Below are 142,564 nucleotides of genomic sequence, written 5' to 3'. Positions count from 1 at the left end.
CCTTTGCTCACACTGAGCGTTCACTAAAAATGTCTCCCTTACCCCCTACCGACCACAAACTTATCGCTTGCCCAAGGCTCATCTCAAATGCCTCCGAAATCTCCGGAGGCCACTGCCTCTGATGCCTCCCTCTGCACCACCCACAGCAGGAGAAGCTCAGCCAAGGTGTGTTGGTAAATATTTAACAACCGGCTCTCTGAGGAGAAAAGATCCTGATTTGTAGACTATTTTTAATGTCTGTGGTGTTAATGCTACTCCCACGGCTGCTTTAAAGGTGCCAACGTGATGTTCCTGAGTGCAGAGTTAGGAAAAGATGTACACAGTCCGTCTCCTGAGCCAGTGCCAGCCGGCTCCAGCACACCCCTGCATTTTGGACACCTCACTCTCTCTTATTCTTGTCCTCCTGATGATTTCGAAATGTCCCTGGGACCTGTCCCCCTTCCCCATGCCCAGCATCTCTCCCTCAGCCCAGGTCTTCATCATCTCCTGCCTGGACTATTGCAAGAGCCTCTTCCCTGTTCTCCCTGCCTCAGGGCCCTCCCTCCTCACTACCCCCCTCCTCCCCACTATCAGGAGTAAGCGTTCCTACACCGCCGTCTCACGGCACCATGCTGCCCATCCTTCAAATCCTTCAAACCCATGGTTTTCAACGGAAAGGTCAGAGTTGTCGGGTGTGCAGGCTCTTTATGATCTGACCCCCATCCACCAATCCATCTTCACACACACACACACACGCACTGAACCCCAAGGCATTTCTCTGATGAACCATGATACTCTTCCTGTCCCCCCTTGACGTTCCTACAGCCTAAAATGCCCTGTCTCCAGTCACAGCCCCACTCCTCCCTCTGGGCTTATCAGCATTGTCCGCTTCCTCCAGCCCCTCTTGTCCCACATTCCCACGCATTTTATGGAAAACTCTGTGGGGGAACTTGCTACGGGGAACCATGGCTGCTTCTGCGTGCCTCCACCTTTCTCTCCCCCCACCAAAGCCACAAGGTCCTTGAGGGCAGGAGCCTAGAGTGAGTCTCCTACTCTTCAGTGCCCGGCACCGTGTCCTGCGTGATGGGAGAGCCTGTCTGGCTCTGGAGAGGGAGGGTGGTGCTACGAGGTCAATGGGGTGAGGCAGTGGAAATGTGCCCAGCCAAGCACCTCTCCCACCCCAAAGCCTCGGAGCTCCTGGCAGACAGGGGTACAGGTTGCTGAGGGAGGTGGGGGAGTGTGCGGGAGGGGAGTGAGGACCAGGAACCCTTCCAGAATGCTCTATGGTGGCTGAGGCTCCCAGGATCCCTCCCGCATCTGTTTCCTTCTTCTGGGACTGAATGCCCCACTCTGCATAGTTAAAAGCCGTCTCTTAGGTTCTATGTCTGTTACATTGCATTAAATTGGTGATTACGGGCTCAAAACAACCACTGGGCCACATGTTAAAGGCTCTGGTCCGGGCTCTGATCCTAAGGCTGGAGGGCAGCCACCCCCCTTTCCCCAAACACATTCAAACTTAAGTCCCAGATCAAATGGTCAATGTCTTGGATTTCAGGTACTTTCCTTAAAATAATTGTGAGAAAACACCCTTGTCAAGTTATCTCTGCTCCAATTACTAAGAGACTCGGCAAGTCTCTTCCCTCCAGCTGGTGTTTCCATCTGAAAAAGAAAGTCAGTGACCAGCTGATCACTAATATCTCTGCTGCTACGATTCTAAGCCAGTTCCTGCTCGTCATGCCTTAATCTCCTCATCTATAAAATGGTCATAATATCTACCCATCTCAGAGGGCGAGTGAAGATCAAAAGAGATAACGGACATAAAAATACTCTTGTATGCTATAACTGTATTAGTTATTATTATTTTTGAAATTTAATGAGGGCACTAACGTCTTCTATGAACATTCCTGGGTGATTTAAATAGATTTTAACATGATGGTAGTCATCATGGTGACTGTGAATTTAGGAGAAAAGTGAGAGTACATTAAAGGCAAGACTTCCTAAATGGGGACTCTTCACATAATTGGGCAAATTCATAGGTCAGACATCTCCTAGGTGAGCTATGGACAGTTACAGGCCAGGCCTGTATCAGTAGTTTTCATTATGGCTTTTCTTATTCCACAGGATCTACACAAAGGACTGGCCATTACAGTCTGTGCATGCCGGGTTATACTAAGGCTTGACCTGAACGTTCAGTCAGCCTTTTAACAGATGAGCTGAAGAGAATTAAAGTAACTCATGCCTGTTCGCCTTTCCCAGGTGGAGTGTAGCTAGGTCACTATAGTATTTCCAAACGTCTTCATTCCATCTTTTTTGTTATCATTATTATGGTTCAGCCCTTCAAAACCAAGGTCAAGATTCAGAAGTAAGCCATGCCTTACTCTGATCTTCAAGATCAGCAGCCTACATACCCGTGTCTCCAAGCACAGTAAAAGCCTAATTAGGAAATCTTTAGAGTGTCCTTGAGAATTGGGACTCCGGAGGTGATTGAGGCCAGGGACAACAAGAGGAGTCCATGTCACTCCACAGCTTTTGCTTGAAAATTATGGCTGACCACTCTTCCAAGCCCCCAACCAAAGAATGACACTCTTTTTTTGCTCAGTAGATTAGTAGAGAAGTACTTGTTGGTAAACACCTGTGACTGAATAGTCATTGACCCAGGCCTCCCTGCGGTCCTCCTGCTTGTGTCATCCTGGCCACCCTGGCCACCCACGCCCTCCCTCTGTACCCCGCACCACACACGTGATATTGGGAGTGTAGTTTCTGTTCAGTGGTTCCAACTGATGCTTAGAATAAAAGGTTGACTCCTAAAAAAAAAAAAAGTTGACTCCTAAGCAACCCACTTTTTCATCAATATACAGTTACCTGATCTACAAAGGTGGACAGATACAGGTGGCCTACCCACAGGTGACCATCTATCTTGCAACAATGTAAATGTATCTTACTGATGGAAGACACTGAGGAAGAAAGAAAAACTTACTCTCCCCACCACCCTAAAAGCAAGAGTTAACCAAGGCTCCCAGTCCACTGACCAGCCAATCAGAAACATCCTCTTGGGACTTCCCTGGTGGCGCAGTGGATAAGAATCCATCTGCCAATGTAGGGGACACAGGTTCGAGCCCTGGTCCGGGAAGATCCCATGTGCCGCGGAGCAACTAAGCCCGTGCGCCACAACTACTGAGCCTGTGCTCTAGAGCCCGCAAGCCACAACTACTGAGTCCACATGCCACAACTACTGAAGCCCCCGTGCCTAGAGCCCGTGCTCCTCCACAAGTGAAGCCACCGCAATGAGAAACCCGCACACCAAAATGAAAAATAGACCCCGCTTATCGCAACTAGAGGAAGACTGCACGCAGCAACAAAGACCCAACACAGCCCAAAATAAATAAATTAGTTAATTTTTTAAAAAAAGAAAGTGAAATTCAAACACAGTTATTGTTCTTTATGAAAAGAAAAGAAACAACTTCTTGGTATCTAAAAGGCCGCCCATTAGAAAATAGTCATGAAAGCAAAGTCCAATAGTGCTGTTATGAAGGGACTAAATGTCATCATTTTATTATTAATAAAATGTTATTATTATTGTAAAACATTTGATACTCATAAATTACTTTACAGATAAAAAAGTACTTTTCTCGTGATTGATATTCTGCTAGTACAGTCATATTGATTGATAAAACACTGAATTATTTCCATATCTATTGGTAAATAGCCACTGACCCAAGCCTCCCTGCAGCAGTGCTTCTTGGGTCACACTGACCACCGGGTCCTTCCTCTGGACCCCCTCCCCCACCCCAATACACACACACACACGCACACACACACACGCACACACACACACCTGTCCAAGATCCAGCAATCAAAGAGTTAGCACCCGGCCAAACAGAGGTCCCTAAGACCCGCGCTAGGCCAGTGTTACAGCCAGTGTCCATTCAGATGGGTAGGTGAACATGCCGCGCTGGTTGTTGCCTATTTTAATACCTCCCTGCCTAGCTGCACTGAGGACTTTAGGATGGAACAGCCTGCAGGGTTCCTGTACTCAGCACCCCACACTCTGCTCTCTGGCTCTGTGGCAGCCCCATTGTGGGAACACAAGTCAGGTGGCTTCAGAAAGCCACAGGGCAAACGCTGAGTGCCTAGGCAGGCCCTTCCTTAACTGTGAGGGAGGAGTGGGAAATGTCCTCAGTGACTAGCACTTAAATGTGGCCTCCTTCCCTTTGGCTGTACCCCAGAGCCCCAGGTTAGGTGCCTCTTAAAAACCAGAAATAATAACACATAACAGTCACATGGGCAAGTCCCCAACCTGCCATCTGCATCAGTTTCCTTCTGTTCAGTCCAATGGAGAGAGATAATAACCTATCTTAGGCTTAATTAACATCTGGGCTCTGCTGCTGGGGGAGTCCCAAACCCATGTCTCCCTGTAATTGCAAACCTTTATTTATTTGGGCACTTTGATGACAGCCACATAATGGGAACTATGGCCCAGACCCCATCCATAGCCTCATACTTGCCAGCAGCTGCCAACCTCCCCTCCGCACCCCGACCTGCCCCTCTCTATTACTCTCCTGCCTGTCTACCCAGCCATCTCCCAGTATTCCTTGCTCATAATCCCCCTGCCTCGTGCCATTCTGTGCTTGTAGAGCACTTGGAATCTGGAAGCCTGGACCGCAGTACCAGATCTGCCCGTTACTTACTCCACCACCATGAGATGCATGCACTTGAAGTGCCCAGCGCTTTGCCTTGCATACAGTAAGTGCTAAACACTTGCGGTGGCCTTCCTTTCTACTCCATTCCATTCTTTAACCCCTAGGTCTCTCACCTGAAAACTGAGTTATTTATGCTGCCCAGCCTGCCTCCCTTGAGTGGTTATGAGCATCAGAAGAGAAAATGGCTAAGAGCGTCCTTTGTAAAGTATGCTACACAGAAGGGTGGTCTCCTCAGAAGGAGGGAGGGTTGGAGTGCCGGAGGGATCACTGACCAGAAGAGCCTCCCAGCGGGGAGAGTCCCTTGGACAGACCCCAATCTAGGGTCTATCCTTTAGTAAATGCAGGTCTCTAGGAAATAGGTATACATCCTCAAGAAGTTTTCGGGGAAGTGGAACTCCCAGGAAGCAACTAGAGAAGGATAGAGCAGGCTTGGCCACCACATGGCCAGAGTCTCTCCAGGGCATGCTTCCCGATCCGCCTGAGACCCAACTGTCAGCAAGGAAAATTCCTCACATTTGTGTCATGCTTTTCCATAAGAGGTGGCTTATATATGTGGTTTCCTTTGAATTGCACAATGCCATAAGGAAGCATAATTACCCTGTTTACAAATTTAGCAGACCTAGGAGAAATGCACCTCTTTGTGCAACATCACCCAGGGAGCCTTGTAGAATGGGGTGCAAACCCAGGTCTCTGAGTTGGAATCCTGGCTTCTCCCCCTGTGGTGGTTACCTCTGGAAGAGGCACAGCTTGTTGCCTTTGTTTTCTTTTTTTTCCCCCTCCCTTCCTTCCTTTCTTCTTTTTTTTTCTCAATAATGATGCATTTATTTAAACTATTTGCTAGTTTATCTCTAAACTTATCAAAGAATATAATGAATAAAGTAATGCCATATTCCATTAACACCCACACCAGTACATTTCCCAGTTAATCCTGTTAGGTACCCTAAGCCTTTTTAAAAATACTATTTTGAATTAAAGTATTTCTAAAATGCACTATACAATGTTTTTTAAAAATTAGATTAGTTTATTATAAATGTAGCATGCTAATAAAATAAAAATTCAGCCAGCCTAGTACCATATAAAGTATAAATTCCCCCTCTCCTGCCCTCCCCCGGGTCAGTATGCAGATTGAGCGTTTAGTAGAGGCATTTCTTTTTTTAGATATATAAATTTATTTATTTATTTATATTTGGCTGTGTTGGGTCTTCGTTGCTGTGCACGGGCTTTCTCTAGTTGCAGCGAGTGGGGGCTACTCTTCGTTGTGGTGCGCTGGCTTCTCATTGCAATGGCTTCTCTTGTTGCGGAGCACGGTCTCTAGGCACGCAGGCTTCAGTAGTTGTGGCACGAGGGCTCAGTAGTTGTGGCTCATGGGCTTAGTTACTCCATGGCATGTGGGATCTTCCTGGACCAGCGCTCGAGCCCGTGTCCACTGCATTGGCAGGCGGATTCTTAACCACTGCACCACCAGGGAAGCCCAGTAGAGGCGTTTCTGACATGGGACAGTGGGACCTCTCTCAGACCTCTGGGGGACAGTGCAATTCACTTAGGGCCTTCCCAGAACTTTCAGTGACCACTCACGCATCTATCCAGGTCTCCCTTTCACTGGAAAAGCAGAGCCATTCTCTCCCCAGGTGTCTGGGTCCCTGGTGGGAGAAGCTGAGGCCTTTCTAGGAGAGAAGAACCCAGGCATCTCCCTGCAGGCGGCTGGGTCTGACCAAGGAAGAATTCGCTGACTTGTTCTCTGCAGCCTCACAGGGCAGAGTGACAAATCTTAGAAGAACCTTTCAAGAATCAGAACTGTCATCCAGGGGCTGGGTTGTCTCAGGAGAAAGAGAGATCTGCTCCCAAAGGCCGTAGGAATTCACAGAGCCCCCAGAGAGGGGACAGTTTCCCTCAAAAATCCTTCTAGTGTTGGGCTAATGTTTGCAGCAACTGTTTCTGAAAAGTTACTGGAACTCTGGGTCCTGAGCTCTTCAAAGCAGCCCTTAGGACCAAGCACAGACTGAATGATGACTGTCTTCACAAATTTTTTTTTTTTTTTTTGTGGTACGCGGGCCTCTCACTGTTGTGGCTTCTCCTCGTTGCGGAGCACAGGCTCCGGATGTGCAGGCTCAGCGGCCATGGCTCACGGGCCCAGCCGCTCCACGGCACGTGGAATCTTCCCGGACCGGGGCACGAACCCGTGTCCCCTGCATCGGCAGGAGGACTCTCAACCACTGCACCACAGGGAAGCCCCCACAAACTTTTATAAATAACAGTTTTTCTCTGATCCTCCTAAAGTCTCAGCTCATCTAAACCTGGGCCTGTGGTCATAAGATGAAGAGTTTCTGTTGCAGAGACTATGTATCTCTTCCCCAAGTCCATTTCCATTTCCTTATGAGCATAATGTTGGACTACATTTCCCAGCTGGCCTTGCAGTTACATGTAACCACAAACTGAATTCTGGCCAATGGAACATGCTGAGAAGTTTTGTGTGTCACTTCTAAGCCTTCCCACTAAGACCTCCAAATGATCATGCACACTTTTTCTCTGTCCACTGGAAGACATTCTCTGGCTGGAAGCAGGTGACCCAGAGAGAATTTTGAGGTACTAGGATAGAGGTCAGCAAATTTTTTCTCTAAAGGACCAGATGGCAAATATTTTAGGCTTGTGGGCTATACAGACTGTTGCAATTACTCAAGTCTGTTGCCATAGTGCAAAGCAGTCATACACAATGTGTGAATGGATGAGCATGACTGTGTTCCAATTAAACTTCAAATACAAAAAACAGCCAGCAAGTCCAACTGGGCCCATGTCTCCTGCTCTAGAAGATGGTGGAGCCACAATGTAGAAGGAACCTGGGTCCCTAAATGACTGCTTGACAACCACAAGTATTCACACTGAATATTGCATAGGTGAGAAATAAGCTCTCCTTATGTTAATCCAGTAAGATTATGGAATTTGTTAAAGCAGTTAACATTCTTTACCCTATTTAATTATACCCAACATATTCTATTCCTTCTGGTTGCCAAGTTCATGGATCAGGAAATGGACCAATGAGGAAGACAACCCAAATATTCTTCTAAAATGGCCTTTAGAAGTACAGGGCTGGAGAAAGGCTGCAGGTAGGAAATTTTCAAAAGCATCCTCCAATCTCACCCTTTAAAAAACAAAAAAATGTTCTGGAGGATTATACTTCCCCCAGAACCTAGATGAGGCAAAGTTTTAACTCAGTCAGAGTCTTTGAGAAGACCATCTTGGTGGTTGAAAAGGACTATGTCTTTTGTGAAGCCCTCTATGATCATCCCTCCCTCACTTGGCTGGGTAGCGGTGGGTTGGCTGCTTGTCCTGTGTTCCCTCAATACTTTACACACTGACTGCCCATACTTCTTTATAGGTTGTACAGGTATTACATGTTTTGGTCTCTTCCACTGGATTACAAGCTCCACTAGAGCAGGGATGTCTTCTTGTTTCCCTAGGTGCACCCCATCCCCCACCTCAGACTAACCCACCTCACCCCACAGCCAGCACAGTGCTTGGCACACAGTAGGTGCATTATAAATGTTTCCCCAGTGAAGAAGAGAACTGGAATGCATGGATAAAGACATGCACAGATTAAGGTCAAAATTATCTAGGTAATAGGTAGGGAAACATGTAATTTGTCATCCAAACTAGGACACTTTTGAGAGTGAAATGTGGCTCTACTATAATTATGTGAGGACATCAGGCATAAATGGGGACTGTCCTGAGCAAACCAGGATCTGTGGTCATCCTAGCAGAGGCCCCTGTAGAGCATTCCTCAAGGAAATTGGTGATTTCTATTAGTTTCAGGATCCTTTAAGATTAAAAACAAGCCAAAAAGAAGACTCAGAGTACAATGGAAAGGAAAGGGTGACGTGATTTGAAGTTTTTCTTGGCCGAAATCTCGGAGGATCAGCATAGCTCTCTCATTGCGCTGTGAGTTTTCACTGATCATTTCACACTAATGCCAAGCACAACATCTTGAGTTTACAGTACAGCTCAGCTGCGTCCTAGAGCACAGTCCCAGGCACACCCACAGGAACCTGCACATGTACGCACACACACACACACACACACACACACACACACCAGTTCCATCAGAACAAGAGGATCCTAATTATTCCTGTGTGTACTCTATCTACATAGCATGTCTCCAAGGAACACCTCAGAACTTCCACATTTCTAGAAAATAGTCTAAAGAATCACTCTAAGAGAACCGTGTCCATTTCAGGGACATCCATTTGAGAAGTAAATGAAATCGTGATTGTGAATATTTGTGGAAATTTTCGGGAAGTAGTGCATGTGTGTGTGTGTCTGTCAGTCTGAGCGTAGAACAGTAATCACACTAGAAATACTGATCTGGCTGATCATCACATCCCGACAAAATGAATCTAGTTACAGAGAACAAATAAAACTCTAGCCAGAGAACACCGGCAGTTGCCACGCTCTCCCGCCACAGCCGATGGAAGAGATTGGGCTGGAGGTGCAGCCACATAGTTCAGGTGGCTATCTAGAGCTTCAGACGGAAAATTGGCCCCTAATCTTTCCACATAAAGCATGCCATTTGAACGCCCACCTACTGTTTCCTATTCTTAATAGATTACTTCCTTGTGTTTGCCTGTTTTCCCTCCTTGGGTCCCTGGAATACGTTTCATGGAAAATGTCCCTGCCCAGCTATACATTCCCTCCGTGGAGGAGCCCCACTGAGGCTCACTCATGCCGACTGTGTTATTGCAATCTGAATATTCCAGCAGCCACCACTCCTTTCCTGGACTGCTCTTTACCGAGAGCACTGACTTATCCAACATTTAGATTTTGAGCCTCAAAACAACCTGAGAGATCGTTTGGTTAGCTATTACTACCTCCATTTCACAAAAAGAAACTTGCCCAAGGTCAAAGAGCTGATATACGGGAAAACCAAGGCTAGAACCAGGTCTCAAGTCCAATTCTCTTTTGGCTCTACCCACAGTCTCATCCCCCACCCCACCCCAGCCCCCCAGTTATTTCAGTTGTCAGTTAATATTGGACATTTGCTAAGACCTGGGTCAAAGAAATGAAGTGGCAGAGATATTACGTAACTAAAACCTCTTTGGACTTCATCAACATGAACACCTCCGAAAGGGTCTGACCAGCCATGGGCTCTGTGAGCTTCCTTCATCAGCAACAACTGCTACAGATATGAGAGGAAGGGTCCCACACACCTTGGTGTGGCCCCACATCTCCTTCGGGTAAGTAGTGTGGTTTGGTGCGGGCACAAACAGGATCACCTGATCTCATGGTGTTCCTTTAAAGAGACGAGCTCCTCTACTGGAAATCAGGTAGTGTGGGCATTTTCCCTGGGAATTGAGGACATAGAGGATGAGTTAGCCTGCAAAGGCTAAGACAGGTTTACCTGCAGAGGAAGCCTTGGTGGAGGACAGACAGCAGCTGTGGACAAGGAACTGCTGATGCTTTTGTAGATCTTTAGATGGTGCCTGGGAATCATTTGCAAGCCCTGATCTGGCACACAGAACTGATAGTAGGACCCAGTGGCCCTACCCACCCTCCCTCCTTGAACTCATGAGACCTTGGAAACATCACTTTCTCTGTGTATGAGTTCAGCTGCAAGAGTGTGACCTTTAGGAACGTGGCTTATGACGCTAGAACATCTGTAATGTTAGGAGAGGTATTCCCTGCACTAAAACATTTTTTCCTGCCTACTCTGGCCGCCTACATCATGGCGCCTGAAATTCTCTTATTATGGGGTTTTATAGCTCAAAGGCTTTTAATATCCAAGAATACCCTATTAAAATGTCAGTTCCCTGAAAAGGCCACTTAGGTAAGAGTTTGGGACACACTGTAGGCTTTAGGAACAATAGCTTAAGGATGCAAAAGTGTGAACATTACCACTTAGGGAAGGGAGGGAGGCAGGCCCTGTGCTTCACACACACACACTTGGCCCATGTCACCAAGGTAGTGAGGGGAGAAATTAGAAGCCTGAGTTCTAATCGTGGCTCCACTGTAAGCTCCCTGCAACACCTGAACCAGTCCTTTCCCTTCTCTGAGCTTAGTGTCCTCATCTATAAAAGGAAGGGACTGGTCTGGAAGTGCGCTGAGGTTCTGTCTGGCTCTCAGGCTCTCAGGGAGAGTAGATGATCTTGGAGTGAGCTGGTGACCTCTTGAGCCATTCATTGTTGGCTAATCCTGGAACAGAGGGAAGGGAGAATCCCTGACAGGCAGCAAAGAATAAATTCCCCTAGGAGAGGGATCCAGGATTGGGATGGGTCCTGGAGTAGGGAGGAGCGAGAGGGTGGGGAAGATGCCCCAGGATGCCTACTCCCTCTTTTTTTTGCAGTACGCGGGCCTCTCACCGTTGCGGCCTCTCCCGTTGCAGAGCACAGGCTCCAGACGCACAGGCTCAGCGGCCATGGCTCACGGGCCCAGCCGCTCCGCGGCATGTGGGATCTTCCCAGACCGGGGCACGAACCTGCATCCCCTGCATCGGCAGGCGGACTCTCAATCACTGCGCCACCAGGAAAGCTCCCTACTCCCTCTTACTCCCAGACTTGTTGCCGGTGGGTCCTGGTCTCCCTTGTTAGGAAAACAAAACACCGTTCTACCAGGTGCCCTTATGGTCTTTGATCAGATGCCTGGGCTCTGCCAAATCTCCTTGGAGAGTGGCTGGGTTGCTTTCAAACTACCTTATCCCAACCAAAACAATACAGAGAAAAAGAGGGTAGGACTTGGAGTTAGGAGACCTGACTTCTAGCCCCAACTTGCTGAGTGATCCTAGGGCAAGTTATTTTATGTTTCCTAACCTGGCCCTTAGATACAGTATCAGTCTGCATTTTAGGACACACGATGGCCTCCAGGTTTTGAGGTAGTGAAAGGGATGTCTAGCAGGCAACTCCTGCTCCGACTTGGCCAAGAGAATATCACCTCCAAATTAGACTCTGGTGAGGGTCCAGGCCACAGTGAATCCTAAAGGTGTCCCCAGAGCCCCAGACAGTTTCTAGCCACAGTCAGAGGTTTCTTCTGTTCTTACCCACTAGGGGATGGAGGAAGGCAGAAACACACTTGACCTTAACCTTTGCTCCTTCTTTGATTCAGAACACTAGTTTTGCTATTATCTAATGCAACCCATCCACTTTACCTATGAGGATCCCAAGGGTAGAGAGGGGAAGTGACTGGACTGGGTCAGTGCAGACAGAGTCCGGATCACTTCAAGGCCTGGATTCAAGGCTCTTCCTTCAGGCTTCTGCCTATGCCACATTTTGCAAACCTTCATTTGGCTCAAATTACAGGGAGGGATATGGGCAATAACTTTGGTGACTACAATTCCATTAAAGCTAATTCCAAGTAAACCACCCTTCTCCAAACCAGAACCATCCCTTCCCTAAGAAGGTCGGGGAAGTTCCAAGGAAAATCTTGGGAACTGAATCTACCTGATGTGGAGTGGAGGAGTCAATTGAATCCGTCTTCCCTCCCTTCCAAACATAATATTCTTAAAACCTTGGCTCCTCCATCTGGGTGATGACCTTGAACTTTATCAGCCCTATTCTCATAGCATGAAGTAGAATCACCCCCTTTACTTACTCCCTCCTTAGCATTTCCTGAGCACCTACTAGGTGTTGGGCTCTATGCTAAGTTTAGTGAATCAGAGATGCCTAAAGTCACATGCCTGTCCTGGGAGAACTCAGCCAACCAGGAGGGATACAGATGATTAATAAATATGGTGCAAGGGAAAGAGCTCCCCCACGCTCAAACTACACCTGCTCTTCTAGGGCAAGACCTTGCCAGACCAGACCTCCGGGGTGGAAATAAGAGGAGACCAAGTTTCTCTGGGGGTGGCCACCCCACCCACCAGCAGCATCCTTGCCAGAAGGACAGACACCTGGCCCCTCTACCTTCAGCATCATGCAGCTAGTAGACACTCATGTGCACTTGTTGGTGGGAGTGGCACGTTGAAGAATGGCACTCAAGTTTATCATCCAGCATCTACCATGTGTAAAATGTAGGGGTACATAAGAAAGGGGGAAACAGGGCTTCCCTGGTGGCGCAGTGGTTGAGAGTCCACCTGCCGATGCAGGGGACACGGGTTCGTGCCCCGGTCCTGGAAGATCCCACATGCCGCGGAGCGGCTGGGCCCGTGAGCCATGGCCGCTGAGCCTGCGTGTCCGGAGCCTGTGCTCCGCAACAAGAGAGGCCACAACAGTGAGAGGCCCGCGTACCGAAAAAAAAAAAAGGGGGTGGGGACAAAGAACAATTCAACTGCCAGTTTCTGCCATCCCAAAGCTAAACATCTAGTTATAAGCCATAAAAACTGGAGGAATATGAAAAGAGCATGGGCTTAGGAGTTTGAACCCCTGGGTCTTGGTGTCTCCTTGTATAACTTTGGGCAGGACATCACCCCTCTGTACCTCATTTGTTCATTTCTAAGTGGGGGGTGGGCAGGGCCAAAGCATGCCCTGGAGTTGCAGGATTGGTGCTGATGGATGACTGTGTGCTTGGTTTGTTTTTCCTTTAAAGTTTGGGCTTTCTTTTCTTCCATGTGATTAAAGTCTGAACTAGGTTTGTGGGAAGAAAGAAAAATGAAGCCAGGATCAGGTGGGAAGCTGGGTAATAGGAGAAGCCCAAGGGGAACGATGTGTTACAGGAGGAAGTGGGGTGGGAGATAGATGAAGAAGAGAACCAGGAAAGGAGGTGGTTGGAAGGGCTGCTCTCCCTCGGGGTTAGAAACAAGGGCCTTTGCTGGTGCCACTGAACAGCCCTAGAGTGGTGAAGGAATTAGTGCCAAGCTGCAGGGCCACCTAGCCATTCAAACCACCAAAATGATGGTTAGTCAAGGCTGTTCAGATTGGGTCACTCCAGAGCTGGCGGGGGTGGGGGGTGGGGGTGGCGAGGGCCGGAAGTGGGGCTGGTCCCAGGCACATTGTGAACATGGATGAGCTAGCAGGAGCAGGAAAGGCCCCAGCTAACCATAAAGCCAGATCCAGATGGGGCCGAGCACATGGAACATTCTCCAGGGTAGTTCACATGCTGGGTCACAAAGCAAGCCTCAGTAGACTTCAGAAAACTGAAATCATAACAAGCATCTTTTGCAAGTACAACACTACGAGGCTAGACATCAACTATAAGAAAAACACTGCAAGAAACGCAAACACGTGGAGGCTACACAATATGCTACTAAACAGCCAATGGATCCCTGAAGAAATCAAAGAGGAAATCAAAAAATACCTAGAGACAGACGTGGCCAAGTACAGAAAAACCTGGTGCCAAGAGTATAGAGCGCCCTGGCCCTAGGGGCCTCCTGCCCGCCTGGAGCCCTGAGTAGTTTCCCACGTGTTAGGCAAGGCTCCTAGCACCAACAGTCTACGCACATTGCTAGCTCTGTCACGCATCACTTACCAGCAGATGCTAAGGCTACGGTTGCATACCACACAGAGGAAAGAGTTCTTCTTATTACATGACTAAACCCTTTAGAAATGAGGGCAACGAGCTCCTAATAGAATTGTTACGTTTCTCATGGTTCTTGGTGACTCCCATGCGGTTTTCTAATCTCCAGTGTGGTGCTAGGGGTGGATTCTACCGGCCATTTCTTTCTCCTTTCACAAGTAGAACCCTTAAAAGCAACTCTGTCCCTGGGAGGGCATTGTGCTTTCTCAGTATAACAGAGCCTTTCTGATTTGTTTAAAATCTACTCTTCTGCTGACTGAGGGGCAGTGAGAGGGAAGGTTTTCTTTAGGGGGGAGCATGCGTGTGTGTAGAGTGGGTGTTGTCTGACACTGTAATAGTTGAGAGGCTATGTAATACCATTGTTTATTTTACTCTGCCCTACTCCTCTCTCCTGCCTCAACACACACAAAAATTGTACAAACAGGGGATGTTTGTGCCGAGAGGTGGAGAAACACCTCCTCCGTGGACGCATGCGGCCACCCCTGCAACCATCTCTCTTTCAGCCAGAAGTAACTCCGTGTTTCGTGCAGTCAAGGCTGCAGTGTTGGACACCGAGGATTACTTAGTCTGGGGAAGACTGTGGCAAGAGTCTCACTGCATTTAAAGTACCATCGGGTAGTAAAGGAGAAACGTGAGCCTCACCTTGCGAGACGGAAAAGCTAAATTTGATGAATAAACCAGACCTCAGGTGCTTTCTGGAACATGTATTCCCACTACTTCGCTGTGCTTTTGTCACACCACGCTTTTCCCTCTGAGTGTCAAGAGTAAATCGGTTTTCCGGTTTTGTTTTGTTTTGTTTTTTCATTTAAAACATCTCTCCTTACGCTAGTGATGTCACCCCTGGAAGACTGAGATGTAAGAAGAGGTGAATCATGTATCACCTTCGCATCTCTTCTAGAATTACATCAGCCAGAGCCCTGGGGTGCAGTGGGGATAAAAGCCAAAAAGTAGAGGGGAGGAAAGAGGGAAAGGGAGGGTGCCGGTGGGGTGAGGGAAAGAGAGAGCCGGTTCTTTTGCAGTCTGCTTATTTTCTTCTTTCTCCTTCCTCAACCCCTAAACACCCCTTCCCTATTTATAAATCAGATAACAGGAAAAATCAGACTTTAAAGAGACAGTTGCCTTATATTTATTGATGGTGTTGGTGTAAATGTCACTTGTCTGAACTTTCTGACCAATCACCATACCCCCATCAGTCACAGACGAAAGCCACCTTGGCATTCTCACTGGGCACATCAATTGGATTAAGAAGGAAGACATGAAGACCCTGCGCCACCCCCAAGTATCCATCAAATGATCTTCACCGTGATTAATGTTCTCATCAGTTTCAAACAGCAAAGGAAATGGCAGTGCACGGAAATAACCTGAAATATGAAATTACTGAAATGTGAAATCTAACCGTGCAAACTAGCGATGACCCACAGCTGACTTTCCTGCCCTCTCTCTACCTGAGGGTTTGAAAACATCATCCAATAATGTGTAGCTGAGGTATTCAGCAAAAGGCATAGGGACTCTCAACCAAACCAAAATATAACAGAAGAGAAATATAAGCTAGGCCTTGTTCTAATGCCCTCAGAAAGTGACTCTGAATATTTTTCAATTTCCCACACACCCACCCACACTTTGCTTTTCTAAAGATCATCTTATACCTGAACCACTCCTGTTAATTCGGGAGAAAAGCTACCACCTCCCTTCCTCTATGGCTCCAGTGAATTCCAGACTCCTTAGGATCACTGGGTCTAGCTGCTCGGAACATATTTATGATGAAAACAAAACCAGGGGCCTCAGGACGCTACACGAGGGAAGGCCAGGAGAGCGATCAATTTCTGCAACATAGAAAAAGGGGCCCATAGGGGCAAAGGGAAAAAATAGTTTGCAGAATGCACAGTTTTGGTAGAATCTTATTACAGCTTCCAGCTGATCGGGTGTAGCCAAACTAGAGACATCTGTTTGGAGTTTACAACAGAAACAAACACACGGAAAGCATGAAAACGCTAAGACACACACACAGAACAAGCTCTAGCAGTTCTTCTCCGCCTTGACCTCCAAACCGTTCTCCCACTGGGTCATGCTGGGTTGTAGAAGGAGAGGAAATAGGCTCTTCCACCTGCCCCTGCCCCGACCCCACCCCACGTGCACCATGACTCATTCAAGCCATGACTGGAACCTCTCCACTTTCCTCTCTCCTTGACTTTCCTCCCAGGAAAAACAGAGATGCTCCCACTCCTGAGAGCATCGTGGGGACTTTCCTTAGTTCTCTAATTCACACCTTCAAAGCTCCTTGAGCCGTTGAAAAGGTGAACCACAGGAGGTGGTAAAACCTCAGAAGACCTTGAAAGTCACCCCTCCCTAAATAACCTCACAGGTCTGGCAATGAGGAACAGAACTCACCCGGCATCTCCAAGAATTGCCTCAAAGAAGTCAGAAAAAGCCTACGCTCACACAACTAATAATAAGTGAAGAACACGGCCCCAGCTGCAGCACACAGAGCTACAGAGGACCAGAAAGGCCCCAGGCTACTCATAAAGTGGGTTCCTCTTCCCTAATTACCTCCAAGCCCCGCAAAGGACAATGACTGTCCTCCCACTCCATCCCAGCCATGGTCACACCCTCTGCCGCCCAGCCCCACAGCCAAGCATTTTCTGAAGCAGGTCTAGACACTCACCTGTTCTGTTAAATTTTCCTCTTTATTCTCTCCCCACTGGCGGGCAAACAGAACTAGAGCAGTGCTACTCTTTAAAAATAACAAAATGTTTTATACACATTTCTGTATATACAACTGAACAACATTTTACATGTTCCTTTTGCACAGCAAAAGATATAAACATCGGACTCTGAGAACAGTTATGTACAAAAAAAAATGTCAAAAATACTTCACAACAGTGCAAAAATATTTTACACAGTATCATGGAGTGAGATCTTTTGAGCAGAAGCAAGGTGTGTGTGTTTCTAAAGGAAAACTCCTTTTTTAGATATTAGATGTCTTTAACTGTAAACAAAATGCAACTTTCTTTCTCCCCCCCTCCCTTCCCCACCAGTTATTTGAGGAATTTGGCAGAATTTCAAGGGTCTGAGCCTGAGGTAAACAACCCAAGCTCTCGCACCAAAAAGACTGGGGGCAAGGAGGTGGCACTAAAGCCTCAAACGTTGAGAGCAAATCCTTTTTTTTTTTTTTTTTTTTTTTTTAAGGACATGTCAGTGACAGCGTCAGGCCGCTCCCAGTTGGGGGCTGGTGGAGGAAGTTAACCCCTCCTCCTCAGGCCCCAGCTGCCCACAAACAGGAAAACGGCCAGCAGGCACCTCACGCCTGCGGGGCTTTGCTAACACCAGCTGCCCTTCCCCTCCCCAGACCCCAGAGGGCTGCCTCTCTCCCCTTCCTTGTAGGGTTTCCCTCCCCCATATCTCCACGTGCAATCTGAGCCCTGCTTCAAACAGAGCCAAACGTATGGGGGTGGGGGAGGGTCTGGGCCTCAAGTGTCCCCTTTCCCCTTTCTTGGGGGGGGGGGGGTCGGGAAGGTAAGGAAGTGGTGGAGAGACGGGGGTGGGGTGTCACGATGCGGCAACAGGGGCGCGCACAGGACATTGCTGGGAGCTCAGCCCGAGTGGGGCTCGTCTGGTCTGGCGCAGTCGGCGGGGTTGGACTGGTCCCCGGCGGTGGTAGTGGTAGCTTCCGGGCCCCCTCCTTCGATGGAGCTCTCGCTACCCGTGCTCTCACCCGACAGCAGGCGCGTCACCCGCAAGTCGGCCTGCAGGCTGCGCACGTCGTTGCCGAAGCTGAGCTCTCCCAGATCATTAATAAGCTGGGACAGCTCGGCCTTCATGTCGGAGGTGCTGCCCAGCAGCAGAGACGGCGACCCAGCCTCAGGACCCGGCGAGACCCCGCCGCCCCCCAGCACCTCTTCGCGGCCACTCTCCAGCGTGTCTAGCAAGTCCCCGCATTCGAAGTGCATGGCCACCACCAGCGCCCGCTGCGCCTCGGCCTCTTGCTCTGCCGGGTCTCCCTCCCCGGCTCGGTCCTCCTCCTCCTCCCCCTCCTCCTCCTCCGGGCAGCCCTCCGTGTGCACCCCTCTCTCTTCCTCCTGCAGCTCCTGCTCCTGCTGTTCGCCGAGCAGATCCTCGGTGATGGAGCCGAGCTTGGGCGCGCTGCGGCTGCGCTCCACCGGCGGCTTGTAGCAGCAGGGTCCGTGCAGGAGCAGCTTGCGCAGGGGCACTAGCGGGATGGTGTGCGCGCCCACCAGCTCCTGCTGTTGGTGACGCGCGTCGTCCCGCCGCTTGAGCCGTTTAAATTCCGCCAGAGCGTTGGCTGACGTCTGGTAGAGCAGCAGGGCCATGGCCTGCGCCTTCTCGGGCTTGGACACCAGCACCGCGTGGCAGCGCAGCATTACCGCCTTGTGTTTGAGCTCGTGCCGGTACACCCAGGCGAAGACCTTGGGCAGTCGCGCGTCCGCCACGCAGTAGGTAACGCGATGCAGCAGGTAGAGGTGGCCCGGGCGGCGCAGCGCACGCTCCTCGGCGTGCACCATGCGGATACCCTGCGCACTCACTGTCAGCTTCATCTTGGTGCCCTGACGGCCCGCCTCGCTCTTGCTCCAGATCTTGCCCACCGCTAGGTCGGTGCAGCCGTCGCCGCGCGCCTGGATGGTGGTGGCATTGCCCAAGTAGAGCACGGTGTAAGTTGGGTCCTCGCTGGTGATGTGCAGCTTCTTGCGCTTGGAGCGGAACATGCTGCCCACCCGGCTGAGCGCGCCTTCGGGGCACGCCCGTGCCAGAGAGCTGAGCGCCGAGTAGTGCAGGCTCACCGCGTAGCCCTTGGGTTTGGACGCCTGCCGTGGCGGCGCCTCGGCCAGCAGCTCGAACTTGTGCTTCTTCCACGGCAGCATCTCCGGAGGGCGCCCCAGCGCAGCTGGGCGGCGGCGGCGGAGCGCCGATTGAGAACCCGGCTGAGCCACCCGCCCCGGCCGGGCTCGGCCGGGGCAAGACCGAAAAATAAAACTCTGCTGGGAGTGGCCCAGTCGGAGGGAGTGGGGGCGGGGGAGATGTTCGAGAGCCCCGCCGAAAGAGGTAGGGGTAGAATTTTTTTAAAGAGGATTTAACTGCAAGGAGAGGGGGTGGGTAGGAGCACACAGATTTACCCCAGCCTGGGCAGGACCAGGGCAAAGAGTCTTGGGCAAGCAAAATGAGAGAAAGCACGAGAGTGGAGCAGAAAATGTCTTTAGAAAAAAGGGATGCGTGCGTGCAGCAAAAGCAGCCGGGATGGTGCGAGAATACGCAGGAACTCCTCGGCGAAGGTGAAAAGGGGCCCCCTCTCACACACACAATCCCCAGGGCTAGGGCCAGAAACCGCGGAAGCTCAACCGCGAGTGTGCCCAGGGGTCGGTGATCCCCACCCCCAAGAGGTGCTGTAGGCAGAGAGCCCCTCGGCTGAGCGGGTCCCAGAATCAGCTGCTTGCCCCGAGTGCGCTCAGATGGTGGGTCCAGCTGGCCGCGGCGGGCCCAGCGCAGCAGTCCCGCCGTGGCTCACTGCATTTTCTCTCCCGCAGGACGCCGGGGACTCTGGCTTCGCCGGCTCACTGTCCGAGCTGGCTCCGCCAGGGCAGCGCCGGCCTCCGAGGGCGGGGCGTGCGCATGGTCGGCTCCGGGGATGGTCGCTACCTCATTTCTTCTCTCCGGAGGGTGTCCGACTGCGCTCCCGGGATACCCTGGCTCGGCTGCCCGCCTTTGCAGCGCGCCCCCTCCGGTGTCGCGAGAGGTAGCTGCCTCGCCAGCCTCATATCCTAGCCGTCTGGGAGGAAGATCTCGGGTAAATATAGGCCGGCGCGAACCATTCGCCGCGCGGGGACAGGGGAGGAGCGGAGAAGAGGATCTGTTTCGGGCTTGGAAGGTCGGCGGGTTCCTGGTCTCTTAAAGGGACCTGGTTGCAGCCATTGGTTGAGGGAAAGGGGAGAACGGGCCAACCTGGCAATTAAATCCCAAGTTTACCAGCAGAAATTCTGTAGAATTTATCTACAAAAATCGCCAAGACCTTTGGTTACCCCGCAAGAAAAGCAACTTGAATTCTGACACTCCACCCCCAGCCTGAATTGCAACTCACTGATGTGTGTCTCCATCGGAACTTCTGGGGGAGGTGGTGGAGGGTGGGATTTACACTATAAAATACAAAAAGGTTGGGGAAATAGTGATTCTTTCCGTGTGTAATAGCTTTCTGAAATTGACTGGGTGCTGTTTAATTTTTTTTTTCCAAAATTTTATTCTATTAAAGAAAATAAAGAGGGGCAAAGAAAACGCTGGGACTTATCTTTCACCATCTTGGAGCCCTTTCTCCACAGGCAAAGAGCAGATAGTGAAAAGAGATGAGTGGTAATGGGATGGTTAGAGTGAACACTATAGTATGTGTTTGGTAAATAAGGTGCTTCCAGCTTCTAACCCCCAGCAGTGCCCCCTCCTTCTGTCAGGCCTCAGAGTAGAGCAGTTTTCTGAGATATACTCAATTTCTAAGTGATGCTTGTGTGTGGTTAGAACTCAGTTTATAATTTGGCAGGCCAGTCATTTAGTTTTATTACATCATTGTCACATTATGGATGAGAATTCCTAGTAAAAATTCAAATGATGTTTTTTATTTGTGTCAAATAATGCCCGGCCACCCTCCACAGAGAATGATTAACATTAATCATTCTTTTCTCTTGTGCCAGCTGGATAATGTCGCTTTAATCATCTGGCCGGCTTGACCCTTGGCTAGTAACTCATTTCTGGGCCCTCGAAACAACGGGCTTGCCTCTACGGTCTGCTCAATCAAAGCAAAACCACTTCTAGCTGGAATGTGCAGGTGACCCTACATCAAACTCCCAAGCTCATCCCAGAGGAGGAGAGTAGGCCCTCCCACTCCCCAGGCCCAGTCTACTGGGGATCTAGATGTCTCTGGCTTCCATACCAGGTTCTGATTTCAAAACAACTGTAACTCCTCATGGAAATTCTCTGGCCCTCTACCTTTACTAACTTTTAACCTTTCTTTGAACTCTAACCCAATTTTCTAGAGTCACTGGTGCTGCGTTTCAATTTAACTAACTTTCCTGAGTACCTTCTGGTACCAGGCCCTGAGCTGGGAACAGACCTAATTCCTGTCTCCAAGAAGCTCCCAGTCCAGTGAAGGATGTAAACTTCACCCACCTCTGGGCTTCTTCTGGAATGTAAGTTCTGTGAGAGCACCCTATCTCCCTCCAGTGCCTGACACTACTTAATTGTTGAATGAATGAATGACATATGCATGTAAACAAGAAGACAGAGGGAACTAAATGCCCTGAGACAAGACCCAAAGTACTCTGAGAAGCTGGAAGAAAATGTTCTTTGTGACTAGGAAAATCAGAAGAGGTTCCACGGAGGTGGTGAAGTGTGAAATATGGACAGGATTTTGCCACGGAGGGAAGAATTAAAGGGCTTTCCAGATATAGAGAACAGCAAAATTATAGAACATAAAAATGCGTGCACATGTGTAGTTGAGGATGGCATTTGACAATTGTGACAATGAAAGAAGAAAATTTCCTGATCAAACAAGGAAGTCTCCTGCTCGTGCCCTCCTAGTCTCTGAGGGAAGGAATGGCCTTTTCATGGCTGGCTGGTCCCAGAATGTCATTAGACCAAAGCTCTAATGCCTTACTCCTCAGCTACACTGATGGGTTAATGGAGGTACGGTGTTGGAATGAGCTGGTTAGGACTATAATAAGCCATTTAAACCAAGGTTAATTCCTCTTCTGTTCACATTTCTGGAATATCTTGCAGTGGCAATGAAGTAGATGGTATGTGCTCCAAACAAAAAATTCCGATAAAAAACCCACCAAATTAACCTGTGCTGAGTGACCTTTAGCTGGTCCATAACCTTGAAGTCTAGACTCTACAAAAGCAGGCATCATATTCAAGCAGTTAACATTTCCAAATTACTCAGAGGTCCAGGGACCAGAAGTGTTTGAGCAGGAAGAGAAGGGACCAGTGGTGGGAGCTAAGGCTGGTCTCAGCCTCCGCAAGAGGCACCTCTTTGGGCTTCATGCGGTGGCAGGGAAACCAATGGACCACAGCAGCAGGGAGGACTCCACTGGCGGGCCAGGGCTTTCCAGTGGAGCCAGAGTGTCAGACCCAGATGCACAGGCCCACAGAGCTGCTCCTGGGCTATCTTCTTAATAAGCCTGTTTTCAACCTGGGGAGGACAGAGAAATTCTAGGCAAATGTCAACACTCTGACATGTGAGTCCCGCTCTGTGCAGATTTGAGACACAGAGCAGTTCCAGAAGAGACCTCAGCAAAGTCAGCCGGAAACGGCTTAGAAACTGCATAGGACCGCAGACTGCACTTGTTTTTTATGACACTGCCCCATCTACTGGTGCCAGGCAGAAGTGACACTTGATGAGATGGTTTCTCATAGAACTGGATAAGCCAGTGGTTGAATCAATACACAGCCAAGTCACAGCTGGAAAGAAACCCAGCTTCTAACGTAACATGTAAGAGTCAGCCTTTTAGCGCGCAGGAAGCTTTCAGGCTGGTTTTCTCCCACCTTATTTCTTGCATAACGCTCCTGCCTCTTGGTCCCCCTCCCGCTACACCCCACTGAATGAACATGGGCTTCAGAGACGATACATGACGTGCCTGGGATCTTCAAAGTCATTCAACAAATATTTGTGGATGTGATTTGTGGATATACTGTGGATGTGATGTTGTTGCTGGGGATACTGCCCCAAAGCAGACAGACGGGTCTCTGCCCTCATGGGATTTATATCCTACGGGGAGGCAGATAATCAGCAAACAAATAACTAATAAAGTATCAGTTAGTGATAAGTCTCCGAGGAAAAGAAAACAGTGTTAGGAGTAGAAAGTAGCTGGCTTAGACAGCAGAGCCAGGGAAGGTATCTCTGGGCAGAGACCTGGATGAGATGGAGCCAGCCAGGCAAAGATATGGAGGGAGAACATTCCAACCCGTGTTGGCCGAAGTGGTAGTCACTGGCCACGTGCGGCTAATGAACACTTGACGTGTACTTGGTCCAACTTGAGATGTGATGCAAACATGAAATACACTCTGGATTTTAAAGACTTAGTAAGATAAGGAGGATGTAAAATATCTCAATAATTTGATAGTAATTACATATCGAAGGATAATATTTTGAGGTAATAGAATATACTATTAAAATTAATTTTGCCTGTTTCCTTTTACTTCTTTAATGTGGCTGCTAGAACATTTAAAACTATACATATGGACAGCTTTGCGCTAGGCAAAGGGCACACCCAGTACGAAGTCCCCAAGGTGGGAATGTTTCCAGTGGGTTCAAGGACTCTCTGGCTTCAAAATCCCACTGTGTGATCACAGCCTCTTACCCTTCCAGCCCTCTTCATTCCTTACTCTATCACATCAGTTCTTTAACCTTCTCAAGACCTCCAGGATCTACATCAGCATTCCTCACAAGTAGACTCACCCACTGGCTGCATCAGAATTCCCTGGGACAAGTCCTGGATCCCACCCTTAAATGGGAATTTCTGGAGTTAGGGACTGGGAGTATACATGCTGAAACTCCTCCATGGTAGAACAGTTACTCAAGTTTAGTGAGCCCTGTCCTAGCCCACTTCATTTTTCCCACTATCAACTCCTTCCTAGCCTCTTATCCTTGCCTTCCTCCCCATCCAAGACCTTCTGGATGAGCATCGGGTCCACAATTTCTGTGCACTGCACCCACCCCATCCCTGGACCACTACCACAATCACTGTGCTCTGCTTCTGGAGCTATAATGCTGAGAAGAATCCCTCAGCTGTTGGGGCAGTGCCTCAACCCATTCTGACCCCTCCTATGGTAGGCACAATAATGATCCCCCCCTAAGATGTCTATGTCCTAATCTCCAGAACTCGTGATTATGTTACAGCACATGGCAAAGGGGAAGGAAGATTCTACAATTAAGGTAGAATGGGTAGATAGAAAGGTAGATAGAATTAAGGTTGCTAACTAGCTGACCTTAAAAAGGGAGAATAATCTGAATTATGCAGTTGGGCTCAATGTAATCACCAAGGCCCTTAAAAGTGAAAGTGGAGACCTCAAAAACATTATGCTAAAGTGAAAGAAGACACAAAAGGTCACATACTGGGCTTCCCTGGTGGCGCAGTGGTTGAGGGTCCGCCTGCCGATGCAGGGGACGCGGGTTCGTGCCCCGGTCTGGGAAGATCCCACGTGCCGCGGAGCGGCTGGGCCCGTGAGCCATGGCCGCTGAGCCTGCACGTCCGGAGCCTGTGCTCCGCGACGGGAGAGGCCACAACAGTGAGAGGCCCGCGTACTGAAAAAAAAAAAAAGAGAGAGATAAGGACATACTGTATAGCACAGGGAATTACAACCATTATCTTGTAATAACCTAAAATGGAGTATAATCTACAAAAACACTGAATCACTAGGCTGTACACCTGAAATTAATATATTGTAAATCAACTATACTTCAATTAAAAAAAAAAGAAACCTGCCAAAGATTTCCAAAGCCTATGCTCTTTTAATTTTAAAATTTATTTTATTCTAGTAGAGTTGATTTACAATGTTATGTTAGTTTCTGCTGTACAGCAAAGTGATTCAGTTATACATATATATGTATACATTCTTTTTCATATTTTTTCCATTATGGTTTATCACAGGATATTGAATATAGTTCCCTGTGCCATATAGTAGAACCTTGTTGTTTGTCCATTCTATATATACTAGTTTGCATCTGCTAATCCCAAACTCCCAAGCCATCCCTCCCCCATCCCTCCTCCCCCTTGGCAACCACATCTGTTCTCTATGTCTTTGAGTCTGTTTCTGTTTCGTAGATAAGTTTATTTGTGTCATATTTTAGATTCCACATATAAGGGATGTCATATGATATTTGTCTTTCTCTTTCTGACTTACTTCATTTAGTATGATAATCTCTAGGTCCATCCATGTTGCTGCAAATGGCATTATTTCATTCTTTTTTGTGGCTGAGTAGTATTCCACTGTATATATGTACCACATCTTCTTTATCCATTCATCTGTTGGTTGTTTCCATGTCTTGGCTATTGTGAATAGTGATGCTATGAACATAAGAGTACGTGTATCTTTCTGAATTATAGTTTTGTCTGGATATACGCACAGGAGTAGGATTGCTGGATCATATGGTAATTCTATTTTTAGTTTTTTGAGGCTCCTCCATACTGTTCTCCAGAGTGGCTGCACCAATTTACATTCCCACCAACAGTGTAGGAGGGTTCCCTTTTCTCCACACCCTCTCCAGCACTTGTTATTTGTAGACTTTTTAATGACGGACATTCTGACCTGTGTGAGGTGGTACCTCATTATAGTTTTGATCTGCATTTCTCTAATAATTAGTGATGTTGAGCATCTTCTCATGTGCCTGTTGGCCATCTGTATGTCTTCTTTGGCGAAATGTCTATTTAGGTCTTCTGTCCATTTTTCAATTGGGTTGTTTGGCTTTTTTGTTATTGAGTTTTATGAGCTGCTTGTATATTTTGGAAATTAAGCCCTTGTCAGTTACATCATTTACAAGTCTTTTCTCCCAGTCTATACAAAGCCTATGCTTTTTGTGTTGAGTCAAGTCAGGCCTGACTCTGGAGGACCTTGAATAGCAGGTGGAGGCATCTCACAAACTGGGCGAGTCATTGGAGGCATTTGAGTAGGGACGTGCCTTGATCAGAGCCGGGGCTCAGACACCCACATCCCAGCTCTCACTCAGTGAGGGTTCCAGAGCAAGATGTTGCCCCTTTCTGGCCCTCACCTTCCTGCTTGTGAGCTGAGCGAACTCCCCATCTGGTTCTAAGATCACAGGAGGCTGTGTTGGTTTTCTAGGGCTGCCATAACAAATTACCATAAACAGGGTGGCTTCAAACAATAGACATTTTTTCTCTCACAGGTCCTGAGGCTGGAAGAAGAAAGCATCCTTCCTTGCCTCTTCCTGTTTCCACAATCCTTGGTGTTCCTTGGCTTGTAGACATATCGTTCCAGTCTCTATCTCCATCCTCTGATGGTGTTCACCCCCTGTGTCTTTTCTGTGTGTGCCCAAATTTGTGTCTTCTTATAACGACATCATTACAGTAGGGCCCACTCTAATCACATATGACCTCGTCTTCACTTGATTACATCTACAAAGATTTTATTTCCAAATAACATCACATCCAGGTTAAGACTGGAACCTCTGTTCTTGAGAGACACCATTCAACTCAAAGCAGAGGCCATGATAGGAAATTGCAGGGGTAAGAGAAGAAAATAGACAAGTTAGATGTCTATGAACTCTGAAGGTCACCCTGTGTCTGAAGCCCCCAGAGATGTTCTCACCATGACCTTGTTTGCCCTGAAGCCCCTCCTTTCATGCGCTGCTTGCGTGGAATATTTACCACCTGGACAAGGGCCAGGCAGAAATGCAAAGGCGTAAGGGGGCAATCAAGAGAAGAACGATGAGCCTTGCAGTGAGCCTTTCTCATCAGTGCCACCAGAGGCAAGGAAGGCCAAGTTTGTCCCCTCCAAAAGCAGAGGGCAGAGAAATTGCTATGCCTGCATGGTTCCCTTTAAAACTGAAACCTTGTATCTTCACTTTTCTGTTTGTGCTAACAGTACTTTAACTAATGATGACCGCATTTGCTAGATGGTTGGTTCATGGTGCCCTCAACCCTCACATGACAAAGAGGGTGCAATGTTGTCTTTTCCCTGGGTTATATGGTGAAGGAACCACCCTGCTATTGACAGCCTGGGCACCTTTTCTGAGACCGTCGTTGTGCCCCTGTTATTTCAGAGACTGGGGTGAAACAAAGGGTAGCGTGAAGCAGAAGGGAACCCATTGAGGTAAGGAGTCTGTTAAGCACCTTAGTGATTATGTATTCCAACACCCACTTTGAAGTATGAACCTCCTTGAGAACATCCTGATGCCTGGTTATTTAGCCTTTGCTTAAACACCTCCAGTGGCAGAGAGCTCACTACCTCTCAAAGCTATCCATTCCATCTTTGAACCATTGCAATTGTAAGTAGGTGGAAACAGATGGCAGTGGCAACTCTGTAGCTTCGCCCTATTTGTTCTAGTTCTGCTTGCCTCATGTCTACTCAGGACACTCTTCTCTCCTGTCCTAGGGTAGTCCTTCACATAAAGAGAAATGGCCCATTATACCTTCTCCTGAGACTAGCCATACTTCCTCCACCTTTTCCTCATTCCCTCACCATGCAAGTGTACCTGCTAACATTATCAATGTATCTATTAATCTATTAAAGTGACTTAGGGGAGGGCCCACAGTTAGACACAAAAAGTAAAATCCCAGTAGTCAGAAGACTTTCCCAGTGGATTAGGGTCTACCTGGTGCTATAGTTTGTGGCTCCACCAGCGACTTGAGCTATTTAACCTTGGATGAGTCCCTCTGTCAGGCTGATCACCACTAAAATACAAGCTCATAGGGGCAAGGAGTTTGTCCAATGCTGAATCCCCAGAGCCTAGAGATGAATGAATGAACAAGAGAAACCTGGCACTTTCCATCTGCAGATTTTAGAGTTGGTGATTCTTTTTCTTTTTTTTTTTTTCTTTTTTCTTTTGATGGTACGCGGGCCTCTCACTGTTGTGGCCTCTTCCGTTGCGGAGCACAGGCTCCGGATGCGCAGGCTCAGCGGCCATGGCTCACGGGCCCAGCCGCTCCACGGCATGCGGGATCTTCCCTGACCGGGGCACGAACCCGTGTCCCCTGCATCGGCAGGCGGGCTCTCAACCACTGCACCACCAGGGAAGCCCCTAGAGTTGGTGATTATTCATTCTACTTGGAGCCTTCTTTACTTCGTATTACTTCACTGAACTTTACTGGGTCTCAATTTCTACAACTAAAAGTTCAGAAAAACAACAGTGCCCTTTCTCACTTGTCTGTTGTGAGGGAAAAAAGAATGACAAAGTCATCTGTGAATAAAAGACCCCAGAAATTCCACATGTAACTACAAGAGTTGGGGAAAAAGTCCACAGGTTCAAATACAGTACACGTAGGATCTTGTAGCCTACACACCAAAACGAGAGGTCATTTACACGTTTCGTTGCACACACAATGACTTGCACAAGCAGGAAATCGATGTTTGAAGTGACTCAAATTAATCATTTATAATAACCACAAAGGGTTGCTGAACTACTGAAACTTGATTATGTGTAAGAATCCACTCATTTTCAACAGGGATAAATTGAGAATCGCAGATAACCGAAGGGAGTTTCCCTACTGATTCAGTGACTCTGCAGAGACTGCCAGACTTCTATTTTCACAACTCTCAGCCTTATGCAAACTGCTTTAATGTCCTGTGGAAGTAGTTGGTGTAGAGAATGGGAGAGAGGGAGGGGCAGGCTTGCAAGCTTGCCTGGGAACAATTTTTCTACCAGTGACACATTGTTGGCCAAGGGGTGAAAAGAAAACCAAAACAGAAACCCACCTACTCACCCCTCTCCATTCCCAGAAAGAGGTGGAGCCCAGAGGCAGAACAGTGCAGAGTTGGAGAGCAGAAAGCTACACCAAGATTTGTTCCTGGGTGTGGGTTTGCGGCGCTTGGAACTACATTTGTTGAATCACAGTAAATCGAGTAGTATGCAACATCATGAATGAGGAACACTCCGTATTGCTATTTGGAAACTGGATACGAGGCTTCCAATCTCAAAATCAATGCAACTTTCTCCAAGGGTCAGCTATTCAGAAAGTCTTGGCTTCAACAGAAAGTCTAAGCTATATGGGCATTCAGGAGGATCTGACCAGTCTTCCAGACAGAAACATTTCCACTGTCGTGACAAAGGGATGAGGGCAGTTTGGCTGGGTTGTGTTGTTCCCTTAAGTGTGTGGGTGGAATGGCTTCTGTAGTTAGAGGGCAGGGACCGGGCTGATTCATCTTTGCAACCCCCTCACTCGGGAGCAGCAGCCAACACCTTCCCCACCCTTCACCACCACCATCATCACTCCCTCCTCATCTCACTTGGTTTCTCTGAATCTGGATCCCATAATCATGTCTCATCAGCATCCTCAGGTCCCCTCCCTCCTTGCCCTTCTCACTGAACTAGCGTCATAATCCCTCAACATGGACCAATTATACATCTGGATTCTCACCTGCATTGTCCACTTCTGGGGAAAAAGTTGTTCAGTTGTGAAAATGGGTACCCCACAAAATACCAGGCAATGAACTTGCAGTATTATCTCATTTGCTACCTCTGCCTGACAGGAATTATTATTATCTCCATGAACCACATAAGAAAACTGAGGCTCGGTTAGTTCTTTTTCAATGGTAGATTTGAGGAGCATCTTGGGGTGATAGAATTATTTTTATTTTTGACTTACTTATTGGTCAGCCAGGAATAGTTGCTGCTATTTTAATTTTATAATGTCAGTGTCTTTTTGATGCCCCACCCATCTTGATTAAATTATCACTTTATTTGGTCAAGATTTTTTGGAGCCCATAAGAGGAATGACAATAGAAACCAAAAGTGTTTGCTTTCCTTAAATCTCTGAAGGTGACAAAATCTGGAAGAGGAAATGAGGGTGAAGTCCCAAGTTTCTGATTGAGCTCTAGGAATGAGGTAGCAGGTTTCTTTATATCATCTATTATTATTTTAACATCTTTATTAGAGTATAATTGCTTTACAATGGTGTGTCAGTTTCTGCTTTATAACAAAGTGAATCAGTTATACATATACATATGTCCCTATATCTCTTCCCTCTTGCATCTCCCTCCCTCCCACCCTCCCTATCCCACCCCTCTAGGTGGTCACAAAGCACTGAGCTGATCTCCCTGCGCTATGTGGCTGCTTCCCACTAGCTATCTATTTTACGTTTGGTATGTATATATGTCATATATTATTATTATTGTCACTAGAACATAAAGTTCATTGACTCTTACTGTATGAGTTAGTTTTATCTTTAACCACTCAGCTCCAAGAGAATGCCAGAAACTGCTAATTCTCTTCCATGGGTCTTCTCCATATCTTACTTCTGGAAATGATGTTCAGGTTTTTTAAAGACACACTGTTTCTAAGTTGAGAAATGGGAGAAACCATGTTCTAATGTATTCCTTTACTGATCTGTGAGCACTGCCTTCCCAAAGCCTTGCCAGCTACTACATGGCTTGTCAGCAGCCCTTTGGGTATTTCCCAAAGTTCACTCCAATTCAGTAAGAGTCAGCAGTGAGGTGTAGCACAGAACGGTCAGGGTCCCAGCTTTTCCTGACCCAAACTTGCTGTGACTGACTTTTAGCCAGTCCACTTCAGTATCTTCACTAGGAGGGAGTGGACTTCTCTTGCTACTCAGCGTGGCCTGTGGCCCAGACCAGCATCAGCAGCATCTCCTGGAAGTACAGAGTGCCGGCCCCCCCCCCCAGACCTTATCAATCAGGATCTGCACGTTAACAAGATTCCCAGGGGGTTCACATGCACATCAAAGTTTGAGAACTGGATTCTGAAATATACACTAACAACCGTCATTCTCCCCTTGCCCCAGGAACGAATAAAATAGTGAGGAGACCTGGGTTTGATGCCTGACTCCGAATATAGTTCAGCTCTGACTTGGACAAGCTGCTTCCTCTCCGGAGCATCACAACATTGAGGTGTTTCTCCTGATTAAGGAGAATGGAGCTTAAACGCCCAACACCCACACAATTCTGACCCGACTTTTCTAACGATAAAGTGAGAAACAAAATCCAGGCCGAAAAGAGTGGAGCGGGGTCACTGTTTTTCACTTCATTTTAATTTATAGGAAAATTTAAATACAATTCTAGGTGGAACTTTTAAACGTTTTTTTAAAAATTATTTGAAGGGCTTCCCTGGTGGCGCAGTGGTTGAGAGTCCGCCTGCCCATGCAGGACACATGGGTTCGTGCCCCAGTCCAGGAAGATTCCCACATGCCACAGAGTGGCTGGGCCCGTGAGCCATGGTCACTGAGCCTGCACGTCCAGAGCCTGTGCTCCACAACGGGAGAGAACACAACAGTGAGAGGCCCATGTACCACAAAAAAAAAAAAAAAAGCAAGAAAAATAAAATTAAATAAATAAAAAGAAAAATAATAAAATTAAAAAAAAAAAAAAATTATTTGAAAACAAAAGCATTTAAGTCAGATCCATTTGGCTTTCCTTGCAACCTTGCCAAGCTCTTTCCATTCCCAACTACCATCAAGGCTGGGACTCTTCTCACCAATTCACAGCTCCGGATGAACAAGTATACAAAAAGCTGTTTAGTTGCCGGGCGTGACAGCAGCGAGGCCACACCTTAGAACACCGGCCGAAAACTAGCGCCAGGAAGCAACGCCACCTAGCGCTGCAGGAACACCCTTCACCCGGGTCTCCGCCTCCTTCTGACGAAAGTAGCCGGGAGGCGGGGCTAGTATCAATATGAACGGCCACGTTTTCCACGTCTCCTAGTTCTACACCGGACGCTAAAGACCGACGCACAAGTTTGGAAGGTACCATTCTTTTAATTTAATCAACTTATCAAAATTTGAGATATTCATAGGAAATATATTGAAACTTAAGTCCTCAGACCACTTTACATTTATTTCCCATCATAGTGGCAAATATGAGATATATAAGTGGTGATTTGAAACAATTATTGTGTTTCCCTTCAACCTCGGGCCTTAACTACTTGGGCTAGCTCATACGTCACTTCCGGAGATCTATCGGCTAACTATCCAAAAAACAGGAGCGGGTACGGCAAGCGAGATTCGTGTGCAGACGGGGCAGATATGGGTCGGAGGAGAACGCCGGAGGCTGGGACCCTCGGTCGGGCTCTTATCCGCCAGCAAGTTCAGCGGAGCCGTAGCCATCGTCACACCGACTCCTGGGTAAGACCTTGTCATCTTTCCCAGTCTGTCTAGTTATGAGAGTCTGAAAGCTGCGAAGCTTGGGGTAAGAGGTCACAGGGAAATTTTCCAGAGGAAATGATGCCAAAATAGGGTTTCTAAGGATGAGTACAGTCGTCCCCCGTTAACCGCGGGGATCGGTTTGGGGCCCCCCAACTCCCCGCGGATACCACAATGCAGTAGAGCCTACCAGGCAGATAAACAGGCCCTCCTTCTAGCAAGGCACAGGGCCCAGAGGTGGAGGCTAATGTGGTGATGAAGTTGCAGTGAGATCTTGAGTGCCAGGATAAAAGTTTGGTCTTTGCCCTGTAAGCCATGGAAGCGTTTGGAAGTTTCTGTACAGGAAAGACATAAAAACAACTTTTCGTATTCATTTGTTCAAAGAATTGACCCTCCAAGAGCCGCTGGTTGGTTCCAGAAGTACAAAATAACTCAGATTCCTGCTTCACCCTTTTTATTCCCTAGTGGTTTCACTCAAAGATGAACAACTTATCTCCAAAGTTTGGCGGGCCTAATAGTTCCCTGGGCCTGGGAACGATCATAATTTTTAGGATCCTTGAAAAGCGGATGAAGTAGTTTGACTTGTGTTTGTCATTTTGACATTCATTCCCTCATGTATTTGAGAACTCACGAAGTTCTCTGGGAGAATCTGTGCAAAGTCAAAGGTGTCTCTGATTATCCATGTGCACTTCACACCATCTAACTTCCATCTGTGTAATCTGCAGAGTAAACAGCATACAGAGCTCATCAATATTCATCAGGTCAGAGTTACTCTGGACATTAGATTACCAGTAATTTTAATTGATTTTGAAGCAACCTGTTTTTAATGTACCCATTAGGAAGTAGTGGGAAGATTCGATTATGAGCTCTAAAGAACTGGATTCTAATCCTTATGCTGATTTTTGCTGATTCTGTGGCCTTGGGCAAACCACCTAGCCTTTTAACCTTTAATTTTTTCATTTATTTGCACCTGTACAGAGTGTAGAGCTTAGGATGGTGTTTATCTTTTCAAACTATGGGTTGTGTCTGGAAATCAGTTCAGTAACTCTCGACTAGACAGGTTTTTCAACCTACAGAATAGAATTCAAGAAAATACCAGTCTGTGTGGCATGTAATAAAGTAACTTTGTTTCAGGATTCTTTTGTTACCATTTTACTATACTGAATGGTACACAGTTGTATCACTAAGTTTCTCACAGCATTTGGGTCACTATGTGAAATGTATTTCTTACTGTGGGTCTCCGTCAAAAAAATTTGACTAACAGTGGCTGCCAGGACCAGAGTATATGGTATATGGGTTCAGGTTCTTACCTCTACCACGTATTAGCTTGCCACTGTAGGCAAGCTGTTTTATCTAATTTAATCCTGTTTCCTCATCAGTAAAATAGAGATACAATAAAATTTATCTTAAAAGATTTTGAAAATAAAATGAGAAAATAAATGGAGAGTAACTATCCATCTGTAAGATGGATGAGAAAGTGAGGTAAGAAAGTGCTCATTTAAATGTTAACTGTTATTAATATTGACTCTAAAGGGGCTGATACCACTCTTAAGACCATAGAATCGTTACTTGGGAGTTAGTTTGGATGTTAAGAACAGAAGAGAGCAGCTGTATTACCACCTTGTGTTTTATTCATAGTTGCACACAAGTGAACTCAATGATGGCTATGATTGGGGTCGTCTTAATCTTCAGTCCGTGACTGAACAGAGCTCCCTGGATGACTTCCTTGCCACTGCAGAACTTGCAGGAACAGAGTTTGTAGCTGGTAAGTTGTTGCTGAGTGCCTACAGCACATTTGTGTCTTTGCTGACTATATACAAATAAGTCTGCTCGGAAATGTTTTGCCAATCCTACCAAACTCATAAAGGAGCTGTCTTTAATCCAAAGGCAGATATCCCAGAAGCAGTGTGGGAAGGTCGAGATGAACTCAACTGGGAGGTACAGAATGTGCCACAGTTTTCAAATTCAGCTCTAAAAAACACTTCAGGTTATCCATACTCATATCAAATTCAAGAACCTCAGTCTCTCACAAGGAAAGAGACCAGTCAACATTACAGTGGACAATACCAGCATTTTCCAGAAAATATTTTCTGATACCGTGGTTAGAAGCAAAATCCTGGGCCTGCTGCTGTAACGTAGGCAATTTGAATTGTATTTTAAAGCACTTGTTAACACATTATAGTGAATTTTTCCATGCATGTAATTTGTTTTAGTCACTGCTTTCCCTTTTTTTGTTTTTTGTTTTTTCTAAGCACTTAGAAAACTACCTGGCACAGAGACAGCATGATAAACTACCATTTCTATTGCTCTTCTCTTATTATAAGTGTTATTATGTTGTTTAGCAAATTCATTCATTTGTTCAAAATGCTTTTATTGAGCCCCAGCTACTCTCAGGTATTGTACTGGCTCCTGAAAGTATGGTGTTGACTAAGACAAATTTTGTCTCTGCAGAATTTTGTCTAAGGTGCTATAAAAGAATTCTGTAGCAGAGAATAGGGTCATAAAAGATGGAGTTGGTGTTCATTTCTATCTGAAGGAAAACTAGGGCCAGTCAGGGCAAGCTTTACCCTGGGGCTGAGTCTTAAAAGATGAGTAGGTGTTAGCAGGACAGGTGAGATGACACAGGACATTATGCACAGGCAGGCAGAGCACTTCAAGCTAAGATCTGAGCAGCAGTTTACTTTGTTCAGAAAACGGACTGAGTGAACCGATGAGGATGATTATAACTTTTGTGACTTTCTGTTTGATTAAAAACAAAATCCCCCCCAAAAAAATAAAACAAAACAAAAATAAAATAATGTGCAAAAAAAAAGAAAACGGTTAGGAGCTTCGCCCTGTTGGTGCTTAAAGTACATGGGGGCAGGATGTGATGCACAAACACTAGGGAGGAGGGCCAGGGCCAGGAGAGAATAAGGGCTTGAAAGGAGTCTTTAGAGGGATGTAAGCAAGTAGGAAACATTTTTTGAAAGATCACTGATGGATTTTGAGGAAGAAAGAGTAGTCAGGAAACTATTGCTTTAGTACAGCAAAAGAATCAGGCTAGAACTGAAATAGTAGGAGTAGAAGAATGGAGAAAAGAATAGGAACAAGATTTTTAGTGAGCTAGAATAAACCAGACTTTGTGGAGGGGGTGGAGTAAGTGAAGAGTGAGGAGTGTCTTTTTGCATTTTAATGAGGACCCCTAAATAGCTTCAGGATGGGGGTTGGTCTTGTGAGCATTGTAAGGATAATTAGAAGATTGGAATTTTTAGCCCCACTGGGGAGAGGAGAGGAGCTGGAGATTAATCACTAATGACCAATGACTTGAGCAGTCATACCTACATAATGAAGTTTCCATAAGCCTTTCAAAAATCGGTAAGAATTCCTCATTGAAATTAATTTCATGCCTTTTTCCCTTTTCCTTAATAATGTAGAAGTGATAGAATTTTGTCTCAACTCTCTATGACCTTCAGACAGCACTTGTCTCCTGGATACACAGGGACAGGGATTAAACCTGGAGGCTACAAGTTTCAGCTGTGAGCCCCTCAGATTGCAGGCAAAATTGGACGTGTGTGTGTGTGTGTGTGTTTGTGTGTGTGTGTACATAGTGCGTTTTGAATCAAATTAGGTCCATGGTTTTTAAGCCAGTTCTCACATGGATCCCTGACCTTGCAAAGGAGAGCAAAACAATGAGAAATGCTAAGTGTTCACTGGGAACTCTTTACCTTTAGAAGATGGCACAGGCCGTACTCACTTCTTATGTTCAGCAAGTAAGAGGAAGATGTGATATTGTGATATAATAAGAAATACATTTATATTTGGTCTTCATCTCTGGTTCCTTGATACAAGAGCTTCTAAAACCCTTGTAATTTCTTGAGTGGTAGGGGTGAGAGGAGTGTCTTTTGTTGTTCATAATAAGCCCCTTGCAACCTTACTAGAGTTTATGCTGATGAGGTGACCGGTGGGCCCCTAGGTAACTTCTTTGTGGGGGCTGATTGCCACAGAAACCAACCCTGGGATGTGAGGGTTGGGGCTTCCAGAAACTCCTCCCTCAACCACCGGGGAGCGGAGTCGTCCTGGAGATTGAGTTAATCACCAGTGGCCAATGATTTAATCTATGGGGCCTCCATAAAAATACATTCAGAGATTTGGCATCTGAAGTGGGGAAGTCACTTGATAATTAGTGTCAGAATAGAATTGAATTGTAGGACACCCAGTTGGTGTCTGGAGAGTTGGAGAACTGGCTGTTGGTGTGGGAAAACCCACGCATTCGGTGTCAGAAGTGTTGGTAGTAAAAGCAGTCCAGAGATGGGTGGCTGCGTTATTGTGTGATCACCTCCAGCAGAGCTCAGCATCGTTACTGAAATGAGAACGAGAATGGATAGTTGGCTCGGTGCAGTGGGCTAAGGAATTTGATGTGTGGTCGGAGAGTGGTGGAGTGGATGGCCCGTATGGTTTTAGCCAAATAGGGAAGAAGTGAAGCTACAAGCTGGGTGGTACACTGGGAGAAGAGGAAAGAATCAAGGGGCGGGAGACGTTTACAGAGGTTGGCCCAAACAAAGTGGGAACACTGGGTGGGAGATCACCATTGGAAGGAGGAATTAATGTGAAAGAATTATCCAGTATGGGGCTAAAGGGATGTGTATTCTGACTGTTGGTTGAGGATGACATGAATGAGAATGGTGACTGAATTGGCTGTACTCTAGGTCAGGGGTCCCCAACCTAGGTACCAGTCCACGGCCTGTTAGGAACCGGGCCGCACAGCAGGAGGTGAACGGTGGGCCAGCGAGCTAAGCTTCATCTGCCGCTCCCCGTGGCTCGCATTACCACCTGAAGCATCCCACCCACCCCCACCCCCCGCCAGTCCGTGGAAAAATTGTCTTCCGTGAAACTGGTCCCTGGTGCCAGAAAGGCTGGGGACTGCTGCTCTAGGTGACTGGACCGTGCAGTATTGGTGGTCCAACGAGGGTAGCAGATTGCGGCCTTTGCCTAAAGGTTAAGAGGCACATTGCTGAAGATGTCCTGTTATCCTTGGATAGGACCTCCCCTTGGCATTTTGGTAAGAAGCTTAGCTGGCTTCTCAGGTGCTTATCTCGGTGGAGTCACCTGCCCAGGAGACTAGGTGGCCATGTGTGGTACAGTGGAGGGGCCTGGAGCAACTTGAGGGGGATAGAGCCCTAGAGCAGAGGTCTCTGGTTCATACATAGACTGGGCGTTTTTTTATTCCTTTGAATTCTTATATAGCTTAATTGTGGATGTTCATAAATATTTCATATAAATTATAGCTGTGTAGTAATTTACCAGTTCTAACTGGAGTGAGTCTCCTTGCTGAATCTTTGCTTCCCCCCTCACTCCCATTGGCTTACAATTATTCTCCACATGTAAAATGAGGAGATTGGTTGTAATGAATGTTTACAATCCCTTCCCACTCTTATTGCTTCTGTTTCCATGAAATGCATTTAGCATGTGGAGTTTTATAAAATCAGTACTTGAAAAAGTGGTTGACCTTTTGAAAGTTTTAGTAAAGATCTGTTCTTGTATTCTTTTTTGTGGGGTGGCTAGAAAACTTTCTTTAGAAATTATAATTAATTCAAGGCTAGGGGAATCTATCTAAATCGGGAAAGCTTAAATTCTGTTTTAAGTGCTCCTATTTTTAGTTTTCTAAGTAATGACCAACATTCACTCTCTATACTTCCTCTTAAATAACAGTACTTTTGTTTTCCTACAAACAGAGAAGCTTAATATAAAATTTGTGCCTCCTGAGGCTAGAACTGGACTACTGTCTTTTGAGGAGAACCAGAGAATTAAGAAACTCCATGAAGAAAACAAACAGTTCTTGTGTATCCCAAGGAGGTGAGTTGAATAAAAATATAGGACATTAAAAGGCGTAACAAGGCAACTAAATATAAAATTTTTTATTTGGTGTTCACGTTTTTCTGCTTTCTTTTCTCAGCTGCTATTATTAAATCCCAATCTCCTATATTATTTTGGTAACTCGTGTGGAATTTTTTTTTCCTTCATGATTGTTGCAGACCAAAGTGGGACCGAAAAACTAGTGCAGAAGAACTCAAACAGGCAGAGAAAGATAACTTTCTAGAATGGAGACGTCAACTTGTCCGGTGAGTGTTAGTCTACAGGAAGATTTGCCTTGAAATTCTGAGTTAGGCATTTTAGTGTGCTTGCATTGCTATTTGCATTTTGAAGGCTTTGTTCTTTTAAAAGGGAAATGGTAGATTTCATCTTATAAGTGCAAATTGGTGTGTGTGCAAACCGCATTGCTTTGTGCACGTGTGTCCTTGCACAAAGATGGTGAGTTGATTGCTCCATTCCTGGCCTTTTCTCCTTTTCATACCCTTCTCTAGCCATTAGTAACCCCGGAGTTGATCACTGCTCTCTGGAGCATTCTTCCAAGAAGAGATGTCCGGGAGAAATGTCACTTTGTGTGTTAAATAAACTTTCAGGCCTTAAGAAGCTTAAGTATAAAATTTGCATTTGATTTGCATATTGACTCAGCAGAAAGTATATAAAAATCATTTGACGGTTAATAGTTGTGTACTTATTTTTTTTAATGCAGTGAATTTGGGTGTTTATACTACTTGAACCCTACTATTATAATCGGGCAGAGGTATAAACTTCTCATTCTAAAATCAGGCTGGAAGAGGAACAAAACCTGATATTGACTCCATTTGAAAGAAATTTGGATTTTTGGCGCCAGCTCTGGAGGGTGATTGAAAGAAGGTAGGTTACCGTTTTCTCTTTGTGTAAGAGTATGTGGTGGTGGCGGTATATTAGACTGGGAAGTTATATATGTTTGTCAGCCCAGGGAGGGGCTGAGGGGACAGGATCAAATCAGGCACAGTGCTACTGAGAATTATTATAAAACCTGAAAGTAGGATACTATATTTCTTTTTAAATATAAGGGTTTTTTGTTATTAGATAAACACATTGATAAACTTGCAAGAGTGGTGACTATTTTCTGTAAGATGAGTTCTGAAGCACCTGTAGTTGTTTCAGCAAATGTATATGAGTTCCTACCGGTAATACGGAAAATATGGCTGGGAGGTGTCTGCTTGCAAAGAGCAAATATGTTATGGGGGAGGCCAAGCAAAGGGCCAAGCACCGGGGGCACACAGATGGATGAAACGCGATCGTTGCACTAAGGTATTAGTAAAATACAAACTGGAGTGTGATTCCTATTGTATTAGAGAGAGGGTAGTGGGCTGAGTCAGAGCAGAGGAAGGAGCAGTTAGTAGTATTGGGGGAAATTAAGGAGTGATTTGTTTTAATTGGGCTTTGAAAAGAAGAGAATGCCTTTGATAAGTTGAGACTGGGAGATGTTTTAAGTCTTTTCCATATCTTGATAGCTAAAAGGTTTTTATTTTTGTCAAAGAGTGTATGAATTATTTATAAGGATTCCATAAATAGACCTTTTTTTAAAACATCTTTATCGGAGTATAATTGCTTTACAATGGTGTGTTAGTTTCTGCCTTATAACAAAGTGAATCAGTTATACATATACACATATCCCCATATCTCCTCCCTCTTGCTTCTCCCTCCCACCCTCCCTATCCCACCCCTCTAGGTGGTCACAAGGCACCATGCTGATCTCCCTGTGCTATGTGGCTACTTCCCACTAGCTAGCTATTTTACATTTGGTAGTGTATATATGTCCATGCCACTCTCTCACTTTGTCCCAGCTTACCCTTCCCCCTCCCTGTGTCCTCAAGTCCATTCTCTAGTAGGTCTGCGTCTTTATTCCCATCCTGCGCCTAGGTTCTTCATGACCTTTTTTTTTTTTTCTTTAGATTCCATGTATATGTATTAGCATACGGTATTTGTTTTTCTCTTTCTGAATTCACTCTGTATGACAGACTCTAGGTCCATCCACCTCACTACAAATAACTCAATTTCGTTTCTTTTTATGGCTGAGTAATATTCCATTGTATATATATCTGCCACATCTTCTTTATCCATTCGTCTGTTGATGGACACTTAGGTGGCTTCCATGTCCTGGCTATTGTAAATAGAGCCGCAATGAACATTGTGGTACATGACTCTTTTTGAATTATGGTTTTCTCAGGGTATATGCCCAGTAGTGGGATTGCCGGGTCATATGGTAGTTCTATTTTTAGTTTTTTAAGGAACCTCCATGCTGTTCTCCATAGTATCTGTATCAATTTACATTCTCACCAACAGTGCAAGAGGGTTCCCTTTTCTCCACACCCTCTCCAGCATTTATTGTTTGTAGATGTTTTGATGATGGCCATTCTGACTGGTATGAGATGATATCTCATTGTAGTTTTGATTTGCATTTCTCTAATGATTAATGATGTTGAGCATCCTTTCATGTGTTTGTTGGCAATCTGTATATCTTCTTTGGAGAAATGTCCATTTAGGTCTTCTGCCCATGTTTGGACTGGGTTGTTTGTTTTTTTGATACTGAGCTGCATGAGCAGCTTGTAAATTTTGGAGATCATAAATGAACCTTATATTTGAAATGATGCTTTTAACAAGGAGCCCTTAGGATGTGGGTTTGTTTGTTTGTTTAGTCCATAGAATATACCCAATAAGAACATTAGGAAACAGGGTGCTTTAACTGGGATTCTCAGGAAAGAATATTAGCACATTTAGCACTGTTACTAAGAAAAAGGACTTGGATTAAATTTGTAGAAGTTATTTACATTTCTTTTTAGAGTGATGAAAATGATCTAGAATTAGATAGTGGTGATGGTTGCACCACTTTGTGAATATACGAAAAACCACTGAACTGTACATTTTTTAAGAGATGGAACTTATGTGAATTATCTCTCTCTCTCTTTTTTTTTAAGTCACTTATATACTCCCCCCCCACCCCCGCTTCTTGCTTCCTCAGGGGCAGAGAGGGCTGTTGGCGTGGGATGTGAGGAGGCCAGAGTAGCTAGGCAAATCTCTAAGCCTGAAGAAAGGGGAAGCTAGCTCCTGATCGCGGGCTCCATGCAGGCTTGAATGGGGCTTGGGAAGACCCAGTATGGTTCTCCCAGGGAACAGAGTGAGCTAATTTCTCCATCAGGGCCTCATTAGCATTTGGGATGTATACTGCTGAAAATGTCTGTTTTCGAATTTCCAAAGATAAGTGGTAACAATGTGAAATATTGAAACCTCACCCTTGAGGGAATGCCCCCATTTGCACGCTTATAGTTTACTATTTAATTCTAGATTTTCTCCTACTTCCTTTATTGTCTGTCTTCCCTCTGCATTCTTTTTTTTTTCCTACTTATTCTGGTTTCTGACTTTTATGTAAGAGGCCTTCCTCCAATGTCAAATGATGTTTGTTGTCTGTTCATATTTAAGATCAAAGCATTACAGAGCTGATTGACAGGACTTTTGTTTGGGTGGAGTTTGCCCACTGGTGAACTTGACTGTACAGTAACTGAGCAGGGGTCAATTTTATTTTACAGTATCTATGGGTGTTTTCCCTAGGATCGGTCAGTTTCTTAAAGAGGAGGACTATCTCCTGCCAGGAGCGGGGCTAAAGGTGGTGGTGTAATACAAGGGAGCTGGGCATTTCCATCATTTGGGGTATAGACTTATGTTTAATCCTCCTCTCTTCAGTATAGCACCTCTTTCCCACCTTCTCCTGTGCTTGAGGTCCCAGTTCAGGAGCCTCTCAAGTTCATTTTCTCCAGGGTTCATTTTCTCCACAGGGGCTGTGGGGTGACGTGTGGCTGCCTGGCTGAATGGAACAGGGGCGTGGACCTAATTGCTCCCTGCTGAGAATGATTTCAGTCCTATACCTCACTCTTGCCATGAAAGCTAGACGTGATGCTTCTAATCCTGAGCTTTCTCGGGGCTCTGGGGCATGAACAGGCTCATTTCTCATTGGGCTGACATTTCTTAGTTGCTGTTCTTTCTTTCTCTTTGTCCTGATGAGTTCCAGTCTTTGCTTTCATGTTTTGCAGGCTTTGAGAGGGAACAGAGGTAGCCATATGTGTTCCTCCAGGTTCAGCAACAGCAAGGCCCTTCCCTTGCTTTTCATGCCCCTAAATAAGCAATTTGTTTCCCCAGAGTGAGCCTGTACTATTGAAACTTCTAGCTTCTATTGCATTACAGCATTACTTGCTCTTTTACTTTTTTGTGATATTTTTCTGTGTTTTTACAAGAGAGAACATGTTCCTGACTCAGGGAATATAGTTTATGTCGCACAGAAGTGGATCTGAGTCACATAGAAACATCAATAAAGTGACTACTGCCGTGTCTTTTTTTTTTTTTTTTTTTTTTTTTTTTTTATGCGTTACGCGGGCCTCTCACTGTCGTGGCCTCTCCCGTTGCGGAGGACAGGCTCCGGACGCGCAGGCTCAGCGGCCATGGCTCACGGGCCCAGCCGCTCCGCGGCACGTGGGATCCTCCCAGACCGGGGCACGAACCCGTGTCCCCTGCATCGGCAGGCGGACTCTCAACCACTGCGCCACCAGGGAAGCCCTGCCGTGTCTTTTAATAGGAAATATTTATTGACATGTTCTGTACAGCAGATGTCTCCTGTTTGGTAACAGGCTAGCTACGCCATCTGCCTCTTTAATTTCAAGAGTAGCTGTGAGCAAAGATTTGATGTATACTATGTCATTGAAATGGCGGACACTGCCGAGGCACGGAGGGCAGAACGCCATATCCCAGGAAGACGAGGCGCTTCCACTGTGTTGCATCAGCCTTCCCAGTACATAGCTGGCACTTTTCTAGGCATCCTAATTCAGCACACGAAGCAAGCTGCCTTAAACTTTTCTTCTTTTCTTCCTGGTGTGTCTAAGCTGGTTATTCTTTCTACCTGTTTGGTAGGTAGACATAATGTGTGTGGATCTTGTAATTTTAGTTCATTAGGCTTTGTCCATGTTTTGCAGTCATTTTTGCATTTACTGTTAAATCCTCACAGTTGGAAAGTGGTAGATATTACCTTAAAGTAGGAAATACTAGGACCCACTTAACTAGAGAACTTAGAAGCAATTTGTCATTAATTAGCAGCTCTGTGAGTTTCTTTGACTCACAAGATCATGCTGGAAATTTAACTCTTCTGAAGGAAAATGCACTTTGTCAAAAGCTCTGCCCTAAATGGTAACCTTGATGTAATACATTTCCTTCAGTTGCATAGGAGTTACCTGAGGAAAAGCTGACCAGATACGGATTTGCGGGAGGCTGGTGGAAGGTGGTAGCACATCCACAGCTTGTTTCCCTCCAGTGGCAGTCACAGCTGGCCCTTACAGCAGCTCTCCTAGCCACAGGGTCTGAAGGGAGGGAGGACTCTGCCGGAGAAGTGCAGTATTTACTCTTACAGTGCTCAGCTGCTGTCGTTCCCCATTACATTGTGAGGGATTCGAGGGGCTTGCTGTCAGCTGCAGAAAGTTTTCGTATTGCTACATCATCTTACATGTGATGGAAGGCGTCGGACTCATCATTCCTGCTTCATTATGGCAACTTAAGTTGATATTTTGCTGTTTTGTATTTTTGCCATTTAAACACATTCTTGGAACTGGTGGGTGATGATTTGCTACATGTACACATGTCTTTAAATAAGATATAGGCTTTGATGGTGGCAGCTGTGAGCAGGTGATTTTTGAGGGGTTTTTGAGGCCTTACTTAACACAAGTGTAAACTAGGCACTGAGTATACAGTAGACCTCACCTTGGATTGACGTCTTCGGAATACTCTTTGATCTCTCCAGGAGAGTTTACTAGAAGATACAAGTAAAAGTTTTAACAATGAAACATCATCAGAGACTACAAGCTCTGGTCCAGAGTGCTTGCGTTCTCATTCCAGCTCCCTCACTTAGTAGCTGGTGACCTTGAACAAGCCACTTAGCTGTTCTAAACTTCAGTCTCTTCGTATATAAACTGGGGATAATTGCACCTTAAAAAGTTAAATATACCAGTGCTTAATATGTCAAAAGTGTTTGCTACTATTTCCTTTCGCTTCACAGTGATTGGTGTATCTCACATTTGTTTTTCAGTGATATCGTGGTCCAGATAGTAGATGCTCGAAATCCACTCCTATTTAGGTGTGAGGATTTGGTAAGTAAAATGTGATATGATTCAAACTTTAAGTCCTTGGGCAGCAGTGGGAGGACAGCATCACCGATAGCAGTAAGCCTAGGCAGGCCTTTGCACCCTCCTCTAGCTTTGTTTAATCTGGCCTCCTGCTCCTCCCAAGGTCAGGAGTTTGCATTTTGGGACTGTTTAGATAAGGTGTTTTCTTCAAACAGTTGTTTCCATCTGCAGGAAGGCACAAACACTTGAACTTCCTACTTTTAGTTTCGAAGCCACTTTGTTAATAGGCATTTGCCAGTGTTTCTCATTTTTTAAGAGACTCTAGTTGAAATAGCATTTTGCTTACTTTAGCATATGCCTAGTCCCTTCACTTACCCATCCCACTAAGCTTTCTCTTCTCACACCTTACTTATTACCTCCTGTGGTATTTTACAAATGAACTAAGTTTGTAAAACACCACAGGGGGTAATCATTAAGGTGTGAGGATCACAAGAAATAATGTGATACAGGCTTTCAATTAATAAGACACTGAACACACATGAAGTATTCCTATATTTGTTTGAGGACCAGAGTAGGAATAGTACTGATTATTTTAAAATCCACTGGTGAATAACAGTCTTAATGGGGAAACTCTTATTAATTCAGCTTTCATACTTCTGGTCTATTTCCTAATGGAGACCTGTGCTTGGGAATTAATTTAATCACTGGGTCTTGTTTTCCTTTTAGCCTTCAAAAATATTTTTTTATATTAATAGGTAAGATTATTATTAGCTATCGTCACTTGGATTGAAGATAGTCCCTGCTGGCCGACAAATCTAGTTATACAGTTCTTTAACTTTGCTTAAAAGAAAGAATTCAAGATGATTAAAGAGAGGAACTATATAATTTAAAGAAATAAGAACCTGTTTTACTTAAACTGGGCAGGAAAGCATTTCTTTTTACCCTTTCCAGTTTCTTATGTGAAGAGTATTTTTTCTAAGTATAGATGACCTAACTTCTTTTCAGAGCTTGCTGAAAGGATCCATAGAATGTATCATGATTAAAAATCTTTAAATTAGGAATGATTTAAAACTGGGGGCAGTAAAAACTTTTAGTCATAGCTGGGGATCTTCAGTATAATTAGCCTAATTTCCCCCCTTTTGGAGAAATATCTAAATATCTTTATCTTGCATAGGAATGTTATGTGAAAACAGTTGATGACAACAAGGAGAATGTTATTCTGATAAATAAGGCTGACTTGATGACTGCCGAGCAGCGGAGTGCCTGGGCCGAGTTCTTCGAAAAGGAAAATGTGAAGGTCATTTTCTGGTCGGCTTTGTCGGAAGCCATTCAACTGATTGATGACTCTAAGGTAACCTGGGGGACTTTTTCAGGTTGGGTTTCAAGGAGGAGGATTTTGGCTTCTGTTAAGTGTGCTCTGTTTTTTTTGTTTGTTTGTTTGTTTGTTTATTGTTGATGTGTGGGGTTTTATTTGTTTCTTTTTTCCCTAAGTGCTGAGATAGTCGGGTGATCTATAGAAAAGTAAGCCACGAGGTTGCTTTCTCTGGTTTTTAAATAGTCTGCTATCCCAGGGGTCTATGATGCACACTGAGAGTAGCTATAATTTTTAATTTTTAAAAATTTTAGGCAGAAAATTGTATAGGAAGTTTCATACAGCCCTTGTATGTAATTGCTTTTAAGAGAAGTCAGAACAAAAAGTCAGATACAACTGAATGTAGTAACTTCTCTGGACTTGATTAGACTCTCTTTTGACTTTGTTTTGAAAACAAAGAAATGAAATAGTCCTAAATTAAGATATACCATGTTATTTTCTGTATCTTTTGATCCACTTTTTGCAGAAACAGTTTAGGAGTTATTTTCTAGTAAAAATTAATGGTAACCAGCTATGAAAAGAAATTAGTAATAGAATCTTAGAGCTGGAAGAGACTTAAAGTCATATCTTTTCCTATCCACCTCCTTTCCTCTCACCTCTATTTATCAACTATTTGCTGACTGGTTAGGGTGCTATGAATACAGCACCCTCCCTTGGTGAGCTCACAAGCTAGTGAGCTCTAACTCTGTGAAGGAGTTCTTCCCTTCACCTCGCTGGCAGTCACATGCTGTCTCTGTGACTCCTTTAAATGGCAGACACCAGGTGTCTCATTCCTTTTTATCTCCAAGGTTAGAAAGTTGTTTAGTCCAGTGAAGCTCAGTCAGCTTCCCTACCTTTGATCTGAGGCCTCTTCCTCTCTCCCCGTGTTCCCTCTTCTGCAGAAGAGACGTTGTCTGCTTTCCTGCTCCTTATATTGACATGACCTCCAGAGCACTCCTCACCCTGAGCGCCTGTCTGCCTGTGTCAGACACCTAAAGTGGGTGGCAGCTGGTTGAGTACAGTATTCCAGGTGTGGTTTGCCCAGGACATGTACTCTTATTTCTTGGGATCAGGGTACTCCCAGTAATTCAGAGTTTTGTTTAATTCACGCCCTTTCAAAGGAGCTTATGCTCTTGGCTCATTGAACCTGTGAACAGCCACATCCCTCACATATTTAAAAGACAAAACTTACTAAGCAGATCTCATCCTGTCTTTACATGTGGGAAAAGGTCTTCGTTTTGGTTTTAGCTCAGCTTAGGATCATGCTGTTCCTCTTAAATATTAGTGATTTGGGAACAAGGTAGAATTCATTTTGCATGTGTCATTTGCTTTTCTCTTCTTCCAGCTTTGAGTCATCTGCAGCTTTTGTATTGGCCCTTCTGTGTATTCTCTCTGGTCATCGATAACGCTGTTGAGTAGACCGGAGCCAAGGATAGAGCTCTGTGAACTTTTGTGGACTTAATAAGCGCTCAGTATCCAAGTTGCAAAGGGAAGTGGGATTTGTTTGCACCATCTGTTCTCAGGGAACCGTTGTTGCCTCCCATTACTGTCAGGGGAGGAATTGTTTGGAGGAATTTCCTAACTTGAGGAATTGCTTCCCTGTCAGACTCTGGATTAACAGTGCATGATTTATGGAAGACATTCTTTCTTCCTTTTTAAAAGTTGAACCCTATTTATTCCTTCCAGGTCTTCTGAAATCTGTTATTCATGATTTTCCAAGTCAAGTAGCCAGCTACCATTGTGATATATCTAATCACATCTGTCATTTGAGTGTCAAACATGAACTTACTAAAAATAGATATTCACTGTTTTCTCACCTATCTGAAGTTTGGTTCTTTCTCTATGGTTGCTTAACCTTTCTTATTTTAAAAAAATAGGACATATTTTTGAATTGAGTACTTTGGTTTTCTCTTGGCCATCTCTTAAATTGCACTGTGTTCCCCCAAAAGACTGACTTTTCCCTTCTTTCTTTCTATTTTTGATGTAACCACTGCAAAGTCCTTTTGTTGCCTTTATCATTTTTCCTGAACCAAAACTGCTTCTAGCCTTAGTTTTCCTAATACACATTCATGCTCAGTTTACATTCTTGTGTCTGCAGAAGAGCACACAGTGACTTCTTTACATTTATTGCTCATTTATCATAGAAATTGCTTCCAATTCCATATTTCTTTTTGAGTTGCCAGGAATGACAATGAAATCGTACCTTTTCTCCCTGACATTTTTTTTTAATATCTCTTTCCTAAAATGTAGGATGCCTGTTTAACTGAGTTCATCATGCCCTCTCCTGTGGTGGCTACTCATTGTAATGCTAGACTATTTGGAAATGATAGGTTTCCATCACTTCTAAATCTGAATCAATTCTCCCTTGTTGATACTGCTTGGTAATGCTATAAATTTGTCATATTTCTGCTTTGCTATCCATAGGAATTCAGAAGGATTAACACACCCATGAATCGTAAATGATTTTTACCTTTCTCTTTCCAAAGGAAATCGTTGGTTGGTGAATAATTTCCACGCGCAGAGTTGAGTTTTATTGCTCTCATACTTCACACACAGGGACCTGTGCTCCATGGTGCTATGATTTATTAAAGGCAGTTATAAAAGAATAGCAGTCTCCTTAACTATGCAAACCACTGTCTTTGAAAATGCAAATATACAGTGAAGCTCAGATTACAAATTATACCCTTCTTGCTTTGTGCAGCGAAGAGAATGTTAAATGTTTTATCGTTCATGAGAAATGCTTTGTTTTATTCTACAGCCCATTGCAAAAACAGTGTACTGCCAAGGAGTTCAGCTTGATACAGGTTTTTCTAAACCCTTGCTTTCTTTTAATAGGTAAAAGAGTTATCTACTAGAAAAGTAATGCATGTTATTTGTACAGAGTTCAAATAATACAAAACTGTGTAAAGTGAAGGTCCACCCCTCCAGAGGACACCACTGCTGATAGTTTGGTTATATCCTCATGCTATCTTCTCCCTCTATTCACCTTTCTCTTTCTCCTTCGTAACTTTCCTTGTCCTCTGTTCATCTTAGGTAACCAGCTCTGAATGTTGTTCACCAGAGTGAAGAGTGCAGTTGTTACACACTTCTGAACTTTTGTGGTTTCTGTTATTTCATCAGGAAGAAGTAAATGGAGACAGTGCAGAAGCCATCACAGCTGAGTTTGAAAACTCCAGTTGTGACGAAGCTGAAACTCTACACAAAGAGACTGAACATCTTTCAGTTAATGAAGTTGCCAGGAGTGATGAAGATGACAGTGAGTATGAGGACTGCTGGCAGGAGGAGGAGGACTGGCAGACGTGTTCGGAAGAGGGCAGCGGCCCCGACGAGCAGGCCTGCGGCCAGGATTGGAAGGAGCGCTGTACTGTGCGTTCTGAGGCGCAAGGAAGGAAGACCCCCCAGCAGAGGCAGATACACAATTTTAGCCACCTGGTGTCAAAGCAGGAATTACTGGAGATCTTTAAACAGCTACACTCTGGAAAGAAGGTGAAGAACGGACAACTTACTGTCGGACTGGTAAGATGAAATATATCATAAAGTTGTTCTGTGAGGGTCTGTATTCCCCATCCTTTGGTAGCTACACTGGAACTCTAGAGATCAGGCCCCGGCGTCATAGGGAACATCGATGCCCTCTTCTTGCCCACGGGCATCCTGGGAGCAGACTGGGTGACAGGCAAAGCCCAACTCAAAGAATGAACTTTCTCAAGGCTTATATTGGTCACACCACTGTTCATATTAATTATCTTCTACAATCTCCCAGTTCATCCCTACCTGTCACGTCACTTACAAGAGATACTAGAATGAGAGCTTTCAGGGTTGTCTTCAGACTTCCAGTCCAATGTTCTTAGCTTTAGATAGGCTTTTTACATAGGGTAGGCTTTCGGCATCCTGTGATCCTTGCCAACTTATACTGTAAACGTTCCTTCTGACACCCTTCTAGGTGGGCTACCCAAACGTTGGTAAGAGTTCAACAATCAACACCATCATGGGCAACAAGAAGGTGTCTGTGTCTGCCACGCCCGGTCACACCAAGCATTTTCAGGTATTTCTACAGCATCGGCCTCTGTGTTTCCTTCTCCGCCAGTTCCTCCCTCTGGGTGTTTTCTGAAGTTCTTTGCCACTCGTGTGCTGCTGCTCTCCTTTCCCTTCCTGTGCTGTATGCCCAGCATAAACCTCTTACGTGTCTTTCAGACTCTCTATGTGGAACCTGGCCTCTGCTTATGTGACTGCCCAGGCCTGGTGATGCCGTCCTTTGTTTCTACCAAAGCTGAGATGATTTGCAGTGGAATCCTCCCGATTGACCAGATGAGAGATCACCTCCCACCTATATCACTAATATCCTCTATGCTGTGCCAAAATTTTGGTTGTTATGTGTATATTAGGGCTTAAAAATCTGGGCAATAGACAGGGGAGGAAAAAGTAATCACTCCTTACATAGTTGTAAGGATTAGAAACAAAGACTCGGTGCTTTATGTCTGAATTAGGGTCATCTCACAAATCTATAGTGTATTTACATAAAAATATGTCATCTTTAAGGTCTGTTTTCAGAGATAATATTTTTAAAGGATACATTTGGAAGTGATCATTGTGCATAAGGCTTTGTTTAAAAGAGGGGAGAGGGGCTTTCCTGGTGGCGCAGTGGTTGAGAGTCCGCCTGCCGATGCAGGGGACACGGGTTCGTGCCCCGGTCCGGGAGGATCCCACATGCCGCGTAGCGGCTGGGCCCGTGAGCCATGGCCGCTGAGCCTGCGCGTCCGGAGCCTGTGCTCTGCAACGGGAGAGGCCACAACAGTGAGAGGCCCGCGTACCGCAAAATAATAATAATAATAATACAAAATAAAAGAGGGGAGAAAAGTCTTTTATTTTTTTTTTTTTTTTTTTTTTTTTTTTTTTTTTTTTTTTTTTTTTATGCGTTACGCGGGCCTCTCACTGTTGTGGCCTCTCCCGTTGCGGTGGACAGGCTCCGGACGCGCAGGCTCAGCGGCCATGGCTCACGGGCCCAGCCGCTCCGCGGCATGTGGGATCCTCCCAGACCGGGGCACGAACCCGTGTCCCCTGCATCGGCAGGCGGACTCTCAACCACTGCGCCACCAGGGAAGCCCCAGAAAAGTCTTTTAAATTAACGAATAACCGTACTTCTTCTTTGGAGAGGTGAAAAGTTTTTTTGTCACAGAGGTGCTGAAATACCATGTTCTTGGAAGACAACATGGGGAGGAGGAAGGGGTCAGTTCAAAGAAATGGATTCCTTGACAATCTTACATTTGCCAGAATATTCCAAGACATGTTTTAGAAGCTACGTATGGCATTGACATCATAAAACCTAGAGAAGATGAAGATCCCCAGCGACCTCCAACGTCAGAAGAACTATTGACGGCTTATGGATGTGAGTTGTGATTTATTTTAAAACATGAACAAAAAATAATAGTATAGCTACTAAGAGGAATACTCTGCAAAGGTACAAGTTCAGAAGTTTTCCTTAGCATTTGTCATGTCACCTTTCAGGCTTGATATTTTTGTTGTCCTGTTGGTCTTGCCCACCAGGTGGCCTCCAGGTAGCTGACTTGGTCCAGCAGTAAAGGAGGGAGAGCCGGCCACTACCTGAGTGGTATTTTACTTCAGTGTTAAGTGCTTTTTAGAGTTAGAGAAGGAGCTGCTCTGTATCCTTTGCCTCTTCCCCAGGTCTTCATCATAGAAATCAAGTGCCTGGGAGACACATCTTCCCAGGCTCTCTCAGGCCCTTTCCTATGGGAGGCCTAGGACCCAAGTGTAGACACAGGGCTTCTGATCTAAAGCTATGTTGGCTTTTTCCTTTTCTGTATGGGAATTATCTTTGTCTGTCATTTCTCCAATTCATTGTGATTTATTTACCTTAAACACAAGCTTTAAAGGTAATCTGGAAAGACGCGTATCTACCTAAAGAAAAAGCGGTGTTAAAAAAATTTCCATGCATGTGTGGCTTGCCTTGTAAGGAATTGCCCCCAGCCGGGAAGGAGTTCAGGTTATTTGAGTATTTACTGGCAGAGAAAGGTGATTTGATATAAACCACACTTATATGGTTAAAATCAGACCTTGAATTTACTTTAATTGAGCGACTTTAAAGAGGATGAATACTAAGCACTTGTTGCAAGACTGCTATAGTCACAAAATCATAGGACAAGAAGGGGCCTTAAAGATTCTCCCACCTCTCATCCCCCTTTTCTTAAGACAAGTAACCTGAGATCAGAGCATGAAGTGACTTGCCCAAGGTGGTGTCTGGTCAGTGGCATAGCCTCAGTGAGAACCCAGATTTCCTAATCTAGACCTCTCCAGTGTGCTAACCTGAAAGATGGGGAAAGGTAGACTTTGCACTAAACTTTGCATCTGGTTTGATTTCCAGATAAAACTGAAAGAAATGTCAGTCTTTTAAGATTTTTCATCTGATTCTCTCTGATGAAATCAAAGAGAGTGAGGACAAAACCAGTTTGTAAAAACAGATGACTGAACATTCTTAAAATATTAGTGAAATTCAACATCTGTCCATATATTTGTTAGCCATTTTGTCTTCTGAGAATCACTTTTTTCTGTGCATCATTTGTTTTTGTCATAATGATCTGTAGGAGTTCTTTGCTACCTGTGCTGCAAATGTTTTTCCCAGTGTCTATTTATGGTTTCTTTAGCCCTGTAGAAGTTAGCGACTTTAATAAACAATGTTGTTTTTTTTTGTTTTTTGGGGGGGTGTCTTTGGCTGCATTGGGTCTTTGCTGCTGCGCGCAGGCTTTTCTGTGGTTGAGGCGAGCACGGGCTACTCTTCATTGCAGTGCGCGGGCTTCTTGTTGTGGTGGCTTCTCTTGTGGAACACGGGCACGGTCTTCAGTAGCTGCAGCGCGCGGGCTCAGTAGTTGTGGCTCGTGGGCTCTAGAGTGCAGGCTCAGTAGTTGTGGCGCACGGTCTTAGTTGCTCCACGGCATGTGGGATCTTCTGGGACCAGGGCTCAAACCCATGTACCCTGCATTGGCAGGTGGATTCTTAACCACTGTGCCACCAGGGAAGCCCAACAATGTTTTTCCTTCTTAGTTTTGTTGGGTTCGGTGTTTTACTTGGGAAAAACCATTTTACTGTAATCCTTTTTTTTTTAATCTTTAGATTTTTTTTTTCTTTTCCTAAATGTTTTTTTTTGTACGGTTCTAAGTATTGATACTTTCTTCTAAACTGAAGGAGCCAACATACAGCTAGTATGGGAGGGAACTGAGTTTTGAACCTGTCAGCCAAAGCTTGTGTTCTTTCCCGCTGTGCTCTGCTACTCCCTTCTAATTGAGTTAGTATTAAAGGGATCTTCGTTGTATGTTTGGGAAACTGAAAAAGGTGTAGACATATCATTAAATAAGAAAACTTGCTCTGTTGCTTTGGGTTTTGCTAATAATATTGACAACATAGCATTGTACAAGTAGCCTCCTTGAATCAATAATTAAAATCAGAGATAGAAGAAATGACTGGAGTAGAGAGAGATTGAATGTGTCACAGCATGTTGCTAGGTGGTTGTCAGAAGATCAGATGTAACAATATAGTCTGTTCTCCTGGATTATCAGATGTTTTTGTAATGCTAACCAAAATATTTTCTACATTATTAATTGATTTGTTTTTTTTTAAGGTTAAGTAAGAATGCACAGTGTAATAACAGAAAAGGCTAGATTTCCATCACCTCAGTTGTCTTTTGTTGTGATGTTTTCTAACTTTTTTGCAAAATTCATTTCTCCTCACAGGTATGCGAGGATTCATGACAGCACATGGACAGCCAGACCAACCTCGATCTGCACGCTACATCCTGAAGGATTATGTCAATGTAAGTGAACCCTGCTTCTCGTTCCTCTGGTATAAGTAGGTCTTCTTTCTCCACAGCGTATGTTTAGGGTAATGGCAACCAGCTGGGTTATAAAGGAGATATCTTCTCATTGATATTGTGCCATAACTGGAATTATATTCTTGATCCAGGAGAGCTAGCATCATATAAATCATAGAAGTGACTGACATAATATGAAAGAGATGAAGATCTCTGAATACCTATTTGCAGTGAAGGTGATAAATTTATGTCTCCAGTTTTTCCATCTCCTCCAGCCCTTGGGTGTTTCTACTGCAGCTATATCACAGTATTCCTTGTAGTGTAGCTGTTTATATACCTGTCTTCCAACACTTGTCCAGTAACAGTAATAATCATAGCTAACATTTATTCAAAGCTAGCCCTGCTAGGAATAGTTCTAAATGTTTTATGTTTGTCATCTCATTAAAAATACGTAAGGGGCTTCCCTGGTGGCGCAGTGGTTGAGAGTCCGCCTGCCGATGCAGGGGACACGGGTTCGTGCCCCGGTCCGGGAAGATCCCACATGCCGCAGAGCGGCTGGGCCCGTGAGCCATGGCCACTGAGCCTGTGTGTCCGGAGCCTGTGCTCTGCAACGGGAGAGGCCACAACAGTGAGAGGCCTGCGTACTGCCAAAAAAAAAAAAAAAAAAAAAAAAAAAAAATGTAAGTCTGTGAGGTATTATTCTCCAATCACAAGTGAGGACATGCTAAGTTTTGGGTTTTCTTCATCAGTAAAATAGGAATTAATAGTACCTATCCCATGAGATTATTATGGGAAATAAATGAGAACAGTGTATGTGTGTGGAGACATACACACACACACACACGCACATCACTAAGCTCAGTGCCTGGCACTTAATTAGCCCCAATAGTTTTTATTTATTAAGCTACTTCTTTCCACAAAAAAGCATTCCAGGGGCTTAATTGGTTGTGAGGATTTCACTTTATTCCCTCCTCTTCTCAATAGACCATCAGCAGGGCTTGGAGCATAGAAATAAAAGAGGGCAGCCATATTCTCTTTTTTTTTAATTCGGTAGGAAAACAGTTAATAGAATATTTGTATAGATGAATTATTCATTCATTTACCATTTGTAAAACTATGGAGGGTGGGGGAGATGAGTTAAAAACAACCACAGTTTTTAGAGTGTTTATGGTGGAAAGAGGAAACTTGGCACCCAGTGGACAACAGCAGCAGGCCCAGTGTCCCCATCAGTACAGCCACACTGTCCAACTACGTCCTGGCTTTTGTTTTGGAAAATATTCTCTTAAGTATACTCATATACATGTACTGAAGAGTATGGTAAACAAGGTGAAAAGGGGGCACAGGGAAGATTTCGTTCTTGTGTGGGAGCTGTGGGAAGAGGTAGGCCTCTAGAACACTAAGGATCATCATCAGGGTGTAAGTTGGGACTCTCCGGTTGCAGTAACCAAAACTCAGCTCAGCTGTCAAATGGCCGAAAGTTCCATCAGAGTGTGCACCGTGGAGAGGCCTCCTCTGTGGACTCTCACACGGATGGCCCTGAGGATGTGCTGTTACCATGCATGTTGTCTTTGCAGGGTAAACTCCTGTACTGTCATCCTCCTCCTGGAAGAGATCCTCTGACCTTTCAGTATCAACACCAGCGACTCCTAGAGAAGAAAGCGAATGGTGGGGAAATAAAAATGCAGCCACGCAGAAATAAAAAAGCAAATCAGATTGAAAATGTAGTGGACAAAACTTTTTTCCATCAGGTAAGTTTTAAAGTTTTTTTTTAACTTCTGATCCAGTACATTTTGTATAACAGCTTTATTGAAATAACATTCACATACCATAAAATTCACACTTCTAAAATATACGGTTCAGTAGGTTATAGGATATTTGCAGAGTTATGTAACCATCACCACTCACTCCGAAAAGAAACCCTGTACCCATTAGCATTCACTCTCCACTCCCCTCTTCCCCGCAGCCCCTGCCCACCACTAAGCTACTTTCTCTATATAAAGATTTGTCTATTCTGGACGTTTCATGTAAATGGAATCATATGCTCTGTGGTCCTTTGTGACTGGCTTCTTTAGCCTGATGGCTTCAAGGTTCACCCATGTACCAGTGCTGTATTCCTTTTTACTGCCAAATAATATTCCATTGAATGGATAGACCACACTCTGTTTATCCATTTATCAGTTGTTGGACATTTGGGTTGTTTCCACTTTTGTCTATTATGAATAATGCTGCTATGAACATTCATGTGCACGTGTTTGTGTGGACATATATTTCATTTCTCTTGGGTATATACATTAGGAGCGGGATTGCTGGGTCATGTGGAAACTCTAAGTTTAACAGTTGAGGTACTGCCAAACTTCCCAAAAGTGGCTGCACCATTTTCCATCCCCAGCAGCAACTATGAGGTTTCTACTTTCTCCACATCCTTGCTAAACTACAGAAAAGAAGTGATATTTAAGCTGAACTTCGAGGAACAGATAAGAATGTGTCAGTTGGAAGAAGCGGTGAGGGCCAGATTTCCATGCAGAAGGAGTAGCATGAACAAAGGCAAAAAGATGTGAGAGTGTGGATTTTTTCAGTAAAGAGCCTATGTTTGTAGGTGGCTTTGTGTGCCACGTGAGGGAATATGAACTTGATTCCCCAGGCCACAGGCGGCCATCAGAGATCTGTGAGGACAGGACTAGAGAGATACAGAATAGAGCACTCTGATAGAAATGTGCACACGGGATTTGAGGAGTCTTGCAGTGAAAGTGAAAGTTCAGTGAAAGCCGATGAACACCTGGGTTAGAGCAGTGGGGACGGAGAAGAGGGGGAAAGATGAACAAAGTCCTTGAGAGTGGAATCCACAGAACTTAGTGCCTGGCTGTGTGTGATAGATAAGGAGGACAGAGCGTGTGCCATCTTCGGGGCTGGGCAGATTCTTACACCACTGGCCGAAATAAAGAATGGAGAGTCAGCTTCTAACTAACTTTGGGTTGCGGCCGGTTGAAGTTTGGTATCAAGATAGAGATGTCCAGAAAATAGCTGGTATTGAGCCTAGTTATAGATGTTGTTTGAAGCCACGGACTAAACAAAGTTGAGGACAAAGAGAATGGAGTGAAGACAAAACACTGAGAAACTTATTTAAGGAATGGGGAGAGAAAGAGGACCAGTGAGAGATGGAAGTCCACTCTCTTGGAGTTCTCCATAAGCAATCCTGTGCATATCCTGTAAAGGAGACTGCTGACATCGCCAATGATATTTTCTCTTATTTCCCAGGAAAATTTGAGAGCTTTGACCAAAGGCGTCCAGGCTGTGATGGGCTACAAGCCTGGGAGTGGCCTGGTGACGGCAGCTACTGTGAGCAGCTCTGAGATGGGGGCTGGGAAGCCCTGGAAAAAACATGGCAACAGAAATAAAAAAGAGAAAAGTCGTAGACTCTATAAGCACCTGGATACATGAACTTGGGCTACAGCAGAAGTAGCATATCCGCACTGTGCATCTGTGGTGCTATAGGGTGGACCCTGCCCTTGTGATCCACACCCAACAGCTGATATCCAGACCGAGGGGCTCCTCAGAGCACCAACTCCAGTTAACAGGGTCGTCTTGGAGCCCCAGAAACCTGTTCCTGTAGGAGGCTGAATCTGAGATGAGGGAATCAATGATGTATGTTTATTTGTGTAAACATATATACAAATGCATAGTAATTTGTAATCTGGGAATTTTTTGAAGAGATATTAAAATTAAATTGCCACGTGGATTTTTTATTTGTTCGTGTAGCTACACTGCAATTTGGATATTTCACATTATTTAGACAATTTTAATCTGCTAAAACATGCTGGGATTTTAGATGGATTTTTGAGTACATTATGAGATTTGTGCTTCTCCATCTCACACACATACCCAACACACACCCCTAATATGGCAGAAGGCATATCAGATCTTGGAATGGGGCTAGCACAGGTGATTTTTAAAAGCCCTTGAAGAGCATAATCCTCTGTTGAAAGTCGCCGTGAGTCTCTTCCCCAGAGGGGAGCGTGGATTTTTCTATAGCCAGACCCACAGCGAGTGAGGAGAGTGGCAGCTAAGCAGCTGGTTCTTGTTTTAGGTGTAGGGATCCTTGACGTCCTTAGCACTTAGGACCATCAGGAGTAGTTGACCTACAAGGGCAGTTGACCTTTTACAATCACCTTTGTAATACACTATGGCTGCTTCAGCCTCTCACTTCTTTATTTTTGTCTCTCTTTTTCTCTGAGCCTCATTATTCCCTTAATTCAGATCCTTACCTTGTTCTGTGTCAGATATTTTTGGAAATCTAATGGAAGTTATAAATGCTTTCTCCAGAAAAATGCACGTTCCCACCTACACAATTTTGAAAAATGTATCAGAACATTCACAGGTCCCCAAAGTTCATGAATTCACTGTTAAGAAGCCTTGCCTTGGGAATTCCCTGGTGGTCCAGTGGTTAGGACTCTGCTTTCACTGCCAAGGGCCTGGGTTCTATCCCTGGTGGGGGAACTAAGATCCCACAAGCCATGAGGTGTGGCCAAAAAAAAAGGTGTTAAAAAAATATTTTTTATTTAAAAAAATTTTTCTTTAAAAGAAGGCTTGCCTTTAACTGACCATAATGTATTTGGTATATTTGAAAATTGTTATATATGGGAAATTAAAAATTTTTGTTCATTAATAAGTATTCATTGACCAAATTTTAATTTTCATGAAGTCCAAATTTATCTTTTTTTGCCGTGGTTGGTTGCTTGTGCTTTTGGTATTATAATTAAGAAAGTATTGGCAAATAAAAGGTTACTAAGATTTACTCCTGTGTTTTTTCCCAAGAGTTTTAGGGTTTTAGGTCTTAAATTTAGGTCTTTGGGCCAGAGTTGATTTTTGTATATGGTGTGAGGTAGGGGACAAACCAACTTCATTCTTTTGCATGTGGATATCCAGTAGTCCCAACACCATTTGTTGAAAAGACTAGCCTTTCCCCATTGAACTATTTTGATACCCCTGTCAAAAGTCAAACGTAGGGGACTTCCCTGGTGGCGCAGTTGTTGGGAGTCCACCTGCCAATGTGGGGGACTCGGGTTCGAGCCCTAGTCTGGGAGGATCCCACATGCCGTTGAGCTACTAAGCCCGTGTGCCACAACTACTGAGCCTGCGCTCTAGACCCCGTGAGCCACAACTACTGAAGCCCATGCGTCAAGAGCCCGTGCTCCACAACAAGAGAAGCCACCGCAGTGAGAGGCCCACGCACCACAACAAAGACCCAGTGCAGCCAAAAATATAAATAAATAAAAAAAAAAAAAAAAAAAAAAAAGTCGAACGTAAATGTGAGGGCTTATTTCTTGATGTATGCCTTTGATATTTAACATTCATGGGTGTGTAACAATTGTGAAGAGTATCTGACTCGATTTCCTAGCATGTACTGCTGGTAAGAGATGATGTCTATGCAGATGCCCCACCCACTCCACATCCCTTAGACTAATTGGAGTTCGCCTGCAGCCCAATACACGGTTCCTGTGCAGGCCCACAGCTTTCCACAAGCCCTGTGTTTTCTGCTTTCCCACCTGAGGGCTTTTCCTGCACCCCAGGAGCTTGCTCAGCCTGCACACAGGGCAGTCTAGAAGGGCTGGGGGCTCAACACTCCCTGGGGTAACCCCCAACCAGTAAGGAATGGGGGCCAGTTGGTAAGCACCCCAGCTTCCCTTTCACCCAGTGTGTACATTCTACATGTTCTTCCTCAGTGGAACTGAGCCCCACTTGCCCACGGCTAAAACTGTCTCATTAACTCACCTTTCCTTTTCTCCCTTCCCGGTCTCACTCCCCTCTTCCTCATTTCTGCTTCACGGAAGTGCCACCCAAATAAACTAACTGAACCTAAGTCTTTGCTTACAGTCTGAGGAACCCAAACTAGGACACCACGAAAAGGGAATTTCTGTTTTCACCTTTGCTTCTGCCCAGAACATGTCTCGTTAAGCATCCTCGCAATTTTTTTTTTTTTTTAAGTATTCTCACCCTTGTTTTACAGGTTAGTACTTCAATTTACGAAGTGCAGTCATTATCCCACTATCAAATTTTTTGTTTCGAAATTTTTTTCCAATATTTAAATACAAGGACTATGCCACCCTTTTCAAGTAGAACCTGCTATACATCTGTCATCTGTTTACTTTTCAGGAAATTAGTAGGAAGTGTGGTTTCTCTCAAGAAACCAATAGCAGCATATGTTTTCTTGGTGGGGAACCAGGAAAGATTTGGCAGCAAGCCAGAAATCTACTTAACTCCCACCTTGTTTTACCAGCCTTTTCCCATCTTCAGTCTTTGTGGAGAAGTGAGGAAAATCGTTTTAAATTTCCACCCTTAACAACCATTTGTTGTCTGTCGTGTTCAACGTACTGTATACCAGGTGAAGGTGAGAGGCCCTACAGAAAGGAAAAATGGTGCTTTCAAAAGTTTCCAGTATAGGGACTTCCCTGGTGGTCCAGTGGTTGAGAATCCGCCTTCCAACGCAGGGGACGCAGGTTCGATCCCTGTTCGGGGAACGAAGATCCCACATGCGTGCTGCAGCTAAGCTTGCGTGCTCTAGAGCCCATGCGCTGCAACGATGCGGCCAAATAACTATTTTTTTTAAAAATCTCCAGTATAAAGAGGAAACAACAACCATTTTGAACAATTTAAAAACAAAAGGCATTATGTTAGCAAAACGTAGACCCTCAGTAAGATTTTTTAATGTTTTATTGAAGTGCAATATGTATACAGAAAGTGCACGATCGTAAGTGTACAGATAGCTGAATTTCCACAAGCAACACACTGATGCAGCCAGCACCCCGATGCAGGCACAGAGCATGACCAGCGCCCACCTAACCGCTGTTCTAACCTTTTCGCCTCACTTTATATTATGTAGAAACAGAATCAACGGTGTGTACCCTTACGTATCTCACCTTTTTAATCAGGGTCTGTGAGATTCGTCCATGTTCTCACGTGTAATCGTACATTGTTCATTCTCATTGCCAAATAGTATTCTGTGGTGTGAATATATCACAATTTATCTGTTTTATTATTGGTGGACTTGTAGAGGTTTCTCAGGTTTGGGGTTTTTTTTAAGTTTTTCAATTAATAAACTTTATTATTTAGACCAGTTTTAGGCTCACAGCAAAATTATGCAGAAAGTACAGAGAGTTCCCGTTTATCCCCAGTCCCCACACACACAGAGCCTCCCCTACTGTCAACATCCCCTACCACGTGGCTCGTTCGTTACAACGGAGGAAGCTACAGTAACACATCCTTATCACCCAATGGGTTTTGGTTTTTTAAAATAGTGCTGCCGTGGATGTTGTAACACAGTGCTGTTCAACAGAACTTTCTGGTATAATGGAAATGTTCCATGATCGGTGCTCTCCAGTACGTAACTACAGCCGTATGTGACTATTCAGCACTTAAAATGTGGCTAGTGACATCATCAGAAGTTAACTGCTAAAGGCAATGACTGTTAACTCCTGCCTGACCCAACAATCAAAGGTCAGTATGATGAGATTTTTTTTCAGGGTTGGGGGAGAATAGGGGTAAATTTCACATTTATAATTTATACATCTTGTCTACTTCTAAAGTAGGCAACACAGTATTAAAACACTTATAATCTTTTGGATTATAAACCATTGAGCTTTTTTAAAAAGGATTTTTGAATCCATAGTAATTTTCAAAAAAGGGAGAGGAAGGGAAACTTTTTTTACAAAAGAACCCCAGGGAGAAAATGTAGAAGGAATGATAGGATCGTCATTTTGTAACCATCAACGAAATCAAGGATTCAGGCAAGATCACCAACGGATGCTGAAAGCACTGAGTGAAAGGTCGTCGTGGAACTGGATAGTCACACCCCTCTAAGTATCACCCACCCTTACTTATTAAATTCAAAGGGAAAGTGCTTTCTACAAGGGAGCAACCTGGCAGCCACTACGTTAAACAAGTGATCAAACTCAGCATCACCCGTGGAACGCCAGCCTGGCATGTCGCCAGCACGACATCACCTTGTACTGCTTTTGCAAAAGCACTTAACCTCAATATAATCACGAGGAAACAACTAGATGAATCCCACATTTGGGACAATCTATAAAACAAGGGACCTGGGCTAAAGAGACACACAGCTAAATGAGTGAATCCTAAACTGAAAAAAAAAAAAAAATCAACTCCATTACTGGACATTATCGGAACAACTGAGCAAATTTTAATATGGATTACATTTTTTTCTTCCAGTTTTATTGAGATATAATTGACATACAGCACTATGTAAGTTTAAGGTGTACAGCATAATGATCTGATTTACATGCATCATGAAGTGGTTCTCACAGTAAGTTTAGTGAACATCCATCACCTCATATAGGTATAAAATTAAAGAAATAGAAACAATTGTTTTCCTTGTGATGAGAATTCTTATGATTTACTCTTAACAATTTTCATATATAACACACAGCAGTGTTCATTATATTCATCGTGTTGTACATCACACCCCTAGTACTTATGTATCTTATAACAGGAAGTTGGTACTTTTCGACCACCTTCATCCACTTCCCCTCCCCCGCCCCCATCCCCGGATTACATATTAGATAAGATTATTGTATCAGTGCAATAGAAGTGTGGTTCTGAGGAGACTATCCTCGGAGAAACATGCTGATGCATGTTAAGGGTAAAATGTCACGATACCTGCAATTTCAAATGCTTCCGAGTGGAGACAGAGAGACAAAACAAATGTGGCAAAATGTTAACAGTTGGTGAATCTAGGTAGGTATTCTTTTTGTTTTTGTTTTTTTTTTTTGCAGTACGCGGGCCTCTCACTGTTGTGGCCTCTCCCGTTGCAGAGCACAGGCTCCAGACACGCAGGCTCAGCGGCCATGGCTCACGGGCCCAGCCACTCGGCCGCATGTGGGATCTTCCCGGACCGGGGCACAGAACCCGCGTCCCCTGCATCGGCAGGCGGACTCCCAACCACTGTGCCACCAGGGAAGCCCCCTAGGTAGGTATTCTTTCACCTTTCTGTAGTTTTGAAATTTTTCAAAATAAAAAATCGGGGAGTGAGGTGTTGTAAGAGTTGACAGTTAAATACCATAAGGGCTCAGGAGCCATTCAGAAGCACAGACAAAATTGTACCAGAAGACTACAGAATCAAACAGTTACCACGATTAACAGATACACGCAGAGCTTCTGTCTTTACTCTTGGCCTTTGCTGGCTTTTAGGCAGGCTGGTTATCCAGCTCCCATACTGGCATGTAGGAACTTAGCTGGATGCTGGTTGCTTTCTGAATTGCAAACGGCAGTGAGAACTTACATTTCTTTTAAATAATTATCTCAATGCAAATATTCAAGTACTCAATTCGCTTTAAGAGGTGAGTTGCCGGACTTCCCTCGTGGCGCAGTGGTTAAGAATCCACCTGCCAGTGCAGGGGACACGGGTTCCAGCCCTGGCCCGGGAAGATCCCACATGCCGCTAAGCAGCTAAGCCTGTGCGCCACAACTACTGAGCCCGCGCCCCTAGAGCCCACATTCCACAGAAAGAGAATCCACTGCAGTGAGAAGCCAGCACACCGCAACGAAGTGTAGGCCCTGCTCACTGCAGCTAGAGAAAGCCCTTGCAGCAACGAAGACCCAACACAGCCAAAAATAAATACATTAATTAATTAATTCTTTTAAAAAAGGTGAGTTGCCTTGCTTTTAACGTCCCTTTAAAAAAGGACTTTCCTTGATGTAACGTCTCAACATCTGTCCGTTCCATTAGCCCTTGCCTAGCTTCTGAGTGACATGCAGAAAGTGACTTTCAACAATCATGTTACAAGGAACTTGAGGGGAAAAAGGTGAAGAAACCCTCACAAGATCCTACAGTGTGTTGATGACAGAGTTTTAAATAGAACCCAGGACCCCAACAGTCCTACCACCTGCTTCAATCACAGCACTCCAACTTGTCCACAACGGGACTGATTAAGATTTGGAAAGGCCAGGATAAACAACAAGGTCCTACTGTCTAGCACAGGGAACTAGATTCAATATCCTGTGAAACCACAATGGAAAAGAATATGAAAAAGAATATATATGTACAACTGAATCACTTTGCTGTACAGAAGAAATTAACACAACGTTGTAAATCAACTCTATTTCAATAAAAATTTTTTAAAAGATTTGGAAGGGTCAGTATTGCATTCTCTTAGAATTAGCTTCTCTGTATTTATAGCAGGTAAAACAAACCAATGCAGAATTTTTTTTAAATGTTGTTTGAGGAGTAGCCCCAAGCCCTTCCTCTCAATAATGCATTTTAAAGAACACTGGCAGGAGGCAATGTATCCTCAGAAGAGAAAAGCTGTTGAGCGGCTAGCCTGTCCCACCCACCACCACAAGCGGCTGGGATTTACGGCCTGATTGGCTGCCCATTCCTCAGAAATGCTCAGCCCACTGCAGCCCTTCCTGAGTCAGGATAATGCCGATGGGCACAGTGCCTCTACCAACAGGACAAGTTTACGAGCTGTGAGGGAGGACGTGTGCTATGGTCCTCTTGTTAGTTTTTCTTTCTGGCAAACTCTGGACCATGGCCAGAAAAACACTCGCTTCTGGGCCTTGGGGAATCCTGGTAAAGGAACTGAGACACTTCCTGAGGGCGGATCAGGTGGAGAGCCCTATGGAAGGTACTGGAAGAATTTGGGAGGGGTCCTAATGGCAGGGAGGGAGTTGGTTAGAATGCAGCATCCTAAGTGTTCCCTACAAGATGAAGTCCTGGCTCCTTCAGGACCGGACCATCTGCCCCTCTCGCCCATCTCCCCTCGCTGCAGAACCTCTGCTGTTTCCTGTGCCCATGGACAAGCTCTTACCACCTCCAGGAGCACATTTGCAGGACTGGTGCTATGACCTTGCCACCAAAAGCAAACATTCTCCAGAGCCCAGCTCATGCGTTTCTTGAAAGCCTTCCCCAATGTACCCACACGTGCAATGTTAGGTATCACCTAAGCATTTTCTTTCTTTTTTTTTTTTTTTTTTAACATCTTTATTGGAGTATAATTGCTTTATAATGGTGTGTTAGTTTCTGCTTTATAACGAAATGAATCAGTTATATATATATACATATGTTCCCATTATCTCATCCCTCTTGCGACTCCCTCCCTCCCACCCTCCCACCCTCCCTATTCCACGCCTCTAGGTGGTCACAATGCACCAAGCTGATCTCCCTGTGCCATGCGGCTGCTTCCCACTAGTTATCTATTTTACATTTGGTAGAGTATATATGTCCATGCCACTCTCTCACTTCATCCCAGCTTACCCTTCTCTTTCCCCGTGTCCTCAAGTCCATTCTCTACATCTGTGTCTTTATTCCTGTCCTGCCCCTAGGTTCATCAGAACCATTTTGGATTGGAAGAATCAACATTGTGAAAGTGACTATACTACCCAAAGCATTTTCAATATGTTCTTAAGTACACATCACATTTCTCTGGCCTGTTTAAAAATCAATATTTTCACTCCGTAAATATTTTTCTAAGTATGTGCCAGGCACTGAGCTGGGGAGACAGGTAGGAACTAATCAACCCCAGCTGCAAGGTGCTCACAGCCTGGTAGAAAGACAACACTCATCGTGCTTGAGAGGCACCCTAACAGAGGAGGAGAGCAGGCACCTACCCCCTCAGGACCAGGACGCCCAATCACCTTTGTAGGGAAGACCACCGGTGGAGCAGCTTTGGGAAGGAAAACCACCCGGTTTGGTTTTAGACGCGCTCAATTAAGACATGCAAGACAGGTCACGCATAGGCAGTTGCATGTGTGAGTCTAAAGTTTGGGAGCTCCGAGCTGCGGATAACTCACTTGGGAGGCACAAGCACAGAAGACAGATGCTCCTGGAACGTGGTGGGGAAGGGAAGAACTGAGCTCTGTGTCTCCCTCCATTGTTGATCTTCCTTTTCACATATTCTTTATATCTTTTTTTTTTTTTTTTTTTTTGGCGGTACGCGGGCCTCTCACTGTTGTGGCCTCTGCCGTTGCAGAGCACAGACTCCGGACGCACAGGCTCAGCGGCCATGGCTCACTGGCCCAGCCGCTCCGCGGCATGTGGGATCTTCCCGGACCGGGGCATGAACCCACGTCCCCTGCATTGGCAGGTGGACTCTCAACCACTGCGCCACAAGGGAAGCCCTATACCTCCTTTTTTTTAGTGGATCTGAGGTTCTTCCTAGGAAGGACAATAACAATAATAATTGCCACTGTTGACATGTGCCAGATGCTTTATCTGCAGGATGTCTAATAATCACAGTAACTCTATGATAGGTACTCCTATTCTCAGTTTACAGGTAAAAATACTCCCGTGCAGAGAGAATCAGTGCTTCACCCCAATCACACCTGCAAGGATGCAGAGTGAGAATTCCAGTCAAGATTCTCCAAAGCCCACGTCTTCCCACTGCAACATCCAATGAGCCAAGATATCCAGAGACTGGGAACAGCTCCCCGCAGCCTCTCCAGCCCCACTGAGGGCCATCTCATAACCTAGTGTGTCTCATAAGAATCTCCTAAGAAGGGACTTCCCTGGCGGCACAGTGGTTAAGAATCTGCCTGCTAATGCAGGGCACATGGGTTCGAGCCCTGGTCCAGGAAGATCCCACATGCCGTGGAGCAACTAAACCCGTGCACCACAACTACTGAGCCTACACCCTAGAGCCCGCGAGCCACAACTCCTGAGCCCGCATGCCACAACTACTGAAGCCTGCGCGCCTAGAGCCTGTGCTCCGCAACAAGAGAAGCCACCGCAATAAGAAGCCCGCACGCTGCAACGAAGAGTAGCCCCCGTTCGCCACAACTAGAGAAAGCCCGCATGCAGCAATGAAGATCCAACGCAGCCAAAAATAAATAAATTAAAAAAAAAAAAAAGAATCTCCTAAGAAGCTTGTGCAAAGCAGTGTAGTTGACTAAATAATGGTCCCCAAAGATTTCAAGTCCTAATCCTTGGAACCTGTAAATGTTACCTTATGTGGAAAATGGGTCTTTGCAGACGTGATTAAGTTAAAGAACTTGAGACAAGAAGATTATCGTGGATTACCTGAGTAGGCCACAAATGTAATCACAGTGTCTTTATAAGAGAAAGGCAGAGGGAGATTTAACACACAGAAGAGGAGAAGGCAATATAGCCACGGAGGCAGGAGGCAGAGACTGATCAGAGGAATGCAGCCATAAGGCAAGGAACGCTGGCAACCACCAGAAGCTGGAAGAGGCAGGACAAGAAACAGCTTCCCCGTAGAGCTGCCATGGAGAGGCAGCCCAGCCAACACCTTGATTTTGGTCCAGTGAAAACTGATTTCAGACTTTTGGCCTCCGGAACTGAGGGAATACATTTTTGTTTCTTTAAACCACTGCGTTTGTGGTGATTTGTTTCAGCAATTCCAGGAAACGAATCCATGCAGATTCCAAGGACACATGCCCAGGGAGTTGGATTTAGTAGGTCTGCTTTTTGACCGGCAGCCAGAGTGATTCTGATACCGACAATCTGTGGGCCACACTGCCTCAGCTGCTCAGGGCAGGGTACCTGTAGGACTTAAACCCTTAAACTAGGGACGTTTAGTCTGGGTCTATTCTGCTATGGAATCCATAGTTGAATTTCAGGCGTTCCATAAATTCCTTAAGATTATACGACAAACTGTGTGTGGGTGTGCACACAAGTTCATATTTTTCAGGGATGAGGTTTTCTTCAGATTCTCAGAGGAGTCACAGAAAAGGTGGAGAATTAACTACTAATTTAAGAAAAAGACGTTAATGTGTGTAAACCTGGTCCAACGTGGGTGAGGAAGATTGGCCAAGCAGGGTTCTTAGTTCCCCGACCAGGGATCAAACCGGGGCCACGGCAGTGAAGGCACCGAGTTCTAACCACTGGACCACCAGGGGATTCCCTGAAGCAACTTTTATTTTTTATTTTTTGGCCGCACCATGCAGCTTGTGGGATCTCAGTTCCCCGACCACGGATCGAACCCGTGCCCCCAGCATTGGAAGCACGGGGCCTTAACCACTGGACAGCCAGGGAAGTCCCCGCAACTTTTAAATTAGGCCCACCTCCCCGGGGTCTATGCTGAGCCTGAGAGAGAAGGAAACCATAACAAAGATTGAATCAAATTAAATAGTGGTATCTTCAAGTCAAAACAAAACTGAGAGCATAAGGCAACCTTAGGGCCTGGTGAGAGAGTGACACAAAACTGTGGGCTGTGTCCTCACTTCAGTGAGATAATTAGTGGAATAGATTATCTTTGGATAGATCTGCCTTTGGGAGCAGTAAGTAGACAGCATCACTAGAGGAACCCAGGATCTAGGCAGTCACTGGTCAGCACCCACAGGAGAGCAAAGTAGAGATGACCATTTGTAAGCACAGAGAACAAACACCGGAAGAGCCCGAAAAGAACAAGAAGGCAAAAACAAAGAAGAAAAAAAAAGATGAAGAAGAAAAAAAAAAAAAGATGAAGAAGGCAGAGGTTTCAGACTAAGAGCATTTTTTGTTTATACACTATGAGAAACTTGGGTTACATATATTTTTAATTTAACCCTTTAATCTTGTCTTAGTTGGCATGAATTTTATATCAATTCATCTTAATCATGTTACTATTTGAATTTTGGCCCCTTTTGCTTAATAACATATTTTAATTTTATCTTTATTTGCTTGATTGCCTGTTTAATATCTCTCTCTTTTCTACTGGACTGTAAATTCCACTGAGGTAGAAAAACATCTGTTTTTCTCAACAATGTGTCCCCCGCTCCTAGCACAATGCCTGACAGATAGTGTTTTATTTCTCCCGTGTGTGGTCATAACTTTTTTAAAATGAATAAACCAATAAAATAGTGTAGCCACTTTGGAAAACAGTCGAGTAGTTCCTCGAAACTTGAAACACAGAGTTACCATGGGACCCAGCAATTCTACTCCTAGGTATGTGACCAAGAGGACTGAGAACCTATGTCCACACAAAAACTTGTAGACAAATGTTCACAGTGCATTATTCATAACAGCCAAAAAGTGGAAACAACCCAAATGTCCATCAACTGATGAAAAGATAAATAAATCTGGTACAACCATACAATGGATTATTTTTCAGCCATAAAAAGAAGTAACATACGGATACATGCTACAACATGCATGATGCTTAAAAACTTTACGCTAAGTCAGTCACAAAAAGGTCACTATTGGATGATTCCATTTATAAGGAATGTCCAGCATAGGCAGCTCCATAGAGACAGAGGTAGATGTGTGGTTGCCTAGGGCTGGGAGTGCTTGAGAGGGGTGGAGAGTAACTGCTAGTAGGCACTAGGTTTTTTGGCAGGTAATGAAAATGTTCTAAAATTAGATAATGGTGGTGGTCGCACAACTCTGTGGATATATTAAAAACCACTGAACTGTACACTTTAAATGGGTGAATTTTATGATATATGAATGGGATCTCAGTAAAGCTATTTTTAAAAATAAAAAAAAGAAATGATATAGTCATGTCCTTTAAGAAAAGTTATTAAAATCAACAATGAAAATTTAAAATCATAGTAATAGTTTGTTTTCAAGAACAATAGCCCTGTGTACTTGAACTGACGGCAGTGTGGCTGGATGGGAGGGGACAGATTGCAAAAATCACGGGGCTCCCTGGCTGCGGCGGGTCGCGGGGTAAGAGGACTTCGCCTCCAGAGCCCCGCTTGGGCAACGGAACAGGGACACAGGGTGCAGCTCCAGCCTCAGAAAAGAGTGAGGGAGGATGCAGAGGGGCGCGTTTGATTCCTCTTTCTTGGCCTCCCACAGCACCCTTTGTATTGTGCCATTTTAACGATCTGGACAAAGCCCCACTCATCGCGGGATCCCCAGCGCCCAAGCAAGCTCCCCAGGCACCAAGTATGTATTGTTTGACTCAGGAAATATGGTGGGTTAATGAACGGACGAGGTGCCTCACCATGCGCCGGCAGGTCAGTGTATTCCGCTCTGGCGGCCGGGTTTGGGGGTGCGTGACAGCGAAGGGGTCCGCGGGAGCCGTGCTGCCGCCGCTGTCTGGGGGGCGTGGGGCGCAGCCTTTGTGCAGAGGCTGCTCCCGGCTTCCGCCACTGGGGGGCGGCCTCCCGCCCGCCGACCCCCGACAATAGCGCGAGGGGTGGGGAGCCGCGCGTTCCCGGAAACTTTTCCCTCGAGTCTTGACCGCCGCCGCCCGCCCCCTGGAGCGCGGAGCTGGGCGCGCCTATCTCCGGCCTGCTGTCGGCGCGCTCGGCTGGGGCCGCCGCGAAGGAACAGAACCGGAGAAGGAGACGCGCGGGGAGGCAGCGCCCGGGGCGGCGGGCAGCGGGGGGAGGCTGCGCGCGGGTCCCCGGCCAGGCGGAGGCGCGGGCACCGGGCCAGGCGGAGCCGAGACAGCCATGGGGGAGGCGCCCAGCCCCGCGCCCGCGCTCTGGGACTGGGACTACCTGGACCACTGCTTCGCCCGCCACCGTGTCTGCATCTCCTTCGGCCTGTGGATCTGCGCCTTCTCCTGCTGGATCGCCGTCCACGCGCTGTAATGGGGACTGGGGCCGGGCGGCGCCAGGGCGGGGACCGGGGCGGCCGCGGGGGGAAATGGGGCGCTGCCCCCTGCCAACTCGCGCTTGGAAACCTAGAGGGAAGGGGGCAGAAAGGGAGGATGCAGGAGGCAGCACAATTGCAGGATCGAGAGGAGCATTTTGCTGTAGACTGAAATCAGATACTTCTTTCCGGATTCCACGCACAGGAGGCTGGGCTGGGACCCAGCAGGAGGAGGCTGGGTGGTGCAGTGGACGGGGCCGTGGACTGGAAGCAGCCAGTCCTGGGTTCTAGTGTCAGCCTTTCCCCGTTCACTGGCCGTGTGAGCTGGGCGAGCTATAAGATCCCTGGGGCTCGTTTTACTCACGTAAATGGGGATGATAGCACATAGGACGGCTGGGAGGATCAAATAGTACTGGTAAAGCTCTTACTAAATGCTCATTAAACAGCATTATTATTGCTCCAACACTGCCATCAACCCTTGGCGGAGGGCAAGGGCCTTGGACAAGTCTCTCAATGTTTCTGGCCTCAATTTACTGGCCCTCTTAGCTGAGAAGAGGGGAGGCTAGTATCCGACTCTGGCCACAGACTTTGCCCTGGTCTGTCCGACACCTGGAGTGTTTTGGCCAAGTGGTCCCCATAACCTGGGTTCTAAGGGTGAAGTCTGGCTAAAGATGGTCTCCAGATCTTCTGCCACCCTGTCCCAAGCTCTGGAGGATGGTGCCACCCACGTATTCCCTGGCAGGGGAGAAGGACCACCCCTGAGGGAGGCTGACACCGGCTCACCTTTGACAGGCAATCATGTTCCCCTCAGGCATTTGACGCTGGTGGAGAGATTCTGCAGCCCCACTGCCCAGTCCCTGGAATATGAATAAGACACTTAGAACAGTTACTGAGGGCCTAGTGCTGCGTTAACTCACTGATCCCTGCCACAGCCCCATGGGGTAGGGACTGTCATTGACCCCGCTTAGATGAGAAGCCTGAGCTGCTGAGAGGTTAACTAACTTGCCTGAGTAAATAGGGAGAACCGAAATCCCAGAACCTACTAGAAAGGGGCAGGCTTGTGAGGTAAACTACCCAGATCAGAGGATGGGAACTAACAAGGCACTTTTTGTGCATTATCTCACTTGTCCCTCACCGCCACCCTCTAAAGCCAGTATTATTAGACGTCTTACCCTCCAGGAACTAAGGCTTGGAGAGGTTAAGCTGCTCCCTCCAGAATGCCCAGTGGCCAGGCTGAGAGCACAGCCTCTGCCTTTTCGCCTTGCCTCAGCTGTGTGGGGACTGGGTCAGAGTCAGCCCGGGATACCTGACCCCTAAGAGCTGGGGAAGTGGCCGGAGAGCCGCAGGGCACACGCAGAGCCGCCACACGTGAAGCAGAGGCCTGCCGTTAACTCACCTTTCACCATAGGCCTCAGTTTTCTCCTTTCTCAAATGGGAGGGTTGAAATGAATTGTTTCTTTTTTTAAATCAATTTATTTATTTATTTGTTTGTTTTATTTTTTTGGCTGTGTTGGGTCTTGGTTGCTGCGCGCGGGCTTTCTCTGGTTGCGGTGAGCGGGGGCTACTCTTCGTTGTTGTGGTGCGCGGGCTTCTCATGGCGGTGGCTTCTCTTGTTGCAGAGCACGGACTCCAGGCGCGCAGGCCTCAGTAGTTGTGGCACACGGGCTCAGTAGTTGTGACTCGCGGGCTCTAGAGCGCTGGCTCAGTAGTTGTGGCGCACGGGCTTAGTCGCTCCGCGGCATGTGGGATCTTCCCAGACCAGGGCTCGAGCCCGTGTCCCCTGCTTTGGCAGGCGGATTCTTAACCACTGCGCCACCAGGGAAGCCCTAAATGAATTATTTCTAATTTGGGTCCAACTCAGAGAGTCTCTAATGTAGGAGTCTTCACTCCTGGGCCTTGAAACAGTTTCAGGACCCAAATTAACAGTTGGTATTCCCACTGTGAGCTTTGGGCTTCGGCTGGCTGGTTGGGGAATGTTTGGGAGCCCAATGGCCTTCTGTCCTCATTCATTAGTCCCAAGGGCTGATGCTCAGAACCAGCCATATGGTCCTAATGATGTAGAGTGAGTACCACCCTGTGGTTAAATGAAGTGAAAACAGAGCTGCAATCATGCCTCAGTTTCTCCACAGAAATGGAGCAGGGAAACATCTAGAATAAAGTATTTCCAAGATCCGATCAATGATGCTGACAGAGAGACACCTGGCCCCTTCCGGTCTGTCCTGCCTTCCCGCGCTTGTTCCTGGGGGTGGAAAGCGGGCAGTAAGGGAGAGAAGCCAGCAGTGGGGCCCCTAGGGGGAGGTCAGCCCAAAGTGCCATCGCAGCTTAGAGGAGTCTCCCCCGGTGTGTGAGGAACATGCACCCAAAGTGAAATCAGTTTGGATGCAGCTGGCAGAAGCCAGGCCATTTCACTGCACAGATGGATTAGAAGGATTTCATTTTAATTTCAAAGAAGCAAGTTGCCTTTTTAATCCAGGCGATTAACTCTGCTCTGCAGTTAAACTGCAATGATTGGGTTACTTTTATAACCCTCCTGTTTCCTTTCAAAACATAAAAGCTGACAGCTCATTTGTCAGCACTGAGTGGTGGGTCATGAACTTGAGGCAGCCAGATTTGTAGGAGGAATTTCTTTCATCCTTTCACGAGGTCTGCCTCCTGCCATGGGCTTGTTGGTCAGTGGCTCGGAGGCTTTCCATCCTTTCTTTAACCACCTGCAAACTAAGGTCAAAACCACCTGCTGAATATCGGGAAGAAAGTGATTCTGAGGGACCTAAAGTCACAATTGCCCTTTTCAGACACCTGCTTTGGGAACCCAAACTCGCGTCTCCGTGTTCTGCCCACACGCCTGTCTGTCCCCGCAGGCTTCTCTATCTGAGATGTGGGAAGAAATCCGGACGGGACCAGTCGGCGCTGTGTGCTGCCTGCTGCCTCCTGACCAGCCTGTGTGACACCATCGGGGCGATTCTGGCCAAACAGCTCACCATCCAGGTGTGTTGGGCCCACAGGTGACAGTGGTTTCTGTCTCGTTCCTTCCCCATGGGAGGCAGTTTCGCCTCAGGGCTTGTGACCCTGCTGGCCTTCCTGCTCCTCCAATACCCACGTGGCTCGCTGCTCACCTCCTTTAAGTCTTTGCTCAGATTATCTCCTTCTCAATAAGGCCTCCCTGATCACCTGTTTAAAAGTGTGCCCTGCCTCTACCACAGGTGCTCCAGACAACCTTATCTTGCTCTAGTTTTCCCTAATATACCATCGACTTTACTTATTCATTATGTTTATGGCTTATTGTATGTTAACCCCTACTAGAATGTCAGCTCCATAAGGGCAAAAATTTTTATTCGCTACCATATCCCCATCACTTAAAACACCAGCTGACACATAGTAGCTATCCAGTAAAAAGGGATTGTTGCTGTTATTGTTTTTAGAGCCCAGGGCCCAGCCGCAGCTCAGGCAGGGGTGTCCGAATCCTTTCCCAGGTAGTGATGTGGGCTTTGGAGCAAGGGAGAAGCAGTTTCAAGTTTTTCCAAAGTCTAGGCCCTCAAACATATCTGTGTAGAAGGGGCTTATCCCAAAACACATATCCCAAGGAGGACCTGTGGGTCCCACTTCAGCGGGCTGATCCTGGCCTTTTGCCATCCAGGTAGATGTGAAGGAGGGGAGCCTAGTGGTTGGACACAGGTTTGGAGAGTTCTAGACCCTGCTGTGAGCAGCATTCTATCAGAAACAAATCACCTTTCCTTCTGGGAGCCCATTGTCATTAGCCGATAGACTATAATGAGGCCTAGCTCAAGTCCAATAATAATAGCTGGTATTTATTAAATACTTAACTATGTACTTGACATTAAGGGCTTTTCATGTATTAACTCATTTCATCCTCAAATCGACCTATGACGTGGGTGCTCTCATTATCCCTGTTTTATACATGTGGAAACTGAGGCATAGCGAGGTTAAATAACCTTGCTAAAGTCACCCTCTAGTAAGTACAGAGTCAGGATTCAAACCCCAGAATGCATGCTCGTAAGCACTAAGTACAGTGGACCCTTGAACAACATGGGTTTGAACTGTGTGTGTCCACGTATACATGGATTTTTTTTCAATAAATACACACTACGGCACTACAGGATCCACAGTTGGTTGAATCCATGGACGCAGAACCTCGGATACAGAGGGCTGACTGTAAAGTTATACTTGGAATTTCCACTTCAGAGGAGTCGGTGCCCCAACCCCTGAGTTCTTCAAGTGTCAACTATACTGTCAGTAGCTAGTGCATGTATGGGTAGGTGCATTTTACTTTCGTCCAGTCGCTGGCCTAAGCAACTTCCCATGTATCGGCCCATACAATCTACTTAACAATGAGGGAGGCACTGTTATTATCCCTGCTTTCTAGATGAGGAAACCGAGGCCCAGGGAAGTTCAGTGGCTGGGCCAAAGTTGCACAGCAGAGACCATGCTGTCCAGTGGAAAGCGGGGCGGGCTGAGTTCTTATCCCATCTCTCTGATGGGCGTCTGCATAATGGGATTGGTTACTTAAGCACCCCATCTCCTCGTTAGTCAAATGGAGGTGATAACCAACCTTTCCTGGGGTCGGAGGTGTCCCTGGAAGCCCTACATCAGTGGAACACACGTGGTAGAGGAGAGCCAGAATGAGGGGTGCTACAGTTGCTGAAAGGTGTTTGAACACCAAGACCCTCTTTCCTTTGCTCCCAGGTCTTCACTGGTGTCTACCTAGCAGCTGTTGACCTGGTGAGCTTCGTGTCCATTCTCTTCCCAGTCTGCAGCTCCAAAGTCAAGTCCAGTTCAGGTAAGTGTGCTGCCATCTGTTCCTGTCTTCACCCATCCACTCATTTCATCCATCAGTGTGCTGAGTGCCTCTCCCTGTCACGCCCGAGCCTGGACCCTGCCAAATACAGACGAATGGGCGAGCTCCTTGGTTTCACCCAGAGCGGGGAGTCAGGGGCCTAAAAGGTAGTTAGCGCTGCTAGTAAGGGGGTGTGGGCACACAATGGGCAACCAGAGGAGGGGAGGGGCTGCAGGTGTCAGAGAAGGATGTGACGTCGGAACTGGGACCGCAAGGAAGGGCATTCCAGGTGAAAGGGCAGCATGGGCCGAGGTCAGGGAGGGGAGGGGGCGGGGCTTTGGGGATGGACAGTGATACTCAGTGTGCAAGTCCAGGGGCTCCAAGCGAAGCACCTGGGCTGCCTCAGGCCGAGCGGGCGCTGGAAGTAACTGAGATGGGTTGAGTAGCCTTAAGTATGTGGGACTGGGACTTGCCTGAGAAGGGGCAACAGTGTGCTCGGACCCTTGTCCCAAAGGGAAATGCTTGCATCAGGGGTGATGTAAGATGCTCTCAGCTGCTCGAGGCTGCCCAGAGGAGGAATGTTCTTTTTGGAATTGTTCAGAGGCGTATCTGTCTTCTATTTCAAGGAGACTTTCAAAGACGATGCTTATCCTACTCACAGCTTTGGTGCCTTGGCACCAGCGTGCCCACTCATAATACATTCACCAAGCTTGTGCCGGTTCTGCTCTGTGCCGGGCTCCGTGCAGATTCTAGCACTGGCCGGGCACAGTGCCTGCCTTCAGCGGTCTCCAGTCTAGGACGGGCGACTCTGTGTGCATGCAGGTGCATATGAAAAAGGATCACGTTGCCCTGCCTTGAAACATAAAACACTATGAGAGGCTGAGGAAGGGGAAGAGTGCCAGTCATGGGGGGGTGGGGGGATAAGGGGAAGGGGGGAAAACCCAACCACAGGCCCTTGAAGGGGGGTGAGGGGCTGGCCTGTGGAACAGTGTGGGAGCCCATCCTGGCCTCGGGTCTGGGGTCGACACCAGTTCTTCCCACGCAGCTGTCTGTCGAGTTCCAGATCCCGGGAGCCCTGTGGGATCTTGGTGTCTGTTGCAGGTCGGGGATCCCGGGAGAGAAAGAGGAGGCGGCAGCTCAGGGCCAGCATATTTGCCCTGGTCCTGCCGCTGAGCCTGGGCCCAGGCTGGGCTCTGTGGGCCGCTGTCCCGAAGGCTTCAGGCCCCCTCCGAGGGCCGCAGCGGAGGCTGCTGGGAAGCCTGGTACAGGTGAGGTCTAGCCTGCTCAGGGGGACCTGACGGTGGGGGGGGGGGGAGGCGGGGGGGGAATGCGGGCCCCTCCCCTTCTCCTAGTTCCAACAAATGCCCTGGGGGTGGGCGTCAGGGTTAGGCCTTGTTGGGAAGAACCTCCTAAAAGCAGAAAAGGACGGGCCTGGGGGTGCATGGGCATCTCCTCAGGGTGCTGAGTGTATCACCGTTCCCGCAGGACAACACTGAAATCCTTGGCTACCTGCTGGGCGGCATCGCAGCCTTGGGCTCCTGGGCTTCCCGGATCCCCCCACTCTCCAGAATCGTGAGTCTGGGGCCGGGACTGTGGGTCACGCTGGCAGGTCTTAGGGCGTCTGGGAACATCCTCCCAGCTCCAGGTCACCGGGGTGGACAGGTGGTGTCTCCGTTCACATGTGCGCATGTGGGCGTGTATGTGGGTGTGTGTGCGTATATACACGTGTGTGTGGGCAGCGAACAGCCGCCCCCAGGCCTCAGAGGGTCCTGAGGCTCACAGGGAGAGGGCACTGTGTTCTCTCCATTTCTCATAGCAAATGAAAATCAGGCTCTCCGGAAGGAGCCCCTGAGTTTGGATGGGTAAGCACCCCATTAAGGAACGAGAAGACCTGAGCTTTTAGAGAACAGGGTCATGCAGCTCCTGGGGTCTGTGTATTTGAGAGTGTCTTGTTGGCAGGTATTTTCCAGGCATCTGAGGTTAGGGAAGTCATGTGATGGCCAGTCCTTTGGGGGAACAGACGTGCCTTGAGATGCCCTGCTTGCCCTTGGGGAGCTCACAGTCTCCCCAAGGAAGACACAGAAATGGAAAGCAGGATGTTTGAATGCTCTAAGAAAGAATCAAATGTTTGGGGTTCTGGAAGAAAGAGAGAAGCCTCCTACATTATTCAAATGAGCGAGGGTGAAAACTGTTCACACTGCCAGGCACTGGGTGCTGGCGCGGCCCCAGGTTGGCAGCGAAGGCCAGGTGGGGTCTGAGGAGGCAGAGGCGAAGGGAAGGCACTCAGCGCAGAGCAGAGTGTGCGGGAAAGGCCACCGAGGCAGGAGAGCGCCAGCCAAAGAGCCACATATTATGGACGCGTGAAAATGGCGGGGCCTGACGCCAGAAATGTGACGGCCCATCATTAGTCTTGCCCAAGAGCACTGTGGTTTAACAGCAATCCCAGGAGAACAGGATTTGAGGAGGCGGGTGCTTAGTTGACCGCTCGTGGGAGCCGCAGCCTGAAACCTCCCGGGGCACGGGGCCTCATGAGCAAAGATGCTGTCTCCAGGGCAAGGGAGGGGAGCGTGGGGAACAGTGTGCTCAGTTCAGCCACCGCTGGGATGGGCCTCCAGGGTGTGGTCAGGGCTGGGAAGCCGTGTCACATGAGGACCTTTGAAGGAACAGCTGCAGTGCCCTGACCACCTGTATTAGTTTCCTGCTGCTGCCATAACAAAGTATCCCAGACTCTGAACAACAGAAACATACTGTCTTTAAGTCCTGGAGGCCAGAGGTCCGATACCAAAGTGTCAGCAGGGCCACACTCTTTCTGAAGGCCCTAGAGAGGGATCCGTTCCAGGCCTTTCTCTAAGCTTCTGGTAGTTCCTTGGCTGGTGGCACCACAACCCCAGGATTTGTGTGGAGTTCTCCGTGAGTGTGTGTGTGTGTGTGTGTGTGTGTGTGTGTGTGTGGTCGCATGGCTTCCCTCCGTATGTTTCTGTGTCTGACTTTCCTCTTTTCACAAGGACACAGTCCCCTTGGATTAGAGCCCACCGTAATAACCTCAGCTTACCTTGATCATCTGCAAAAATCCTATTTCCAGATAAGGCCACATTCACTACCTCTGGCGGTTGGGACTTCAACATCTTTTTGGGGGGACACAATTCAACCTATAACACCATCCCACCTAAAATAGCCCCAGGCCAGCCCCACCGCTGTGTCCCTCCCTCTGCTTAATTTTCTTCATCTCATTTATCACAGCCTGAATGAGCTCCTTTAGTTACTTACCAGGTTGCTGCCTGGTCCCCTAGCAGAGCATCGGCAGTGTGAGAGCAGTGCCCTTGTCTGTTTCATTTCTCACTGTGTTCCAGGTGCTTGGGGTCTGCCCAGGGTAGCTTCCAGCAGACACTTCTTAATGAGTCACTGCATTTGGCCTAGAGAAAAGGAAGCTCATGGATACAGGAAACAGAGGGCTATCTTGGGGCAGAAAGAGCAGCCTTGTTCTTTGCAGTCTCGGAGAACAGGACCAAGACCAGAATCAATAACCAAGAGGTTACCGGGAGGGCCGCTTCCCGTTCGGTGAAAGGAAGAATTCCATGGGTTAGACACTTTTCCCAGTGCCTGGCATGTTGAGAACAGCTGGTGGTGTTATTCCTGCTTTAGGAGGTAGTGGGCTCCTCATCACTAGAGGCATTCAAACCTGATGGCCCCTTGGCAAGAAGATAGAGGGGAGTTGCAAGGGGACTGAGCTGGGCAATCTCGGAGGGGCTGCCAGCCCTGAGTGTCTCTGGTCCCATGAATAACCCAGAGCTAGGGTTCCCTCATTAGGGAGAAAGCCAGCAGGGTTGCAGTGCTAAGGGAAGCCAAGCCAGCCTGGACTTGGGCCCTGGATCCCCCAGAAGCCGCTTCTAATTTACCCCTGCAGGGGGCGCTGAGGAGCAGCCTGGCTGGGTGGCTTTGGTGGGAAAAGTCCCCATTTTTCCAGGAGCAAGTCCTTGAACAGGACAAAGGGTACGAAACACGCACTGATCAGTAAAGCATTGTGCTGACAACACAGGGAATCATTGCTGCTGTTAGAGTGTCTGAGGCACAGCCCGCTTCCAGTCCCCAGCGCGGATTTGCCGGGAAGCCACCAGGCAGGTCATCCTCCCAGCCGTCTGTCCTGACCTGCTAGACAGGCCTGTGCGTGCTGGAGAAATTCATACCACATCTCGAGTCGCCAAGCCAGTTCCAGTCTTCAAGCAGTGATGCTTGAAGCACAGCTGTGTGTTCAGCGCCGCAGGCAGAGCCCTCTGGACCCTAGTACCGACCCTGAGAAGAGCTTGAGTTCTGAGTCAGTGGGCGCTGGCCGTGGGTTGGCACGGGACTGAGAGCAGAGGGCTCCCCCAGCTTGGCCTCATCCAGCTCAGGGCGTAGCCCGGCTCTGCAAGTCACCTTCCCCTCTGGCCATCAATGTCCTCTGTAAAATGGGGGTGGGTGGACTGGAGGACCCCAGAGTCTTCCCCCCACAGCAGTGCTGCTGGGCCGTGTGAGGTGGGACGGGCTGATGGGAAGGGATGACACTCCACCCGCAGCCTCTGGGGCCAATGGGTCAGGGGCCACCGTCCCCAGCTGCATGCCGTCTGCTCAGTGGGTGGCAGGCCAGAAACAGGGAGGCCCGGGAACAAAACTGGAAGAGATGCAGAGGGAGATGTAACACTCCTGAGGAATCTGTTTTTTCTTTCTTCCCCTTTCCTTGGCCGTGCTGTGCGGCTTGTGGGATCCTAGTTCCCCAACCAGGGATTGAACCCAGGCCCTTGGAAGTGAAGGCATGGAGACCCAACCACTGGACCGCCGGGGAATTCCCAGGAGTCTTTTTTTTTTTTTTTTAATTTATTTTTGGCCGTGTTGGGTCTTCGTTGCTGCGCGCGGACTTTCTCTAGTTGCGGCGAGCAGGGGCTACTCTTCATTGCAGTGCACGGGCTTCACATTGTGGTGGCGGAGCACGGGCTCTAGGCACGTGGGCTTCAGTAGTTGTGGCACTTGGGCTCAGTAGTTTTGGCTCGTGGGCTCTAGAGTGCAGGCTCAGTAGCTGTGGCACACGGGCCTAGTTGCTCCGTGGCATGTGGGATCTTCCCAGACCAGGGCTCGAACCCGTGTCCCCTGCACTGGCAGGCAGATTCTTATCCACTGTGCCACCAGGACAGTCCCAGGAATCTTTTTGAGGGTTAAAATTAAAATGGAGAAAATCGGCTAAAACATGCTTTTTCTCTTGAATTTTTTCCATTCCTTAACCAAGGCCTGTATGTCTCTAAGTACAGTCATCTAATGAGCAAACTAAGTTATATATATATATATAATATAATTTATATTTATGTATTAATTTAAATACCTATGTAATTGTATATAATTGGAAACACATAATATTTGTATATATACTTAATGTGTATATAAAGTGACTTTAAACCTGTAAAGGATACTTACGTATAAATATTGCATGTTTCCTTTTTTAAAAACCAATATTTCCATTGCTCATTCTCCAGAAATATCCCCTTGGCTTCAAAATTTCCAGAATGTTATCTCTAATTTTCCTGACTTTCCCATCCCGCCTGGTTCAGAGTTGGTGGCCCCGAGACGAGAAGAGTGGGCCCTTGGTTCTCCATAATTCAGTCTCCGTCCTGCTCTCCCCACTGACATTCACGAGCCCCTGCCCAGTGCTGGGTTCCAGGGCACCGAGATGGTGAGGACCTCAGCCCTGCTCTCAGGAGCCCTCTGTCTGTTGGACAGACAGATGTGTAAGGAGCTAAGTCATGATCAGGGTGAAAGGCACTCCAATAGAGGGATATGTCAGAGGTGTGAGGGACCCTGAAGAGGGAATAACTTGCTCCCCTTAGGGTGGAGGTGTTAAGGGATGGTTTCCCAGAGTTGGGTTTAAGCCAGGTTCTGAGGGATGAATAGGAGTTCACCAGACAAAGAAAACAGCTTTCTTTTTTTTTGGCCACGCCGCGCAGCTTGCATGATCTTAGTTCGCCAACCAGGGATCGAACCCATGCCCTCTGCAGTGGAAGCGAGGAGCCCTAACCACTGGACTGCCAGGGAATTCCTGGAAGCAGCTTGAAGCCCAACAGAAGTGGCACCTCTGGGGACTGGCCATGGGCAGAGGGCTTGCCCTCCAACCTCTTACATCACCAGGGGCCTGGGTCTTAGAATCAGCTTTAAGGGAGCTGAGGGAGGTGTCAGTGTTCCTCCCAGCCCAGCCCCCTTCTCTCTCTGCCCAGTGCTGGGGTAGGACATTTCCCTCCATCTACCTGTGGACCCGGCTCCTGTCGGCCCTGGCTGGCCTCCTCTACGCCTCGGCCATCGTGGCCCATGACCGGCGGCCTGAATACCTGCTACGGGCCACACCCTGGTTCCTGACCTCCCTCGGCCGTGCAGCGCTGGACCTCGCCGTATCCACCCCAGGCCCTGGGGCTTGGCTGCTGTGTCTCACCTGCCCTCCTACCCTCTTGCTAGAAAGAATTCTTTCCCAGTAGCCAGGGTGGTGGTTTGAATCCTGGGGGAGGCAGACACAATTGCAATGTGCAGTTTTGTGCTTTGTGTCCTTTTAAAATTTTATTTATTTATTCATTTATTTGGTTGCACCGGGTCTTAGTTGTGGCAGGCTGGCTCCTTAGTTGCAGCTCGCTGGCTTCTTAGTTGTGGCATGCGTGTGGGATCTAGTTCCCTGACAAGGGATCGAACCTGGGCGCCCTGCATTGGGAGTGCAGAGTCTTACCCACTGCGCCACCAGGGAAGTCCCTCCTCCTTTTTATTTATTTTTTAATAAGAAGAAATATCTCTTGACTGGAGCTTTGCGAAACAGCAGAGGGGAGTATGAAGCTTCCTGGCCTTGGGATCACAGAAGAGCCAGGCTCCTGTCTCGGTGCTGCTCCCCACCTGGATTGGTCCCCGTCCTCTGTGAACCTGTTTTCCTCACCTTTGCCTTGTCTTCTCACAGGCTGGGAAGGGCTTTGCAAGCTGACCTACCCTACACGAGTGATCATCTGCTTTCTGTCCTCTTCGGTGCTGGAGCCTGGGGTGGGGAAGCAGAGAGAAAAGCTGTCAGTGATCGCTGAGCCCCTTTCTGATCCCCAAGGGGGTGTTGCCTGACGCGCTGACACCCCAGTGACCTTGGTGTGAGGGCCTCAAGGGCAAGCTAAGCTCAGACAGTGGCAAGTGGAGATGCTGGGTGGGGTTGGGGGAGGGGTGGAAAACCTGTGGATTTAGCATAAATAGTTTAGAAATGGATTTTCTCACATACTATTTGAGTCTGCGAGGGCTGCCGTAACACATAACCACAAACGTCATGGCTTAAACCACAGGAATTTATTCTCTCAGCTTTGGAAGCCAGAAGTCCGAAATCCAGGTGGAGCCATACTCTCTCCAGAGGTTCTAGGGGAGAATCTTTCACTGACTCTTCCAACTTCTGGTGGCTCCTGGGGTTCCCTGGCTTCTGGCAGCATAATTTTTTTTTTTAACATCTTTATTGGAGTCTAATTGCTTTACAATGGTGTGTTAGTTTCTGCTTTATAACAAAGTGAATCAGTTATACATATACATATGTCCCCATATCTCTTCCCTCTTGCGTCTCCTTCCCTCGCACCCTGCCTATCCCACCCCTCCAGGCGGTCACAAGGCACCGAGCTGATCTCCCTGTGCTATGCGGCTGCTTCCCACTAGCTATCTATTTTACATTTGGTAGTGTATATGTGTCCATGCCACTCTCTCACTTCGTCCCAGCTTACCCTTCTTCCTCCCTGTGTCCTCAAGTCCATTCTCTACGTCTGCGTCTTTATTCCTGTCCTGCCCCTAGGTTCATCAGAACACTTTTTTTTTTAGATTCCATATATATGTGTTAGCATATGGTATTTGCTTTTCTCTTTCTGACTTACTTCACTCTGTATGACAGTCTCTAGGTCCATCCACCTCACTACAGATAACTCAATTTTGTTTCTTTTTATGGCTGAGTAATATTCCATTGTATATATGTGCCACATCTTCTTTATCCATTCATCTGTCGATGGACACTTAGGTTGCTTCCATGTCCTGGCTATTGTAAATAGAGCTGCAGTGAACACTGTGGAACATGACTCTTTTTGAATTATGGTTTTCTCAGGGTATATGCCCAGTAGTGGGATTGCTGGGTTGTATGGTAGTTCTATTTTTAGTGTTTTAATGAACCTCCATACTGTTCTCCATAGTGGCTGTATCAATTTACATTCCCACCGACAGTGCAAGAGGGTTCCCTTTTCTCCACACCCTCTTCAGCATTTATTGTTTGTAGAGTTTTTGATGATGGCCATTCTGACTGGTACGAGGTGATACCTCATTGTAGTTTTGATTTGCATTTCTCTAATAATTAGTGATGTTGAGCATCCTTTCATGTGTTTGTTGGCCATCTGTATGTCTTCTTTGGAGAAATGTCTATTTAGGGCTTCTGTCCATTTCGGGATTGGGTTGTTTGTTTTCTGATATTGAGTTGGCAGCATAATTTTAATTTCTGCCTCCATCTTCACCTGGCCTTTTTCCCTTTGTGTATCTCTGCATTACTTCTCTTCTTCCTGTGAGGTTCCTGCCACAGGACTTACCTTATCCACCCTAATCCACTACCACCTCATCTTAACTAATTATATCAGCAAAGACCCTGTTTCCAAATAAGATCACATTCTGAGGTTCCGAGTGGATATGAATTTTGGGAGGACACTATTCAACCCACTACGTGTACTGTCCTTGTAAGCCAGGGAAAATGGTTTTCAAAATCCTTTTGTGTAACAGGTATCTACTAAGTGCTTGTTAGAGGCAGTGTCTGGCTGGGTACTGGGCCCTCAGGGGGACAGGAGCTAGAGAGTGTCGGACCTGGCTCTGTCCTCAGATGAGCTGTGTCTGTTCTGGGGCTGACCCGACCGGATGATCCCGGGGAGGTAAGGGACCAGCCCAGGATGGAGCCCTCAGGGTGCAGAGGTGAAGGCAGCACCGGTGGCTGAAGTTCTCCGCCTCCGTGGACCTTAACTTCACTTCTCAGATCATTTTCCTTTCCTGGGTGATGAAGAGCAAGCTGAGGCATGCTTTGGGATTTGCCTCTGAAGCCAGAGAGAATGCCGACACCCAAGCCCTTTTGACCTGTGCAGAGAAGGAGGAAGAAAACCAGGAGGCAAGGACCGAGGCAAGGTCTCACAGCTGGACGGGGCCCCCCGGTGTTTGTGCACAGCATGGGCAGAGGCAGCGAGCCTCACCGGGGCCGGGCCTGGGAATCCTGGGGGTCCCCACGAGCTTGGCCAGTTGGTCACTTTAAAAAACTACTGTTACGCGCAATGCTGAGTGCCCTGAATAAGTAGGATCCTCTGTTTTCCCAAGTACAAAATATTTTTTTTAAGTTTGCTATTATGCTATTTGGTAATTTACATGTATATATTTAAGTTCACATACTATATAAATTAATACGTTAGTTTAGAAGTAATGTGCTTTCTGCCCTCATTTCGTAAAAACTTAAGTTCCCACTTTTGCATGCATGTGACAGCCACAGCATCGCCACCGCTAACACAGCTTTTTTTTTTAAGTTGGTATCACTAAAAAGCTGATTTTTAAAAGTGCTGCTTACAAATGACATCCACCCTTTACAATTATGTCATACCAGTAAATGTGTCTGTCTCTGTGTTTTGCTGATTTAATCAGGTGACCCCTCTAAGTAAGCAGAACTACGCTAACTGAGGCAATTTTTCTTTGTCAAAAGTCCTTGCTTGCAAATAGTTGACAAAATGCCTCATAATAATAAGAGAGCTTGTAAAGAGTTGAACATAAAGCAGCTCCCCCTTTTCTAAGATCATTTTTTGAGGAAAAAAAGTCTCACCTACTACCTGGACTCCTCACTACCTTCATTTCTTTCAGAGTAGAAATGAGGCTCCGTGTGAGTGAACCGGGTCCCCTCCTCCGAATTTTCTAGGTTTAACAGTGTAATCTGACTGAGTTAATGAAGTAGAAGATAGTGTGGGTATGACCAAGGTAAAAGGGGAGATACAGGTGCTTAGACCAAAGATCCAAGTTCCCAAGAAGGCTCTAGTGGGAAGTTATTTTCATTCCATTCTAGAAACTGTTACAAAATTATATCCCAATGGGGAGCTAAGGTATTTAAAGAGAGCCCTGTGTGTGTTTAGTATTTTGAAGAGAGGAAGTGGAGCCTTTGTAATCTCTTCAGCAGTCTTTCCATCAGTGGTTCTCAAAGTGTGGTCCCCGGACCAGCACTGCCTGCAAACTTGTTAGAAATGCACATCTTAGGGCTCCACCCAGCTCTACCAAATCCAAAACTCGGGGTGTTTTTATAAGTCCTCTGGGTGCTTCTGGTACCCAGTAAAGTTCAAGAACCACACTGCTTTACAAAAGCATTTATTTAGCACCCACTTCAGTGATTCCCAAACTTTGCCATACTTTAGAATTATCTGGGGGGCTTTTCAACTCTGCAAGTCACATCCATACCAATTAAACCAGAATGTCTGGTGTGAGGCGGGGTGGGGGGTGAGAGCTAAACTTCAGTTGTTTGGTTTTTTAAGAAGCCCAGGTGATTCCACGGTGCAGCAAAGTTTGGGACCCACCCACCTACTGTGACCTCAAAGAGACAGATAAGATACATCTTATAGGACGCAGAAAGTGAGATGTGCCATAAAAGAACAGAAAAAAATACTGTAGGGGTTCTTTTGAAGAAACTGGGATCCTGTTTTGAGAAAAGGTCTCCTGACTTTAAGAATCCCCCTTTCTGTCTCCCCATCCCCGCTTGAAAGAATTCAGACTGGGTGCCTCTCACCACGCTTCCTTACTGCAAGCCCCTCAAGAGGATGGCAGCCGTCAGCCGCTACCTGGAGCTGACCATCGAGCCTGTGCAGGAGGTAAGTGGCTGTGGGCCACAGCCGGGTGTCCAGAGGGTGGGAGGTAGTCCTGGAAGGCTTCCTGGAGGAAGTGACACTTTAGCTGCAGGAGGGGCGGAATGAGGCAGGAAAGCCTGTAAAAAGAGGAAGGGACTCTCAGAGGCCTTGGTGGGGGGCGGGCGGTGGCGGTCAGATGAAGGGGAGCTCAGAGATAAAAGGGTGGAGGTGGGGTAAGTGTGAGATCGCAGAGGGTGACGGGAGTTCAGGAGGCTTCAGGACTAGAGACTCAGGGTCAGACGTGCATTTTAGAGCCGTCACTCAGGCAGTGTTGGGGGGCAGACTAGGGAGTGGAGACTAGAAGCAAGGGGGTCAGTGAGGGACAGTTGTAAGTCCAGGAAAGACATGGTGTGGCCTGAACCAAGGCTGCAGCCGATGGAGAAGCAGAGCTGCAGGGGAGTCGGCAGGTAGAGCAGTGGGGGCAGTGAGGATGTGGTGGTGAAGAGGACCACATGCTCCAGATGACTCCCAGGGTTCTGCACGGAGGGCCTTCAGGAGGAAGAGGGTTGGAGGGAAAGAGGCGACAAGAAGCCCACTCCATGTCCCACACCCCACTAAATCGTTCCTGTCGAGGCTACAGCGACCTCCCAGTTGCTAAATCCCGGGGTCATTTCTGTCCAGTTGAGGTTCAACTCGTTTGGCCACCTGCTTCTTCTGATTTCTGGGCCCCTCCCTGTCCTGGTTTTTCTGCCACCCTCACCTCTGCGGGCTCCTCCTGGTGAGCCGACTTCAAGGTTGCAGTACCCCAGCTCCGCCTCAGGAGGGCTCCCTTCTCTGGGTACACTCTTCCAGTCCCACAGCCCTACCTGCCAGCTCCGGCTGATTTCCCCGGCCTGTGTCTCCATCCTTTTCCTCTCCTTCAGTTCCAGTCTTGACTGCCCCACTACCTCTTCATCCTCCCTCTTCTTCGTCACCATGTGGCATCTCACACGTGCCGTGTCCAATACAGAATTCTGGATTTCCATGTCCAGACCGGCTCCTCTCCCCATCTTCCTCATGTCAGTAAGCAACACCACTGTCCGTGCAGTGGGTCAAACTCAGATTCCTCTTTCCCTCACTATACGCCCATGCCCATATCATCCATCTGTGAGTCTTGCAAATACTTCTTTTAAAGTAGGTCCAACCTAGAGGTTATCATACTGAGGGAAGTAAGTGAGACAGAGAAAGACAAATATCATATCACTTATATGTGGAATCTAAAAAATATTACCCCCCCAAATTACAAATGAACTTATTTACAAAACAGAAACAGACTCACAGACGTAGAAGACAAACTTAACGGTTACCAAAGTGGAGGGGGAGGGATAAATTGGGAGTATGGGATTAACAGACGCACACAACCATATATAAAATAGGTAAACGACAAGATTTTACTGTATAGCACAGGGAACTGTATTCAATATCTTGTAATAAGCTGTAATAGAAAAGAATTGGAAAAAAAGAATCTAGGTATATTCATATAAATCGGTAGAAATGAATCACTTTTCTGTACACCTGAAACTAACACAGTACTGTAAATCAACTATACTTCAATAAAGAAAAAAAAAAACAAGTAGATCCAGGAGCCTCCTAACTGGTTTTCCTCTCACTGCTATTCTTGTCCCACCCCCTCCATTTACAACCAGTAACCAGAAGGGTCTCTTACAAATGTAAATGACATCTTGTTCGTCTTTGGTTTAAAACACTCCTCTGGCTTCCCATTTCACGCAGAATAAAATCTAATCTCCTGACACAGCCCCGCGCTTTCCCCCTCCCTCACTGCCTCCTATTCTCCCCTCTTCAATTCTCTCTGCACAGAATTTCTCTCCGTTCCTCTGCCTACATGCTCTTCCTCCTGATTTTTTGCATGGATGCTTCTTTCTTGTCTTTCCAATTTCAGTAAAAATGTCACCTCCTTCCCCCACCACTCATTCTGTGGAAAAGTTGCTTCCACCCCTCTGCTGTTTATTTTATTACCTTTTAAAATGCTCTGCAAAGCACTTATCGTGATCTTTTACTTCTGTTTGTTTTCTGTTTCCTGCTGGGATATAAACTTTGTCTCCTTCTGTCTTGTTTGCCAAAACCCTGGTGCGTCAGGTCACGGGCTCTCCGTACAGGTGTGTTTGGAACCCAGAGTGCAGAGCGCTGGGCTGACCCTGGGACGTGCTGACGCTCAGACTTTGGGCCTGAGAGAGGAGTTTTACACTTTGCTGTTGTTCCTTGGAAAGTGGGTGTAAATAACCTGTATGTGACGTTAAGTGAAGTTCTGGGAGGTTTGGAGCACGCTTTCACGATTAAGAGTCCACTTCGGCCATTAAGCTCTTTTTCTGTCCAGAGGGTGGGTGGGTGGGTGGGTGGGTGATGGGAAGCCCTGGGGAAAGCACAGGGAGCCCTGGCAGCATCTGGCCAACGCTTTGCACTAGAAATTTTTAAATCGTGGAACTTGTGAAAAATAATAGTGCAAAAGCTGCATTCACTTGAACCCTTCCAGTACCTGAATCTTGAGTGGATGCCCGCTGGAGAGCAGACTCCTTGAGAGAAGACTGTGTTCCTCTTCCGTTCTCTTCCACTGAGGCCGGCCAGCACATTTTTGAGGAAATACTTGCATTCGGCCTCTTCCTTCTGTGTCCACCAGAGGGCAAGAGTTGCCTCCAAGACAGCTCCCAGCAGGGAGCCAGGAGCCCCGCCCTCTAGCCTGGGCAGAAGCCGCCTCCCTGGGCTCTAGGGTCATCATTCGCATGGTGGTCTGTTTACTGAGGGCTGACTACTTGCCAGGCTCTGAGTAAATAATAACAGCCAACACTTCCATGGTGCTTATTGTACTTACTGGTCACAGTGCTTGGAGTACTGGTCTAAGTGCTTTACATAGATCAACTCATTTAATCCCACAGCGAACCCTTGAGGTATTATGCTCATTTTACAGAGAAGGAAAATGGGGCCCAGAGAGGTTAAGCAACTTGCTCAAGGTCACACAGTTTGTTGGTGGTAGAACCAGGATTCAGAACTGTCTCTGCCGAGTCTGTGCCTTTGACCAAAATGCTATGCTGCTTCTTACTTGGCATGATGGCTGACACCAAGTAAACGCTTGATAAATGTTTTTTTACAATTATTAGCAACGCAGATTCTTATAACAACCTGAGGTAGATACTATTATTATTTCTATTGTCATTTATTAATAGTTAATCATTTTATTTTTTTTTTATTTTTTTTTTGCGGTACGCGGGCCTCTCACTGTTGTGGCCTCTCCCGTTGCGGAGCACAGGCTCTGGACGCGCAGGCTCAGCGGCCATGGCTCACGGGCCCAGCCGCTTCGCGGCATGTGGGATCTTCCCGGACCGGGGCATGAACCCGTGTCCCCTGCATCGGCAGGCGGACTCTCAACCACTGTGCCACCAGGGAAGCCCTTCTTCTTCTTCTTTTTTTAAAAAAATATTTATTTATTAATTTATTTATTTTTGGCTGCATTGGGTCTTCGTTGCTGCCCACGGGCTTTCTCTAGTTGCGGTGCACGGGATTCTCATTGCGGTGGCTTCTCTGTTGCGGAGCACGGGCTCTAGGCATGCAGGCTTCAGTAGTTGTGGCACTCAGGCTCAGTAGCTGTGGCTCGCAGGCTTTAGAGTGCAGGCTCAGTAGTTGTGGCACATGGGCTTAGTTGCTCCGCGGCATGTGGGATCTTCCCAGACCAGGGCTTGAACCCATGTCCCTTGCATTGGCAGGCGGATTCTTAACCACTGCTCCACCAGGGAAGCCCCCCTTATTATTCTTTTAAAATGAGGCACAGGGAGGATTAACTCACTTGCCCAAGATCCCATAGTTAGAAAATCACAGGAATAGGTTTCAGACTAATCCTGTCTGACTCTGGCACCTGAGCTTTTATACAGAGGACATGCTTTTTATGCCGCCGTTTCATGCCACCATTTCATGCCTGTTGCATTAGCAAATTCTTTTATTTTTTTCATGAGACTGTCCTGATGGGCATGTTGTGGTGATATTGGTACACTGTTGCCATGTGCCTTGATACACGTCCTGTTTGAACTACCATCAGGAAGTGGGCAAAAGAGCCAGAGTGGTGCTCACTCTTGCCATCATCACCTCCTGAGCACTGGTCAAGGAGAGATTTTCCAAGAGATGCAGCTGGGGTCAGGCTGAGCCTAGGAGGCCGAGGGTGTGGGGTCCTAGGAGTCAACAGCTTGCAGCATTTGAAAACTCCATTTTATCTGTTGACTCAGGTGTGGTCAGACCTGAGGAATTTATAGATTCTTTCCTTTGTTGTGGCCTGGGAGGCCTCTGCTGCCCCGCCTGCCCCCCCTCCCACCCGGAAAGCTGTCTTTGTCTCCTTTGTGGACTTTCCTCCCTTCCAGACGACTCTCACAGGGAACTGTGCCCTTGACCCATCCAGGGCTGAAGCCCTGCGTGATTTGGGGACCAGCATGAGCAGCTGTCCTTCTCGTGTGTCCAGGACATTTACTAAACCTGAGCCGCGTGACACCAGTTCAAAGGAAGCAAGGCAGGGGTTACGAACCCCTTCTATAGATTAGGAAACTGAGACTCAGGAGGATAAGTTTTTTGCCGAGGTCATATGGTTAGTTGGTGGAAGATACGGTCCAGAAGGTGGGTTATTCCCCCTGTGCTGTGTCACTGGGATGACTGCCCGGCTCTGAGCCCAGCCCAGAGCCTTGAGGATCTCTGGGGAAACCCTTGTGAGGCCTGTGGGAGGAAGCTCTCTTCTGAGATAGTTGGACAGACAGATAGTCTCACAAGTTTCTTCTTCCCTTAACCCTTCCCAGCTCACTCTCGTAGGCTGCTGGCGGGTGCGTTGGTTAAGCCTCTATGGAGCACACGTTTGGCAAGAGCTATCCAAATTACAAGCGCTCATACCCTCTGATCCAGCAATTCCACTTCTAAGAATTTATCCTTTATATCCTGAAATTTTTAATGTACGGTATAATTGACTGCAGCCAGGGTTGATTGTAAAAGCAAGAGACTGGGAATATCCTATCCATTAGCAGGGGACTGGTTTAAATAGCTTGTGAACATCTGTACAATGCTACCAAAAAAAAACTGCTATGAAACTACTTCTAAGGCATGTTGTTAAGTGGAATAAAGCAAGATGCATAAGAGAGTATAGAGCGTACTACTGTTAGTGGAAATGGGGGAAATATGTACATGCATTTGCTCGCGTGTGCACGGACTATCGGGAAGGACACACAAAGGAGGGCCGGTGCCTCTGAGGAGGAGCTGAGTGGCCGCAGGAGGAGGGTGGAGGCGGCTGCGTCCTTTCGTGCCTTTTGAATGCTGAAGCACGTGGATGCTCTGACAGTGCAAAAAACAAAGATGCCAACCAAGTCTCCTGCCTGCCCTTCCCCGCACACCTTGCAGGTGAGCTGCAGTGCCACCAGGCTGCCTGGAGACGGACAGACAAGCACGGGCGCCACGTCCCTGCAGGAGCCCCCCTCGTACCCTCCGGTTCAGGTCATCCGGGCATGCGTGTCCTCCAGTAGCTCCTCCCAGGTCTCCTCCGTCAACTCTGACCTCGAGGTAGGTGCTGTGTCCGCCGGCAGGTGCACGGGTCCTCCTTCACGCGTGCTTGCTGGTGCCTCTGAGGTGCCTGCACTGCTCTGTTCTCCTCGGCCCACGCCCGCCTCACGCCCACTCAGTAGTGAATAAGCATCTACCCGAGGACTTTCCCACGCTGTCCACGCTGAGGAGGGCTTTCCACAGTCAAATGAGTCGTGGAAACACTGCACGCTGAATCATGGGGCACATTCAAGTCTTGCAGAAATAAGTGCTGACTAACAAACTTTTTTTTTTTGCGGTACGCGGGCCTCTCACTGTTGTGGCCTCTCCCGTTGCGGAGCACAGGCTCCGGACGCGCAGGCTCAGCGGCCATGGCTCACGGGCCCAGCCGCTCCGCGGCATGTGGGATCTTCCCGGACCGGGGCACGAACCCGCGTCCCCTGCATCGGCAGGCGGACCCTCCACCACTGCGCCACCAGGGAAGCCCCTAACAAACTTTTTAAAGAGTCTTGGTGTTTCCCAAACCCATTTGACCATGGAAGGCTTTCTTCCCCCGCAAGGAGCACCAGGCTGTTCCCTGTGGTGCTGTCAGGGTCATACACAGGGGCCCTCAATGGGCATTGTGCCTGGCACTTTCATAAGCTTTGCCTCATTTTGAATTTTTGGATCTTTGAACAAAACACATCACATTTTGGATACCGGAAATGGGTCTAACTCTCAGGTCTACGGTCCTGTCACTCTCAGCCCCACAGCTGTGGCTCCCAGCCCTTGTCAGGAGGAAGTTTCCCTTTGTCTGTGGCAAGTGAGAACAAGGACAGCATAGTGGACAGGTGGTACCAGCAGGGGGAGGGACCGTCCTTCATTCTGGGTTTGTTGGGGTCTCCCACTCTTTTGATATTTAAATGCCCTTTTATGAATTGATGATAACAGGAAGTGCTAAGTTGGTGTTGAGGGTTTGGTGTTGGTCTTAATGGCCTTATTTGGCAAAGTAATCAATCATCTGTCCTGAGTCAGTCCCCCAGATTCGTTCAACTCGTAGTGGACCCTGAAATCCGAAAGACTTAGAGCCCCTGATCTGCGGGGTAGAGTCCAGATCCCTTAATGTGGGGTTCAGGCCTTGCACACCTGCCCCAGCCTCGTGCCCCTCCCCTGCCCTCACCTACATGTCCTCCTTGGCCGTGGACTCTTCCCTCATCCCCAGGGCTCTGGGCCTTTCTTCCTGGGATTTCCTCTGGCCCAACTGCCGTGTGTCAGAATCCTACCCAGATGCCACCTGCTGTGTGAACTCCCCTCCCCTCCACGTACACACCAGAGATTAAAGCCTCCTTCCCTTGGGTGCTCAGAGCATACACCTCTCTTCCATCCCTGGTGTTGTTTGCCGTGTAGCCTGAGGGCTGCAGGGACCTGTCTCCCCGGCCAGGCTGTGCGCAGGCTTTTAGGTCTAGGGGCCTGGGCTGCCCTCATCTTTATCTCTTGATCCTGGAACACACACAGCTGGTCATTGAGAGGTGGGTTTTGAGGGAGAAATTCTGCTCCAGACCAAGGACCATTTGGGCTCCGTTTATCCCCGAGTCCTTCATTTGGTGCTGTTTATTTCTTGGATCTGGTCTCAGAATGTGTCGGACAACCCAAGGCGCATGTCTTGGCAGCCCGGAACCAGCAGTCCGGGCAGAGTCTAAGGCTAAGGGGAGAGAGGGAGAGTGTGTTCAGTGAGGGGAAGGGACAGTTGAGTTGGTGAGATGGGGGGAGGGGCCTTGGGGAGGGCGGGAAGCAAGCTCGCTCTGTGGGAACCCGCAACTGAGCTTAGGATTGGACAGTGACCTTGAACAATTCAGAAATTTGTCTCTGTGGCTGTTTTGGGCAGTTTCTGTGTTTTGCAGTCCTTTTTCTCCCTCTCCTCTATTCGCTCTTTCCTTTTAAATTCCAAGGGCACAGGGTCGCGCTCATACATGAGGCAAATGGAGATGAATGCTTTTGCCCTTGTTAAATAAGGGGTATATTTTTAGAAGCCCAGGTGCCCCCATCTACCCCACCCACCCCCTCCAGAACCCCCAGCACAGCCTCCTACTTCATTCCCCAAAACACCCACACGCTACACATGACAAAGTGCTGAGTCCCGATTGGAAGTTACTTAGAATCTCACTAAACACAGACACTGAGGAAATGTGAGCAGGGGACAGTGTAGCTTGTCAGGCTTGTGGCCCATCCGATCTTCTGGTAATCTATATATTCTCTATATAATCTATATATTCTCTCTTAAAAGTAATACATGTTTATTGTAGAAATTTTGGAAGATGTAAAGAAGAAAATTAAAGTTAAGCCACAAACCCATCAACCACCAGCTGCCTCAGGGTGGTGGGATTGATTGGGTGGGCTCCCCAGTTTTTCAGAGCAATATTCCTTAAAAGTTCTGGCTCCCTGATGGCTGAAGGGGAGGAAGGGGGTGTCTTTTAGCCGATGAATGTGACACTGCTTTTCATCCACCTGTTTGGGTCACTCATTCAGCAAACATGTTCTTGGGGGGGGATTTGAAAGAAAAATGCATGAGGGCAGGGGGGCTGGCCTGACCCACCACACGTGGTGGGAGGTACTTGGTAGATTGGTCACAGTCTGGTCATGACCTTGCTCCTCCAGACCACACCCCCAAGGGACTGAAGCCGGGCCCCAGGTCGTCACCTCTTCTGGTTTGCGACTTCTCTTACCCCCAAGATGGATTGCACAGTTCAGATATTTCCTAACACTGGGTTGAGACACCCAGGGCATCTGTCTGTACTCTCTGGCTACAGTCGTCTGTGTCTTTTGCCAGCCAGCTGGGCTTCTGCTTGACCCGCGGGGTCCATAAGTGAACGCTTGCGCCTCCCACGGTGGAGGCCTGGGGGCACTCTTTGTCGCTAAGGTGTTGTGTTCGTCACCTCTGTGGTCCTTTACGACTTTGTGACTTCACTCTCAGAGGGTGCTTTTGTGTCCATGTCCTTGGGGCACATACCCACAGGTTTGAAGACCTACGTCCTGCCGTGCTGGGGGAGGTGGAGAGAAGAGAGGTCCCTCAACACGACGTACACTGTATCCACAGCCCTCAGCTCACTACGCGTTTTGAAAGTCATTGCTCACAGTGACTGCGTGTGTGTCATGAGGCAGGCGTGGTATGTTCTATACTTTCCAAGCACTGTTTGGTATAGTCCTCCTAACAGCCCTGAGGCAGGTATCTTTAAATATTCTTGTTTCCCAGAAGAGGAGACTGGGATTCATTGAGTTTAAGTAACCTGCCCAAGAAAACGTCATCATCATCATCGCCATCGTTATAATTGGCAGACCTGGGGATTTGAACCCAGCTCTGTCTGGCTCTGAAACCCTGTTGTTACCCACTACACCCCACTGCCTCGGCAGGAACTACCCAGGGCCGAGTTTCTTATCTATCATTCCCATTTTACAGATGAGAAAACTCTCTCCACAGGACTCTCTCCACTTACCTATGCGCTACCTGTGTTCTCAGGCAGGGTCCTGTCTAATAGGCAGGATAAAACATTGGGATTTACAAGGAATTCCAGTGATGTAGAACACCCATGAAAAGAGGTGAAGCAGAGACAGATAAGGCATGGGAGCTTGCGTGGAGGGAGAACTGGGTCATTTTCACCTTTTCTCAAGTGTCCACTGGATGGGCTGGTCAGGGCACCAGACTAATGGCAGTGGAGCCTGAATGTGACTCATAACCCTGTAGACAGGCCATTTGTGTGGGCTGTGCGGATTTCTGGACGTCTCCACGAGACAGGGCACACTCCACGGAGACTGTGCACCTACTCACTCAGCCACTCGACACCAGGCAGCCTGTCTCCTGACACAGCCGTCGGAGGGCGTTCTGAACACATGTGGAGGAAGGGTCACTGGCTCATGGTCTGTGGGTGAGGGACCAGGGCCCAGAGGGAGCAGGGCTTTCCGGAGCGGCCCGCTCACTTGCCAGGGCAGCCAGCACCCGTTTTATGAGTGCAGGGTCGACATTCCCTCAGTGTTGAGACTGTTCCTGTGCCTTTTAAAGGTTTTTTTCCTCCTAGCCTCTGGGATGCAAGAAAAGATTGAGTCCAGCTTTGTGTTTAACCACACACCAGATTGCTGTCTGAAGAGGCTCGCGTCCCAGGCCCCCGTGTCCTGCTAATTCTGTACCTAAGGCTCTTGACAGCCAGGACTGCTTGTTCCCTCTCCAGACCCTGCTTCCAGCACCAGCAGACCAGGACACAGTCCCTTGGATGTTTGTCATTCTTAAAGCCAAATCATTCTTTCAAGGAAAAAACAATTAATTAGTTAATAAAAAGAATACACACCCACACACTGACTCTAAAAGTGCTAATTTTAGAAGTAAATACATATAAGTATGAAGAAAGAGGCCAGAAATTTCTAATGGGTCCCAAAGACCAGAAATTAAGTTCAGGGCATAGTATCTGCCCTGCCCAGATCTGTGTGCCCCTGTGTGCTCTGCAGCAGTGAGAGATGGTGTGTCCGGAAATGTGTGGACAGTCAGCTAGTTCCCCTGGGGTAAGGAAAGACTGTACTGGGCCCCCCCCCAGGGCAACGGGGCTGAGCAGGAGAGAGAGGGCTGACCAGGGGTCGGGTGGACACTGGCTTGTCCAGGCTCTCGCTGACCTGCCAGGCGGCCTTGGTTCTGCCCTGGACTTCTTGGGTTTTAGTTTCTCCCTCTGTAAGTGGGAATCAGGAGACCTGCCCTGCTTACATTACGGAGTGATTCTGAGGATCAAATGGGGGTGCTGCTGGGGCCCTGCAAGCCTGCCAATGCTGCTAGATGCAGTGCAGTGGACAACGGGCTGCAAGTGGTCTCGGACACCTACGCTGGCCCTGAGAGCCTTTGAACCAGGTGACGCCGTTCATTTCTCTGGACTTGCTCTGTCTGTGGAGATAATGAACTCAGGGAGCTGGTGAGGCTCTGACAGAGCACTATTCCCACAGATGATGAGCTTTGAACTAGGCCATCTTTCAGGTCCCATTTAGCAAGTGACCTTAAGTGAGCAAGTGTACTGGGGGAGTTAGGCGGAGGTTAATTACACTGAGTCAGTTCTTAGAAGTGGAAAGGCTTCCATCAGGAAAACAGCGGGGTCAACCACCAGCAAAATGGGCTGCTGTGTCTGCCTGGGTGCCACTCAGAAAACCTCTTCTGGCCTCCGCAGTCTCTAGAAGCATTTCCATCACGCTGCCTGAAATCCAGGGAAGAGCTCCTGACTGAGCTCCTGCCTCCGTCCCCCCTCCTTTCAGTGCTGTCCTACCCAAGATCTTCCCAACACTCCATCAGCCCCCTGGCCTTCCTGCTCTAAGGCCCTCTGTGGCTCCTTACTGCTTACAGCTTATGTCCAGACCCCTTAGCCTGACCTCTAGGACATTTCGTTGTCTGGTTCAGGGCTAACTCTCCAGGTTTTCCTCTGCACATCCAGCCAGCTTTCCCTTCTCTGGGTTCCTTTGCTCATCTGTCTTCTGCCCTTCAAGGCCCTGGCTAAATCCTGCTTCCTCCGGGAAGCCTTCCCTGTGTTCCTGAGTAGGGTTGCTAGATTTAACAGGCAAAAAATACAAGAGGCCAGTGAATTTGAATTTCAGATAAACACACCTATACTAAAACATTATTTGTTATCTGAAATTCACATTTCACGGTGTATCCTGTGTTTTATCTGCAGCAGCCCTGCTCCTGAATCCAACTTGATCATGGCCATTTCCCGCCCTTCCCTGGGCCAGCATATGAATAGCAAAACTTCTTCCAAAAAAATCAGGAACATACAATGTTTTATGTCAATTGTATCTCCTGTTTGAATGGGAAAAAATAATTTTAAAAAAATCAGGAACAGGAGCCAGAGTTGCCAAGGCCTTTCCCACTGGTGGTCTTGGAGTTTGGCCTAAGTACAGTATTTGCATCTCCTTGTGAGTGGAGTTCAGAGGTGCTCGCTCCCAACCCTTGCTGCCCACCGTTGTAATACATAGGCCTTCATCTCGGCTTCCCCTTCATCCCAACCTTGGGATGTCCCTGCAGTGAAACTGTCATCTTTAGAAGGGAAACCGGCCCCGTGTGGGTCAGAACTTCTCTCTCACTGATCCAGTTCACCATGGGCTTTGCATACAGCACTCCACGGCCTGTGATCCATTTTTCCTCACATCCCATTTTCCTCACGACAGCCCAGGAAGGAAGAGCTGAGTGGGGAGTTTGGGCTGGTAGAGAGGAGGAGAGAAAGTATGGGAGGTGAAACAGTGCTTGATCCAGAGTAAGTGCTATAGAACTGCTTAATTAACTAACTAAAGAAATTGAAAGGATGAGATTTTTGAAGCGTATGGTGTTAAGGTTTAAAAGCCTGTAAGGTACTAGGAAAATCAAAAAGGAAATCTGCTTGATGAAATCTAAGACGGAACTGTAGCTGGCGTGTATCTGGCCAGTCTCAAAACTTTATGATCAGAAAAAACAAAAAACCTTTATAATGGGTCCTGAGTCCAACACCATTTCACCTCCCCCATCTTGGGGAAGTCACTTCTCCCCAGATGTAAGAGGAGGGAGTTGAACAAATGGTCTCTGAGGGCCCATCCAGCTCCCAGTCCTAGAAAGTGACCCTGTTTCCTCAGTGGCTGAGACACACCTCAGAGTCTTCAGGAACAAAGGAGAGCTTACCACATGCCCTGTGGACAGCGTCTATAGGTTGCTTCTTGGTTTCAGAAGCATGATAAAGTGTTCTTTTAGAAATGAGGTGAATTGAAACCCTACATGCTGTGGTTCACGGAGATGATGGAATTGTGGTCCTAAAGACAATTCAAGGATATGTGGAAATGCTCACTGTATTTTAAGAGAGAAAAGCCATTTGCATAATATGGGGTGTGTGTGTGTGTGTGTGTGTGTGTGTGTGTGTGTGTGTGTGTGTGTATTTCAGAGGGCTATTCAATAACTGTTCATAGAGGCCCTCTTTTAGGGATAGAATTCTGGGCAATCTTTTTTTTTTTTTTTTTTTTTGCGATACGCGGGCCTCTCACCGTTGTGGCCTCTCCTGTTGCGGAGCACAGGCTCCGGACGCGCAGGCTCAGCGGCCATGGCTCACGGGCCCAGCCGCTCCGCGACATGTGGGATCTTCCCGGACCGGGGCACGAACCCGTGTCCCCTGCATCGGCAGGCGGACTCTCGACCACTGCACCACCAGGGAAGCCCTGGGCAATCTTTATTTTGGGTTTTGAAAAAATTTCTATACAAAAATGAACAGATTTTGCTCTTGAAACAGGGAAAAGACTACACAAATGTTTATTTATTTTTACTTCTTTGTGGGGGGTGGAGAGAGACCTCAGTTACAAAGATTTGAGTTAATCGTGTTCCCTGGGCACGTTATCATTAGTTTAGAAAGTAACTTAAAAAACAAATCCCGGCTACTACTTCCACTAGAGGGCACTCTTCTGAAATTTTCGATTGTTTGTGATGCTGAAGATTTTGAAAAGGAGGTTTTAAGGTTTCATTTCAAATTCAGTTGGAGGACTCTTAAACTTTTTTATTTGTTTGCTTGTCTTTAAATACACTTTTTCTTTTGGAATAAGTTTAGATTTACAGAAAAGTTGCAAAGGTAGGACAGAGAGTTCCTGTATACCTTCACCCAATTCCCTCTGATGTTAACATCCTGCACCACCAGGCTGCATTTGTCAACACAGAGAAATTAACGTTAGTACATTACCATTAACTAAAGTACAGACTTTATTTGGGTTTCACCAGTTTTTCTATTCATGTTCTTATTCTTAGCATATTTTCTTTCATCTCTCTTTTTATTTCTATTACATTTGCAGAAGTTATGTAACTTTTTCCACCTGTGTTGTCATCAACATTTCCATCTTTTGCAGTGTGTGTGGAAAATCATTTTTCGTAATTTTGTGTGTTCTCCATTTAATCTTTTTTTTAGTTTCTGTTTTCCCCAGCAGGATGTCATTAAAAGATGAATGCTGTGGAATTATCACGGTTTTGTTAGGTATTAATGGCATTGTGCTTAGGAGTTTTTAAGTCCTTATCTATGAGATACGTACTGAAGTATTTACAGATGAAATTATTTACTTTAAAATACTTCAGCAAATAAAAAATTGGGGGAGCTAGAGCAAATGAAAGAGAATATGTCCACAGGTGTTCATTAGATTATTCTTTTGCTTTTGTGTATGACTGAAAATCTTATAATTAAAAAGTTGTTCAAAAGAAAAAGACATGGTACAGCTGAAGTCAGTGATGACTCAAGTTTTCTAGGTCCATTCTGTCCTCCCGTGGAACGGGGGAAGGAGTTCATAGGTACCAGGCTGGAAGCATGTGACCTGAAAGGGGTGGGTGGGAGAGGGAGGGAAGAGGGAGAAACTGGGGAGATGACTCTCAAGCTACATTTCTGCCACCCACATCCCCATATCCTGCCCTCCCTCCTGCAGCGGCCACCACATCCTACCCAGCAGGGGCCAGTGAATTCTTGTGGGGGGCACTGACCAAGGACCCAGCTTTGGTGCCCCTTCCCTGCCCTCCTCAGTTTCAAGTTTGGACCTCTGCCCTTCACCTCCAGTCTGCCAGGTGCCCTGCCACTGAGCTTGGGGCACAGCTCTGCCAGCACAGCCTGGGTCAGACCTCTCTGCCTGACTCCACCCCTACCTCCAGCTCTGACCCAGAATGGGACTTGTGCAGGCCCCAGAGCAGAGCCCCATCTCTGGGCTAGCAGTGACCAGTGGACAAATAGAGGTGTTCAATAAAGTGTTTATAATCTTAACAGATACACAGCTGCACCCATGCACACACGTACGGATTCACGTAACAGACTTGGCTGAGTGCATTCCGCCAGCCCTGCCAGTCCTGAAGACTCAAAGTTGAGTCAAACTGCAGCCCTCAAGGAGCTCAGAAAAACCAAACAGAAGCAAACAAACAGAAGTTGTTCAAAATGGAAATTTTAAAAGAATTGAACAGTAGGGGCTTTGTTTCAATGTGACAATAAAGCCAAATCCTGTGTACCGTGCAGATTGGCAGATCAGTGTAACAGACATTTGCAGATTCAGAGCTTATGAATACACACACACGCACGTGTCCTGGGCACTACAGGAGGCGCTGGGCGAATGAGAGCAGACGGCGACACTACCCTTCAAGAACCTGAGCCAGACATATTTGAGGCTTGGGGTGGAACCAACCGTGCAGTAAAGGCTGATTAAATATGAATCTCGGCTGGTAGCAAATACCCCATAGTTTCAAGATGAGGATTTTATTTGCATCTCTCTTTCTTAGTCTTATGGGTTTGTGTTGACTCATCTCAGCCATGTGGTTAATAAATGGAATCTTTATGATTATGCCTAATAATAACTTCTAACAGTAATTTAAAAATCTGCATAGATGATAATTTTTTCAAGGACCTGTAGCCCTTCATAATTCTCACAGTTATCCTACTGACCATTTAACTAAGTTGTAGCCACTAGTGGCTGCTGCCTTTTTGCTTGCTGAAGTCAGTTGTTCCTTTGCCTCCGGACCAGCGGAGGGCCTTTCTCCTGGCTCACGGAGCAGACAGGGGCTGGCGCTGATCTCTGCTCTGTGATGGTGGCAAAATCTAGTCAACACTTTTTTTTTAATCTCTCTTTTTATTCTGCAGCAGAACTATTGGGAAGCCCTAAACTCGGAGCAGGTATGGACAATCGTACTCTCTCTTTATTCTGCAAGAGACTTCCTGTGGCTTGATTTCAGTTCCTGCTTTTGTGAGCCCCCCTTGGATGGCTGGGCCCGTGCCAAATTCCTCTAGGAAAAAAAAAGAATTTGAAAATGAGTGGAGAGTCTGAAAGTCGAGGGTTTTTTCCAGGCTCTCCATTTCAGAGTTCTGTCTGCTTTGTCCAAACCATCTAGTAGGGGCTCAGAGAAGACGCATAACCCAAGGAAGAAACTTGCTTGGAACAAAAGTTTTTGAACAAGAGGAAGCCCAGCAGGTCACTAATGGTAGCGGTGCTGGGAGTGGCTACAGGAGTTGAGATCAACATTCCCCTGTGTTGTCATTGTGAGACCTTGGGCAGCTGGCTGCTGTCTCTGTGCCCTCCTCGCCTCCAAGCGACAAATAAGCACGTGATTCATGACAGCCACCTGTGCCTGTCACCTCCCAGGATTTTTTTTCTGATAAGAGAGTAGATTATCTTTTGCTCAAATTCTCTGAATGCCTGGATTCCAGTGATGTTTTTATTACTTAAAATGACATTTTAAAACACAATATTCCGGGAATCCAGAAGGAAGAGATTTAAATTGTTTTCGAAGGCTTAATCCACTTTAAAGAGTGCACCTGACCAGAGTGGTGGGCTGTTTCTGTTTGCCAGCAGCGGAATTGGTCAGGAGTAGCAAGGATAACTCTTAAGAAGGCATTTTAGGAGCTGGAGCTGTGGTTTTGACACATCAGGGCGGCTAAGAACCACCCTAAGAGCTTGTTCAAATGCCAAGCCTTAGGTCCCAACCCACAGATAGGGTCTAGGGTGGGTCCCCAGCATCAGCCTTTTCTTTTTTTTTTTTTTGCTGTACGAGGGCCTCTCACTGTTGTGGCCTCTCCTGTTGCGGAGCACAGGCTCCAGACGCACAGGCTCAGCGGCCATGGCTCATGGGCCCAGCCGCTCCGCGGCATGTGGGATCTTCCCGGACCAGGAGACGACCCCGAGTCCCCTGCATCGGCAGGCGGACTCTCAACCACTGCGCCACCAGGGAAGCCCAGCATCACTCTTTTTAATGAGCACCCTGGGCGCTCCTGGTGAGACTGGTCCAGAACTGAGATCTAGAACGTGGGTCTCCACTTGAAAACAGAATTCGTCAAAAAGCACACTGTCCATTCTCAGAGAATGGAACAGGCCCCCACTTCCACTACTAGGCAACTGGGTCTCAGAGGCTGAGGGGCCAGGGAGCTCTTTTACTTGGGATCTCTGATAACGTCTGGAAGGAGTTTGCTTAGAGGTGTCCGCCCAAGTCTGCTTCCACAGGTAGATGAGAGATTAGCATACGTGTGCCTGACACAGCCCCAGACACGTCCAAGGGGCTGAGCTGCACCAACGAAATCAGCTCAGTCTCTGGCCTGAAAGGTTACTGGGGATGAGGTGGTCTTTTTAACACGATGCTGTTTTTCATGACCAAGTAGTAGAACTCAGTTCAGTTATGAGCAGTAAATCAGTAATTGAATGGGACTCTTTCTGTGGGAAACAAAGCTACAGTTTGTGTTTTATAACTAGTGGGGTGTGGGCATTATCTTTCAGTGGCTCAGGAAGCCTTGAGGACCTTGTTCTGACCCTCTGAGGACTGGACTGTTTGATTCTGCTCAGGTTTGAGTAGCTGGTGGAACACTTTTCTTGGAGTGCATGTCCACGCCTGGCTCTATTTTCTTGCCCAAATAGATTGTCTGGCCCGGGCTGACACATCCTATGTGGCCTTTGCTTGTTGTTTCCTGGGTCTTTTGCTACTGTCAAATGCAACCTTATGACTCAGAATCACCAGTCATAGAAACTCAGAAATGAGAGATCGTATTATCTAGTTGCTGATTCAGCCTCCCGATTTACACATGGAGAAATCAAGATCCAGAGAAGAGAAAGCAAGTTAGTGGCAGAAAGAGGACCTGAGCCCAACCCCTACTTGCCTCTGTGGCTGGAATCACTAAAGATGATGCCCTTGCTCTTGGCCCACATGAAAAGCTCTCTCTTTTATCTGTCGTTTTAGAACAGTGGAGGCTTTTGCAAACAGTTTCATCAGTGCTTGTGTGCTCACCGATTTTTTTTTCTTTTAACCTTTTTTTTTAACCCCTGCACATTTCAATTTCCCATACTTGTCTGAGTCAGAGTGATGAAATATTCACTGGCAGTGGCCACCGCTCTGGATTAGGTTTTAAATGTTTGTTTTTGACAAGTCTGCTGACCTCAAGTTTAGAGGAAACACCATGTGGGGGGGGGCAAGGACAGTCCGGTGCCCTACTCCTAAGAAGCTCTGTCATCTACCTGAGAGCACAAGGTGGACACCCAGGGCAGGGCTGCCCGAGCTCAACTGCAAACCAGTGGTACAGGCAGTATAGAGAAGCTGGGAAGAGCTCAGTGGGTGTCAGGATAGGCTTCTTGGAAGAGGAGGAACTTACCTGGGCCATAAAGAATGGGTTGAGTTTGCCTGGTCTTTTCCAGGAATGAGTTAGGCAGGGAGGTGGGAATTCTCAGGATAAAGGGAGCATGACTGAGTCTCACTAGAGAAGGACTTGGTGAAGAGAGGGGAACAGAGAGTAGGAGGGGGAAGTAGGATTGGTCTGTTCAGAGTGGCTGTCCATTAATTCCTTGATTTAAAGTTATACTTGCCCTGTTAGCTTCTAGAAACACAGTCCTGGTTAACTTGTCCTTACCTGTTTGTTCTTGTCTGTGCCTGGGCCATGAGAACCAGGATTGGAGCTGTCATTGGGGAAATTGTAAGAGATGGGAAGGGCCTCTTCCACCAAGGTACCTCTTGTGTCTTTTCTCCACAGTGGGATCCTGAAGACGTAAACCTTGGAGGGAACAAAGACAACATGGAGCTATTCAGACCCCGGGTGCACAGGTGGTCTATGAAGCCAGTGGACTTGACCTCTGATAAGTAACACTTTCAGGAGCCAGCTCAGCAGCTCAGAGCCCAAGGTCAAGGTTTGGTCAGGAGCTGAGCAGGGATCAACCTGCAGAGACAGCCATGGCAGGAATTTAAGCTTCTGCCAAGGCCGCCCATGAAAGTGAGGAACCAGGAGCTGTCACGGAGCTTGGCTGGTCTGCACCATGGCTCAGAATGGAGCTAAGACCTTGGGCCCTGTGGACAGACCTGGACACACCCAGAGTTTGTTCTGAAAATTCAAAGTTCACAAACCAATCTTGCTTTGAAATATAATCTAGAATAGTTTGGTCTCTCTTTTCCCTTTCCCTTTGGATTCAACCCTACTCTGAATATCTGCTACAAATGAGCTCATGTAACAAACAGCTAATATGCTTGGATCTTAGTAAAGCCCCACTCCATAAGACCTGGCTAAGCCTAGAGAGGGGTGGGCCCGCATTTGGGGGGTTTGGGACACAGTCACAGGTTCTGATGGGACCTGGCTCCTGCCCTCCAGTCACCCACTTGAGTTTTCTGCTGGAAGTTGAGAGAGGACTGTTTGATCAACCAAGTGTTTGCAAGGTCACTGGTATTGCAAGGGTGAGCAAAGCAAAGTGCTCTAGGTACCAGGACTTGCTGCAGCCTGGCCCAGTGTGTGCTGGGCTAGGGTCTGCAGGTGCAGGGAACTGTCTGCTTCAGGAGGTAACTGAAAGCATGCAAAGGGTAAGAGGCACGATGGGAGGGGCTCGAAATCCCCTCTCAGGATTATTTTGGAGCTACGGCGGGAGGAACGCTGGAATGAATAAATCCTGATTGAGTGCACTGAAGCGTCTCACCATGGAGCGCAGAGATACGTCTGAATCCCAGCACAGCCACAGAAGTTGGCCACCAGGGAACCTGGGAGAAATGCCAGGAAACACAGCTCTGCTTCTGGCTGGCCCCTGGCAGCCTGTGTGACTCAGCTGCAGCTGCCCAGTTGCTCGTGAGGGGTAGTGCAAGTCCCAGCAGCATGAAAGAGGGGTTGCCTCAGGGAAGCAGGTTGTTCCACAGGTCTCTGCACAGATTCCAATCCCCTGCATGATCTCTGGACTAGAAGTGAACCTAAAGCCACCCTATTTATCCAACTGCTTTGGACCCTGGTTGTCTTTTGTTTTGTTTTTTTTTAAAACATCTTTATTGGGGTATAATTGCTTTACAATGGTGTGTTAGTTTCTGCTTTATAACAAAGTGAATCAGTTATACATATACATATGTTCCCATATCTCTTCCCTCTTGCGTCTCCCTCCCTCCCACTCTCCCTATCCCACCCCTCCAGGCGGTCACAAAGCACCGAGCCGATATCCCTGTGCTATGCGGCTGCTTCCCACTAGTTATCTACCTTACGTTTGTTAGTGTATATGTGTCCATGACTCTCTCTCGCCCTGTCACAGCTCACCCTTCCCCTCCCCATATCCTCAAGTCCGTTCTCCAGTAGGTCTGTGTCTTTATTCCTGTCTTACCCCTAGGCTCTTTATGACCTTTTTTTTCTTCTTAAATTCCATATATATGTGTTAGCATACGGTATTTGTCTTTTTCTTTCTGACTTACTTCACTCTGTATGACAGACTCTAGGTCTATCCACCTCATTACAAATAGCTCAATTTCATTTCTTTTTAGGGCTGAGTAATATTCCATTGTATATATGTGCCACATCTTCTTTATCCATTCATCCGATGATGGGCACGTAGGTTGGACCCTGGTTGTCTTTTAATGGAGTTTGCTAAAGTCCATTTTGCTTTGTGATCTTAATCACTGAAGCTGTACTGTGAGGGAAGATGAAACTTTTAACTGGGGACAGGGGGAGGTTGGGAGAACATTCCAGCAGATGAAACCACACAGAGGATTGGAAGCAGGGAAGGGGGGAATCTAGCTAAGGAAAGAGGACTCTGATGTGGCCAGAATAGATGTAGGGGGTGGGTGAAGAGGCTGGAAAGGACCCTGGGAGTTGTTGCTTAATTCTGTGGCTGACTGGTAGCTATTGCAAGATACAGAGAGGAAGCTGACTGACATGCCTCAGGTGGGCCACAGCTGATTGGTGAGTTTTACATTCCTGCAGCCACAACTTTTCAAGAAGCAGAACTGTACAGTCATGGATACAGTACCAACTTGGGGAACGTGTTTAATTTGATTACTAACAGCAGGGCAGGAGGAGGGCTCATCTTTGGAAAGGCAGAAGGCCTGGGGACAGGATGACATCCCTGGAGTTTGTCTTTAGCACATCGCCCCTCCCAACGGGAGGCTGGCTCATGTCCCTGGGGCACCAGAAATTGGTTGGATCCTAATGGAAACGGCCATTCACTCAAGAATATCAAATGATCTTGCTGACTTTGCACAGCACAAACTACTTGAGCTCCAGACGTTAACCATCTCCCTAGATCCCATCGTCCCTGCCTCTTCCTTCACAAACCAGTTATCGTTGTCCAAGCTGGTGTCAAAATGGAATCCCAGAGTGAACCTTTACACTGACAAATTTGGCAGCGAAGTTTGGCCTCATTGTTCAATGAGAATCTGCCTGCTATGCAACGCTCTGGAGCCTTTGGGAAGAGGTGCCAACCCAAATGCCTTCCTCCTAGCAGGAGTGTTCCCACCCTGGGCCTCCGCTGCAGCTTCGTGCCCTGGCCGTTAGTCAGACCAGGAGGATAACGGGAGTTACTTGCCCTGAAGACCCACTGAGCAGTGCAAGGGGGTTACCTACACCAGGGAGAAGCTGGGGAACCAACTGTGTAATCATCCTCTCCTGCCCACTCATCTGGAGGTGAGAGATGGTATAATAGTTGTAGCTGTGCTGCCTATTATCTGCATGGCTTGGAGCTTGTTACCTGACCTTTGTGAACTCCTGGGGTAGACTGAGGATAATACCTATCTAGAAAGCTTGTTGTGAAGATTAAATAACGTATATGAAATGCATAACACTACGTGACTCAAAGTAGACATTGAAGAGGGATTAGTTTCCTTCCTCCCTATAATTCCTGGCCACATATGACCTGCAAGCCAGTTGGTAACCAAAGAATCAGACCCACAGATGGAAGGGACTTCAGAGGATTGAATTGCCTTGACAACAACCCCAATAAGTGATTAAAGTGATTACCCACCCCCTTCATAAGCTACTCAAAAAAAAAAAATTTCACCCATTTTAATCTCTCAAGGAAAGAAGTCTGTGTGATTTAGGGAGAGCTCTATCCCTAAGATTTTCTTAAAACCCTGTCTAGATCCTGAAGAACCAATCCCCTTATCTCCCCCAGTACTTCAGTACGATGAAGAGATTTATGAGCAGTCATCTGATGCCACACTCACATCTGATTGTTACAACTGGGTATGAGCTCCTCCAGAGCAAGGAGAGGCACTGGGCCAAGGAGCCTGGCTGGGCTCCAGTTCCTGTGTCTGATTCAGCGTGATCCTTGTTAAGTCATTTCCCTTTCTGATCACAGTTTCATCATCTGTAAAATGCAAGGACAGATTTCTTTCCTTTTTTTTTTGACCTTTTATGAATATGCCAGTGAATTTTTTTTTTTTTTTTTTGGCGGTACACAGGCCTCTTACTGCCGTGGCCTCTCCCGCTGTGGAGCACAGGCTCCGGATGCGCAGGCTCAGCGGCCATGGCTCACAGGCCCAGCCGCTCGCGGCGTGTGGGATCTTCCCGGACTGGGGCACGAACCCATGTCCCCTGCATCGGCAGGCAGACTCCCAACCACTGCGCCACCAGGGAAGCCCACCAGTGAATTTTTTTTTTCCTACAGAAGACTGACATCTTCATAAACTCTCAAGAAAGAGATAATATCAAGAGAAATTTCAGATATATTTAAAAAATAGGTTTCATTATATAATATACACTTCTCTCTGTTTGGATTTTACTATCCATTTAAGATAAAATTCCCCTTTTATGAAGAACCAAGGCTTTGTTGTAACAAGAAGAGATCACAGCATTTGATGTTTAAAATTTTTGCAGTTTCCTTCCAGTACTGAAAATTTTAAAATATGATATATGAATATTTTCCAGTGACAGAAAAAGAATTCTGTATCGATCATTAAGAAAAAGAAGAGGGCTTCCCTGGCGCAGTGGTTGAGAGTCCGCCTGCTGATGCAGGTAACACGGGTTCGTACTCCGGTCCGGGAAGATCCCACTTGCCGCGGAGCGGCTGGGCCCGTGAGCCATGGCCGCTGAGCCTGCGCGTCCGGAGCCTGTGCTCCACAACGGGAGAGGCAGGCCACAACAGTGAGAGGCCTAAGTACTGCAAAAAAAAAAAAAAAAAAAGAGCAGTGTCTTAGTGTTTCAAGGCTAATTTTGCAACGTTTCCAAGATCCTCTCCACTTCTTTTGCTGTCCCTTCTTGATCATCTCCCTCCACAGTTTCCAGCTATGAGGGCATTGCTCTACTCTCTTCCACTTTTCATTGTTTTTTTCTAACATTCAAGTCGATGTTTTGACAGAGGAGGCTCTACCTTGAATGAACCCAAGATTTGGTGTAATGGTGACTAACATCTCTTCAAGAAGTTTACACGTGCCTGTCTAGTATTATTCTAAAGGTCATCATCGCGTGAGAGAGACAGTCTTAGATCAGGGAATGGTGCTAAATCAAGTGACTTAGAGCACATCTGATTTGTTGTTCCCTTACCCAACTCTGAAAACCAAACAAGGTACCAGGCATCCAGCACCAATGCCTCTGGACTGGACACTTCATTGACAGTGTCTCAGTTAATCTGTCGCCTAGAGAACTCAGCATACCCTCCCAATTCCATTGGAAATTTTCCACGGGCAGTCGATATTGGCGGCAGAGGGCCAGGCTCTTCTCTTCCTGGTCCTCGGGGTCTTGCAGCTGTGATTGCAAGAGGGCTTAGTCCCTGTCGTAGGTCAGGAGCGCTCGCTCCCTCTTCACTGTCCACTGGGCTCCTCCACGACCGTCCTGGCGGGGCAGTAAGTGGTCTCCTCAAACTGCGACGGCGAAGGAGGCCACTGTTGGCACCGTCAGAAGTGAATCCCGACCTCCCACTGGCTACTTCTCCCTCAGAGAAGCGGCCTAACCCCGGCAGCCTGCTTCCCATTCAAACCTCTGTCCTGGGTCTTCCGGGAAGAGAAGAAATGCCCGGCCCCGCGAGTGAGTGCGCACTAAGCAGCTGCCGCCTCACGCGAGTCCGGCACATCCCACGCCGCCTCCAGGGCCCCAGACCGGCGCGGGGTCCTGTTTCGCCGCCTCCGGGGAGCTGCTGAGGGCGGCTCCTGGGGTGCATTTCACACCGCTGGTTTTGTAAGGGGATGATAACAAGATTACTGTTCCGAAATTATTGACAGCATTCAGCATCCTTTATGGTGTACTGGAAAACATCCTATTTGTTTTTAAATACATTTAAAATGTTTTTTGAAATATAGTGCCGGTACACAGTTTTTAAAAAGAGAATCAGATTGTAACAAAAGGCTTATGAAGGAAAACAGCAGTGCCCTGCTCCTCCGACCCCAAAGGTCCTGCTTCTCGCCCGTCCACTTTTTTTTTTAACTTCTTTATTGGAGTATAATTGCTTTACAGTGGTGTGTTACTTTCTGCTGTATAACAAAGTGAATCAGCTATACGTATAGTTATATCCCCATATCTCCTTCTTCTTGGTCTCCCTCCCACCCTCCCTATCCCACTCCTCTAAGTGGTCACAAAGTACCGAGCTGATCTCCCTGTGCTATGCGGCTGCTTCCCACTAGCTATCTATTTTACATTTGGGAGTGTATATATGTCCATGCCACTCTCTCACTTCATCCCAGCTTACCCATCCCCCTCCCCGTGTCCTCAAGTCCATTCTCTACGTCGGCGTCTTTATTCCTGTCATGCCCCTAGGTTCATCAGAACCTTTTATTTATTTTTTTAGATTCCATATATATGTGTTAGCATACAGTATTTGTTTTTCTCTTTCTGACTTACTTCACTCTGTGTGACACCCTCTAGGTCCATCCACCTCACTACAAATAACTCAATTTTGTTTCCTTTTATGGCTGAGTGATATTCCATTGTATATATGTGCCACATCTTCTTTATCCATTCATCTGTCGATGGACACTTAGGTTGCTTCCATGTCCTCGGTATTGTAAATAAGGCTGCAATGCACATTGTGGTACATGACTCTTTTTGAATTATGGTTTTCTCAGTGTATATGCCCCGTAGTGGGATTGCTGGGTGGTATGGTAGTTCTATTTTTAGTTATTTAAGGAACCTCCACACTGTTCTCCATAGTGGCTGTATCAATTTACATTCCCACCAACAGGCAAGAGGGTTCCCTTTTCTCCACACCCTCTCCAGCATTTGTTGTTTGTAGATTTCTTGAGGATGACCATTCTGACCAGTGTGAGGTGATACCACATTGTAGTTTTGATTTGCATTTCTCTAATGATTAGTGATTTTGAGCACCCTTTCATGTGTTTGTTGGCAATCTGTATATCTTCTTTGGAGAAATGTCTATTTATGTCTTCTGCCCATTTTTGGATTGGGTTGTTTGCTTTTTTGTTATTGAGCTGCATGAGCTGCTTGTAAATTTGGGAGATTAATCCTTTGTCAGTTGATTCATTGGCAAATATTTTCTCCCATTCTGAGGGTTGTCTTTTTGTCTTGTTTATGGTTTCCTTTGCTGTGCAAAAGCTTTTAAGTTTCATTAGGTCCAATTTGTTTATTTTTGTTTTCGTTTCCATTTCTCTAGGAGGTGGGTTAAAAAGGATCTTGCTGTGATTTATGTCATAGAGTGTTCTGCCTATGTTTTCTTCTAAGAGTTTGATAGTGTCTGGCCTTATATTTAGGTCTTTAATCCATTTTGAGTTTATTTTTGTGTGTGGTGTTAGGGAGTGTTCTAATTTCATTCTTTTACATGTAGCTGTCCAGTTTTCCAAGTACCACTTTTTGAAGAGGCTGTCTTTTCTCCATGGTGTATTCTTGCCTCCTTTATCAAAGATAAGTTGACCATATGTGCGTGGGTTTATCTCTGGGCTCTCTATCCTGTTCCATTAATCTATATTTCTGTTTTTGTGCCAGTACCATACTGTCTTCATTACTGTAGCTTTGTAGTATAGTCTGAACTTAAGGAGTCTGATTCCTCCAGCTCCATTTTTCTTTCTCAAGATTGCTTTGGCTATTCAGGGTCTTTTGTGTTTCCATACAAATTGTGAAATTTTTTGTTCTAGTTCTGTGAAAAATGCCATTGGTAGTTTGGTAGGGATTGTATTGAATCTGTAGATTGCTTTGGGTAGTATAGTCATTTTCACAATGTTGAGTCTTCCAATCTAAGAACATGGTATATCTCTCCATCTGTTTGTATCATCTTTAATTTCTTCCATCAGTGTCTTATAGTTTTCTGCATACAGGTCTTTTTTCTCCTTAGGTAGGTTTATTCCTAGGTAGCTTATTCTTTTTGTTGCAATGGTAAATGGGAGTGTTTCCTTAATTTCTCTTTTAGATTTTTCATCATTAGTGTATAGGAATGCAAGAGATTTCTGTGTATTAATTATGTATCCTGTTACTTTACCAAATTCATTTATTAGGTCTAGTAATTTTGTGGTAGCTTCTTTAGGATTCTCTATGTATAATATCTTGTCATTTGCAAGCAGTGACAGTTTTACTTCTTCTTTTCTGATTTGGATTCCTTTTATTTCTTTTTCTTCTCTGACTGCTGTGGCTAAAACTTCCAAAACTATGTTGAATAATAGTGGTGAGAGTGGACAACCTTGTCTTGTTCCTGATCTTAGAGGAAATGCTTTCAGTTTTTCACCATTAAGAGCGATGTTGGCTGTGGGTTTGTCATATATGGCCTTTATTGTGTTGAGGTAAGTTCCCTCTATGCCTACTTTTTGGAGGGTTTTTATCATAAACAGGTGCTGAATTTTGTCAAAAGCTTTTTGTGCATCTATTGAGATGATCGTATAGTTTTTATCCTTCAGTTTGTTAATATGGTTTATCACATTGATTGATTTGCATATATTGAAGAATCCTTTCATTCCTGGGATAAACCCCACTTGATCATGGTGTATGATCCTTTTAATGTGCTGTTGGATTCCGTTTGCTAGTATTTTGTTGAGGATTTTTGCATCGATGTTCATCAGTGATATTGGCCTGCAGTTTTCTTTCTTTGTGATATCTTTGTCTGGTTTTGATATCAGGGTGATGGTGGCCTCGTAGAATGAGTTTGGGAGTGTTCCTCCCTCTGCTACATTTTGGAAGAGTTTGAGAAGGATAGATGTTAGTTCTCTAAATGTTTGACAGAATTTGCCTGTGAAGCTATCTGGTCCTGGACTTCTGTTTGTTGGAATATTTTTAGTCACAGTTTCAATTTCAGTGCTTGTGTTTGGTCTGTTTATATTTTCTATTTCTTCCTGGTTCAGTCTTGGAGGCCTGTGCTTTTCTAAGAATTTGTCCATTTCTTCCAGGTTGTCCATTTTATTGGCATATAGTTGCATGTAGTAATCTCTCATGATCCTTTGTGTTTCTGCAGTGTCTGTTGTAACTTCTCTTTTTTCATTTCTAATTTTATTGATTTGAGTCCTCTCCCTCTTTTTCTTGATAAGTCTGGCTAATGATTTATCAATTTTGTTTATCTTCTCAAAGAACCAGGATTTAGTTTTATTGATCTTTGTTATTGTTTTCTTTGTTTCTATTTCATTTATTTCTGCTCTGATTTTTATGATTTCTTTCCTTCTGCTAACTTTGGGTTTTGTTTGTTCTTCTTTCTCTACTTCTTTTAGGTGTAATGTTAGATTGTTTATTTGAGATTTTTCTTGTTTCTTGCGGTAGGCTTGTGTAGCTATAAACTTCCCTCTTAGAACTGCTTTTCCTGCATCCTATTTGTTTTGGATCATCGTGTTTGCATTGTCATTTGTCTCTAGGTATTTTTTGATTTCCTCTTTGACTTCTTAGTGATCTCTAGGTTATTTAGTAATGTTTTGTTTAGCCTCCATGTGTTTATGTTTTTTAAGTTTTTTTTTTCCCTGTAATTGATTTCTAATCTCATAACATTGTGGTCAGAAAAGATGCTTGATATGATTTCAATTTTCTTAAATTTACTGAGGCTTTATTTGTGACCCAAGACGTGATATATCCTAGAGAACGTTCTGTGTGCACTTGAGAAAAAAATGTATACTGCCACTTTTGGGTGGAATGTTCTATAAATACCAATTAAATCTATCTGGTCTATTGTGTCATTTAAAGCTTTTGTTTCCTTGTTTATTTTGTTTGGATGATCTGTCCATTGGTGCAAGTGGGGTGTTAAAGTCCCCTACTATGATTGTGTTACTGCGGATTTCCCCTTATGGCTGTTAGCATTTGCCTTATGTATTGAGGTGCTCCTATGTAGGGTGCATAAATATTTACAGTTGTTATATCTCCTTCTTGGATTGATCCCTTGATTTTTTTTTTTTTTTTTCTTTTAAATGCCTCTCTCCTTACCAGGCTTCTTTTATTTATTTATTTATTTATTATTTTTGGCTGTGTTGGGTCTTCGTTTCTGTGCGAGGGCTTTCTCCAGTTGTGTCAAGCAGGGGCCACTCTTCATCGCGGTGCATGGGCCTTTCACTGTTGCGGCCTCTCTTGTTGCGGGGCGGAGGCTCCAGATGCCCAAGCTCAGTATTTCTGGCTCATGGGCCCAGTTGCTCTGCGGCATGTGGGATCTTCCCAGACCAGGGCTCGAACCCGTGTCCCCTGCATTGGCAGGCAGATTCTCAACCACTGCGCAACCAGGGAAGCCCCATCCCTTGATTTATATGTAGTGTCCTTCTTTGTCTCTTGTAATAGTCTTTATTTTAAAGTCTAGTTTTTCTGATATGAGAATTGCTGCTCTGCTTTTCTTTCGATTTCCAGTTACATGGAATATCTTTTTCCATCCCCTTACTTTCAGTCTGTATGTGTACCTAGGTCTGAAGTGGGTCTGTTATAGACAGCATATATATGGGTCTTGTTTTTGTATCCATTCAGCCAGTCTATGTCTTTTGGTTGGAGCATTTAATCCATTTACATTTAAGGTAGTTATTGATATGTATGTTCCAATTACCATTTTCTTAATTGTTTCGGGTTTGTTATTGTAGGTCCTTTCCTCCTCTTGTGTTTCCTGCCTAGAGAAGTTCCTTTAGCATTTGTTGTAAAGCTGGTTTGGTGGTGTGAATTCTCTTAGCTTTTGCTTGTCTGTAAAGGTTTTAATTTCTCCGTTGAATCTGAGTGAGATCCTTGCTGGGTAGAGTAATCTTTGTTGTAAGTTTTTCCCTTTCATCACTTTAAATATGTCCTGCCACTCTCTTCTGGCTTGCAGAGTTTCTGCTGAAAGATCAGCTGTTAACCTTATGGGGATTCCCTTGTATATTATTTGTTGCTTTTGCCTTGCTGCTTTTAATATTTTTTCTTTGTACTTAATTTTTGATTGTTTGATTAATATGTGTCTTGCTGTGTTTCTTCTTCGATTTATCCTGTATGGGACTCTGTGCTTCCTGGACTTGATTGACTATCTCCTTTCCTATATTAGGGAAGTTTTCAACTATAATCTCTTCAAGTATTTTCTCAGTTCCTTTTTTTTCCTCTTCTTCTTCTCGGACCCCTATAATTCAAATGTTGGTGTGTTTAATGTTGTTCCAGAGGTCTCTGAGACTGTCCTCAATTCTTTTCTTTCTTTTTTCTTTATTCTGCTCTGCAGTAATTATTTCCACTATTTTATCCTGCAGGTCACTTATCTGTTCTTCTGCCTCAGTTATTCTGCTATCGATTACTTGTAGAGAATTTAGAATTTCATTTATTGTGTTGTTCATCATTTTTTGTTTGCTCTTTAGCTTTTCTAGGTCCTTGTTAAATGCTGCTTGTATTTTCACCATTCTATTTCCGAGATTTTGAATCACCTTTACTCTCATTACTTTGAATTCTTTTTCAGGTAGACTGCCTATTTCCTCTTCATTTGTTTGGTCTGGTGGGCTTTTACCTTGCTCCTTCATCTGCTGCGTATTTCTCTGTCTTGTCATTTTGCTTAACTTACTGTGTTTGGGGTCTCCTTTTTGCAGGCTGCAGATTTGAAGTTCTCGTTGTTTTTGGTGTCTTTCCCCAGTGGCTAAGGCTGGTTCAGTGGTTTGGGTAGACTTCCCAGTGGAGGGGACTGGTGCCTGTGTTCTGGTTGATGAGGCTGGATCTTGTCTTTCTGGTGGGCAGGACCATGTCCGGTGGTGTGGTCTGGGGTGTCTGTGATGTTATTATGATTTTAGGCAGCCTCTCTTCTAATGGTTGTGCTCCTGTCTTTCTAGTTGTTTGGCATAGGGTGTCCAGCACTGTAGCTTGCTGGTTGTTGAGTGGAGCTGGGTCTTAGTGTTGAGATTGAGATCTCTGGGAGAGCTTTCGCCATTTGATATTACGTGGAGCCGGGAGGTCTCTGATGGACCAATGTCCTGAACTCGGCTCTCCGACCTCAGTGGCTCAGGCCTGACACCCAGCCGGAGCACCAAGACCCTGTCAGCCTGATGGCTCAGAAGAAAAGGGAGAAAAGGAAAGAAAGAAAGAAAGAAAAATAAAATAAAGTTATTAAAATAAAAAAAATTATTAAAAATTAAAAAGTAATGTAAAGAAATTTAAAAAGAAAGAAAGAAGAGAGCAGCCAAACCAAAAAACAAATACACCAATGATAACAAGTGCTAAAAACTATATTAACAAAACAAACAACAATACAAACAAAAACAGACAGGCAGAACCCTAGGACAAATGGTAAAAGCAAAGCTATACAGACAAAATCACATAAAGAAGTATACACATACACACTCACAAAAAGAGAAAAAGGAAAAAAAAATATATATATATATGTATATAAAAAAATGAAGAGAGCAACCAAATCTATAAACAAATCTACCAGTGATAATAAGCTCTAAATTCTAAATTAAGATAAACTTAAAATCAGAAACAAATTAGATGCAGAAAGCAAACCCCAAGTCTACAGCTGCTCCCAAAGTCCAGTGCCTCCATTTTGGGATGACTCGTTGTCTATTCATGTATTCCACAGATGCAGGGTACATCAAGTTGACTGTGGAGATTTAATCCGCTGCTCCTGAGGCTGCTGGGAGAGATTTCCCTTTCTCTTCTTTGTTCGCACAGCTCCCGGGGTTCAGCTTTGGATTTGGCCCTGCCTCTGCGTGTAGGTCGCCTGAGGGTGTCTGTTCCTGCCCAGGCAGGAGCGGGTTAAAGGGGCAGCTGATCTGGGGGCTCTGGCTCACTCAGGCTCGGGGTGAGGGAGGGGTATGGAATGTGGGGCAAGTCTGCGGCGGCAGAGGCCGTCGTGACGTTGCACCAGCCTGAGGCGTGCCGTGTGTTCTCCCAGGGAAGTTGTCCCTGGATCACGGGACCCTGGCAGTGGCAGGCTGCACAGCCTCCCGGGATGGGAGGTGTGGATAGTGACCTGTGCTTGCACACAGGCTTCCTGGTGGCTGCAGCAGCAGCCTTAGCGTCTCATGCATGTTTCTGGGGTCTGCTCATAGGCACGGCTTGCGCCTGTCTCTGGAGCTCGTCTAGGCGGTGCTCTGAATCCCCTCTCCTCACGCACCCTTTTGGGGAGTCTGAGGTCTTCTGCCAGCGTTCAGTAGGTGTTCTGTAGGAATTGTTCCACGTGTAGGTGTCTTTCTGATGTATTTGTGGGGAGGAAGGTGATTTCCGTGTCTTATTCCTCCGCCATCTTGAAGGAACCTCTCTGGAGTTAATTCTTGAGAGGAATTTATTTCATCTATCTGCCTTCTGCCTCTGGTCTCTCGTTGCTGCTTGTCTTGTCATTAGCTGAACCCAAGTGAAAGCCAGAGGGCAAAGCAATCCATTGATTTTGTTTATAGAGGCACCTCCTGTAAGCTGGGGTTTTTATGAATGTGAAGTGGCTCCTCCACTGTCTCTTTCCCTTTCTGCCAACTGAAGCAGAAGACTCTGAGGCTTTAGAACAGGGCAGTACTCCTCAACATCGTCGAGGTCATCAAAATTGAGGAAAGTACGAGAAATTGTCACAGCCAAGAGGAGCCTATGGAGACATGAAGACTAAATGTAACGCTCTATCAAATCAGCAATGTTGAGGAAATTTTCTGAACTTTCCCAGAAGGCTAGTCCATATCGCAGAGAGTTATTTAATAAGGCTAATTATTGGTGATGTTCTGAAAAGGTAACAACACCAATAAACTTTGCTGGGTTTGCAAAGAAAAAAGAAAAAACAGCTGGTTCTGCGGGCTGTCCAGTTTCCAGGGCTAACTGACGTGCCATCTGCTTGCCACATAGAGTGGGAACCATGGTTCACGTGTCACACCCTAGGCCACCAGTTTTTTAATTGTTTTGTTTGTTCTAGCAGTTTTCTCCTTTAGGTTTGATATCAAACATGCTTTCCAGCCGTAAGGTTCTAAGATTATACTGTAATTTTTTGTTTGTTTGTTTTCAGGAGATTACCTCCAACTTCCATTAAGTACAGGCTAATGAGACACTGCAGCTCGGACAGGACCACCAGTGTATTGAGAACGTTTGTCAAAGCTGTCTTCACATCCTGCAGGTTGCTGTGGAATCCTTCGTGCGAGGGCCCCTTCCCCACGCCGTTATTCCTGAGCTAGTTTCCAGCTTCTGAGTCCAGACTGCACCGACTCAAATGTGCTTTCAGAGCAGCTGTCAAGTCACATGCCTCTGCTGTGAACTTGACCTTGACCTTCATCCTTTTGTCTTTCCTTTCCTGCAGGTGTCCTAGTATTTGGGGCGTCTCCAGTGCAAATCTGAGAAATTTTCTAAACCCACAGCTGGAACAAGGGCTCTCGTACTCTCCAGCCGCCACAGTCTTTCCCAAGGGCAGCCTGACCACGTGTGAGAAAAGCTATCCCATAGGCCTTTCCTCGGACCAGCAATTGCACTTTGGAATATGTAGGTCCTAAAGCTCTGATGTGTGTGATATCTGTTCAAATATAGGCTCTTAGTCTCCACCCCAGGGATTTCCTAGATCTGGGCAGGGTCTGGGAATCTTTAACAAGCTCCTCAGGTGATTCTTTGAGAACACTGCCCTCAGGAAGTTACTTTTAAAGTGATCTATTTGTATGAGATGTTCTCATAAAACTATTTAGAATAGGGGGGAAAAAACTGATAAAGCCCCAAAACTCCACTTGTTCGGAAAGATTAAACATTATAGTTTCATGAAGAAATGCTATTTTGGCATTAAACCTAAAAGGTTGAGACTTCCCTGGTGGTGTAGTGGTTGAGAATCTGCCTGCTAATGCAGGGGACACGGGTTCGAGCCCTGGTCTGGGAGGATCCCACATGCCGCGGAGCAACTAGGCCCGTGAGCCACAACTACTGAGCCTGCGCGTCCGTAGCCTGTGCTCCGCAACGAGAGAGGCCGCCACAGTGAGAGGCCCGTGCATCGCGATGAAGAGTGGCCCCTGCTCGCCACAACTAGAGAAAGGCCTCGCACAGAAACGAAGACGCAACACAGCCAAAAATAAATAAATTAATTAATAAACTCCTACCCCCAACATCTTCTTAAAAAAAAAAAAAAAACTTAAAAGATTACAGACCTGTAGACTGAGGAACGGACTTGAATTACCTTGAAATCATCTAGCTCAGCGCCTGAGCGGCCTGCTCATCCTCACAGCATGAATTCCCAGTTCTAACATGGCAAGAAAAATCTGCAGAAGACAATGTCAGGTAATAAAGTAGAATCCAAGAGAGTGTGTGCCACTATCAGCAATTATTTTCAAAACACTGTGTACTGACGATATCAGATGAGTCTTATTATGAGACTTTCCATAGTCAGGGGATTATGTGGATTCTTGTACTAGTGGTTTCCGACTGCGGAAGCAGTTGAATACATCCCCCAATTAAAAAATAGTTCCCCCTAAATTCCCTTTCCTTTCAAGTTTGCAGCATAAAACTTTGTTTCCAAAGGAAACCACTTGGCTCAAGAAGCTGTTGTAGTTCCAGTTCATTGCCAATCACATCCCCCAAGACCAAAGAATGGTAAAGGGTGACCAGATAGCATCGACTCCCAAACCAGGGAAAACAGGCAGGAGAGAGCCCCTGAGAAAATATAACTACCTAGTTACTATTTAAAAGCAAGGCAGGACTTCCCTGGTGGTGCAGTGGTTAAGAGTCGGCCTGTCAATGCGGGGGACACGGGTTCGAGCCCTGGTCCCGGAAGATCCCACATGCCATGGAGCAGCTAGGCCCGTGCATCACAACTGCTGAGCCTGCACTCTAGGGCCCGCAAGCCACAACTACTGAGCGTGAGTGCCACAACTACTGAAGCCTGTGTGCCTAGAGCCCGTGCTGTGCAACAAGAGAATCCACCAATCACTGCAACTAGAGGAAGCCCACACGCAGCAATGAAGACCCAATGTAGCCAAAAAAATAAATAAAATTAAAACAAAAACAAAGTACAGTACTTATATTATTTCATTTTAAAAAAGTAAAAAATAAAAATAAAAGCAAGGCAGGAAAATTAAAAGGACAGAATTTTTTTTGAGTTCTTAGTATGAATAAGAAAAGAGGCATATGACAAAGTATGTATTATATAAGTAACTTTGTCATGGATGCATTTATGAATGTTATGCTTTTTAATACTTTTTGGTGCTTCATAAACTTTATAAAAAATTTTTATTGGAGTATAGTTGATTTACAATGTTGTGTTCATTTCAGATGTACAGCAAAGTGAATCAGATATATATATGTATATTTATATATATATCTCCATCCATTCCTTTTCAGATTCTTTTCCCATGTAGGTTGTTACAGAATATTATAAACTTTTTCAATTAGTATATGTCTATTATATAATCAGACAAAATAAACTGAAGAAAGTTATAAATACATATATGGTCCCCCAAATAACATTCACAGAAACATTAGAAGAGGGGAAGTTTATAAGTAACTATACTGTGTATTGTGCATGTATTTTTATCTTGCTCTCTGTGTGTATGTAGAAATTATATTTCCATTATACTTTTCATTATGCTATACCTTTTCCATAATGAATATTTCTTTTCTAGGTTAAAGACAATGTGATCCACCATAATAATATTTGACAGACAAGGACCTCAATAATTGCTAAAAACACGTGAAAGGTTATTGGGAGTAGGATACTCACAGGGTCTCAACGTACCACCTGTTGATGAAAATTCAATTAACAATCAAGCTAAGAAGAAAAAAAAGGGAATTTTATTTGAGCCATACTGAGGATTATAACCCAGGAAACAGACTCTGAGAAAGCTCTGAGAACTGTTCCGCCTGTTAGAAGTCAAAGGCACAGTCATATCATTCTCAAAACAAAGGATCATACATCAAATGATGTTTTACATAAGGTTCACCAAGGTTACTTAGTCCAGGGAAGCACGTACAAAGTGGGCTGCAAGTCAGCACAGCCCCCTACAGAGTTTGGAAAGAATGCTGTTCTTCAAAGAAGTTACATTACTAGTGTCAGAAGAAAGGGGGAAAAAGTTATCTTTTTTTTTTTAAAAAACAGGATTTATGTATTTATTTGTTAAATCTTGTTATTTATTTATTTATATTTTGGCTGCATTGGGTCTTTGCTGCTGTGTTCCGGCTCTCTCTAGTTGTGGCGAGCGGGGGCTACTCTTCGTTGTGGTGCGCGGGCTTCTCACTGCAGTGGCTTCTCTCGTTGCAAAGCACGGGCTCTAGGCACACCGGCTTCAGTAGTTGCGGCACGTGGGCTCAGTAGTTGTGGCTCGCGGGCTCTAGAGCGCAGGCTCAGTAGTTGTGGCGCACGGGCTTAGTTGCTCCATGGCATGTGGGATCTTCCCGGACCAGGGCTCGAACCCGTGTCCCCTGCATTGATAGGCGGCTTCTTAACCACTGCGCCACCAGGGAAGTCCCGAAAAACGTTATCTTTATGGCGAAGGCACTGCCGTCTTTGAGAAGATCTGGTTAATGTGTAAGGCAGATGCCCACTGCACGTTAGGGAGAGGAGGAGGCACAAACGGGTGCAGAGAGAGGATTTTATGTTTAAATTTTCTTGATCTGCCTTAAAAGGTAAATTTTGTTTCATCACACCCTGCAGAGTAGTTTATGAATTACAAATGGAAATGGGTTTGTTTACAATGGGGAAATCTGGATATCACCATGGGGGTGATATGAGGCTGTCACCTTAACCAAGTCATCAAGTTCACATTACCAAGACAGGACAAATTGACATCGTGTGCCTCCTGTTGTAATATCCTGATCAGGACACAGCATCACCTGTGAAATATTCTTGCCGAATATTTTCATCGGAAATCCATTTTTGAGGAAATAATCCGACAAATCCAAATTGTGGGCCATTCTGTAAAGCAACTACCTTGGATTTTTTTTTTAATGTCAATGTCCTAAAAAACAAAGAAAAAGACTAGAGAACTGTACTAGTTTAAAGGAGCCGAAAGGCGGGGGATGGGAAGCTACGTGGGATTATTGGGACAATTGAGGACCTTGGACTATGTACAGTATATTAGCTCACATTATTATTTCATTTTCTTGAGAATGATAATAGTATTATGTTTGTATAGGAGAACGCCCTGTTCTTCGGATAGACATGCCAACTATTTAGGAGAGAAGCATCATGATTTGGCATGTTTCAAATGTTTAGACCAAAAAAGTATACGTGTTTCAGGTATTTATGTATATGGAGAGAAAGAGGTAAACGTGACAAAATGGGATCAACCGATGAACCCAGGTGAATAATATAAGCACGTTCACGACTTTTCTGTAGGTTTGAAGTTTTTCAGAGTAAAATTTGAGGGAAGAATTACAGGAGTGAAGACTCTCACAGTCAGCTTCACCACGAGGTCGCTCTCCATCACCCTTGCCGGTAGAGGACCCTGAAATCCTAGGGCTTTGTGGAGGAAGCAGCTGGATTACTGGTGACTGCAGCTTCTCCACGCAGCTGGTTTCTGAGCCCGCTAATTGTGGGATGATGTCAGGCCACAAAGGGTAGACAGATTCCAGTTTGTCTGGTACTGAGAAAAAAATAGTCCCTGTATCTTAGACAGCCCTGATAGGGCGCCTCCGTGGATATGAGTAATGGTCAGACCCAGGGGATGAACCGGGGCTGAGAAAGCTGGACAATGGAAAGCCGGGAGCACCAGGACAAGGAAATTCTTCCCTTGAATTGCCTTTTCCTATTGAGATAAGATAGTACGTAATAAAGCACCAGACTCAGAAGTGCTGTCACCAGCGGTAGCAGCTGGCGTGGGGCCTGAGTTGCAGCACGTGAGTGCCTAGTGTTGTCAAGCATCTAGGGGGTCTCTCGAGGGCTCGCTCTGGCCTGCCGCACAAGGGGTAAAGTCAGTGACCTCAGACCCAGAAGGCCTGGGGGCAAGTCCTGATCCCACTACTCACCAGCTCGGAGACTGATTCTTTTCTCTTGTTCACAAAATAAATGCCTACTTCTCTCCTACCTGCCTTAATGATGGGTTGCAAAAACTGAAAACAAACCATGAAAGGGTTTTTCAACCCAAAGGCCATTGAGATGTCAGTATTATCATGACTTCCTAGGCATGAAGCGATTCATTTTGTAGCTTTCCCCACCTCAGGCCCAGCTCACCTGAATGTCTTTTAGGCTCTGAGTACGTTTTTAATATGAGGTTGTATGAGTAAAACCTTTCAAACTTCTGAGGAAGCAGGATGGAGATGCTTTGAGATGCTCTAGTTTCTCCTGAATAGGCAGAGCGTGGCAGCGAATGTTACCCCTTTGTTACACCTTAACTGGGAAGTAGATCCCCATCGGCAAGCAGTGACTCGCCCACACTGTCCCGAGTGAATCAGTGTCCCAGCTGAGCGAGCATGGGTGGCCCCGAGCCAGAGTACCACAAGGGAGAGGAATCTGGGACTCAACTCAGTCCAGGATGTGGGCCTTGGCATCTCAGGGGCAGTCAAGCAGAGCCGACAGAGTGAAAAGGGAGCAAGCCTTAGGCTGGTCTTCAGGAGAGGACTGAGCTAGTGGGTATATGCTACAGAGAAGGAGTTTAACTCAGTGCAAGGGAGAACTTCCCTTTGGCCCTGTCCCAGCTGCAGTGATGGCCAGGAGCTCCCTGGTACTAGAGCAATCCCGCACAGCTCCATCACCCCTCCTCTAAGATGTTTTGGGAAGGTGCACCACTGACCAGAGATGGATCAGATGGTATTCCAGGGCTCTTCCAACCCTAAGAATCTGAGCCACTTGTGTCCAGCAGTGAATTTGCATTAACCCATCCTCTGCTTACTAGTCATGTGACCTTGGACATGTTTATTAGTTTTCTGATCCCTAGTTTTCTCAGATGTAAAATGAGACTATTAACATCTACCCTACTTATTGGGTTGTTAGAAACATCAACACAGGTGAGAAGTGATTCCTGGTGAAATCATAAATGTTCTCCCTACTCCCCCAGGCCTCTGCCCACAGTTTCTGGGTGACCAGGAGAGTGCCTGGACTGGCATGTCCCATGGGTCAGAGCAGAGGTCACAAATGCTCAAGGGATCGGCACTAAATCCGATTTCACTAGCCATCCTCCGTCCCTGCTTCGCACTTTGCCCTCTCTGGCTTCCCCATCCCTCTATCTTTACCCTTCCCTTCTTCCTTTCCCTTATGCTCAGTCAGCTAGCACTTTCTGAGGGGGGTACTATGTCTCAGACACCCTGCTGGGCTGGGGAGCATGTAAAAAATACCCAGTCTTGCGAGGGCGTCTTGCCCGGTTGTGGGAAGAACATAGAGAACAGATGAGGTGGGCAGAGCTCTGAGGGAGGGTTGTGCTGGGGCTCACAGGGGCAAGCCTTTGTAGGGGCAAGGCTGGAAGGGCAGGCTGGACGGGAGAAGTATCCACCAAGAATAAGACGTTTGAGCCTGTCTTTCAACAGATCACTTTCCAAGTAGAGAAGGCAAGCGGAGGGCATGAACAAACAGCATGTGGATGTGAGTCTTGGGCCCCGCGGGCTTGGCTTCTCTGCTGGTCCTTAGTAAGCTCCTTCCCTCTGGTCAGCTTCCACAGGGAGCTTCCTTCTGTGCAGGAAACACTGCTGCCTGGTCACTGGGAGCTGTGAAATGTTACTATGAAATAAAGGCAGTAATTCTCAACCTTGGCTGGACACCAGCATCACCTGTGGTTTGTTTTCAGTTCCCAGTGACCAGGCAGCAGTTTTCAGTTTGTTTTAAATTCACATTTACTGGCCCCACCCTTCATGTACCCTCATTCAGTAACTCTGGGGCGGGACCTCTGAGACTGGTGTGATCTGCTTTCATAAAACTGGAGGTAGAAATATTGTCCCACTTTTGTTTTTCCAGTTCCTCACTAAGGACTGCACATGTTTTACTGCGGGAAGTCCAGTATCCCCTAGTCAAGATTCCCAACTAGCTTTGGTTTTCTGAGAATCCTAAAGGCTTAGAAGTTCCAAAAAGTGGTGGAACTGTGGTGGGATTAGATGGGGTTAGTCCGGTCTCCATTCTCAGAGGGGAGAGAACGATAGCAAGCAGTCCACTACTTATATCTTCTCTGAGCCTCACTTTCCTCATCTGTGAAATGGGAATATGAACAGTTCTCACCTCATAGGAGAGTAGTGAAGACTAAAAAAGCACAGAGAACACAATATATAGCACGTAGTAAGCGCTCAGTCAACAATGGTTAATGTTATGGAGGCAATAAGACCTGCCTGGCAGTTAGAGGGTGGGCTCTGGAGCCAGACCGCCTGGTTCACAGTCTGCCAGCTACTCACCATATAACCTCCATGCCTCAATTTCCTTTTCTGTACAAAAGGGGTGATAATACCTCCCTCACAGAACTGTTATTAAATGAATGAATAAGTGCCAAGCACTTAAATCAGTGCTGGCAAACCACACCAAAGAAACCTCAGCAGGGAATCATGATTTCTGCTGTGACCTCTAGCTGCCTCGTGGTGTCACTGTTGGACACTGGTCCTACCCCCTCCTCAGCTGGTGTCCGCTGACGCTCCCAGCAGCCTTTCAGGCCCAGCTGTGGCCCTGCGAGAAGGAACCACTGCCTCCCCCTTTACTAACCGTGGCCAGGGGAGACGTGATCTCCTAATACAGCAGTTCACCTACACAGCCTCCTCCCAGGACACCAGCCGGCCTCGCAATGCTGAGTCAGGCTCAGTTTCAGCCCCACCAGCTGGCAGAGCCAGAATCTCCTCTCCCACCTTCTTCCCCACAAAGATCTACCCCAGGGTCCAAGGTCTCTTCGACCGTCTTGGAGCCTAAAGCATCTGAGTACATCCCTTTCCCCAGGGAAGCTACTCTTTTAAAGGAAGTTATTAGGGTAAGTCTTGGGTCCCTAAGCCCCTCTTTGTTCAGAAGGCTGTCCGTCCTCCTTGGCGCCAAGCCATTGGCCCTCGTTAGGGAGATTCCCCAAGAAATTAGCAGGTGCCCACACATACCCTTCTGGTGGAAACTGCCAGGGATTCTAAAGTGGCTGTTTGGTATGTTAGAGAAGAGAGGAGACACCCCACATCTGTTTGGAAATCATATGTGTAATTTTTTTAAAAAACACCATGCATGATTCTATTGATAACGTGCCGCCAGGGTAAGAATCAGTAAAGTAAGAAGACGAGACCTAATGGTTATTAAAACTCACCTGTACCAATGGGAGGCTGTGGGCTTACACCCTGGAGGCTGCCGTCCTCAGAACATTTTGATCCGAGAATACAGGAGCTAAATCTGTCCCTAGAGGGCGGCTGGCTCAATGATTCCCAAATTCAGTGCAGCGGAATCACGGGGTCTGACTGTCGCACAGATTCTCAAGTCTTGCTGATTCAGGAGGTCTGGGGGTGGAGGAGTGGGGAGGAATCCCAAATCCCAGTGAGATGCCACGGAAGAGCCCCGTGGGGAGGGGGGGAGGCAAAGCGGGTGGAGGGCTGCCCACAGAGTGCCGCTTAAGCAGGGGCTCATGAGAGGCAAGGGGGCTTCTGAGGGAGGCTCAGACGGGAGGGAGCTGTCATCCGTGCAGTTCTCAAAGTTAAAGCTCAAATCTCTTGCTAAGTGATATATCTCCTCTCTGGCTATCGGGACATATTTTCAGATGGAAGAAAGTATATGTCCAAAGCAGGAACCCCAGTATCAGAACCCTCCGTGGGAGCGGAGGTGAACCCCTGGGAATGCAAGCCAGGAAGACAATTGCCGCCGCTGGTCGGTGAGGAAAGCCTTGGGCTCCGATGACCTCATGGCTCTTTTCTGTCGCCGGTGACGGGACACACCCTTCCCCTCTGCCCACCTCCACCCACAGGCATATCAGACAGATGACCGCATGAGCACAGGGGAAAAGTGTTCCCCATCGATAACACACATTCTCACGTGCTGCTGCCGCCACTGGCCTCATCTTCCAAAAGTCCCATGATGTCAGGCTGAGCAAGCCTGGCTGAGGTCAGTGGGAGCTCTCTCTCCCCGGAGACACAGGAATTTTTGAAAAGTTGTCTAAGGGCAAACGTCTGATTGTGCCTTGAATTTTTTGTGTGAAAACTTTAGCTCTGACAGCTCAAGTCACATTTGCCTCCTGGCTCACCGTGCCTGATTTTGTTTATCTGAGCAGTGCTCATTGAGAGAAGTAAAAGAATATTTCCCTATCTCTCCAGAGGAGTCGGCAAGGCAGCCTGTCCAGCCATGAGGTAGGTGATTGCTGAATCAAACTGGGCTCAAATGCTTAGAGCCTCCAGAATCCATCCCTCAGAAGGAGTCTCTCCCCTTCTCCCTGCATTCCGGCAGAGACCCAAAGGTGTCCCCTTACCCCCAAAGAGCTCAATTAGTGATAAAGAAGGGGCCAGAGCCTCCTGGGTATCACCATTTCCAGCAAGATGCCAGAGGATCACCAAAAAAAGTCCTTTCCCCACATTATCAAGCTCTCAAACCTCTGACAGCTCCCCAACAATCATCCCCCGCCTCCTGCTTGGCTAAATATTTGGGAGCTGAAACAATAGCCTTACTGAAGCAGTGATGGGCAATTACTGGGAAGTCATGTGATTGTCCAAATTCAACCAATTTGTCAGACCATTTTCCTTTCACTCATCACCTCCCCCCACGATAAGATAGGGTCACCAGAGCACAATAATCCTTTCCTGAGATACAATGTAGAGGCTCCTGAGAAAAGAAACAAAAGTGGGGCTAATTTTGGCTTTTCTGGGACTAAAGAAAAGCAGGCAGGCAGGCAGGCAGGCAGGCTCCGTCCAACTCAAGGAAGCCAGGGTGGGCCTTGTTGCATTGCTCCAGGGTGTCTGCTTAGATCACCAGGGGATTTGGAGAACAATGCAAGGGGGGAGGGGGATGGGAACAGAGTTCTGGCTCTGGCCACGGTGACCAAGCTTTGTCCAGGCTCTGGGGAGGTCTCTGAAACGGCAGCCCGTGGCTTCAGACTTGAATTTTTTTTTCAACTATAAACACCTTGCCACTCCTCCCCAACTTAATGAATTAAGATTTGGGAATTCCTTCCAGAGCCAGCAGTGGTCTTTGTGCTCTTTAGGGCTCTGTGAAGGCCCTAAAGTTGTAGGTGAATGTTGGTAGTCATGGGCACTTTTTTCTGGGGCAAGGGTCCGTGGCTTTCCTCTGATTCTCAGAGGGATCTGTCATCCAAAAAAGACATGCCCCTCGAGGCAAAGCGTCCCCCCACCTATCACCCCAGCCCCAGGGAGAACTCCTGTTCTTTGTGGCAATGCTGGTCAAATTTCCATGTGCATTAGAATCAGCTGGGTATCAAGTTAAAATGTAAATTCTAATTCCTTCGGTCTTGAAGGCAAGCAGTGATTCTCCCTCCCCAGGCCTGGATCATGGTCACAGCCTCCTACCTGATCTCTAGTCCACTCTCCCTCTGGCCACAGGAGTGACCTTGATGCACGTTTTTAAAAAAAATTTTATTGGAGTAGAGTTGATTTATAATGTTGTGTTAGTTTCAGGGGTACAGCAAAGTGAATAAGTTATACGTATACATATATCCACACTTTCGATGCACATTTCTTTTTTTTTCTATTTTTTAAAATTTTTATTTAATTTTTTTTGGCTGTGTTGGGTCTTTGTTGCTGCACGCAGGCTTTTCTCTAGTTGTGTCGAGTGGGGGCTACTCTTCGTTGCGGTGCGCGGGCTTCTCATGGCAGTGGCTTCTCTTGTTGTGGAGCACGGGCTCTAGGTGCGGGGGCTTCAGTAGTTGTGGCACGTGGCCTCCGTAGTTGTGGCTCACGGGCTCTAGAGCACAGGCTCAGTAGTTGTGGTGCATGGGCTTAGCTGCTCCGCGGCCTGTGGGATCTTCCTGGACCAGGGCTCGAACCCGTGTCCCCTGTGTTGGCAGGCAGATTCTTAATCACTGTGCCACCAGGGAAGTCCGTCGATGAATGTTTCTAGTTGTGTTCCTCCCCTTCCTTAAAACCTGCATACCCTTCCATCTCTATGTTAAATAAAGCACCTCAGAATCCATAAACAAGATGTTCCATGATTTGTCTTCATCCTATCTTTTCTCCCATTGTATCTCTCCATGAGCAGCTAATTCCATCCATGCTGGACTACATAAGAGCAAGGACTTGGGAGGTTGAGGGGGTCAGACCAATGTCTGAATACTATTCCTGCCATTGACCATCTGGACTCCAGTTTCTTCATGTGTAGCACGGGAATAAAAATACCTACCTTGGGCTCCCCTGGTGGTGCGGTGGTTAAAAATCTGCCTGCCAATGCAGCAGACATTGAACTGCCCTGACAAGTTGCAGATCTCAAGAGTATGGGATTAGCATGGGCATTACCTTATATTGGAATCAATTCACTCAACCAATATTTACTGACATCTGCCATGTACCAGCACAGTAAATGATTGTAGTGACGATCATTGCAACAACACAGGTGCATGTAGCCTTCCTTATAGAGGTGTTGGCTCTGGGACAGCTTCTGCCACCCAGGAGAGGACAGGGTCTACGTTGAGACTTCCTTCTGTAAGCCCCATCATATGCCCTCAGGGAGCCCATAAATGCCAGGGACACTCCTCTGTAGACACCTTAGCAAGGATCCCTCAAAAAAAAAAAAAAAAGGATCCCTTGAAGCTATTTCCCAACTCCAAAGATTTGGGCTAATTCTCTGAAAAATCAATCCTTTTGAGTACTTGTATGCCCATCCAAGCCTCGATTCTCTAATTATAAAGGTCCTCATTCAAACAGTCTTTACAGTTTACAAAGGTCTTTCACATAACACTAATGAGATTGATTTTTTGTCACAACTCTGAGAGGTAAGCAGGGCGGGTTTCTAGATTTTCGTTCTGAAGTTGAGGTGCCGAAAGCTCAGAGGAATTAAGGGATTGACCCAAGGTCTTGTAGCAAGTAAATGAAACACTCAATACCCATATCCATTCCTGCTGACTAAAGGTCCAGAAATTCCTTCTATTGTGACAGGATCCTGGGTCTCCTAGCTAGGAAAAGTTGAAGCAGGAGAGCAAAACAACCTCTCTGCTACTTACTCTCAGTGCATTTCCTGAAAGGGAGGAGGGGACCAGGTGAGGTCTTACGGCTGTGGGAGGGTAGCCCTTCCTAGTGCCAGGGAAGTGGTATTTTTTACAAGTTCCCCCAGGTGACCCATTACATAGTGACAGTGAAGAAACAGGATGGGTTAATTTCTGACCTGCTGGGAAGAGCTGGGCAAGAACCCGAGGTCTTGTGTCCATCTGGTCGACATTCCACAATGTACCATGTGGCCACTCCAACCTTTAGACTCAAGGCTATGAAAGAGCAGAGCAGACAGTATATACAGAGACCCCCCAGGGGGGCCACGTGTTCCAGGTACACAGCAAGGCAGAGCCATCAGGTGTTCAGGCATCCAGCCCTCAAGCCAGTGGCCTTGTCTTACTGCCACACAAGTGCTGGAAGAATCCAGGGGAATTAATGGAGAGAAAGGCTTCTACCCCCCAGAAGCCTTTCCCCTAATGGTGTTTTGGAGTTCGGTGAATATTTCCTCATTCCTTCTGCACTTGATAACTAAGTGGCCCAAGCCCCAGAGAAGCAGGTTGTTATTATCCACAGATGACAAAATGACAGGTGGGAAGGTTGAGACTTGCCCTGGTCACACAGCACACTAACAGCAGAGGCCGTGTATTGGAAACAGAAGCCCTTGTTGTGCTGGAGGAAACACCATGACTTAGCTGTTCAGAAGCAGCCAGTCTTGGCTGGGTAGCTCCATGGAGAACAGGGACGTACCTGCCGGAGGTGGCCCCGCCCTCTCGAGTCCCAGCAGGAAGGGACAGCACACCCCAGGCAACACTTCTCTGCGTTTTGGCACCTCAATATCTCCCACATGTTTATCAAGCCCTTTCACATCTTGTCCACCGGTTTTCCCCCGCCCTTGTGTTCAGGCACGAGCTCTCTCGGCTGTCCCCAGAGGTCTCCTCTGCATCATTCCATCCGGAAAGGCAAAATGACAGGAAAGCTCCCACCAGGGGGTGGAGAGGTGATAAGAAGGAAAAACCTTAGGCTTTCAATTGTCCTGTGGTCAGTAGAACAGCCGCTGAGGTGCTCTCGTGTGAAACCACACAGTGCCAAAGTGGAAACTCCACCGGCTCCTACAGAGTGCCGCCCGTCACCACACATACAGATTTTTGGTATTCTGTTGACCAAGAGTGAGAAGTCTGTTGTCATCAAAATCCAGTATGCCATGTAGATTTCTTTTTAGCTTTGCTCCGTGGAGAACCATTTCTGAAGCCCTGCTGTTGTTTCCCTACCCTTCCCACTCCGCTCCAAATTCATTACCAGCCGTAGACAATGTGCATCAGGAAACTGGGCAACCCAGACACATAGCCAACAAAGGGTTTGTGCAGTCAAGCAAAGCGCCTTTGTATGCCTTTGATGGTCCCAGCTGATGCTTTCCCTTTCGGGAAACTATTAACTCTTCACCTTTGGGAGGTTATTCGGGCTGATGGAAAATCTGATAGACCAAGAACACCATCCACAGACCCTTGGGCTAGAATAGCCAAGACAGTGAAGCACCTCTCTCAGTCACCTGCCCTTTAGCTTTCTGTCAGCACTGCTCCCATCTGGCTTTACCTGACCTCTGCCATGCCAGGTGTGGCGGCCAGCCACCCATGTGACTCCTCATCTCTCGGTATTCACAGATGTGTTGTCCCCTCGCACGATGAAGAGGGCTGATCCATGTGACCAATAGAATATTGCAGGCCTGATGGTGTGGGGCTTCCTGATGGTGTGGGGCTTCCCATTAACAAAAATTTCAGCTTCCATGGTGGGCCCTTGACCTGCTCCCTTGGGGAAGTCAACCACCATGTTATGAGGACATTCAAGCACCTGTGGAGAGACCATGTTGGAAGGAACCAGCCTCCAGCATAAACTTGCCGGGCACTTGAATGAGCTACATCTGGAAGCAGGTTCTCTAGTCCCAGTTAAGCCTTCAGATGATTCTAGCTCCTTTGCTGAATCTCCAGCAAAGACCCAAGACATCAGGGAGCAGAGATAAGGTGTCCCTGCTGTGTCTGGTCTGAATTCTTGACTCACAAAAATAATGGGATAATAAGTCATTATTGTTGTTCTTTTGCCAGTAAGGTGTGCGAGTGATTTGTAATGCAGCCATAGATGCCTCCAGCCTAGCTGTGTATGGATAGGAGCCGTCATAAAATTCTCTCTGCAAAGCTCATCCTACTTTATAAAGTAATCATTAAAAGCTGAATTCTTCTACCCCTGCCTTCTAAATTGTATTCATGTGGTCTTGAGTATTCATAATTGAGGTGGGTCCTCCATCTACCAGTACCAAGGAGGGTGCAATGCACCTTGTGGATGGAGGGGACCATACAAAGTCCACTAAAGGAGCCATGGCTTGAATAAGCGGTTAACTTTCCACTCCTCCCACCAAACCTCTCTTAAGAGAGGGAATCTGACTTTGGTCTCTACCACTCCTTGGGAATCATCTTCTCCTCTATCATCAGGGGCCACCCCATCTCTAACTCCAGGAGCCCAAATTCTAATTCCCCTGTACCTTCTTGGTCTTCCCCTCCTTTGATTTCCTTGATACCTACCTCCCTTTGTTCCTCTTTGGTCCACCTACTGCTTCCTCTATTTTAATGGCAAATCTTCTTCCCAATCCTTTTTCATCCTGGACTTCTGATGAACTCCTAATGACTCGGACTAAAGGGAAACGGGCCGCCTTGGGAGGCAGTGAGCTTCCTGGTGTCGGTAGATGCAGGGTGACCTTCCAGCAGGGGTGGCGTAACAGGGGTTCCAGCAGTGGTCTCTGAGACACTACTCAACAACGTAAGTCTGTAAGTATTGAGAGACTTGAATATCAAGGTAACTTAAAGAATATTCAGAACTGGGACTGTTGTTATTTCAGAATTCAAACTCATCGTAGAGAGTCAAAGCTGGACCCGATCTTTGAAATTGTCTATATGGTCTTATCCACTCTAAAATTTGAACTCTCCCTGTAGAGATGACTTCCATTGTTTTCTCATGACTAGCCCTATTTCTCAAGCGCTAGCCCCAAGTTTCCTCCAGGAACCTATACATCTGCCCTGGATGTATCGTGTGCCACGCAGACTCAGGCCAGCTAAATCAGGTGCACCTTCTTCTTCTCCAAACCTACTCATCCTCCTGACTTGCTTATCTCAGTTAAGCACACTCTCCTCTGGTTGGGTCTCCAAGGTAAAATCTTGGAATCATTCTTGTGTTTTTCCCCGTCCTTCCAATTTCTGTTTTATCGGTTACCAAGACATCCATCTTTCTCCTTCATGTCTCTCTCATCCTTCTCTGTATTAGTCAGGGTTCTCCAGAGAAACAGAACCAATAAGAGATAGATGGATAGGGGCTTCCCTGGTGGCGCAGTGGTTAAGAACCCGCCTGCCAATGCAGGGGACACGGGTTCGAGCCCTGGTCCGGGAAGATCCCACATGCCATGGAGCAACTAAGCCCGTGCACCACAACTACTGAGCCTGCACTCTAGAGCCCACGAGCCACAACTACTGAAGCCCGCGTGCCTAGAGCCCGTGCTCCGCAACAAGAGAAGCTACTGCAGTGAGAAGCCCGCACACCTCAACGAAGAGTAGCCCCTGCTCCCCACAACTAGAGAAAGCCCGTGTGCAGCAACAAAGACCCAACACAGCCAAAAATAAATAAATAAAATAAATTAATTTTTAAAAAATTTAATAAAAAATAAATTAATTTTTAAAAGAGATAGATAGACAGATAGAATTATATAAGCCGAATCCTCATTATATGTAACACTATTACAGAGCTGAGGCTGGCAGTTCCTACAATCTGTGAGCTGGAGACCCAATGGTTTAGTTCCAGTCATCACCAGGAGAGCCAGTGGTAAAGTTTTCTTTCAAAGGCTGGCAGGCTCAGTGCCCAGGAAGAGCCAGTGTTTCAGTGTGAGTCTAAGGGCAGGAAAAAAGCTAATGCCTCAGTCTGAAGGCAGTCAGGTAGGTAGAATTATTTCTTACTTGGGGGAGGGTCAGCATCTTGTTCTATTCAGGTCTTCAACTGATTGGATGAGACCCTCCCACATTAGAGAGGACAATCTGCTTAGCTCAGTCTATGGATTTAAATGTTAATCTCAGCCAAAACTGTCCTCACAGAAACACCCAGAATAATGTGCACCCCATGGCTCAGTCAAGTTGACACATAGTTTTTTTTTTGGCTGCGTTGGGTCTTGATTGCCGTGCACCAGCTTTCTCTAGTTGTGGTGAGCAGGGGCTACTCTTCATTGTGGTACGTGGGCTTCTCACTGCGGTGGCTTCTCTTGTTGTGGAGCACGGGCTCTAGGCGTGTGGGCTTCAGTAGTTGCGGTGCGTGGGTTCAGTAGTTGTGGCTCGCGGGCTCTAGAGCACAGACTCAGGTGTTGTGGTGCATGGGCCTAGTTGCTCTGTGGCATGTGGGATCTTCCCGGACCAGGGATCGAACCCATGTCCCCTGCATTAACCACTGCACCACCAGGGAAGTCCCGACACATAACATTAATCATCATATCTTCCTACCCATCCCCACCACCTATGCCTTAGTTTGGGCCGGTATTAATTTGCTTTCCCTGCCAACACTCTAAACCTCTCGACCTATAACTTGACTCAAGTCCCAGCAGGCCCCAAGTGAGGTACCAAGTGTGACCCATGACGAGATCTACTACACTCAAAAACAAAACAAAAACAAAAACTGCATGGGGAATTCCCTGGTGGTCCAGTGGTTAGGACTCGGCGCTTTCACTGCCGGGGCCTGGATTTGATCCCCTGTTTGAGGAACTTAGATCCTGTAAGCCACGCGGTGCAGAAAAAAAAAAAAAACTGCATGAGTTTTCCAATTTATGCATATAGAAATCTGGGGAACACAGTGTAGAATAGATCTTAAAGGTATAGGATTATGGTGGAAAGACTATAAAGTTGGATCAGACAGAATTTATTGGTATGAGCCCACTCAGCAGAGATTCTGAATTCAATGCTTTAGATTGAGGGGAACCTCAGCATCCTTGAAGAGTTCTGTGGCCACTTTTCTCAACATTACAGTAGGAACTACAGCCACCACACCGGGATCCCTAATGCAATGAGGATGAGATCCCCAGGGAGGCCCATACTAAGTGACAGCACTTAATCACAAAAGATTGGTGTGGTTACCATAATGGACAACAGAGCCAAAGCAGTCATCACAATAGACTGACTCACAGAGACCTATGGCGTTTGGCTAGCAGATCATGATCCCTTTGGGGAAGACTTAGAGAAAGATTAACAGTACTATATAAAAATTCGGCAGTGTTGGCAGAGCCTTTCCTCAAGGGACCTGGCCTCCACTTCATTCAAGAGCTCCTTGGCCTATAAATTGACTCAAGTCTGGGAATTGACTGAAGGGCCATCATGACTCTGTTTTGGTGATCTAAGATATACTACTGTTCACTCAACCTAGAATTCTTACGCTTATACAGATGCAAGAGTCTATGCTGATTCATGGGCTGTGGGCAATGGTTTGGCTGAGTGGGCAGGGACTTGAAAGGAACATTATTGGAAAGGTAGTGACACGGAGGTCCCAGGAAGAGGTCAGCGTATAGACCATCTCTGAATGGGCGAAAGCTGTGAAGATATTTGTAGTCCATGTGAATGTTCACCAAAGGTAACCTCAGCAGAGGAGGCAGTTTAATAATCAAGTGGATGGGCTGACCCATTCTTTGGATATCAGTCAACTTCTTTCTTCAGTCAGACCTGTCATTGCCCATTGGGTTCATGAACAAAGTGGGAATGGTAGCAGGGATGGAGGTTATGCATGGGCTCAACTTCTACTCGCCAGTGCTAACCTGGCTATGACCACTGCTGAGTGCCCTATAATTGCCACAGCAGAGACCAACGCTGAGATCCCTTTATGACTCCGGGGTGATCAGCAAGCTACTTGTTGGCAAACTGATTGCATTGGACCGTTTCCAGCATGGATGGGCCAGGACTTTGTTCTAATTGAAATATCCACTTATCTAGATATGGATTTGCCTTCCCTGCACACAATGATTCTGTCAAAACTACCATGCGAGGATGTGCAGAATACTTTATCCACCACCACACTATCCCCCATAGCACTGCTTCTGAGCAGGAAGCTCGCTTTCTAGCCATGAAGTACAACAATGGGCCTATGCTCATGGAATTCACTAGCCTTACCATGTTCCCCATGATCCTGCATCAGTTGGCTTGATAGAACGTGGAATGGCCTTTTGAAGACTCATTCATAGCACCAGCTATGTGGAAATATCTCATGAGGCTGGGACAATGTCCTCTAGGATGCTGTGTATTCTCTAAATCGATGTCCAATATATGGTGCTACTTCTCCCATAGCCAAGATTCCTGGGTTCAGGAATCAAGGGGTGGAAATGCGAGTGGCTCCAGTCAATGTGAATTCTCATGATCCACTAGCAAAATTTCTGTTGTCTTTCCTTGTGACCTTAGGTTCTGCTGGTCTAGGGGTTCTAGTTCCAAAAGAAGGAATGTTTCAACCAGGAAACACAACGATGATTCCATTGAACTGAAAGTTAAGGCTGCCACCCAGCCTTAACTCTGTATACCTCTTTTTTTTTTTTTTTTTTTTTTTACGGTACCCGGGCCTCTCACTGTTGTGGCCTCTCCCGTGGTGGAGCACAGGCTCTGGATGCGCAGGCTCAGCGGCCATGGCTCACGGGCCCAGCCGCTCCACGGCATGTGGGATCCTCCCGGACCGGGGCACGAACCTGTGTCCCCTGCATCGGCAGGCAGACTCTCAACCACTGCGCCACCAGGGAAGCCCTGTATACCTCTTTATTAACAGGCAAAAGAGGGGTTAGTCTCCTGAGCAAAGGATTTGAACATTTCTAAGGAAATGTTACCTAAAGGCATGTTTTCTATCAGTTCTTCTTATAAGAAATAGAAAAAAGAAATCAGCATATTTCATTTTTCTTGGAACTTCCAAAGTTCCAAATAGGTATTGGAGAGACATGATGGTCTTCTTTATGTGTCAACTTGGCTAGACCACAGTCCTCAATTAGTCCGTCAAACATTGATCTAGATGTTGCTGTGAAGGTATTTTGTAGATATGATTAAAGTCCTTAATCAGTTGACTTTAAGTAAGGGAGATTAACCTAGATAATCAATTGGTTCAATCAGTTGAAAGGTCATAAGAGCTTCTTCCTTGGAGAACCCACCTGAGAGTTCTAGCCTACCTTTCTGGATGGTCTGCCATATGGAGTTCAGGCTGGCCTAGCCAGCCCCTACAATTACATAAGCCAATTCCTTGCAATGAATCTCTTAATATATTAATATGTATTTCCTTCTTGTCCTTCTCTAGTTGAATCCTGACAGAGACATTAAAAACCCTCTCTCCAACGGACTTAAGGGTATGGGGAGGGGGAAGGGTGAGCTGTGACAAAGCGAGAAAGAGGCATGGACATATATACACTAACAAACATAAGGTAGATAGCTAGTGGGAAGCAGCTGCTTAGCACAGGGAGATCAGCTCGGTGCTTTGTGACCGCCTGGAGGGGTGGGATAGGGAGGGTGGGAGGGAGGGAGATGCAAGAGAGAAGAGATATGGGAACATATGTATATGTATAACTGATTCACTTTGTTATAGAGCAGAAATTAAGACACCACTGTAAAGCAATTATATCCCAATAAAGATGTTAAAAAAAAAAAAAAAACCCTCTCTCCAAAGCCCCTCCCATTTCCCACCTTCCCATTCAATGGAGAACCTAAGAATTAGGCAGGATCATGTGGGCTCATTTTCTCAAGTTAAAGGAGAAGCACATTATAATGAAAACATAAAATTATGTTAACAAAAGGAATGTGAATTACTTATGTAGACCCACTGAAGCTTAACTAATCCTTTTGTTTCTGTTTTTTTTAAATTGAGATATAATTGACATGTAACATTGTATAAGTTTAAGTTGTACAGGTGTTGATTTCATGCATTTATATATTGCAGTATTATGACTACCACCATAGTGTTAGCTAACACTTCTATAAGGTCACATAATTATTATTTCTTTTTTGTAGTGAGAACAATGAAGATCTAATCTCTCAGAAACTTTGAAGTTTATAATACAGTATTGTTGACTATAATCACTATGCTGTACATCAGATCTCCAGGACATATTTATCTACTAGTTGCAAGTTTGTAATCCTTGAGGTGCAAGGTGCATCTGATTTTTCTAACATATTTGGAGGAAAGCAAACTTCACTCTGAAATGGGAGCCACCTCTGTTCTGGACGTCCTTTGCTTCCATTGTTGGGTCTCAGAACCACCTCTTCTCCATACTTGGCAGCAGAAAGTGGAGAGAAGAGAGAGAGATGCTAGAGGCTGTAGAATTTAATTTTTTTTTTTTTTTCTGCACCAAGCGTGGCATGCGGGATCTTAGTTCCCTAACAAGGGACTGAACCCATGCCCTCTGCAGTGGAAGCTCGGAGTCTTAACCACTGGACTGCCAGGGAAGTCCTGGAGGCTGTACAACTTAGATACAAGAGGGGACATGGATGCAGAGATTTCTGATTAAGAGTGTTGGTGATTCAAGAAAATGGGGTAGGAGATGCAGGGACTCCATGGGGTTTAAAAAAGAAAGAGGGAATAATGAGAAGGGAGAGAAGGGCTGATGTTAGGAAAGGAGGTTATCCATGTGACTATAGGTCAGGGCAGTGAGGTTCCAGACTTTTGTTCAGGGCAAAAGGACAAAGTTTGAGAAAAGAACCTCAGTGCCTGACTTTCCACACTGCCAACTCTATATGGTTCACATCCATCACTGGAGCTTTTAGTAAAGAACTGCTTACCCTTGTTCGGACCTTGAGGTCTAAAATAAGGAAGAGAGCCCCTTCCTCCAAGATCAGTGTCCGGAGTTAGAAACACCTTCACTGAAGCTGACAACAGGGCGGTGGAGGGGACAAAAGTGTAGTGCCTCTTGCGTTGCCTTTTACAAAGTAACCCAGAGAACAGAACATTGGGTGGAAGATACAGGGTGACAGATTTCATTTCTGCCAAGAAATACCTTTGAAGTTCTCTTCCTGACTAAAGGGAAATGAGCTGCCTTGAGAGGCAGTGGGCTTCTTGCCCTATAGGTGTGAGTAGATACAGGGGACCACCTAACAGGGGTGGTGTGGGAGAGGACTCTGTTGAATTGTATTCAACAACATAATTCGACAGTTATTGAAAGATGTAGATACTGAGATAACTTTCAGAATATTTGGGACCAAGACCATGAGATATTCTTTTATAATCTCAGAGTTAAACCTCATCACAGAGAGTCAGAGGCAGACAGGATCTTTAAAATCATCTTGTCTAACCTCCCTCCTCTCCCCCTTTTATATAAATGAAAAAACATAAGGCCCAGAGAGAAGTGACTAACTCAAGGTCACACAGGTAAAAAGTGGAAGATCTGGGCTAGAACTTGTAGGCATGTTTCATCTCTCAACATCTTTGCTGGTCTCATTATCAAATCTGCCCAGCAATATCTGGAAACTTACCAGGAAAGAAAATAATGGAAACAATTAAACCTAGACAAATGACAGCTTCTTCAGATATCATTTAAACACAAAGAAATATGAGGAACTCAACGCTGAAACTCCTTGATAACATCAAGGAAAAGGAGGCATTTCACATAAATCTCAGAGATGATGTCATCTAAACACACAAGCCGTTAGTGGAAGTTCCAACTCATTATGAAGGAAATGATTCTTATAAATAGTTTTGATCTGGAGATACTGTTTGGCGTCTTCAAATCATAGATTCTTGAAGTAGGAAGACCTATCATAGAGGTCATCTGATCCAGGGCACGCTGACCCTGCAAATATTGGGCCACGGTTCACGCCACTCTCAACTCCGTGTCTCACGCTACCTTGTACCAGCCACTACTCCAGCATTTTGCATGTTAAAGTACACCAAACTGAATGGAAATTTTTTCTTCCAATCTGAAAATAGATTTTTCCCCTAATAAAATAAACATGCTCATTGCAAAATGTCAAATAATACAGAGAAGTATAAAAAAATAAAAAGGCTTACCAGAAATCTCACCACTCAGAGATAACCATTGTTAGCATTTTGATATCGTTTAAGTATTTCTCCATGCACATATGTTTCCACTTGCACATCCATATTTTTGTAAAATTGGGACCAAGTATAAGTGCAGTATTGTCACATTCTGCTTTTCACTTATCTGTCTGTATAGATCTACATCTTCATTTTAATGGCTGCATGATAAACCTTAACATGGTGAGCCAGACCCTGACTGATGGATTAGTTGTTCCCAGTTTTTTTTTTTTTTTTTTTTAACTAACATGGGGTGTTATTTCCTGCTTCAGGGAGAGAGGTCACCTTGGTCACCCGCGGGAGGGTGTATCATCTCTGGAAACTGAAAGTAGCTTGCTCCTTCAAAGGGGTGATGGGGTGATTGTAGAGCTAAGGCTCCTTGGAAAGTGAGTGGGTGGGTAAGAGGCAGTATTGTCTCCTCTGGGAGTTTAAAGGAGCCTTTGGTTTGCCGGAGAAGCTGCCATAATCCATGGGGAGACCCCAAGGTATGGTCAGTGACTGGAACCCATCTGACCTTGGCTGACTTCCAGATCAGCTTGGAAACCTGCCCCTGCAGTACTCACAGCAACAGCCAGAAGTGAGGACTGAACAAACCTCTGGTCCAGAGCCCAGCTCACGCAGGCCAGCTGCTGCTCTGTGACCAGGACTGCACTCCTGGAGCAAGAGACATGGTTGCCTAATTCCTTGGTCGCTAGGTGAGGCCAAAGCTTCATTCACTTCCGGGCTTTGGGTATAGATTACTTAACCAGCAGCTGCTCCTCTGTCACCAACCCTTCCCCTCACAATTACGATAAGAGACGCCACTATCAGTTAGTTCCCATGGGTGCTATATGAAGTGGGGAATGGGGGGGGGGGTCTAGGACCCACCCACACTCTGGGGGACAGCATGGGGTACAAAGTACCACCATCACCACCTCCAGCTGAGGGAGAGAGAAGATGACAATGCAATAATAAGCATTTTTCTACATACATTTCTCATATTTATCCAATTAGCTCCTTAATATAAACTCCTCTAAGTGGAGTTACTGGGTTTGTGGGAAAATGCTAAACAAATCTTGCAGTGATGCTGAGAGGTACCTGGGAAGGACCGGCTGGCCAGCTGCTGAGAACCTTCACAGGGTAGCAATATATTACAGAAATAGCCACTGTCCAGGGTCTGGCCTTGAAGGTTCAGAAACTTGATCCCATCAGGGTCCCAAAGTTAATTGGTCGGAGGAGACTGGAGGGGATAAAGCAGAATCCCAAGTGATTAATTTATAATGAGATATCTAAATGCCAGATGAAGTGGCCTTTTGGGTCAACCTGACCGGCCTGTTCTTTCTCACTGTGGGCAGCCATTGTGGGAAGCCAAATCACAATCAAAGGCTAGTGGTGGCCCTAGAAGAGAGGAAGGACAGTTAGTATGATGTCATCTGAATGGTGGCCTGATGCAGCCACTTCTCCACCAGAGCAAGGATAATATACACCCGTGAGGTGACAGTGGCTACAAAGGTAAGCCAGGTGAGTTATAAGTACTGAAACTGCTCTGTGGCTAATGTGGACCCCAAGCCACTCTCCTTACAGACCCCCTTCTGTCCAGCAGTCTCTAGGGGCCCCGAGACTCACAGCTTTTCTTGTAGACAGAGAGGGTGCAGGTGGTCAAATGGTGCCATAAGGCCTGCTGTTTTTAATAGCCTAGCCATATCTCACTTTTCTATTTATCTCTTCCTCTATTCGCACATTCAACAAATGATGGTTGGGTACCAGTCAGGTCCTGCAGAGACAGCAGTGGGTAAAATAGACCAAAATGCTGCTCTTATGGAGCTCACATGCTAGGGGAGGAGAAAGACAACAGACAGGTAATCAAATCAATAGACAATAATTTTTTTTAAAAAAATCACCAAATAGGGCTTCCATGGTGGCACAGTGGTTGAGAGTCCGCCTGCCGGTGCGGGGGACGTGGGTTCGTGCCCCAGCCCAGGAGGGTTCCGCTTGCCGCGGGGCAGCTGGGCCCGTGAGCCATGGCTGCTGGGGCTGCGCGTCCGGAGCCTGTGCTCCGCGGCGGGAGAGGCCACGGCAGTGAGAGGCCCGCGTACAGCAAAAAACAAATTTAAAAAATCAACAAATAAATAAGAAAGTTGCTAACTGCAAAAACCTATATGCAAGATATTAGATGGCAATATTTGCTGTGAACAAAAATTAAGCAGGGTAAGGGGTTAAAGAGTAACAAAGTGGGGAACATTTTTAGAGGGTGATCAGGGGAGGTCTTTCTGATAACATGACATCTGAACAAAGACCAAACTGTACAGATATCTGGAGGGCGAGTATTCCAGGTGGAGGGAACAGCACATGCAAAGGTTTTGAGGCTAGAGGATGGCTGGAATAGCAAAGAGATCCATGTGGCTGGAATATATATAAGCAAGGGGAAGAAGGGGTAGGGGAGGGGGCCAGGAAAGTGATGGAGCGGGGGAATCAGATCATGTAGGGCTTTGTAGTGCCACATTGTAAAAACTGGATTTTATTCTGAATGATATGGGAAGCCACCAAAAGGTCAAACTCCCCTTTTATAAGGAGTCTGGCTACTGTGTAGTGAATAAACCGATTATTCTAATGTGTCAAAAATGGAGCCGTTGAATATTAAGAAAGGGACTTTTGGAGATCAAGACTCCTGCTACAGGGCTTCCCTGGTGGCGCAGTGGTTGAGAATCTGCCTGCCAATGTAGAGGACACGAGTTCGAGCCCTGCTCTGGGAAGATCCCACGTGCCGCGGAGCAACTAGGTCCGTGAGCCACACGGCTCACAACTACTGAGCCTGCGCATCTGGAGCCTGTGCTCCGCAACAAGAGAGGCCGCGATAGTGAGAGGCCCGCGCACCGCGATGGAGAGTGGCCCCCGCTTGCCACAACTAGAGAAAGCCCTCGCACAGAAACGAAGACCCAACACAGCCATAAAAAAAAAAAAAAAAAAAGACTCCTGCTACACAAAGTGTGGCCTATGGACCAGAAGAATTGGCATCACCTGGAGTTTGTTAGCCATGAAGAAATCTTAGGCCCCCACCCCAGACCTCCTGAACCAGAATCTGCATTTAACAAGGTCCCCTGATAATCTATGTGTACATAGAGGTGGGGGAGGCCCTGGTCTAGTCTAAGCCCCTCATTTTACAGACTATGAAACCAAGTGTCAGTCTGCAGAAGTGACTTGCTTACAATCACATGGTTGGGTTCATAAGCGGGCCAGGGCTAGTGCCCAGGTCTCCTGACTCTGGCGAGCCCACTTTCCATGGCCTCGCGTGGTCATGAGATTGTAAAATCCACTCATTCAGTCAATAATTCACTTAATCGTCACTAAGGCATCATCCCATAATCATACACAATCATCTCACTAAAGATTTTTACCTTTTAAGAACTCACGAGTAAGTCAAGAGAAACTGATAACAGACTAGGCTAATCTAACTCAACTGACCACCTACGCTGATTTTAAAACAGAACAAAACCTAACCGTGAGTGCTAGCAGCCTTGGCTGCAATACTTTTCCCAACCCATCTCATCAACTGCTGAGATTTGCTGGAAATGCCCAGCATGTTTATGTGTGGTGTCCCCTGAAATGTTTCTTCCTCCAGGACGGTGGGAAAAAGCACAGATTTCATTGTCTTCTCAGCAGAAAAATCCCCTATGGCCTGAAGCAATTTTTTAAAAAAAGCTCAATGTGGGTACCACCCCAGGAGCTTGGAGATTAGACATAGAAACCCAGGTCATGTCCCAAAAGGGAAGAGTCAAGATAGGAAGGACTCT

General features: G+C 46.5%; 3 protein-coding genes across 11 annotated transcripts; 2 read left to right on the top strand and 1 right to left on the bottom strand.

The window, feature by feature from the left end:
* Window positions 1–15,221: 15,221 nt before the first annotated feature.
* On the bottom strand, window positions 15,222–19,946 carry FAM43A (family with sequence similarity 43 member A). Of its 3 annotated transcripts, none has more exons than XM_032630429.1 (2): window positions 15,758–19,946; window positions 15,222–15,472 (listed from the first exon to the last, which is right to left on the bottom strand). In XM_032630429.1, exon 1 carries the CDS (start codon window positions 18,986–18,988, stop codon window positions 17,702–17,704), a length of 1,287 nt encoding a protein of 428 aa, XP_032486320.1. In that variant the 5' UTR covers window positions 18,989–19,946; the 3' UTR covers window positions 15,222–15,472; window positions 15,758–17,701. The 3 variants fall into 3 exon arrangements, with proteins under 3 accessions (XP_032486320.1, XP_032486319.1, XP_032486321.1); XM_032630428.1 differs by having other exon boundaries at window positions 15,222–15,934; window positions 16,774–19,946; XM_032630430.1 differs by having other exon boundaries at window positions 16,774–19,946.
* An 11,787-nt stretch (window positions 19,947–31,733) lies between these two features.
* LSG1 (large 60S subunit nuclear export GTPase 1) lies at window positions 31,734–56,830 on the top strand. Its single transcript, XM_032630427.1, has 14 exons — window positions 31,734–31,912; window positions 33,569–33,695; window positions 37,642–37,762; window positions 37,942–38,028; window positions 38,561–38,647; window positions 43,884–43,944; window positions 45,095–45,271; window positions 48,392–48,787; window positions 49,212–49,313; window positions 49,463–49,606; window positions 50,531–50,654; window positions 53,011–53,090; window positions 54,662–54,835; window positions 56,343–56,830. Exons 1-14 carry the CDS (start codon window positions 31,814–31,816, stop codon window positions 56,523–56,525), a joined length of 1,962 nt encoding a protein of 653 aa, XP_032486318.1. The 5' UTR covers window positions 31,734–31,813; the 3' UTR covers window positions 56,526–56,830.
* A 12,364-nt stretch (window positions 56,831–69,194) lies between these two features.
* On the top strand, window positions 69,195–117,486 carry TMEM44 (transmembrane protein 44). 7 transcript variants are annotated; one of them, XM_032631386.1, is made up of 11 exons: window positions 69,195–69,574; window positions 72,438–72,564; window positions 74,281–74,374; window positions 75,473–75,639; window positions 75,857–75,943; window positions 80,608–80,778; window positions 83,391–83,519; window positions 85,141–85,245; window positions 90,640–90,798; window positions 100,389–100,418; window positions 103,251–103,662. In XM_032631386.1, exons 1-11 carry the CDS (start codon window positions 69,438–69,440, stop codon window positions 103,359–103,361), a joined length of 1,317 nt encoding a protein of 438 aa, XP_032487277.1. In that variant the 5' UTR covers window positions 69,195–69,437; the 3' UTR covers window positions 103,362–103,662. The 7 variants fall into 7 exon arrangements, with proteins under 7 accessions (XP_032487277.1, XP_032487275.1, XP_032487280.1 ...); XM_032631384.1 differs by having other exon boundaries at window positions 69,196–69,574; window positions 83,391–83,531; XM_032631385.1 differs by having other exon boundaries at window positions 69,197–69,574; window positions 100,386–100,418.
* The last annotated feature ends 25,078 nt before the right edge of the window (window positions 117,487–142,564 follow it).

This window comes from Phocoena sinus, chromosome 4, assembly GCF_008692025.1.
Source record: "Phocoena sinus isolate mPhoSin1 chromosome 4, mPhoSin1.pri, whole genome shotgun sequence".
Classification (NCBI taxonomy): domain Eukaryota; kingdom Metazoa; phylum Chordata; class Mammalia; order Artiodactyla; family Phocoenidae; genus Phocoena; species Phocoena sinus.
Note: the sequence above shows the minus strand (reverse complement) of the source record. Positions and strands in the feature narration are given on the sequence as shown.

Excerpts from the sequence above, each read along its gene's own strand:
- LSG1 (XM_032630427.1), top strand. The coding sequence starts at position 31,814 with ATGGGTCGGAGGAGAACGCCGGAGGCTGGGACCCTCGGTCGGGCTCTT. Across the intron at positions 38,648-43,883 it reads TGGAGGGTGATTGAAAGAAG|TGATATCGTGGTCCAGATAG; the intron begins GTAGGTTACCGT and ends TTTGTTTTTCAG. Across the intron at positions 49,314-49,462 it reads GTCACACCAAGCATTTTCAG|ACTCTCTATGTGGAACCTGG; the intron begins GTATTTCTACAG and ends CGTGTCTTTCAG.
- FAM43A (XM_032630429.1), bottom strand. The coding sequence starts at position 18,988 with ATGCTGCCGTGGAAGAAGCACAAGTTCGAGCTGCTGGCCGAGGCGCCG.
- TMEM44 (XM_032631383.1), top strand. The coding sequence starts at position 69,438 with ATGGGGGAGGCGCCCAGCCCCGCGCCCGCGCTCTGGGACTGGGACTAC. Across the intron at positions 75,944-80,607 it reads TCCCCCCACTCTCCAGAATC|TGCTGGGGTAGGACATTTCC; the intron begins GTGAGTCTGGGG and ends CTCTCTGCCCAG. Across the intron at positions 80,779-83,390 it reads GTGCAGCGCTGGACCTCGCC|ATCATTTTCCTTTCCTGGGT; the intron begins GTATCCACCCCA and ends TTCACTTCTCAG.